Source organism: Girardinichthys multiradiatus, chromosome 22 (assembly GCF_021462225.1).
Source record: "Girardinichthys multiradiatus isolate DD_20200921_A chromosome 22, DD_fGirMul_XY1, whole genome shotgun sequence".
NCBI classification, from domain to species: Eukaryota; Metazoa; Chordata; class Actinopteri; order Cyprinodontiformes; family Goodeidae; genus Girardinichthys; species Girardinichthys multiradiatus.
The window spans coordinates 6,564,085-6,708,263 of record NC_061814.1 but is presented as its reverse complement, the minus strand read 5'-3'; the positions used below and the strand labels follow the sequence as shown (position 1 = coordinate 6,708,263).

General features: G+C 41.1%; 5 protein-coding genes across 8 annotated transcripts in view; 4 read left to right on the top strand and 1 right to left on the bottom strand.

The window, feature by feature from the left end:
- galm (galactose mutarotase) overlaps positions 1-11,778 on the top strand; it is a 19,323-nt gene extending 7,545 nt beyond the window's left edge. For both annotated transcript variants that reach the window (XM_047351005.1, XM_047351006.1), the window contains exons 3-9: positions 1,332-1,486; positions 7,664-7,777; positions 8,185-8,277; positions 9,690-9,771; positions 10,155-10,305; positions 10,406-10,580; positions 11,562-11,778. In XM_047351005.1, coding sequence (XP_047206961.1) covers positions 1,332-1,486; positions 7,664-7,777; positions 8,185-8,277; positions 9,690-9,771; positions 10,155-10,305; positions 10,406-10,580; positions 11,562-11,639 — 848 coding nt within the window. In that variant the 3' untranslated portion in view covers positions 11,640-11,778. The remainder of the gene's footprint in view (positions 1-1,331; positions 1,487-7,663; positions 7,778-8,184; positions 8,278-9,689; positions 9,772-10,154; positions 10,306-10,405; positions 10,581-11,561) is intronic.
- Positions 11,779-39,271: 27,493 nt separating this feature from the next.
- Positions 39,272-89,043, top strand: LOC124858738 (heterogeneous nuclear ribonucleoprotein L-like). The gene is made up of 14 exons (XM_047350928.1): positions 39,272-39,888; positions 47,336-47,454; positions 57,641-57,750; positions 58,657-58,784; positions 64,919-65,004; positions 65,453-65,549; positions 65,899-65,971; positions 67,906-67,977; positions 69,648-69,865; positions 71,788-71,909; positions 72,043-72,244; positions 73,119-73,176; positions 73,311-73,409; positions 84,393-89,043. The coding sequence occupies exons 1-14, from the start codon at positions 39,664-39,666 to the stop codon at positions 84,446-84,448; spliced, it is 1,665 nt and encodes a 554-aa protein (XP_047206884.1). The 5' UTR covers positions 39,272-39,663; the 3' UTR covers positions 84,449-89,043.
- Positions 89,044-92,492: 3,449 nt separating this feature from the next.
- Positions 92,493-101,552, top strand: cdk1 (cyclin-dependent kinase 1). Of its 2 annotated transcripts, none has more exons than XM_047350933.1 (8): positions 92,493-92,609; positions 93,010-93,052; positions 94,037-94,193; positions 95,456-95,579; positions 95,718-95,888; positions 95,965-96,128; positions 96,326-96,467; positions 101,296-101,552. In XM_047350933.1, the coding sequence occupies exons 2-8, from the start codon at positions 93,016-93,018 to the stop codon at positions 101,404-101,406; spliced, it is 906 nt and encodes a 301-aa protein (XP_047206889.1). In that variant the 5' UTR covers positions 92,493-92,609; positions 93,010-93,015; the 3' UTR covers positions 101,407-101,552. The 2 variants fall into 2 exon arrangements, with proteins under 2 accessions (XP_047206889.1, XP_047206888.1); XM_047350932.1 differs by lacking the exon at positions 92,493-92,609 and adding an exon at positions 92,645-92,663.
- Positions 101,553-103,637: 2,085 nt separating this feature from the next.
- Positions 103,638-121,065, bottom strand: ctu2 (cytosolic thiouridylase subunit 2 homolog (S. pombe)). The gene is made up of 16 exons (XM_047350929.1): positions 120,822-121,065; positions 119,425-119,499; positions 119,040-119,118; positions 117,492-117,551; positions 116,660-116,720; positions 116,449-116,558; positions 111,427-111,671; positions 111,164-111,299; positions 110,905-111,036; positions 110,668-110,759; positions 108,582-108,679; positions 107,690-107,773; positions 107,444-107,540; positions 105,038-105,104; positions 104,648-104,706; positions 103,638-103,817 (listed from the first exon to the last, which is right to left on the bottom strand). The coding sequence occupies exons 1-16, from the start codon at positions 120,875-120,877 to the stop codon at positions 103,757-103,759; spliced, it is 1,512 nt and encodes a 503-aa protein (XP_047206885.1). The 5' UTR covers positions 120,878-121,065; the 3' UTR covers positions 103,638-103,756.
- A 9,111-nt stretch (positions 121,066-130,176) lies between these two features.
- Positions 130,177-144,179, top strand: part of LOC124858742 (E3 ubiquitin-protein ligase RNF166) — a 17,643-nt gene continuing 3,640 nt past the window's right edge. The window contains exons 1-7 of one of the 2 annotated variants that reach the window (XM_047350935.1): positions 130,177-131,216; positions 138,462-138,618; positions 138,815-138,927; positions 139,056-139,170; positions 140,036-140,143; positions 142,553-142,666; positions 142,767-144,179. The exon at positions 142,767-144,179 is cut by the window's right edge and continues 3,640 nt beyond it. In XM_047350935.1, the coding sequence (XP_047206891.1) occupies positions 131,041-131,216; positions 138,462-138,618; positions 138,815-138,927; positions 139,056-139,170; positions 140,036-140,143; positions 142,553-142,618 (735 nt within the window). In that variant the 5' untranslated portion in view covers positions 130,177-131,040 and the 3' untranslated portion in view covers positions 142,619-142,666; positions 142,767-144,179. Of the gene's footprint in view, positions 131,217-138,461; positions 138,619-138,814; positions 138,928-139,055; positions 139,171-140,035; positions 140,144-142,552 lie in introns of both variants that reach the window. The other variant, XM_047350934.1, reaches the window with a different exon arrangement.

Below are 144,179 nucleotides of genomic sequence, written 5' to 3'. Positions count from 1 at the left end.
TGATACTCAGCTTTATTTATCCATAAATCCTGATGAGCCCAACCAGTTAGACTACAGTCATGTCTGGAAGACATAGAAACATGGATGACTAAATGTTCTGCTTCTAAATCTTTTAAGTTTTACTATCAGGATGTCCACAAAATGCAGTTAACGTCTAAACCTGATCCAAAATGCTGCAGCAAGAGTTCTGATGAAAATTAAAAAGAGAGATCATATTTCTCCTATTATAGCTTCCCTCCCTCTTAAATCCAGAATAGAATTTAAAATTCTCCTCCTCACATACAAAGCCCTTAATGATCTAGCTCCATCATACTGGTCCATATGTTAAATGGACTGAACTTATATAGCGCTTTTCCAGTCATACGGCACTGTAAAGCACTCAAAGCGCTTTACACTAGAGCCACGTTCACCCAATTGCACTCACTAACGCTCACACTTTCATACACCGATACGCAGATTGGTAGGCAACTTGAGGTTAAGTGCCTTGCCCAGGGGCACATCGACATATGGCAGGAGGAAGCTGGAATCGAACCCACAACCTTCTGATTGTGAGCCAAAGTCGCCTCACCAACAGAGCACTTCGTTCTCAGACTGCAGGTTTACTGGTGGTTCCTAGAGTCTCTAGAAGTAGAATGGGAGGCAGATCCTTTAGTTATCAGGCTCCTCTCCTGTGGAACCAGTTCCTGGTTTTCTCTCTTCCTAGAAGCTACACTTAGCCTGACTGTGTTTAGCTGTGTCACCTTCCTGGAGGGGAGCATCGGCGGAGCTGCTGCTGCCAACTACTTGATGCTCACCTTCTATAGATACACTTGCCCCTGTCTTTCAGTGTTTAACCCTATTTATCTCCTCAACATAGCTACTATGGCTGAGCTTTTATTGTAACTAACTGTATGTGCTCTCTTTCTTACTCTAGACTTGAAAACTGACTCAGTTTTTCTGCTCATGTTTTTCTCTACTAGATGAAGCCACTCAAGAATCTACCACTGCCTTTAATGTTTTGCTTTTTTTCTCATTTATAAGTACTCCTGGATCCAATGGATTTATCTGACTAGGAGCTTAGTAACTCTGTCGAGTTAAACATGGGACATTGTGTTTCTTTGTGCCTATTCGATATTCAGATATGCTCCTGTCCCCAACAACACTTCCTCCCAACCCTGAACAGAATAGTCAGCTGTGACTAATTCTGGATCCCATAAAATAAGTTCTGGTCCAAGTCCATTTTATTCACTTGGTGTGTCATTAGCAAGGATCGTGATGGGGAATCCATCCTAAAAGAGCAAATATATACTTTGCTTTGATGAATAATAATATTATCTGTTGTGTTGTGGCAGGTTATGTGTCAGATAAACGGTATCTGGGTGCCGTTGTGGGTCGCGTGGCAAACAGGGTTGCAAAAGGACGCTTTGTGGTAGAAGGAAAAGAGTACCAGCTAGATACCAACAATGGACCAAATGCACTGCATGGTGGCCTGCAGGGCTTCAATAAGGTAAGACAAAGGAAATATTTGTGTTTTATTAAATCTAAAAGTTTTTTGTGAGTACGTTGGTCATACCTGGACAGGAAACGTTAGCCCCTTTCGCAAAACACTTCCAAGCGCGATTAAGGCACCTTTCTGCCGTCTTCGTGTGTTTTGTGGTGAGGGGGATAGAGGTCAGCCCATTTCTGCTGCACTCCAGACTCACCAGGCGAAGTAGTTACGGGCCCGCATAAGCTGACTTGTATAGGTGAGAGTGATGTAGTGATGAGGTATGGTTAATGTGACCAGTCAGCAGCAGGATTTAAAAGAGGAAACAAGACTCAGAAATATTTTCTGATGGAAAGAGTAAGAAAGTGTGATAAATAATTTAAATGTAAAGCATCTGTTTGGCCAACAACAGCGTCGCTACACTGAGTTTGTCTACCAGTTTTGTTTTGAAAAGAACGGAATGGGGAAACTCCCGACTCGAATAAGACAGATAACAAGAAGGCTGAACAGAGTACAGCAACATTGCTTTGTTTTAGCATCAACCTTTAGAGCTTTTATAGGTCATGGAACAAGTTGGCATGCTTAGAAAATCTCAGAGGGAAGTTAAATACAGTTTAAAATGTGAGCTACTTAACTATTTTGTCTTTGTTTCAGAAAGTTAGTAACACCCTGTTAGACATCAGCTGCTTTTCACAACACATGGTGTGACGTCACCCTTGCTACTAAGATAAATAGTTAATAAGCGCTCAGAGCAGAAGGGTTAAAAATAAACATAATTGCCGTTCTTATTGTGATGAATCACACGGAGAGCCCAAATATTCAGCCACAACACAGGAACAAAAGATACAACAACAATATATTTTTGAAACCTTGTTAGACTGGAAACTCAGGTAGAGGTTTGTTCCTTGGAACTCTGTGGGATGAGAAAACAGGTTGGTGACTTGGTGACTGTGGTGGCTTGGAATTGCAGAATGTGCAAAATGTTGAGAGACGTCAGAGAAGGCGGAGCAGAGGGAGCACTGAGACTAGGCTTGGTCACGTGGGCCGTGACAGTGAGGTGGATGAATGCAACATGCTCGTACTCGTCGTCTTCCGCTTTATCCGGGACCGGGTCGCGGGGGCAGCAGACTCAGCAGAGACGCCCAGACGTCCCTCTCCCCAGACACCTCCTCCAGCTCCTCCGGGTGGAGCCCAAGGCGTTCCCAGGCCAGCCGAGAGACATAGTCCCTCCAGCGTGTCCTGGGTTGTCCCCTGGGCCTCCTCCCGGTGGGATGTGCCTGGAACACCTCCCGAGGAAGGCGTCCAGGAGGCATCCGGTATAGATGCCCGAGCCACCTCAACTGGCTCCTCTCGATGTGGAGGAGCAGCGGCTCTACTCCGAGCCCCTCCCGGATGGCCGAGCTCCGCACTCTAAGGGAGTGCCCGGCCACCCAACGGAGGAAGCTCATTTCAGCCGCTTGTATCCGGGATCTCGTTCTTTCGGTCATGACCCTACGTTGATGGCCATAGGTGAGGGTAGGAGCGTAGACCAACCGGTAAATTGAGAGCTTCGCTTTTCGGCTCAGCTCTCTCTTCACCACAACGGACCGGCACAGCGCCCCCATTACTGTGGCAGCCGCACCGATCCGTCTGTCGATCTCCCGCTCCATTCTTCCCTCACTCGTGAACAAGACCCCGAGATAGTTAAACGCCTCCACTTGAGGTAGGAACTCCCCTCCAACCTGAAGAGGATAAGCCACCCTTTTCCGGTCGAGAACCATGGCCTTGGACTTGGAGGAGCTGATCTTCATCCCAGCCGCTTCACACTTGGCTGCGAACCGCCCCAGTGCATGCTGTAGGTCTTGGCTAGAGGGGACCAGCAGGACCACGTCATCTGCAAAAAGAAGAGACGAAATCCTCTGGTCCCCAAACCAGACTCCCTCCGGCCCTTGGCCCTAGAAATCCTGTCCATAAAAGTTATGAACAGGACCGGTGACGAAGGGCAGCCCTGCCGGAGTCCAACATGCACCGGGAACAGGTCCGACTTAGTGCCGGCAATGCGAACCAAACTCCTGCTCCGCTTGTACAGAGACCGGATGGCCCCTAGTAAAGGGCCCCCAATTCCATACTCCTGGAGCACCCCCCACAAGGCATCACGAGGGACACAGACAAATGCTTTCTCCAGGTCCACAAAACACATGTGGACCGGTTGGGCAAACTCCCATGAACCCTCGAGTACCCTGTAGAGGGTATTGAGCTGGTCCAGTGTTCCACGGCCGGGACGAAAACCACACTGCTCCTCCTGAAGCCGGGGTTCGACTATCGGCCAGACTCTCCTCTCCAATACCCTGGTGTAGGCGTTACCAGGGAGGCTGAGGAGTGTGATCCCCCTGTAGTTGGAACACACCCTCCGGTCACCCTTCTTATGTAGGGGGACCACCACCCCAGTCTGCCAATCCAAAGGCACTGTCCCCGTCCGCCACGCAATGTTGAAGAGTCGTGTCAACCATGACATCCCCACAACATCCAAAGACTTGAGGTACTCAGGACGGATCTCATCCAACCCCGAAGCCCTGCCACCGCGGAGTTTTTTAACCACCTCGGTGACTTCAGCCCGGGTGATGAAAGAGTCCCACCCCGAGTCCCCAGCCTCTGTTTCCACCAGGGAATGCGTGATGGCAGGATTGAGGAGATCCTCGAAGTACTCCTTCCACCGCCCGATAATGTCCCCAGTCGAGGTCAGCAGCCTCCCACCCCCACTATAAACAGTGTTGGCGAAGCACTGCTTCCCCCTCCCGAGGCGCCGGACGGTTTGCCAGAATCGCTTCGGGGCCAACCGGTAGTCCTTTTCCATGGCCTCACCGAACTCCTCCCAGGTCCGAGTTTTTGCCGAGTTTTTGCCTCTGCCACCGCCCGGGCCGCGGCACGCTTGGCCCCATGGTACCCGTCAGCCGCCTCAGGAGTCCCACAAGCCAACCACACCCAATAGGACTCCTTCTTCAGCTTGACAGCTTTACTGCCGGTGTCCACCACCGGGTTCAGGGATTGCCGCAGCGACTGGCACCGCAGACCTTACGGCTGCAACTACGGGCAGCAGCATTGACAATAGATGCGGAGAACATTGTCCACTCGGACTCTATGTCTCCAACATCCCTCGGAATCTGGTCAGAGCTCTCCCAGAGGTGAGAGTTGAATACATCCCTGGCCAAGGAGTCCGCCAGATGTTCCCAGCAGACCCTCACTATGCGCTTGGGCCTGCCAAGTCTGTCCGGCTTTCTCCTCCCGCAATGGATCCAACTCACCACCAGGTGGTGATCAGTGGACAGCTCAGCCCCTCTCTTCACCCGAGTGTCCAAAACACGAGGCCGAAGGTCTGATGATACGACAACAAAGTCGATCATTGAACTCCTGCCTAGGTTGTCCTGGTGCCAAGTGCACTGATGGACACCCTCATGTTTGAACATGGTGTTCATTATGAATGCAACATGTGCTCCTCCTCAGTCTGTGAGACTTGATGCCGTTGACAGCACAGACAAAAACTTTCCACTCAGGTTTAATCCTCAATCCAAAAACAATGTCAGTAATCACACAGTGGACATTCCCAGAGAGGCAGATTAGGCAATACTCAGACAATGAGGATAGGTCTGAGGGCAGATGACAGGTGTGTCCGGGAGGTGATCAGGCAGGTGAACTTGATCTGAGAATTTACTGCAGAGGCAAGCATGGGAGGCATGATGATGATCCAAACACAAACAAACCATGGCTGGAGTGTGTGTCATGATGCTTACGTATTCTTATAATAACATTTTTAACTAGAGATTAGAACTGGCTAAAATTGGTATGGGCAGGTCAAATCTTTACAAAAATCGGAAATCGGTCAGAAAATTGTGATCGGTGCATCTGTGACATTTTCTCTCCCATTGACCAAAGTTATAACTAATGGCCTTTTTTCACTAACAACTTATCATATAATCACAGTTATTAGGAATATTTGTGGCCATGTTGTTACTGTTGACAAACAGCTGGTTTTTACAGCATTTCATACAAATCCAGCATCTGTGCCCTCAGGTGTATGACAGCAGCATAAAACCATAGAAAAAAAAATAAATAATACTACCAAAATGTTAGAATTTCATTTTAAGGAGGATGTGATGAAGATAGTGGAAATATGATCCAGGAAATATGAGGGCAACGACTGTGTTCACTGTCTGTCTTTATTAACTAGCTCTCCGCTCAGCTCAATACACACATGTAAGAAATCCCTCCCACAGCTGATATCACCAAGCTGCTGACCGCATCAGCCGTATTCTACAGATAGTTATATACTTATTAAAACAACCAAATTGCTTAACCTTTTACCCAGGTATTACTAAGTTCAATAGATGATTTTACTGTCTAATTAACATAGGCAATTTCTCTGATTGCCTAACTGTGTTATTATTTTATGAAGCAACACCATGTTGGACATTTGTTTTCTGATCCTGTCCTGGAAATCTGAAGGACTACAGGTCCTTCTCAAAATATTAGCATATTGTGATAAAGTTCATTATTTTCCATAATGTCATGATGAAAATTTAACATTCATATATTTTAGATTCATTGCACACTAACTGAAATATTTCAGGTCTTTTATTGTCTTAATACGGATGATTTTGGCATACAGCTCATGAAAACCCAAAATTCCTATCTCACAAAATTAGCATATTTCATCCGACCAATAAAAGAAAAGTGTTTTTAATACAAAAAACGTCAACCTTCAAATAATCATGTACAGTTATGCACTCAATACTTGGTCGGGAATCCTTTTGCAGAAATGACTGCTTCAATGCGGCGTGGCATGGAGGCAATCAGCCTGTGGCACTGCTGAGGTCTTATGGAGGCCCAGGATGCTTCGATAGCGGCCTTTAGCTCATCCAGAGTGTTGGGTCTTGAGTCTCTCAACGTTCTTTTCACAATATCCCACAGATTCTCTATGGGGTTCAGGTCAGGACAGTTGGCAGGCCAATTGAGCACAGTGATACCATGGTCAGTAAACCATTTACCAGTGGTTTTGGCACTGTGAGCAGGTGCCAGGTCGTGTTGAAAAATGAAATCTTCATCTCCATAAAGCTTTTCAGCAGATGGAAGCATGAAGTGCTCCAAAACCTCCTGATAGCTAGCTGCATTGACCCTGCCCTTGATAAAACGCAGTGGACCAACACCAGCAGCTGACACGGCACCCCAGACCATCACTGACTGTGGGTACTTGACACTGGACTTCTGGCATTTTGGCATTTCCTTCTCCCCAGTCTTCCTCCAGACTCTGGCACCTTGATTTCCAAATGACATGCAGAATTTGCTTTTATCCGAAAAAAGTACTTTGGACCACTGAGCAACAGTCCAGTGCTGCTTCTCTGTAGCCCAGGTCAGGCGCTTCTGCCGCTGTTTCTGGTTAAAAAATGGCTTGACCTGGGGAATGCGGCACCTGTAGCCCATTTCCTGCACACGCCTGTGCACGGTGGCTCTGGATGTTTTTACTCCAGACTCAGTCCACTGCTTCCGCAGGTCTCCCAAAGTCTGGAATCGGCCCTTCTCCACAATCTTCCTCAGGGTCCTGTCACCTCTTCTCGTTGTGCAGCGTTTTCTGCCACACATTTTTCTTCCCACAGACTTCCCACTGAGGTGCCTTGATACAGCACTCTGGGAACAGCCTATTCGTTCAGAAATTTCTTTCTGTGTCTTACCCTCTTGCTTGAGGGTGTCAATAGTGGCCTTCTGGACAGCAGTCAGGTCGGCAGTCTTACCCATGATTGGGATTTTGAGTGATGAACCAGGCTGGGAGTCTTAAAGGCCTCAGGAATCCTTTGCAGGTGTTTAGAGTTAACTCGTTGATTCAGATGATTAGGTTCATAGCTCGTTTAGAGACCCTTTTAATGATTTGCTAATTTTGTGAGATAGGAATTTTGGGTTTTCATGAGCTGTATGCCAAAATCATCCGTATTAAGACAATAAAAGACCTGAAATATTTCAGTTAGTGTGCAATGAATCTAAAATATATGAATGTTAAATTTTCATCATGACATTATGGAAAATAATGAACTTTATCACAATATGCTAATATTTTGAGAAGGACCTGTACATACGAGACATCTGTGCATCTTTGCCTGTTCTTTGAGGATGTTTGACCCGTCACCTGGAAGGCTTCTTCTGCTCAGTTCTTAGATGGGTGTTTCTGTCCAGGCAATCTGGCTTGCTACAGAGGTGGAAGGTGGCGTGATCCTCAGTCTTACGAGTCCAGACAGAGATCAGGGCTATCCTGGTGAGGTTCAGATCTCTGTCTCCTACACTCTACAGGTAAACATATCCATGTCTGAGTGTCAAAGCTATGTATCGTAACCTTTGCCTTGTTTCATTTCTGATTTATTTATTTTATAGGGACGCATGGAATAGATATATGAGATGAAAAACAGCTTTCCATTGTAAGGATTATAGAATTTGCATCAACAGTAATTTTAAAAGAGGAAGATTTTTTTTTGGAGAAAACCGAATTAAAAACAAATTAATTGCAGATTATTTTACAGAAAGCAGACAGGCTGAGATGGGACACGTCCCAGACTGAATAGCTGTTGAGTAATATGGATTGTTACCCATACTGAATTTTTAACACTCTCTTTTTCAAATGTTACTTTAAGGCTGCCGCAGTGTTTTACTTAGTTGATTTTGCATTTGACATGTCTGTAAGGTTTGTATTTTTTGGTCAGGGGGAAAAACTAACTGCTGACTACCGAGCCCGGTCCACCAAAACCACCCCCATCAACCTCACCAACCACTCCTACTTTAACTTAGCTGGGCAGGTAAGAGCTCATGATCTAGCACAATATACAGCTCCTTGCAAAGATATTGACATCCCTTGAACTTATCCACGTTGTATCACATTACAACCACAAACTTCTATGTATTTTATTGGGGTTTGAGGTGACTGACAAACACAAAGTTGAAGATAATTGTGAAGTTGAAAGAAAAGATAGCTTTGCACATCCAGAAACAAAGAATGTTTGCCCATTGCAGCGCATTCATATACATTGATCTAAACCATTGTAGGTCTGACTGTATGTTTAGGGTCTGCACATCAACTCTGACCAGCTCCCCCACTGCATGATGCTGCCACCTCCATGTTTTCAGGGTGATGTGCAGTGTTAGTTTCTGCCACGCATTTTGCTAAAAGACCAACAAATTGAATTAAGGTCTGAACAGTGCATCTTCATCCACGTGTTTGCTAAGTCCTCTGCATTGCTTGTTTCAAACTATAAATGCAACTTGTCTCCAGGGATAGAGTGTGTCTCGTGGTTGAGTCTGTGTCCTGGGGCTTGCCCAGGCCCAGCTTAAAAAAGCTACAGCAGGCCCCCTTCACATGGACCCATTACATGCAGGGAGGAACATCGTGGTGAATACCATGCTAGCTAGTGGCAGTGAGGAACATGTGCTCTTGGTCCCAGGCCACCTCAGGCCTGAGGTTGATGAGTGATTTTGCAATACTGTCCACTAAGTGGAGAAGGTGAACCAGAAATGTCTGGTTGAAGAACCTGCTCAGGAGATCTTTAACACACACCTATTGGAGAACCTCTCTCATGTTCCCATGAAGGTTGGAACATAGAATCTGAATAAGCTATATTTTAGACCTCCATTGCAGATGCACCTTCCAGGGACCCTGACCTGAAGGTCATTGGCACCCGTCATAGCGTGGCTGTTATACTGGTTGTTAAACAGTGGACCAGATCTTCACCCTTGTGAAATTGGTTGCCTGGTCCACATGTGTTTATGTGGATTTGAAACAGGTTGATGAGTCTCTCTGGGAATTTTGTGGGGGTGCTTTGGGATTTCTGGCTCATCTGGGAGGCATTTAAGGTATATCCAGTCCTTTTACAACCAAACAACTGCTGTGTCTTAATTCTCAACACAAAGTTGATGTTGTTGGAGACCTCTGGGGTTGCTCCTTATTGCTCATCCCGCTTGTGGTGTTCCAGGACTGGATCTCAAGATTTGGTCTTGTAAATGGAGGATCTCTGGTTTGGTCTTATCTGGATGAATGGATGGATGAAGGGACGGACTGACAGACAGACTGACTGACTTGCCGGCGGTTAGCCGGGTTGGGGTGACAGGTGCATTGTAAACAAACAAATACTATATGCTTCATATGTTGATAAATGGAACAATGACAAATCCTCTCTATATGTGTGTGTTTGTGTTTTTGCATGCTTGGATTAAGGGAGCAGCAGATATCTATGATCATGAAGTGTCCATCAATGCACAGTCTTACTTGCCTGTTGATGATACATCAATTCCTACAGGTGAGAGCCTTGTATCAGTCATTCCCCTGCTAGAATTAAAGACATGAGCCAGCAATGGTAGGAGACCTATGTCTAGGTGAGAGCCCAGGGATAGGTATTCAGACCTATGTGTATGACAGCAATATAACCACTTAGTTGAATTTCTTTTAACGTGGTCTCTTTAAAGGAGAAGAATCAAGGAAAGTTTGTAGCTGATCTGAGTTGTTTTATTTAATAAAACCCTTGCAGAGGTTCCTGGTTTCTGCCACCATCTGTTGTGAGGCTGATGGACAGACTAGAGACATTATCCAAGCTCAATAGAAGAGGGAGACTCTAAATAAAACATTTCTATGAACATTTCTGAAAAAATGGTTTGAGATCAGCAAGTTATCCGATCTGTTTAGGAGAGATCCGGGCTGTGGAGAACACACCTTTTGACCTCCGATCGCAGGTTCCTGTTAGTGCCCGGCTGAAGGAAGTTCCCGGCCTAGGCTTTGACCACAATTTCTGCTTGTGTTCCCCCAGAGATGACTGGAGAGAAAGACATGCTGCCAGGTTGTTTCAGATGGCATTTTAACACATCAAACACATGATAAGAAAATGTCAATGTCTCATTTAGTTAATTCTAGAAGGAAAACGTATTTCTTCATTTCAGAGTGTTTCACCCACCCAGTGGGCGTGTCCTGGAGGTGTCTACCAGCCAACCAGGTGTCCAGTTCTACACTTCCAATGTTCTGGATGGTTCTATCAGAGGAAAGGGTGGTATGATGTATGGGAAGCACAGCGCTTTTTGTTTGGAGACACAAAACTGGCCTGATGCTGTTAACCAGGTGTGTGGATGAAGAGAATCACTTACAATAATTGGGTTTAGAAAAATATATTAGAACTCTCATCGGTTACATAGTTAAAATGTCATTTCAATTTTAAATAGGATGTTATATGAGAATAAAGCTGTTAATAGCATACACATAACAGGAATTGTCAACAAATTCTCAAGTTTTACTGAAATAAAAAAAAATTATAAAAAGAAATAAAGCTGTTCAATATTTGAAGTGCATCCATAAAATATTCAGTGCTTCATGTTTCCAACATTTTATTATTTTAAATTAATTATTATTTTCCCCCGAACTCAACACAGAACACCACATAATGACAAAACCTGTTTTTGCAAATATATTACTAATCCCATGTACATAAGTACTAACAGTCTTTGCTCGATACCTTTGTCAGCAGTTACAGCCTCAGCTCTTCTTGAATATGATGCCACAAGCTTGGCCCATCTTTCTTTGGGCAGTTTGGCCCATTACTCTTTGCAGAATTTTCAAGCCCCATTGTGGGAAGCGTCGGTGTTCAGCCATTTTCAGGTCTCTTTAAAGACGTTCCATCAGATTCAGGCCTGGGCTCTGGCTGGGCTGCTCAGAGTTGTCCTGAAGCTACTCCTCTGATATCTTCACTGTATCCTTAGGGTCATTTTCCTGCTGAAAGATGAACCATCCAACCCAGTCTGAGTTTTGGGGCGTTCTGGAGCAGGTTTTAATCCAACACCCTCCACCTGTAGCAAAATCAGTCTCAGGTTTATGCTCCAGTTGGGCTTGGGTCTGAGATAATCTTTCATAAAGACGCTTTTCACTGAAGGTCAAATGAAAAGGTTTCACTCTGAGACGCAGAAGGTACCTTACTGGTCAGGAGGCGATACTTCAAACAAAAGTATCTGGAGGCAGGTTACTTTATGATAGTTGCAGATCCCAGGAAAAAATTAACCATAATTCTGCCCCTTTAACTCTGAGTAATGCGTGTTTGTGTGTGTTTAGGATTCCTTTCCTGACTGCCTTCTGCGTCCTGGCGAGGAATACCATCATGTCACTCACTTCACCTTCACCACAGTCTGACCGACAGCCATGATTCAAAGGGTGAACTGGAAGAGATATTTAGGTTAACATTTGGTTGATGACTACTGTTGATGTGAAGTTCTTCAGGATAAAATATAATAAAGTAATGGCTACATAGTTGGTCGTTACTCTTCACAAACTTTATAATGGTCTGTGTTATTTTCTGCCAGGAGCTGTTTTCCCCAGTGGAACAAAACAACCATCCAAATAGCTACTACTAAACTACTCAATAACCTCTCTAGTACACCCTAACTAATGTTTTTGCTTTCTGTTTGTTCCTATAAGCTGGAGAACAGAAGACTGGGATTCTTTCAGTGTTTTCTTAATCATTTAAACAACTTTGGTCTTTATATAAATAACTATAAACCACCAATCTTATCAAACAAATCAAATATATGATTTTTAATATATGAATGAATTTAATCCACATGGTTTACAGATACTTCTGATATGTTATTTACACACAAAATATTATGAAGAAAATAACTTATAGTAATAAAACAAGAAAGAACCACCTTGTTGCTTTCATTGGCTTTACGAGGGAAAGTTGCTGCCAGGCACTATCAAATACACTTGATTAACTGATTATTAATGTGAGCACCTCTATTAAGTTTTGGAAGTCTGCTGCTCTGGTGCATACAGGTACAGTATTACAGTACTAACACAATGCCAAGGTGGAAAGCAATCAGTAATGACCGTAGAGAAGTAACTTGCTGTTCCTCAAGTGGTAGTTTCCAAACTGCATGTGCATCTCAGTGAACTAGAATGTCATTGAAAGGTTATTTCAGTAATTAGAAGTAAAACATATAGATCATTACACACAGAGTGATATATTTCAGGCATTACATTCTATTATTTCTGATGATAATGGCCTAAACCAAATGAAAACCTAATGTTCAGTTTCTTAGAACGTTTTCTATCCACACCTTTTAAACATTCCCCAAACTCTTGAAAGGTCTTTTCTCTCAATCCTTTTAAGGGTGCAGTTATCCCTGTTTCTTTTGTGCCTTTGTCTATCACACCTTTTCCTTCCACTCACTTTTCCCCAAACATGCTTGGATACACTGTGTGAACAATCGGCTTCTTCAGTAATGACAATTTGTGGCCTACCATTTGTGTAGATGTCGTCAGTGACTGTCGGCTAGTCAGCTGTCATTTCAGCAGTCTTCTTACTGTGTAGGCCATAAATTACGAAGCTATTTTAAATATTCTCTTTTTTCTTTTCAAAAACTGAATTTTGGTCTTTTATAGAGCTGCACTTTATCGAAGAGTGATCAGAAAAAAAGCCATTACTAAGGGCTTGATCTTCAAAGGTTCCGAATAAGGAGCACTAAATTGCTTGTGCGAAACAAACAATTCTACGGGCAATAAGTGGGTGTCTGGTGGGTGATCTATAAAGATTGCGTGTGCAATGGATAATAGGTACAGAAGAGGTGCAGACTGCCCTATTTAAATGAAAATGTTGCTTGTGCTACTGGATGTACTCATGGAGAGTGTGGGAGACCAGAGCAGCTGTAAAAGAAAGATGAAGTTCGAAGCCATGGAGCCGGAGGTAATAATAATACCAATAATAAAAAGAAAAAATATTATAATACACTTTTTAAAAACATTTGAAAAGATGAAAATAATAAAAGCTAAAGTTAAAAGATTAAATATCAATTATAAAATGTAGAATAGATTACTTTAATAACACGCCCTCCAGCCCGTGAAAGCTGTTGGCTTTCATTCTGTGACAAGTACATTATTAGACTCGAAGGATATGACTTGCTTGACCCAATGCAAACCAAGATACATGGGTTGAACAATGAAACTGAAACACCTGGTTTTAGACCACAATAATTTATTAGTATGGTGTAGGGCCTCCTTTTGCGGCCAATGCAGCGTCAATTCGTCTTGGGAATGACATGTACAAGTCCTGCACAGTGGTCAGAGAGTGGCCAGGTCACTACGTGATACTGGTGGAGGAAAACGTTTCCTGACTCGCTCCTCCAAAACACCCCAAAGTGGCTCAATAATATTTAGATCTGGTGACTGTGCAGGCCATGGGAGATGTTCAACGTCACTTTCATGTTCATCAAACCAATCTTTCACCAGTCTTGCTGTGTGTATTGGTGCATTGTCATCCTGATACACGGCACCGCCTTCAGGATACAATGTTTGAACCATTGGATGCACATGGTCCTCAAGAATGGTTCGGTAGTCCTTGGCAGTGACGTGCCCATCTAGCACAAGTACTGGGCCAAGGGAATGCCATGATATGGCAGCCCAAACCATCACTCTGGGCATGCAACAGTCTGGGTGGTACGCTTCTTTGGGGCTTCTCCACACCATAACTCTCACAGATGTGGGGAAGTAAAGGTGGACTCATCAGAGAACAATATATGTTTCACATTGTCCACAGCCCAAGATTTGCGCTCCTTGCACCATTGAAACTGACGTTTGGCATTGGCATGAGTGACCAAAGGTTTGGTTATAGCAGCCCGGCCGTGTATATTGACCCTGTGGAGCTCCCGACGGACAGTTCTGGTGGAAACAGGAGAGTTGAGGTGCACATTTAATTCTGCCGTGATTTGGGCAGCCATGGTTTTATGTTTTTTGGATACAATCCACAGTTAATCCTGTTGGATGTGGTCCGTCCTTCTTGGTGGTATGCTGACATTACCCTGGATACCGTGGCTCTTGATACATCACAAAGACTTGTTGCCTTGGTCACAGATGCGCCAGCAAGACGTGCACCAACAATTTGTCCTCTTTTGAACTCTGGTATGTCACCCATAATGTTGTGTGCATTTCAATATTTTGAGCAAAACTGTGCTCTTACCCTGCTAATTGAACCTTCACACTCTGCTGTTACTGGTGCAATGTGCAATCAATGAAGACTGGCTACCAGGCTGGTCCAATTTAGCCATGAAACCTCCCACACTAAAATGACAGGTGTTTAAGTTTCATTATCCAACCCCTGTAGGTCTGTAATAATACGTTTATTTAGTTCAACATGAACGTGCTTCGTATGGAGCCTGTGAAGGGTCATTGAGGGAGATAAATAAAAATCTCTCTTGTGCACAAGATAGGAGTGCACACTTTCAGGAGTTCCCAGGACAGTTTTTTTTAAGCATATGTTTTGCATATTCATGAAGGCAAACACGCTAAAATGTTTGCGCCCGCTATTCCACTCATTTCACTCATGAAATTCGATGTACATCGGGCTTGTAGATCAGCTTTGCGCATGCAATCTAAATTACACATGTTTTTATACATGCAAACCTTTTGAAGGTCAGGCCCTTAGTGTTAAACATTAGAAGGCATGTTTTGAGATTGTCAAAAGGCATGTGAGCGACTTCCCAAATGTATGGAGGAAGATGCTCTGGTAAGATGAGACTAAAATTTAGCTTTTCTGTCTAGTGCAAACCCAACACATCCCATCACTCCAAGAACACCTTCCCCATAGTGAAACATGGTGGTGTCAGCATCCTGCTGCGGGAATGTTTTTCAGCATCAGGGACTGGGAAACTAGTCTGAGTTGATTGAAACATGTAGAGTGCTAAATACAGGGACATTCTTGAGCAAAACCTGTCAGTCTGCCTGTAGTTTGAGGCTGGAACGATGACTCGAAGCATACTGCTAAAGCAACACTCGAGTGGTTTAAGGGGAAACATTTAAATGAGCTGGAATGGACTAGTCAAAGTCCAGACCTCAATTCAATTGAGAATCTGTGGTTAGAATTGATGGTTGCTGTTCACAAGTGAAAACCATCCAACATGAAGGAGCTGGAACAGTTTAGCCCGTGGAATGGGCAAAAGTCCCAGTAGCAAGATGTGTAGCAAGATCTCATAAAGATCGCCACTTTTCCTCTGATAGAACAAGCAATGACAGCTGCAAGTCCAAAGCGACTTGCACCTGTAATTGTTGCAAAAGGTGGCTTCAACAATTCAGAATTGTAGACACGTTCTGTAAATGAAATGGTGCAAACTCTCAAACAATCCATTTTAATTTCAGGTTGTGAGGCAACAAAACATGAAAAATGCCAAGGGGGGTGAATACTTTTGCACCGTATGTGACAATTCAGTATGTATTTTCATGGTAGTGTAAATTCAGCTTGCACAAACTACATCCTGCTGTCATACCTCACCAAACAACCTGTTGGTGGAAATAATGCAAGGAGGAGACTGGAAAGAGTAGGCACAAAATGTTACTATTTTTAAAACCAACTTATATTTAGCAGTAACACAGTACAGCGACTTCTACTGTACAGAATTCACCTATTTGCAGTACGTTTTAATCTTCAGTATATAGCTTCAAGCTGTTCAATAAAAAATTAAACAGCAGATAGAAAATCCAGATTAAAGGAAGTTTATTGTCCGTTTATTGTTTCTTCACTTCCAGGCATTACAAATTACAGGTGTGATTACTTTCATTCTTATGTTTTTCTAAACAATGGAAATTTAATGTATTACACAAAAATCTTAGTGAATGACCAAAACATACCAGGACTGGAGATATGAACTAAGCTGCAGATAGAGACTAAAAATAAAGATAACATGAAATAAGTATTTTTATTAAAAACTGTTTTTACTGAACTGCCAGAGTCCTTAAAAATTTTTTCACTATTCTCCTCATGTGTATGTTGGACCTTGTCATGAAACAGGAACAAAAAGCTTTGACCACATGTAGTGGGAGGAAGTGGAACCGTCATGCTCACTTTCAGACGTGTTTTGATCAAGAAGATAAACTGTTGCACAGGCTTGGATGCTGCTACATGAATCTGGAACTGCAGGTTGCTAAACGTCCTTTTGCTCCTCTGATAAGAACAAAGCTAGTGTTCCAAACATTACATTGTGTAAAATACCTAAGCAAACATTATGTAAAGAGTCACATTCACTGTTTAGAACTAAACCATAGTTTGGGTGTTGGATGAGTCTTGTTGAATCTGAATATTTTCTAATTCTGTTGAATAACCAGCAGTTTGTTTTTACAGTACATGTGGACAGACCATTTCCAAGACTTAAACAGTCAGGTTTTGGATGTTATATGGCTGATAGATTTATTGCTGCCGTGTCATATGTTGAAAACAAGACCTTATTGTTGCCTGAGAAGATTAAAGAAAATATTGGATCGCTTTTAACAGTAAAAAGAACAAGTTTCTCATATTTACAGGACTTGGTTGTTGGTTAATTACTTATCATTATACCTTAACAAGTGACACTGTAACTGGTTTACAGGATTGTTTTTTCAGCATTGACAGCCAGTATAGGATCATGCCACAGGATCTCAAACAGATTTAAGTCTGGACTTTGACTGGGCCGATCCAAAACTTTCTTTTTTTAATCATTCAAAGGTGGACTTGTTGGTGTGCTCTGGATCATTGTCCTGCTGCATAACACAAGAGCACTTGATTTAAAGGTCACAAAGTGATGGTCAAACATTCCCTTTGAGGATTTTCTGCCACAAAGCAGAATTCATGGTTCCATCAACTACAGAACATCATCCAGGTCCTGAAGCAGCAAAGCAGCCCCCGACCGTCACACTACCTCCAACTTGTTTCAATGTATTTATGATGTCCTTCTTCTGAAATGCTGCATTAGTTTTGCACCATTTGTAATGAGAAGCACACCTTCCCAAAAGTTCCTATTTTGTCTCTTCAATCCACAGAATATTTTACCAGAAGTCTTGGGGATCATGAAAATGTTTTTTGGTAAATGTGAGACAGTTCTTTGTGTTCTTTTGGGTCAGCAGTGGTTCTGGCCTTGTAACTCTCCAATGGAGGATATTTTGTCCAGTCTGTCTTTCTTATTGCTAAATCACAAACTCTGACCTTAGCTGAGGCAGTGAGGCCTGCAGAGCTTTGATGCTGTTCTGGGTTCTTCTGTGACCTTCTGGATGAGTTGCTGAGCGACTAGACTAATTCAGTTTAGACCATCCACTCCTAGAAAGGTTACCTGCTATTCCATGTTTTCTCCTTTTGTGGATAATGGTTCTCAATGTAGTTTTTGGACATGGCGTATATCAGAGATATATCAAATTACAGTTTAAAATTAACAAATGAATCATTCTCATACATTTTGACATTTATTAATCTATTTTCAATCTGTGGTCAGTTGTTCTTCTTTCCTACTGAATGACCAATTATTCAGTCATTATACAGTTTAATCTATTTCTCAGCACTCATTCAACAACCAGGTAAAGTTAATCAAATCAAAGTAGAAATGTGTTAGCAGTCAAACTAGCTAATATATATTTACATGGATTTACTGATTAGAGATGCAGTGAGTAAACATTTTGAACATGTCAATGTTTTTTCAGTTCAAATATTTCTAATAACAAAATAGTTAATTGTTGGTCAGTAACAAAATGTGGCAACAAGTAATCCACAAAGAAATCAAAAGAAATTAGACCAAAAATGAAATCATGGACATCGCAACCACGGGGGGACACTTTTCCATGTGAGATGGTTGAACACCCTCAATTTTCCCGCAGAACTTCCAGTATGTTTCCTTCTCATTGTGTTCAGTGTATTTGCCCCCTCCCTTAGTTTCCTCTCCCCCTCTCTCTCCTGTTGAAACCTGACACCTGTTGTTGATTGGCTTGCCTGCCTTTAGTGCTGTCTGTCTTGTGCTTGTCTTATGTTCAGTTCGTGTTGAGGATACTCTGGTATGTATCGGCACAGAAGGCCCTTACTGCCATCATTTCGTTTCTCTAGATGTGCAAGAACATCAATATGTTCAGTCTATTGGTCATGTCAAGATAGACAACTTTTTCAAGAGAAATCCTGTAAGTGATTTACTGTTAAAAGCTGAAAGTGTATTTAAGTGAAAAAATAACACATATATATTTTTATTTAAATAAACTATTTGTGTAAACTGGGCCATAAGGTATTTAAATCATTCTTAGCACAATCTTTACCACTGCAACCTTCTGGTTTAGGATAGACAGTTGCAGGTGACATCAGTTTCAGACAGAGCACAGTCAGCAATTAAAAAGGTTTAAACTATACTAAAGCTTGCTACACCACTAAATGAAATTATAAGTAAAAAAAGAAACAGGGAATAAGTATTTTCCACAGGGTGAAAATATGTACAAATTCCAAGAAACCATCTTAAATCTGTCAGTATTTAGAAAAGATTCCTCTTTCTCTTAGTAAATTAATATCAGCTGGTTGATTAACTGATGGCCTTTAAAAGTGTTTCTCATTACCAAAGTTTTGCACTAGGTGGTACGATTGGTAAAAGGAAAGAGACCTTCAAAGAAATATCTCACTGTTACAAAACAATGGTTGCAGTTGTATTTCTAAACCTCTGAGTTTTTGCTGTTGCAGCCATACTCTGCAAGTGGAAAGAACATCATTTCACTATAAAACAGCCACAGCCAGGTGCCCCTTGTAAGACAGATGAGTCAAATGAATAATTAAGAGTCCAGGAGCCAAGGAGAACTCACAAAGAGCTTCAGAAAGACCTGGAAAGAGAAGCTGAAGTTTTTCTCATGAAAACGACAAGTAACAAACTCAACCTCAATGGCTTCTATACACACGCATTGCATAAGACTCTACTGCTGAAGAACAAGCTTGTTTAAATTTTGCTGCAGAAGATTTAGAGAAGCTAGTGAAATACTGGGAGAACATAGTTCAGTCAGATGAGGCCAAAGCTGAACTCTCTGGATTCATTAAACACACCATGTTTATAGATAGAAGGGTTCTGCACATCCAACCAAAAATACCAAACCAAACGTAAAGTTTGCAGGCGGGAACATCATGATTTTTGCTGTCTGTGGTATATTGTGGCCAAAGTGGCTGAAGAAGGGCAGCAGACTGATGTTCTCCAGTGTAGCAGGTGGTTTATTTACAAAAAGAACAACCAAAAATATGTACAAAAATGTCTTAAACTTGAAAGTGACAAAATAAACATAACTGTACTCAAACCAACCAAAATTAACGTCCTGTGCACACAGCTACACTGACCTGGTCCTCCCTCCTCAAAATCTTTCCTGATCTGCTTAAATACCTTCATGCCCTTTCAAACACAATTAACTCAAATGGAATCTTCCATCTTACAGGTATATTCCAACATGAGAAATCACTGAAGCTACTTCTATCTAGCGACAACCCTGTGTTTACGGTTTAACAATTATATCCTATCTCTAACACATCAAAACTAACAAACAAAACCCTAAAGTTAACTTAATACTTTGACAGTTTCTTCTCCCCTCTTCACCTGGTACCTCCTATGACATCACTTCCCTGAGACCTCCAAATACAGGAAGTTAGGCCGCACCTCCTCCTTTAGTTCCTTGAACACAGGTAAGTGGTAAAATCACTAGCCGGAACTAGGTAAATGGTGTTCATCCATTTTATCACACTGTCTTACAGTACATGGCTCTGGAACACTTCATACAACTGAATGGATGATGAATGAAAAAATGTGCCAGGACATCCTTGATAAGAATCTGAAAATGAAACCAGTGTGGATTTCCAAGCAAGACAACAGCCCCAAATAAACAACCAAGGAAACTCGTAATTGGGGTCAGTAGTTCGACAGGAAATTGAGGCGAAGAGAAGTCCGTGTTTTCTGTTCCCTCATTGTTGGGTCGTTTGTTTGTCCAGCATTGCTTTACTGTTAATCCTGCTTTCCTGTTACTCTTGGTTCCTGAGTTTTCCTTCGTGCCCAGTAAGTTTTATTCTGTTCATTAAAATGTATCCATCCTCAATGCGCTTGCCGATGACCTGCTGCCACTTTTGATTTTCGCCACCTCCAATCACAACAGTATGACTCGACCAACAGTCTGCAGGAGGAGAAGAGCTCATGTCCGCCTAAAGAGCAGAAGCAGCGATCTCCGTTATCGGGCTCAAGGCTGGCGATCCCTCCTCCAGGAACTGGTCCCCATCAACAACTCTTTTCCCCGCCTCAGAGCAAAGCGTCTTTCCAGCAGAGAGGATGCCAGGGTAACAGCGTGCCGTGCTAACAGCTTCTGATGCACTGCACTCCTTCCATGAGGGTCCACCAAGCCCTGCCCCTAAGCCCGCCTTACGTCGCCTGATGGCGCCGGAGCCAGCACCTCGGCAGAAGCTTTCTCTGCCTCCTTATGCCACTGTTTATGAGCTTCTCAGTGCTCCTGTGCCAGATGAGCTTCTCAGTGCTTATGCTCCAAATAAGCTTCTCAGTGCTCCAGCTCCAGATGAGTGCCTCTGTGTTCCTGTTTCTGCCAGTCCTTCCTGGGTCCAGTCCTGCATAGCTGTTGCTCAGGCTGCATATCATGCAGCTCAGCCAGCGTCACATCTCCAGAGCGCTGCAGCCCAGCCAGCGTCATGTCTCCAAGGCACTGCAGCCCAGCTAGCGTCACGTCTTCAGAGCGCTACAGCCCACCCAGCATCAAGTTTCCAGAGCGCTGCAGTCCAATCAGCATCTAGACTTCAGAGCATTGCAGCACAGCCCGTCTACCTCTTTAGCACACTGCAGACGCCGTTGCCAACTGGACACCTCAGCTCCTGCTTCCACTGAGTGTCAGCCGGATGCCTCAGCTCCTGCTTCCACCAAGGGTCAGCCGGACGCCTCAGCTCCTGCTTCCACTGAGGGTCAGCCGAATGCTTCAGCTTGTCCAGACCAGCCATTTGTCATTTCGTTCAAACCCTTTTTTTTCCTGCACCGCTTCTTGAGTTTCTCTGTCTTCTTCTCGGAGTTCGTCAGTGTTCCAGCCTCACCTGAGGGTCAGCTCAACACTTCAGCCTCTGCTTCCAATGAGGGTCATCTCGGCGCTTCAGTACCTGCTTCCACTGAGGATCATCTCGATGCTTCAGCTCCCACCGACCAGCCGCCATCATCACCATTGCAATCTTCATCCTTTTCTGACCAGCCGTCCATCACTTCTTCTCTCCTCATGTTCCGGAGTTCTATGAGGGGTTCGAGGACGAACTGCCTCCTGTTCCTGAGCGGTTTGAGGATGAACTGCCTCCTGTTCCTGAGGGGTTTGAGGATGAACCGTCTCCTGTTCCTGTGGGATTTAAGGATAAACCACATCCTGTTCCTGTGGTGTTCGAGGAGGAACTGCCTACGTCTACCTGGCCACAACAACAGCTCCACCGCAGATCATCGGAGCTCCCCTCCGTGGGTTTAAGTCTCCCAAGCTCCTCCGTGGGTTCAAGTCTCCATGTTCTACTTTCAACCACCCTCCAGACAGGGTTCCCCGAGGGTCCGCTATACTTTGCTAACCTCCTAGACTCCTTCTCAGTCGCTGCAGACCAGCTAGACTCCTCCTCAGTTGCCACACACCAGCCTCGAGGTTCTTGTCATTGCAACTGTTGCCGGCCGCCAAGGTCTCAACACCTCTGTCCTCTTGAACTCTGTGCCTATTTGAGATGTTTTCCCGGCCATCCGCCTTAACTCGTTACCTGCTCGGGACTTTGTTTTTTTGTTTTGGTTCTTGCTCTCCTTCTGAGGCCCCCTTCGCCTACCCTCTTCGTGTTGCTTTGTGTTTTGGTTCTTTACCCTGTATATCATCAGAATGTACTTGTGCATAGCATAAAATTAATACAATGACAAGAAATCAAACTAAATTGTATCCTTTTATACCGAAAAATACACAAAAAAAGAATAAAATAACATACAAAAGCAATGATGTAATTCTGTAACAGTAAAGTGGTATTGGTAAAATGTTAATGATAACAGCTATATAACAGGCCTTGAACCAGTTCCACAAATAAACCTTGTAGTCCTTTTGTTCTAAAGGGGGGGGGGGGGGGGGTTCATTACTACGCCCGGCTGTACACAGGAAATAAATAACACACAAAAGCACACTAAAGGAGGGGGGGCTAATATAACAGGGAAAATCAATCTCAATTAAAAATACAGACATTTCACACAACAATAGTTACAAATGTAACTTCTGGAATAGTTACGTTTGTATTATAACCGGTAGTAATATAACCGGCTGAATCAATCACAAATAAAAATACTGACGCTCCAAACAACAGTAATTACATACATAAACAATGGTAAAGCATTGTTGAAATAGCTGACATGTAATGTAAAGTTGCTGGAAATAAAATGTAACACTATAACTTACTCATGAACCGGGTCTCAAAGAAAAACTCCTCATCTTCATCCACTTGCAAATTTTTTTCCAAGGCTTCCAAAGTGCTCATTTAACTATTCTGCGCCATTTCAATGAAAAAAACTACAAAACAACAAGCAAGCTATGTGCGTAGTAGTGTGTAAACCGATCTGTGCGTAAAGCGAAAGTTACTACCACTTTTATAACCTTGGTTACGCACAGGAATTACATGACCAGAAAATGTCACACATAGACGTGCTGGACCTCCCCAAAAAGATGGGATTCTCTACTTTCCATTGGTACCAAACACGAGGGGGTGGGGAAAAAACATATATGTTTCCTGTAGCATTTTACATGTAGACTCAGATATGCCTGAAGGACCCCTAAGCATCATCTTGTGTGTTTAAATTGCTGTAAAACCAAAAGTATTTGTAAAAAAACAATTTAGAAAATTGCTTTGTAAACATTTAAGCCTCCTCTTGGGAGGAATTTAAAAAAAAAAAAACCTGGTGGTGTTTGTCCAACTTTGAGAGCCAGCGGAAAACGGGCAGGCCTCCTCTTAACCCACCGGTTTAACAGGTTAAACATTAATATCCACATTGAACAGTCACATCATTGCATTATTTGTATTGGTTCCCTTGTTCTTTTATTTGTATATAGTTAATTAGTCTTTTGAAATTGTTTTACCTGGAGCTGAATGGTTCCTGTGAATAAATTATTATTTTTTGGAGAGAAGTTGTTGTGACTTTATTCCATATGTGAGCAGAGTTTGACGTCGAAGAATGCCATGGCTTGAATCACTGTTTCAATCTATTGTTCTAATGCCACCACCATATTAGGTATTCGTAATCCCCGAACAATACTCGACCGACTAAATGGTTATTTAATTAAATTTTTATTTAATATAATACACTATCATTTAAGCAACCCAATTGCACAGGATTATTGGCATCCCTGGGCGAGCATTACTTTGACCAGCCTGCACTCTCCGTATATGAGAATAAAAAAACCACAACCACAACATCAGATGTCAGTTAATAACTCCAATAGTACCTCCTTGCTAGTGATCATTTACTCTGCTACATAGGCAGATATTCATGCTTTTACTCAATCTGGTTTCTTCTGTGTAAGCAATAGCTTGAGACTGGATTTAATTCTACCACTGTCATATTAAGCTGGTATTCTCAGGACAATACTTCACAGACCAAATGGTAATTTAATTAAATATTAAATAATTTAAGAATCCTAGATGCACCTCGTGTGAATTTGTTGTTACTAGCCCCATTAGAAATATTTAAACTGAGAAAAATGACAGTTCAATATTTTACTCTCTGTATTAGAAATTAACCAAACTAAGACAAATATAAGGACTAACAACAAACTACTTTTACTGATAGAGATGAACGGGTCTTAAATTTTAAGGGAATGTTCAGCAATCTTATGCGAAATTCCTCAAATATGAAAATGATCATTTAAACCATATTCAAAATTACAAGAATTAAAAACAGAATCATTTAGTGACAGCAAATCCATTTAAAAACATGACAATAAATTTAGATTTGGAACACAATTTATCTGTATTCACAAAGCATCACATCCAACGGTAACCCAATGCTACACTGGAGTCCCAAAGCCTTAAAAATGGCTTTGTAACTGTTGATAAATGTCAGTGACTTTGCTTTTTATGTGTTATTGAATTTGATAGGATCAGGGCATGATATGTTACTTTTAGATATCTTTGTACTACTTTTCTGTGGGATCTGTTTTTATTTTGCCACTTTTGATGTTCCATAAATGTTTTAGAATTTAGTTTAGATTGTCATAGTGTTTATTCATTTTCTATGTTTTGGTATTTCTGTTTCATTAACAAATTTCTATATACCTTGCAAACAGTTCTTTTCATTTAGTTCTCCCTGATCTTTGTAATTATTCTGTGCATATTCCTCCAAAATTTGCCTCAGCCTACAGTGTTTATAAATTACACCCCTAAGTACAACCAACGCTGTAGCTGGGTTGGATATACAGTGGGGAGAACAAGTATTTGATACACTGCTGATTTTGCAGGTTTTCCCACCTCCAAAGCAAGTAGAAGTCTTTAATTTTTATCATAGGTACTCTTCAACTGTGAGTAGCAGAATCTAAAACACAAATCCAGAAAATCACATTGTGTGATTTTTAAGTAATTAATTTGTATTTTATTGCATGACATAAATATTAGATCACCTACCAACCGGTAAGAATTCCAACTCTCACAAGCTTGTTAGTTCTTCTTTAAGAAGCCCTCCTGTTCTCCACTCATATGAGGAAATGGAAGAAATTCAAGATGATGGTTAGTCTCCCATGGTCTGGGGCTCCATGCAAGATCTCACCTCTTGGGGCATCAATGATCATGCGGAAGGTGAGGGATCAGCCCAGAAGTACACAGCATGACCTAGTCAATGATATGAAGAGAGCTGGGACCACAGTCTCAAAGAAGACCATTAGTAACACACTATGCCCCCATGAATTAAAGTCCTGCAGCGGACGCAAGACCCCCCTGCTCAAGCCAGCACATGTCCAGGTCGGTCTGAAGTTTGCCATTGACCATCTGGATGATCCAGAGGAGGAATAGGAGAAGGTCGTGGTCTGATGAGACATAAATAAGAGATTTTTGTTCTAAACTCCACTTGCTGTTATGATTTGGAGTTGTTTGGTTTTTGGTTTCTGGTTTTTTCTTATGTTTTTCACAGTTACGGTTTTGACTGGTTCTTTTGTTATTATTCTTCTTAGATTTTGAATCATGCTTCTGTTATTTTCCTGGTCATGCTTTAGTTTTGTCGTCTTGTTCATGTTTTGTCAAGTTTGGTTTTGTTTGTATATTGGTCTCTGTTTTTGCCGCAACCACGTTTTGTTCTGTCTGTCAATTAAGTTTATTCGGTTCACCTGTCCAAGTTAATCTGTCTCCTTGCTCCACCTGGTTTTCACTCCATATACAGGTCCTTCTCAAAAAATTAGCATATTGTGATAAAGTTCATTATTTTCCATAATGTCATTATGAAAATTTAACATTCATATATTTTAGATTCATTGCACACTAACTGAAATATGTCGGGTCTTTTATTGTCTTAATACGGATGATTTGGACATACAGCTCATGAAAACCCAAAATTCCTATCTCACAAAATTAGCATATTTCTTCCAACCAATAAAAGAAAAGTGTTTTTAATACAAAAAACGTCAACCTTCAAATAATCATGTACAGTTATGCACTCAATACTTGGTCGGGAATCCTTTTGCAGAAATGACTGCTTCAATGCGGCGTGGCATGGAGGCAATCAGCCTGTGGCACTGCTGAGGTCTTATGGAGGCCCAGGATGCTTCGATAGCGGCCTTTAGCTCATCCAGAGTGTTGGGTCTTGAGTCTCTCAACGTTCTCTTCACAATATCCCACAGATTCTCTATGGGGTTCAGGTCAGGAGAGTTGGCAGGCCAATTGAGCACAGTGATACCATGGTCAGTAAACCATTTACCAGTGGTTTTGGCACTGTGAGCAGGTGCCAGGTCGTGCTGAAAAATGAAATCTTCATCTCCATAAAGCTTTTCAGCAGATGGAAGCATGAAGTGCTCCAAAATCTCCTGATAGCTAGCTGCATTGACCCTGCCCTTGATAAAACACAGTGGACCAACACCAGCAGCTGACACAGCACCCCAGACCATCACTGACTGTGGGTACTTGACACTGGACATCTAGCATTTTGGCATTTCCTTCTCCCCAGTCTTCCTCCAGACTCTGGCACCTTGATTTCCGAATGACATGCAGAATTTGCTTTCATCCGAAAAAAGTACTTTGGACCACTGAGCAACAGTCCAGTGCTGCTTCTCTGTAGCCCAGGTCAGGCGCTTCTGCCGCTGTTTCTGGTTCAAAAGTGGCTTGACCTGGGGAATGCGGCACCTGTAGCCCATTTCCTGCACACGCCTGTGCACGGAGGCTCTGGATGTTTCTACACCAGACTCAGTCCACTGCTTCCGCAGGTCCCCCAAGGTCTGGAATCGGCCCTTCTCCACAATCTTCCTCAGGGTCCGGTCACCTCTTCTCGTTGTGCAGCGTTTTCTGCCACACTTTTTCCTTCCCACAGACTTCCCACTGAGGTGCCTTGATACAGCACTCTGGGAACAGCCTATTTGTTCAGAAATTTCTTTCTGTGTCTTACCCTCTTGCTTGAGGGTGTCAATAGTGGCCTTCTGGACAGCAGTCGGGTCGGCAGTCTTACCCATGATTGGGGTTTTGAGTGATGAACCAGGCTGGGAGTTTTAAAGGCCTCAGGAATCTTTTGCAGGTGTTTAGAGTTAACTCGTTGATTCAGATGATTAGGTTCATAGCTCGTTTAGAGACCCTTTTAATGATATGCTAATTTTGTGAGATAGGAATTTTGGGTTTTCATGAGCTGTACGCCAAAATCATCCGTATTAAGACAATAAAAGACCTAAAATATTTCAGTTAGTGTGCAATGAATCTAAAATATATGAATGTTAAATTTTCATCATGACATTATGGAAAATAATGAACTTTATCACAATATACTAATTTTTTGAGAAGGACCTGTATACACTCCTGTTCAGTTGTTCATCGCGGAAACATTTCTCATGTCTTTCTCTCATTCTCATGTCTTGTTTTCATTCTCATGTCTTGTTCTCATGCTCATGTCTAGTTTTCATGCTCAAGTCTTGTTTTTTGATCATGCCATGCCTGTCTAGCCTGCCCGTTTGTTTTGTTCCTGCCTCCTGTAGTGAGTGAGTTTTTTTTTGTTATTAAATCTTTTGCACTTATCGTCATGCATTCTGCATTCTGGGGTCCTATATCTCGCAAACCGTAACACTTGCTGTGTTTGAAGGAAGAAGAAGGATGAGTACAACCCCAAGAACACCATCCCTACCGTGAAGCAGGTGGAAACATCATTCTTTGGGGATGCTTTTCTGCAAAGGAGACAGGACAACTGCACCGTATTGAGGGCAGGATGGATGGGGCCATGTATCGGGAGATCTTAGCCAACAACCTCCTTCCCTCAGTAAGGGCATTGAAGATGGGTCGTGGCTGGTTCTTCCAGCATGACAACGACTTGAAGCACACCGCCAGGGCAACTAAGGAGTGGGTCCATAAGAAGCATCTCAAGGTCCTGGAGTGGCCTAGCCAGTCTCTAGACCTGAACCCAATCGAAAATCTTTGGAGGGAGCTGAAGGTCCGTATGGCCCAGCGACAGCCCCAAAACCTGAAGGATCTGGAGAAGGTCTTTATAAAGGAGTCCAAAATCCCTGCTGCAGTTTGTCCAAACCTCATCGTGAACTACAGGAAACGTCTGATATCTGTAATTACAAACAAAGTATTTTGTACCAAATATTAGGTTTTGTTTTTCTGATGTATCAAATACTTATTCATTCATTCATCTTCTACGCCGCTTATTACATAGTGGGTCACAGGGGAGCTGGTGCCTATCTCCAGCACGGAGCGAGAGGCAGGGTACACCCTGGACAGGTCCCTAATCCATCGCAGTCAATTATTTATGTGATGACAAAAAATGCTAATTAATTACTTAAAAATCACACAATGTGATTTTCTGGTTTTTGTTTTAGATTGCGTCTCTCACAGTTGAAGAGTACCTATGATGAAATCAAAAGACTTCTACATGCTTTGCAAGTTGTAAAACCTGCAAAATCAGCAGTCTATCAAATACTTGTTCTCACCACTGTATGTCCCACTCAGCTACAGCGTTTTTCTGTTGATTGTACTCAGGGGTCTAATTTATAAACACTTGGATCCTCCTCACCTGCTGCCTCAAGAGGACCTGAGGATATGGAGACAACATATTACCCCATTGTGCTTTTCTCTTTGATTTACACATTTAATACAAATTAAACAGTGCTTTACCTGGCTTGTCTGTGGTCTCGGCCAAAGCGGTGTCTCTCTCTTTCTCTGACACAGTGCCACACAAGCTTATCTCTTCTAGTATGGAGGCCATCATTTTCTCAAAAGGTGTCAGTTTGGGTTCAACCTTATCCCCACCTGTGGCTGACATGCTCTGGCGGTGGCTTGCCAGTCGCTTTTTCGCACCGCTTTCAAATCTGACCACTTCTTCACCTCTGCCATGGTCCTCTCTGTCCCACTTAATTAATTAACAATGGTAATGTGTTGCCACTTACATCGCTTTCTTTTATTTGTCACGCCACTACTGTGGCTACCAAACATAGTATTTTTCCACTCTCCACCTCACTCACCAACACTTCAAATTCTGCTTTGGTAAAATTGCGTTTCTTTGCTCTTTTGTCCGTGGTTGCCATTGTTAACCATGAAATAACATTGATCAGCTGGCTCATTTAAATACACATTGACATTCATGAGGTTATTTGTATTAACCATTTATGACTGAATGTAGGTGTGTAGAGGGTAGAACATGAGGTAGAACCTTGTATGCACACGTTGAGGTGCAGCTGTGATTTATAAAGGGGAAATGGCTTGCTGGTGTGCGTGCGCATGTTTTTATAAGTCTGGATTTTTTTGCCACACTTTTAGTATAGATCCTATGCAGTTTGTACATGCGACAGTGCCTACGCACAAAAAGCCTTCAAAACAATGTTTCACACACAACTCAAAAATCAAAATGAACGTGGCGGTAAATTGTGCGTAAATCCACTCAAACATTTAACCTGCTGTGAAAATGTGCGGTAGCCAAGAAGAAGATTTCAATAAGCAACAACAAACTGTAAAGGCCTAAAACTCCTCTAAATACACTGAAATATGACTATTCAATTTATTTACCTCAAGGAGCATCAAACTCAATGGTTTTTTAAATGAGTCTGAACTTATATGGCATAAACCCGAGCAATAAAACTAAATCACATTTAGCCTCATACAATAACGTAACACGCATCAAAAAATTATGACCTCAATCGGATGTAAACTGTAAAACCTCTTGTGTTTTAGTCACGTGTAGATGTAAATGCTCATCAATCTGTGCCCTGAGGAGCATGAAATGCATGTGAATCATCAAAGGGCACGTTTATTCTCACTGAAAAAGAAAATAGTGTTGGATCAGCAGAATAATTCCTAACAAGTCAGGTTTGATGATTCGTAAGGTGGACAAGCTGGAGACAATAACACATGTTCATAAATAGCTGCGTAAAGTTGCACGTAATTGTGGAATATGGCAGCTTTGGCACAGAGGTTTCCCTGTGGCTCTCATTAGCAGCGAGGAGCTGAGTTCTGAATGTAATCAGAGCTATGGATTGCACCCATACTGCTATCAGGGCACCATCTGTAAGTGAATAGGAATTTATGAATAGAAAGCATTCCATTCAATAAATATGTCTTCATTGTCTGGACCTTGTGCTGACATATGGCATTGAGTGTAAATAAATATTTCCTCATAACCCTGTCTTGTCTGACCATTTTTTTAATAACCTTTGAGTTTAATTTAACCGAGTACTCCACACCTGAAAGAAATTTTCATTATAGTAGATTATTATCAGACAATGCTGTAACAACCTTTAAACAATCTGTTCCACTTTTAATTTCTTCATTATCACAGAAAAACACAATGGAGGGCATTAAGTTTGCTTGTTCCCCTTCACAAATTGATTCTCTTGTTCATACGCACGTGGACAAAATTGTTGGTACCCCTCGGTTAATGAAAGAAAAACCCACAATGGTCAAATAAATAACTTGAATCTGTCAAAGGTAATAATGAATAAAAATTCTATCAAAATTAACAAATGAAAGTCAGACATTGCTGTTGTGTTCTGCTGTTTGCCAACTTCCCTGGACGTGGCAGCGGGAGGAAAATTGATGAAGAAACAAAGAGACGGATAATACGAATGTTAACAAAAGAGCCCAGAAATTTTTTTAAAGAGATTAACAGTGAACTTCAAGCTCAAGGAACATCAGTGTCAGATCGCACCATCCGACGTTGTTTGAGGCAAAGTGGACTTAATGGGAGACGACCAAGGAGAACACCATTGTTGAAAACAAATAATAAAAAAGCCAGACTGGAATTTGCCAAACTACATGTTGACAAGCCACAAAGCTTCTGGGAGAATGTCCTATGGACAGATGAGACAAAAGTTGAACTTTTTGGCAAGGCACATCAGCTCTATGTTCGCAGATGGAAAGATTAAGCATATGAAGAAAAGAACACTGTCCCTACTGTGAAACATGGAGGAGGTTCTGTTATGTTCTGGGGCTGCTTTGCTGAATCTGGCTCAGGGTGTCTTGAATCTGTGCAGGGTATAATGAATTCTCAAGACTATCAAGGGATTCTAGAGAGAAATGTGCTGCCCAGTGTCAGAAAGCAGGTCATGGGTCATGGGTCTTGCAACAGGATGACCCAAAACACACAGCTAAAAACACCCAAAAATGGCTAAGAGGAAAACATTAGACTATTCTGAAGTGGCCTTCTATGAGCCCTGACCTAAATCCTATTGAGCATCTTTGGAAGGAGCTGAAACATGCTGTCTGGAAATTACACCCTTCAAACCTGACACAACTGGAGCAGTTTGCTCATGAGGAGTGGGCCAAAATACCTGCTCAGAGGTGCAGAAGTCTCATTGACAGTTATTGGAATCGTTTGACTGCAGTGATTGCCTCAAAAGGTTGTCCAACAAAATATTAAGTTAAGGGTACCATCATATCAAGTTATTTCTGTGACCATTGTGGGTTTTTCTTTCATTAACCGAGGGGTACCAACAATTTTGTCCATGTGTGTAGTGTTACTTCTTCATTGCGTGGTGCATTAGAGGATGTAGCCCCTTGAAAAAGAAGGTAATTATTTATAGGAGGCTGGCTCCCTGGTTTAATTCAGAGCTGCGTACTTTAAAGCACAGTGTTAGAAAATTGGAGAGAAAATGGCACTCTACACACCTAGAGGATTCCTACTTAATCTGGAAAAATAGCCTACTGTATAAAAAGACACTTCGCCAAGCTAGAACAGCTTATTTCTCATCATTAAAGAAGAGAACAAGAATAATATTAGGTTTCTCTTTAGTACAGTTGCTAAACTTACACAGTGTCATAGTTCTGTTGAGCCATCCATTCCCTTAGCTCTCAGCAGTCATGACTTTATGGGAGTCTTCTTAAATAAAATTGATGCAATTAAAAACAAAATTATTGGCATACTCCTGAAGATGATTTCTTCATCCTCAGCAAGCAAGACAACATTGGAAGTAACTGTAGTACCTGATCTGTGTTTGGACTCTTTTGGTCCTGTGGAGCTTCCTGAGTTATCAGAAATATTAGCTTCATCTAAACCTTCAACTTGTATGTTAGACCCAATCCCAACCAAATTATTTAAGAGTCCAGGGTTAATTGTGGAGTACCACAGGGTTCAGTACTTGGGCCAATTCTCTTCACAATAATAAAGTAGAAAACCTTGGTGTTATTTTTGACCAGGACATGTGTTGGAAACATTTAAAATACTTAATAGGGTCTGAATTGCTATGCTCAAGTTATGTTTAATAATGTGTGAAATAAAATGTATTGTGTAACTTAGTGGCCTGCCTAACCGGCCTCTGTGTGTGTTTGACTTAGATATAATTTGCCCGGCAACAGTGAAGATATGGGAACATACAGTTCAACTGACATCTGATAAAGTGTATGTTTTTTCTTTGCCTGTACACGCCTTGCTTTTGAATAAAGACTGCTGAAGCTGGGGAGGAGATCAGAAGCGTTCGTGGTGAGCAGCAACGGGGCTGCAGCGTTTCTCCCTGGCTGGCCAGGCAAACTTAACTGCGCAGTCTTCGTGTTTTCTTTTATTATTTAGATTTACTAAATAATAAAAGTAAAAATAATGTGAGATAGGAATTTTGGGTTTTCATGAGCTGTATGCCAAAATCATCCGTATTAAGACAATAAAAGACCTGAAATATTTCAGTTAGTGTGCAATGAATCTAAAATATGTGAATGTTAAATTTTCATCATGACATTATGGAAAATAATTAACTTTATCACAATATGCTAATATTTTGAGAAGGACCTGTATAGCAGGACTTAGCTTTACCAAAACAAACGAGCACGCAGGAGTTCTAGGTAACAAACTCCAACACATGTCATTTAAATCCCATATTAAACAGGTTTCTAGGGTTTCCTTCTTTCATCTCCGGAACATTGCCAAAATTAGAAATATCCTGTCCAGGATTGACGCTGAAAAACTAGTCCATGCATTTGTTACTTCAAGGCTGGACTATTGTTATTCGTTACTATCAGGATGTCCACAAAATGCAGTTAAAAGCCTTCAGCTGATTCAAAATGCTGCAGCAAGAGTTCTGATGAAAATTAAAAAGAGAGATCATATTTCCCCTACTTTAGCTTCCCTTTATTGGGTCCCTGTTAAATCCAGAATAGAATTTAAAATTCTCCTCCTCACATATAAAGCCCTTAATGATCTAGCTCCATCATACATCAGAGATCTGATTGGTCCATATGTTCCTAACAGAGCACTTCGTTCTCAGACTGCAGGTTTATTGGTGGTTCCTAGAGTCTCTAGAAGTAGAATGGGAGGCAGATCCTTTAGTTATCAAGCTCCTCTCCTGTGGAGCCAGCTCTCAGTTTTAGTCCGTGAGGCAGACACTCTGTCTACTTTTAAGGCTAGGCTTAAAACTTTCCTTTTTGATAAAGCTTATAGTTAGAGTGGCTTAGGTTATCCTGAACTATCTTCCTTATTTCTTACCTCCATCTTCTTCCCTCCCTATTGGATGGAGTAAGTGGGAGTCAGGTTTAGCCTAAACCGGCTCAGTTATGGTTGAGGTGCAAACACACCCTCCATTTCTGCTACCTGTATGACCCCTTCTCTTTTCCAATGGTTATGGTCAATCTGACAGAGAGAGGTATCCCAATCCTTGTGGTTTTTAGTATAACAATTACCATCAGTGGGCTCTAGATGGACAAACTGTCTACTTTTAAGGCTAGGCTTAAAACCTTCCTCTTTGATAAAGCTTATAGTTAGAGTGGCTTAGGTTATCCTGAGCTATCTCTGTAGTTATGCTGCTATAGGCTTAGGCTGCTGGAGGACATAATGACCACTTTCATTCTCTCTGCTACATTCTTATACTACTCTCCATACTACTCTCTTTGCATTATTTTCTGTTATTTCAGCTTTTAACTTTATGTTCTCTCTCTTTTCTCTTCCTAGAAGCTACACCGGCGTGCTGGCCTCCCAAACTTATGATCCTTTTCTGCTTTTAAAATATTTATCATTATGCTAATTACAATAGTTGTGTGTTGGCAAGAAACCTCCAGCAGGCTCCGTGTGCAGGGGTTCACTTCTTGTTATTTGTTATTTTATGTGACGTCTTGAATGGTTTTAAAGATTTAAAGTACTTCACATAGTGTGTGTGTGTGGTGGTGGTCTTTCTAAGACATATATGAGGCACATTCATGTAATTAAAATGATCAGCATTAAGCTATAATTATGCTTAATGCAGGAGCTAGACAGCGTGTTTGGATTAGATGCAGACATTGTAGAACTAAACAAGTTTGAGCTGGCAATCATTATTTTTTCTCAGGTTTGATTCACTGATGTCATTCAAGTAGTTCTTTGCTGTAATTCAGTACAAATATCGCTCAGGTATGTAGACACTCTGTGACTACCACAGCACTGTTGCCATTGTTATTTGGACATGTGGTGAGTGCCTTCTGGGTATATATACTAATTTTCATATGTATTTAGGGGTGGGCACCAGGTGGTCTAGGTTTATACTTGACGAATTGAACAAGACACAAGGGTGCCCCCATCTCCCTAGTCATGTACCTACAAATCTTTGTAACTTGGTGCAGACTGCGCGAAGTTGGAGGTGCAAACATTTCACGCACAAATAAATCCCTTCTTAATGATTAGAAGAAAGAAAGTAACAGAAAAGAAAAACAACAAACAAAAAAGGTAAGAGAAGCAAATGTGAGTTACAGTGTTAGATTGTATGCATTAACTGTGTAGAAAGGTTTTCATAGATTTTTTATTGTTAAGTGTCCGAAATAGTATCGAGGTACAGTTTTAGACCCTTTGCAAAGATGCAAAGAAGTGGGATCTCTGAAGGAAAGGTGTGTGGCGAGATGTCTACGTATGGTTGCTGACATCTGAATTTGTTTGTGCCCGGCTAGTTTCAGGAATTCTCCCTTCCGCAAACTTTTAGAATGAAAGCTGCACACTCTTTTGTACATGATGCCACTGATCACCTCCCCAGCAGTTATAAGCTGATTATTTCCTTCATTCACCCTCAGATCCTTCTGTCAGCAGCTACAGGTCCTTCTCAAAATATAAGCATATTGCAATACAGTTAATTATTTTCCATAATGTGATGATGAAAATTTAACATTCATATATTTTAGATTCATTGCACACTAACTGAAATATTTCAGGTCTTTTATTGTCTTAATACGGATGATTTTGGCATACAGCTCATGAAAACCCAAAATTCCTATCTCACAAAATTAGCATATCATTAAACGGGTCTCTAAACGAGCTATGAACCTAATCATCTGAATCAACGAGTTAACTCTAAACACCTGCAAAAGATTCCTGAGGCCTTTAAAACTCCCAGCCTGGTTCATCACTCAAAACCCCAATCATGGGTAAGACTGCCGACCTGACTGCTGTCCAGAAGGCCACTATTGACACCCTCAAGCAAGAGGGTTAGACACAGAAATAAATTTCTGAACGAATAGGCTGTTCCCAGAGTGCTGTATCAAGGCACCTCAGTGGGAAGCCTGTGGGAAGGAAAAAGTGTGTCAGAAAACGCTGCACAACGAGAAGAGGTGACCGGACCCTGAGGAAGATTGTGGAGAAGGGCCGATTCCAGACCTTGTGGGACCTGCGGAAGCAGTGGACTGAGTCTAGAGTAGAAACATCCAGAGCCACCGTGCACAGACGTGTGCAGGAAATGGGCTACCAGAAACAGAAACAGCGGCAGAAGCACCTGACCTGGGCTACAGAGAAGCAGCACTGGACTGTTGCTCAGTGGTCCAAAGTACTTTTTTCAGATGAAAGCAAATTCTGCATGTCATTCGGAAATCAAGGTGCCAGAGTCTGGAAGAAGACTAGGGAGAAGGAAATGCCAAAATGCCAGAAGTCCAGTGTCAAGTACCCACAGTCAGTGATGGTCTGGGGTGCCGTGTCAGCTGCTGGTGTTGGTACACTGTGTTTTATCAAGGGCAGGGTCAATGCAGCTAGCTATCAGGAGATTTTGGAGCACTTCATGCTTCCATCTGCTGAAAAGCTTTATGGAGATGAAAATTTCATTTTTCAGCACGACCAGACACCTGCTCACAGTGCCAAAACCACTGGTAAATGGTTTACTGACCATGGTATCACTATGCTCAATTGGCCCGCCAACTCTCCTGACCTGAACCCCATAGAGAATCTGTGGGATATTGTGAAGAGAAAGTTGAGAGACTCAAGACCCAACACTCTGGATGAGCTAAAGGCCGCTATCGAAGCATCCTGGGCCTCCATAAGACCTTAGCAGTGCCACAGGCTGATTGCCTCCTTGCCACGCCGCATTGAAGCAGTCATTTCTGCAAAAGGATTCCCGACCAAGTATTGAGTGCATAACTGTACATGATTATTTGAAGGTTGACGTTTTTTGTATTAAAAACACTTTTCTTTTATTGGTCGGATGAAATATGCTAATTTTGTGAGATAGGAATTTTGGGTTTTCATGAGCTGTATGCCACAATCATCCATATTAAGACAATAAAAGACCTGAAATATTTCAGTTAGTGTGCAATGAATCTAAAATATATGAATGTTAAATTTTCATCATGACATTATGGAAAATAATGAACTTCATCACAATATGATAATATTTTGAGAAGGACCTGTATGCATGTTTGCCTGTCTATAAGCCTTAATACTACTCATCCATTCCAGCAACAGTGTTGGGCAGGCTGTAAAAGCAGAAATAGAGCAGCCAAGGATTGTTAACTAAAATGATCCCTTGAATCCTGTTGTAAGACCATGTTAGACTTACTAGGTGAATGGAGAAGCTGGGATATGACTTGTTCCTCTGAGTGAAAAGGATTTTCCCCATTGAAATACATTTTCTCTGAATGGGATGCACAGACATGAAACACTTACTGAAAAGAATAGGACTCTGTTCTCATTCTGAATCCCTCTGGTGATTCCATAACCTACTTCTCATACTTGATCATTAACATGTTTTTCAGGCCACTAGTGAAGCAAGAACTGATTTTTATTATTGGGGCTGTATACAAAGTGATCAACAATAAACAACAAATAGTAAACAATTTAAATTATTATCCTTTTTTGTAAATAAGACACACACACATGCTTACAATCAACAGCTCTGGTAATAAATAATAATTCTAATAATTCTAATAACAACAGAATGTGAAGTATGACCTGTTCAGAAGGGTTGCCAGGAGAGAGCATCATTCCTCTAAAAAGAAAATAGCAGCACAACTCCAGCTTGTCTGTCCATCCTGTACCAAATCTTCTAATCCAGAAACAGGTGGAAATCATCTAAACAGTATAACTCTGGGGTTTACAGAAGACCACACAAACTGGCAACTTTATCACACTTCCTGTTGATCTTTAAAATGCTTATGTGCAATGCTTACTTCCTGTCCTTGTGTTTCCCAACAGCTTTGAGTTACTTGATTGCTTCACATTGAGTTTACCCTCACTGTATATTTTCATACTTCCTTTGTCTAACTTGATAGATAGCAGAATGTCAAATCTGCAAATCACAGCTTGGCTTTCAGCTAATAAAGAATATGTGAAAGGTTTTGTCTTATGTTTGTGGTCATAGGCTGAAGAGGTTACCTATAAGCAGCCCCATTTTCAGTGTTTCAGTGAAGCACAGGAGCAGCAGGCCAGAGAGGCACAGGGGTAGACTGAGGGCACGGAATCAGAAGTGCTGTGTATGTATAACTGCTTAAATAAAGCTATATAAAGTTACATTTACAGGTACACCGTAAACAATTAGAATATCGTGAAAAAGTAAAACGTAAGTAAAATGTTTTAGTCAAACATTTCAGAAAGAAAAACTACTATGTTATATAGATTCATAATACATAAAGAGAAATATTTCAAGCCCATAGTTTTGTAATTTTGATTCAGATAATAAAAACACTAAATCCAGCCTCTTAGAAAATCAGAATATTACATAAGATCAATAAAAAAGGATATTTTAAACAGAAATGTTGGCTTCTAAAAAGTATGTTCATTTCAATTCACTTAATACTTGGTTGGGGCTCCCTTTGCATGAATTACTGTGTCAGTGCAGCATGGCAAGGAGGTGATCAGCCTGTGGATCTGCTGAGGTGTAATTGAAGGCCTGATTGCTTTGATAACAGCCTTCAGTTCATCTGCATTGCTGGGTCTCTCATCTTCCTCTTGACAATCCTCTATAGATTCTCTATAGGGTTCAGGTCAGGTCAGTTTGCTGATCAATCAAACACAGTAATTCCATGGTCGTGGACCCAGCTTTTGGTATCTTGGGCAGTGTGGGTCAGTACCAAGTCCTGCTGGAAAATGAAATCAGCATCTCCATACAGTTTGTCAGAAGAAGGAAGCATGAAGTGCTCTAAAATGTTCTGGTAGATGGCTGTGTTCACTGTGGACCTCAGAAAATACAGTGGACCAACACCAGCAGATGACATGGCTCCCCAAACCATTACTGACTGTGGAAACTTCATGCTAGATTCTGCAACGTGGATTCTGTGCCTCTCAGCTCTTCCTCCAGACTCTGAGTCCTTGATTTCCAAATGAAATGCAAGCTTTACTTTCACCTGAAAACAGGATTTTGGACCACTGAGTAAAAGTCCAGTTATTTTTCTCCTTAGCCCAGGTAAGATGCTTCTGACGTTGTATCTGGTTCAGAAGTATCTTGACACGAGTAATGTGGCATTTGTAGCTGATGTATAGGAGTCATGTGCAGAGGCTCTTGAAGTGTTGACTCTAGCCTCAGTCCACTCCTTGTGAAGTTCCCCCCAAATTTTTGAATGGATTTTACTTCACAGTCCTCTCAAGGCTAACGTAATTCCTCTTGCTGGTGCACCTTTTCCTACAACACGTTTTCCTTCCACTCAGCTTTCTATGAATATGCTTGGATACAGCGCTCTGTGAATTACAAGCTTTTTTTGTAGCAATTGTCTTTTGTATTTTACCCTCTTTGTGGAGGATGTCAGTGACTGTTATGTGGACATCTGTCAAGACAGCAGTCTTCCCTAGGATTGTAGGCCATAATGTAGTCATTGGATAATGTTTATAAACTTTTAAAATATCTATCTATCTATCTATCTATCTATCTATCTATCTATCTATCTATCTATCTATCTATCTATCTATCTATCTATCTATCTATCTATCTATCTATCTATCTATCTATCTATCTATCTATCTATCTATCTATCTATCTATCTATCTATCTATCTATCTATCTATCTATCTATCTATCTATCTATCTATCTATCAATCTATCTATCTATCTACGCATGTAGATATACACAAACATTTCTTTACAGAAGCCCATTGACTTTAAAGAAATGTAGTTAAATGGATGACAACGACTTCCTTTTAACGATGCAGATAATTATGTATTACACTAACACCAACCTCCAGCCTTTATTTTCTTCCTCCCTGTACATCATTCCTCTTTTGGACTCCACTGCAGGGGCTGCTGACGCCTTGTCGTCGACCAATGACATGCTGTGTTTCCAGTGCGCTGGAAAGACCATCCAATAATAAGAGGCTCGCGGGGCGGGATATTCCAGAGCTATCACACCTCCACACACAGAAATCTGTGGCGTCGCAGAGCCTCATTGAAACGGACAGGAGCCTGGACTAGTGACGCAACACGGGACAGGTACACTGAGATCCAGAGGCTGGGAGGCTGTTTTCTGTGGAGACAGGGACACAGCACGATAACTACTGGAATGGACGTATAGGAGTGACGGACAGCAGAGCCTCTCCTTCCGCTACCTGACAGCTCTACCGCAGCCGCGAACATGTCGACGGTAGAACCAGGCGGTCAGTGCGAAGAAGGGGGGTACGGAAGGGCTGCCAAGCGGCCAAAAATGGAGGAGTCGATACTGGAGGAAAAGGAAGACAGAGCGGAGGATGAACTGGAGGAGGGGGAGGACTCGGACAGCGGCTCGCTGCCTGGTAACGGGGAGGTGGAGACGGACAGTCGGGCCCGGTGGAGTGGGAGGCAGTTCGGATCAGGACGAAAGGTAAGAAGAGCAGGGATGTTATAACCTAACGGTACCAAACAGCACCGCATAAGGTGGCGTGTGCGCGCGCGCGCGCTCCATGGTTTGCTGCTGTTGTCGCTCAGAGAGCTCCGCAGCATCTCCAAGCTGGCACACACTGGCTCCTCCATGGAGGCACACTGCATCATCCAACAGGCTGACGGAGTCGACATCCAGGATCCAGAAAGCGCATACCATTTTAGAAGCCAGCTGGGAAGGTCCTGGTAGTCAGGCCTGCATTGTAAGGAAAAAAACTGTAGTGACAACTTGTTTAACGAAGCACCGAATCCGTTTTTGGCTGTAAAGTAGGCAAAGCTGTACAGGTGAAGATGGTGTAAAGTTACTCTGAACTCACCAAAACCGCACGGAGTTATAGGTAAATATCACATTTTGATAATTAAACACTCATAAGTGCTCTGTTGGTATACTATACACACTGGTAGTTACCAGAATAAGAAGAGGAGCTGTGGTCAGTGTTGGTGAGATCCAATCATGAGATTTTCACATGCTGTAAAGACAAGATAACTGAAGCAAACCTAGAGCAGAGCAGTTCTGTATATGTCACAAAACCACAGCATAGTTTCCAAATTGTGTCAAATTAGGTTCCTCTTAGGCTGTGGACTTTGTTCTCATGCAGATCAGCTGTGTCTGAAATAAAGGTAAATATATATCCTCACAGTAAAGACATTTAAGAGTCAAAAAGCTGACACATAAATAGAAATCTTGATTATATTGGAGATTATTGCTCATAAACATTATATCACCTTCACTTAAATATGAAATAACATTTTAATTCAAGAAGTAAAATAAATGCTTTAGTAAAGAAATAAAAACCTCCTTTATTAACTAGTTTTCAATTCAAACATATCTATCAGATAAATCAAACACAGGCAGTTTTTAAAAAGGTTTGAAAATCTTCAGTGTGGGTTTGTTCTTGTGCAATAAAATCATTTATATCAGGTGGCTTTTTAGGTACATATACCAGAGGTACTAGAGGTACTAAAAACTGTTCAGGACAACACATAGCTGTAGACCTGTGTTTTTTATAGTAGGATTAGGTTGAGGTTTTATTTAATTCACATTTATTCCAGTATATTTACCTATGGTTACTGCAGACTGCCACTGCTTTCCATATAGTATGAGTTGACTTCTGAAGGCCTGTTGTAATCAGTGATACATGGTGAAGAGTGCAGCCAAATGACTAAATACCAGTGGTTCAGTTTATAGTGGAAGAACAGATAGAAGGTAAAACATTCTTTGTTTGAGATGGCAGAAGTCAGGAGGGGCCCCGGCCTCCACTCGTCACCACTGACTCCTACATCATGTTCTTTACAAAACAAGGATATTTCTAGGTTTTTTAAAATAGTGCAAAAGCTTTCTTTCTGTCTTATAATAACCGTATTTTGTTATTCGGAAACATCAGCATATGGCCTGTTGTTGGTGGCTAAATATAACAAACTGAAGAAAAATAACCCCTGTAAAAAACATTGTGGTGCAACATATGGAGCTTTGTTGTAACATGGGAAGTTAGTGAAGGGTAAACCTTTCAGATTATTCAGTTATTTTGGTGTTTCACCCACAGTGCTTTGCAAAACAGGGTAAACAACCATGCACACCTACACACTCAGTCCTAAGGGGAATCTAAAGAGATCAATGTACCTAAGATTCATATTTTTGGACTGTGAGGGCAAGCATGAGGACATGGAGAGAACATACTCGATGCTGAAATGCTCCAGGTTGGGATTTGAACCCAGGAACTTGGTGTTCAACGCTTTTTACAATTAATCTCCATGTCTTGGTAGGTCTGCAGTTGGTCCATCCTCTCTCCATGTTCAGATGATGGATTGATCAGAGCTCTGTGACATGTTCAAAGCTTGGGATATTGTTGTAGAACCTAACCCTGCTTTAAACGTCTCCACAACGTTCTCCCTGACCCTGCTGTGTTCCTTGGTCTCCATGATGCTGGTTGTTCTCTAATGTTCTCTAAAGAACCTGAGGACAGAAACAGAACCGCTGCAGTTAGACTCTGATTCAGCTTGACTCTGTTTACTGATTAGGTGACTTTTGAACTCAATTAGTTGCCCAGAATTGTATCTAGGTGTATTAGAGTAAAGGGAGGGGAATACCAATGCATGCCTGACTTTTCAGATTATTATTTCTTAGATATTTCGAAACAACGTTGTCTTTCCTTCCATTTCACAATATTCACTGTGTTGTGTTGGTTTTTGAAGCTTGAGGAGTACTGTGACAAAATGTGAAATTATTCATGGGGTGTGAATTCATTTGCGAGGCATTGATTCTAAAGCCAGATAACTGATTGTAAAGAATAGTTGGTGGTTTTGTATGAATCATGCTGCTACTATGCAGAGACACAGAAACAATGCAGACCTCTGATTGGTCAGAGATACTGGTTTAAAGACATTTCAAAGCCCTGCAACCAGTTTAGCACATGCATCTTTATTAGTGTCTTTCTCTCATTCAAGAGTGGATTAACATTAAACAAGTAATGCTTCAACAAGCAGGATCAACTCGTTGTTGTGTCATCATGTTATATTGAAGGGTTTTTAGGAAACTGTGGTGCTAGAGATGTTTCATAAGATTAACTTAGCTCTGATGTTCAAAGGAAATGTATGTTCAAAACAAACACTGGCTTCTGCTTAAATATATAATCCATAAACATAACACAACATTCACATTTATATCCACTTTTTCTGACTGAATATTACACATTGTCCCAGTACTACAATTATAAGATCAGATTAAAACAAATGAAGACAATAAAAACTTTGGAAGTGCAGTTAAAAATTCTGGTGACCATTATTGGTACATTCTGCAATCACAGTTTAGTGTTTTTGTTGCTATTTAAGGCTTTGATAGAAAGGGGAACAAATAAGGTCTTGTAGCGGTCCAAGCTGCATGCAGGAACTCCGGGGCACCAACCTGAGGGCAGAAGCTGATACTTTAGTGTGGTCTGAGATCATTTTCTGGGCCTGCCTGGTTAATGGTTTCCTTAAATATGGTCTGAAGAGAGGGATGCTGCTTGACTCCCATCAACTACATCGCTCTTTGTGTGAGCCAGATGAGTTGGGCCTTCATTTGGACAGTAAAAGAGCAGCATCGCCTTCTGTCCGACACAGCAGGCCCTCTGGCTGTGGAGGAAGTGCAGTCGCTGCTGGACCCTGGTGCAGACAAACCTAACCTGGACAGTATTACCAGGTATTTGTATGCATCCACTTGGGAAATACTGTGATTATGGATGAAGACTGGTAAATGGTCTCCAACTGGCTTCGGTGTAAAGTTCCTTTCCTGTGTTTTTTGGACATTAAGAATCAGGAAATGTTTGTCACACCACTGGACAAAACTTTGGGTCTGCTATCTGTTGGTCATTGAATCTGATGGATCTGTGTTGAGGCAGAGAATGGCTGAATCAGAGAATTGAAACATTTAGTTGTTGGGTGTGTTACAGATGCAGTCATTGGTACATAGGGTGAACTGACACACCTCTGGGATGCACCAGAGCTAATGGTGAGAGGAGTTTTCCACTGAGATGGTACTATGTGGGTGTCCAAAGACTTCTAGAAATCTGTCCTCCAAGCAGGTGTTAATTCACCCGCAAAGGTTCTTAATAGAAAAGCAGAGATACCATGTGGACCTTTGGCCTTATTGGTGTTAACCTGCTTGAACACATTTTTTACAGATAAACTCAATCATGCGTCATTCCTTCACAAACACATCACCAAGTACTGAGTCACGTTCAGCAGAGAAACCATGATGATTAAACTGTCCATAAAAAGCATTCGGTTCATTTCCTTTGGCCAGTTCATCCACAGCATAGATATAAATTTGTGGGAAAGTTTCATGTTTGCAGCTATTTCCATACCATGCCATAGTCCTTTTGAGTTCATAGATAACAGATTTTCCTAAATGGCCTTCTCATGTTTTTAGCTTCTGATTCATCTTCTATTGAAAGATTTTTGATTCTAGGTAAACCTTATTCTTGATAACTTGGTTTTTTTCTGGTTAATGCAGTCTTTTACCTCCCTTGTGATGTAAGGCCTGATGTCGGGGTAGATCTGTGGCAATGTCCCGATTTCGCTCCACAGAGAAAGTGTCCCAGTCTGTGGAAAGAAAACAGCATCTCCATGCTGCCAGCAGACCAGATGTGAAGTGGTTTAATTTGGCATTTGCTTCTTTTCAGAGCTGTTTTGTATGTGGGGATGAGATGGATGATGTTATGATTGGAGTTGGACAAACGTGGTTTGGCTATGGCTCTGTAAGCGTGTTTCATTTTGCCCTAGCACTTATCTAGTGTGTGACTTTGCGTGGTGGCACAATAAACATACTATTCAAAGCCAGGTAGTGCACTATTTAAGTTGCAGTGATTGAAGTCTCCCATTATGAAGACTGGAGTAATAGGAGTGTGCTGGAGTTGCTATTGGACACAGTCTGCTGCTAGTGCTGCAGCCCTAGAGGGACTGGCTCCAGGAGGAACATAGGTGGAGCAATGAATAATGTTGCTGAACTCATGGGGAAGATAGAAAGGCTTGAGAGTCACACACAGCAGATCAAGATCATTTTATAATGGAGACAAATAAACAAACAACTTGATGAGGTAATGCATACTGGAAGGGCCTCCTCAGTTAAGTGTCAAACTCCTGGAGTCATTTGGATTTAGATGTTATCAGCCTAGCCTAATGTCTGCAAGCCTCATGCACACAGCCAGCCTGCCTAATCAACCTGAAGCTAATGAGGCTTTGCCGACGTCGCCGTACAGCCCCCTGTTTGGAAATGTAATAAAGAATGAATGTGCAGCAGGTTTCATAGGTAAGGGTCTAAGGATAATTTGGTTTGGTTGCATGGAATCCCACAGTTCTCCTGGTATGTCTTTATAACATTACGGTCAAGATGCCTCACTGTCTTACTGGGGAAGATGTTCTCCACACAGAAGTGTATGTAGCCTGTCAAGCAATCAGTCATGGCATAAATATTGTTACCATCCACTTCAGGCTTTAATTCCAGCTTTTTCTGACCACCTTCTCACTGCTCCTCTGCTCACAGGTTCCTTGTGAACAGTGGGTGTGTGGGTGGAGGTGAGAAGTGCCATACCATGGTCTGCTTTTCCTTTTCAAGGACGAGTTGTATTCATCTCTAATAACTGCACAGAGGAAATTCAGTGTTGTATGTTCAGTTGGAGAACGGTTGACAAACTGTTGGCAGGGTAGCCGAGAGAGATTAGGTCCATGGATCATTATCAGAATCAGAATCAGCTTTATTGCCAAGTTCGTACATACAAACAAGGAATTTGACTCCGGTACACTTTGCTCTTTTGTTTTGTTTTTGCATTACAGAATATACATATTTACAATGTACAATATACACATATATAAATTAAAAGGTGCATTTGCAACATCTGTATGCTGTTGTTTTGTACTCTATTGAATGTTCAACAGAGAAACAGCCTGGGGGAAGAAACTGTCTCTGTGGCGTCTGATTTTAGTGAACAGTGCTCTGTAGCGGCGGCCTGAAGATAAAGCTCTGAGCAGTTTATGTGCAGGGTGTGTGGGGTCTGCAGAGATTTTAGCAGCTCTTTTCCTGACCCTAGACCTGTATAAGTCCTGGATGGAGGGAAGGTCAGCCCTGATTATTCTCTCTGCATTGCTGATTATTCGTTGCAGTCTGGACCTGTCCTGTTTGGTGGATGATCCAAACCACACTGAGATGGATGAAGGCAGGACAGACTGAATGATGGCAGAGTAGAAGATGACCAGCAGCTCCTGTGGAAGGATGAACTTCTTGAGTTGCCTCAGGAAGTACAGTCTCTGCTGGGCCTTCTTTCAAACAGTGTCTATGTATGAAGACCATCTCAGGTCCTCAGAGATGGTGGTTCCTAAGAACCTGAAGTGGTCCACGGCCGATACAATGTTGTTGAGGATGGTGAGGGGGGTGTATGGGGGTGGTGTTCTCCGAAAGTCCACCACCATTTCCACAGTCTTGAGTGGGTTGAGTTCAAGGTAGTTCTGACCGCACCAGTGTACCAGCCGATCCACCTGCTGTCTGTATGCAGACTCATCACCGTCCTGGATCAGTCCAATGACAGTGGTGTCGTCTGCAAACTTCAGTAGTTTCACGGACGAGTCTGATGAGGTGCAGTCATTTGTGTCATTATGTAACTGAATCTGTTTCTGGCCTCAGAGGTTCTCTGGAGAACATCAGAGAACATCCAGCATCATGAAGACCAAGGAACACAGCAGACAGGTCAGGGAGAAAGTTGTGGAGAGTTTAAAGTGGGATTAGCTTCTACAGCAATATCCAAGCTTTGAACATCTCCCAGAGCTCGGTTCAATCCAACATCTGAGCATGGAGAGAGGATGGACCAACTGCAGACCTACAAAGACATGGACGTCCACCTAAACTGAAAGGCTGGGCAAGAAGAGCATTAATCAGAGAAGCAGCCAACAGGCACTTGGTTACTCTGGATGAGGTGTCCCCCACTCAGTAGGAAGAATCTGTTGAAAGGAAAACCCCTGGTCATGCACTGCACAATCTGTGGTTAAAAGAAGGTCACACTAAGCCTCATTTTTAGTTTGCCACGTAGGACTTGTGACAAACACCAGACTAAAAAAATGTGAAATATATGGCAGAAAATAAACATAATCCAGAACTTAAATCATCATGGTGGCAGCATGATGCTGTGGGGGTACATTTTTTTTTATCAGGGACAGGAAGCTGGTCAGAGATAATGGGACGACAGTGAAGCGAAATTCAGGACATTCCTGGATGGAAATCTATTAGAGGCTGCAGAAGACATGAGGCTGGGGTGAAGGTTCACCTTCCAGCAGGACAACCACCCTGAACTTACAGCCACAACTACAATGAGATGGTCTAGATCTAGGCATATTTATTTGTTAAAATGGCCCGGTCAAAGTCCAGAACAAATTAAATTGAGAATTTGTGGAAAGACTTGAGGGTGGTTTATAGACACTCCATCCAGTCTGACTGAGCTTCAGCTGTTTTGTATAGAAGACTTCTGCAGATGTTTAAAACTGGTAGAGACACACCCCAAAACACCAGCAGCTTGAACTATTGACTCAGGGGGCCTGAATATAGTCCAGTCACAGCACACTTTTCAGAGTTTAACTGATAAAAAATACATTAGAAAACCATGTTTATTTACCCTCCGCTTCACAATTATGCACTATCCTGTGTTGTCTGTCACATACTAGAAAATCCCAATAAAACACATTGTTTGTGGTTTGTAATGTGACAAAAAGAAGTTCACGAGGTGTGAATACTTTTACAAGGTGCTTTATTTGTCATTATTTCGTGGCAGTAAAAGTAAGAAATGGACACCGAGTATGTCAACCTGAAGTACAACATGGTATGAAAATAGCTGTAGTGTTTGTGGTGATTGTGTTTAACTGTGTTGCAGGATAATGGCGAGGACTCCCATCTCATATCTCCTAGTCCGGTGGTCCATGTCCGGGGTCTGTGTGAGGCTGTGGTGGAAGCAGACCTCATTGACGCCCTGAAGAAATTTGGACCAATATGGTAAGACAGAACCCATTGTGTGTGTGTGTGCGCGCGTGTGTGTGTGTGTGTGTGTGTGTGTGTGTGTGTGTGTGTGTGTGTGTAGCAGCGAAATAAAGAGAGATAGAGATCATTAATTATCAGCCAAATGTACTGACAGGTCCAGAAATTTATTTATTCAGATATTTATTTTCAACATATTTTTCATAAATATGATAAAACAATGTTTTTAGCAGTTATCTTGACATTTGAAGGTTGTCTAAATGAATAAACAAATCCATTTTTGATATATAACCATGGCAACCTCAGCTGGGCAGCTGCTCAGGAGCATCTCAGTGTAGGCTTTGTAACCGGAGATACGTGAAAGCACTGGCCTGTTGGTTCTTAAAGGAAATGAGAAAGCAAACCACAGACCACTGCAGTCAGATTAACGTCGATGCTAAAATCATGGATTCATTTAAAAGCTCAGTTCTGTTCCAGCCGGGCATCTTCTCCAGTTGTTAGGTAATGTCTCACAGACGGACTCAGCTGCTCCCCGACTTTCAGCTGAACACACAAACACTGACCGTCACTTCCATCTAACGAATGGAAAACTTAGAGAGGCACCGATCCCAGTTTTGTGGCTGATTCCTGGTCTCGATTTTTTCAATCTTGAAGCCACTGGTTTTATTTCAGCTGGTGCCGTTTTGATTATATATCATTATATATGAATATAACAGCTTTTAAGATATGTTGTTTCTGCTCTGTAATGGTATGATTATATAACACGAAACAAATCAATGAATTGAAAACCAGGTGTTATATGGACATAATAGAATTTTGTGTGGCTTTTCTCTAATTCACACATGATCAAACTACACACAGCTGCAGATCCAGGTTTTCTTTAGGATCTTAGTCATAAAAAAGTCCTGAATTTGCTCAATGTTTTGGCTTTAGAAATTCCTAAATGCCCCCAGATTTTCAATGCTAGGTCTTGGAAGGATATTTGGGTAAGTCTTACACTTGTAAGTCTATTCATTATTTGCTTACCATTAATTGGTAACATAGTTGCAAAGGCACTCAAGTCCTTATGTTGAAAAACTCAAATTTTGTCATTATGTTCGAAATAGCTCGGACCCACATACAGCAAACACTCAAGAGGAGGAAGTAAAACAAAGATTGTTTATTGAAGATATAGTCAAGAACGGTACAGACGAAATATCTCACTATAAGGAGAGAAGTGAAGAGAATTTATGAGTACGGGTAACGGAGGGAAAAACGAAACTAAGAGCAAATAGTTATCTTGATACTGAGATCGGCTTATCGAGTTATGATGGTCAGGTCACCAGGTGGAATGAGATTCAGGATCCAGGTCTTAAGCAGGTATATCCGTAGAGAGTTCACTTGGTGCTGTTCTGTGGAACTCAGGTTGCAGTAAACAAGTTTGAGGTGCTGTGGCTTACGTTGGAGGGTGGACAGGGTACGCTTGTAGCTTCGCTCAGGAGACAAAAGAGACAAACACAAACCCAGATCCTGAGAAATTTAAGTTGATAAAGTTGAATTGATCTTGCTTAACTTATGAAGTAAAGGAAACATGTTAAGTATTTAAGTTACTTTTCAGGTCGCTCCAAAATGTTAATCCTAGTGGTCTTCATAAGGTCTTAAATATCTTGGTCTTACTGAAACTTGCAGAAACTATGAATCATATACATACACCCAGTAATATTTAGATACATCTCATTTAGCACGTAGCAGAGAAGCCACAAGCCTCGGGTTTAATTCTGGCTAGAAATGTCATCACTGTTCTTATCAGAAATGCTAGAGCTCAATTCCTACCGCAAATATTTAAGGTAAATAAGATGTTTATAGATATAGATACAGAGATGTGAAAACTATTCTACCGCTTACAGATTTATGTTGTTTGACTCACTTAAATGTTCCCGATGATCCAGCAAATGTTATCAAATAAACATAATCTGAGGTGATACAATAGAGCAGGTTTTTAAGTGATGGTATCGCCCGACTTATTTCTTTGGTTCACTAGCTACACCCAGGCCTGAATACTGTCTGGCCAGTAGAATAAAGAAACCTCTTTAATAGAGCCTGTCTGACAGCATGAAGTAGGCTAATATATGTCGCAACGCAGCATATCATGGCGTCATCTAAAGAAATTCAAAACCAAAATCAATAAGAGTTACAAAGGATGGATTATAAAGCCATTTCTAAGGCTTTGGGACTCCAAACCACAGTTACAACCATCCACAAATGGAGAAAACATGGGAGAGTGGGGAACCGTCCCAGGAGTTGATGGCACACCAGAATTACTCCACCATCTCACCAACAACTCATCCAGGAGATCAAATAAGAACTGTGTAAAAATGGCCTCCATGGGAGGGTTCCAAGACCAGAACCACTGTTGACCAAAAGAACACAAAGGGCCGTCTCACATTTACAGAGAACATTTTGATGATGTCCAGGACTTCTGGAAAAATGTTTGGTAGACTGATGATACAAAAGTGGACCTTTTTGAAAGGTGTGTGTTCCATTATATAACATTATTTCAGAAACAATGATCCCAAAGACACCAAGTCCACCTCTGCAGGGCTAAAACAACAGAAAAACAAAATGAAAGATTTGATTTGGACTTACAGTTAAGCCCAAAATATTCATACCTCTACATTTTTTTTACTCAATCAAGAAGTTTGTTTCTAAATGGAAATAAGGAAGGTTAACTGTCAAACGATAATAAAACCATGTAAAAGGAGTCTCAATTAATAAGAAAATTATTTATTTATTTTTATTGACATTTTATTAAAAAGCAGCATGTTGAAATGTATCTGTACTTTTCTCGGTTATTGCTATCAACCTCTTCCTCTAATTGTTGACCATCTTTTTAATCAGATTCAAGTCGTTACTCTGGCTGGGCTGCTCCAGAACATTAATATTACTTCAAGGCACATGACATTTATTGGTCACATTAAAAGATCACTTTAAGCCTAAAGGTGCCAGGTGCATGATTAAAGGCTTAAATGTAAATCTGATTGAGATGCTAAACTGGGCATTCATGCTTGAAAAATCTACAATGTTTTTGTATTAAAATAATCCTGCAAAGCAGAGTGGGTCAAAATTCCTCCACAGTGATGTTAAAGACTCATTACCAGCTTTCACACTTGAAGGCACCTGTTGCTGCCAAGGGAGGAACAACCTGTTAATAGGTTTAGTGCATGGTTACTTTTTCACATAGAGCCAGGTTGGTTTGGATTTTGGGAGAGGAGAGGAGAGGAGAAAACCCATAATCTTGTGATCATTTCACAGCGTTTGCACCGTGAAAGTGTAATCCTGATTACCAAAGGAACCTCTTCTTCTTAAAAAGATCTGCTAATGAACTACAGGATTTGTGGTTGTTTATATATATAGCTTTCCATCCAAATGTGCCTGCTAAATGAAAGGGTACTAACTCCTTACCAGGACCTTTTTTATGCTGTAAATCCCAACCCTGTTCAAATGTTTTTGCCCTGGTAAATGCAGGGCAGTAAGGATGGCCCCAGAAAACTACCCTGGTTCCTGGAGAAGGAAGCTGTAGTGGAAACGTGCCAACAAGGTGGCCTTGAGCCTTAGTGGTTCATGAGTTGCTCCTAAAAATCCTAACCAATCTCCTTTCATCAAAGGTGTCAGTTTGGGCCAGATGGTCAAAACTTGGGCACAGCCGTGTGTTCTAACAGGACAGTAATCCTACAGACGTATCTCAACTGGCTTTGGAATAGATAATGCAGGATAAGACCCCGAGTGACCCAGTTGTGTCGGGACAGAGCTGAATACAGGCGGCTTGGGACAGTTTGACAGTCTGAACGTGGTCCATCGTGGGACACATTGAAGGACCATCTACTAAAATAATGTGACCCTCCTCAAGCAGCACAGTTACCTGGAAGACTGTCGGTTAAAAACCCCCAAACAAAAACATAGCGCTATGATGAGTGCTGCTGTCAACTAGCATACAACCATTATACAGCTATGTGGAGTGCTGTAAAGACAGGACTTCAGTTCAGATACAAGTTTTACTAACAGGAAATGTCCTCAGCAAAAACCAGTGTTCCCTCTCACTTCATTAATCAGCTGATATCAGAGAACTCTATTGGTCAGTAAGTGTCTCTCTGATGTGAATTTATTTTTTTATGTTTTCTGTACTGCTGAACTCAATGTGGTCACCATTTTATACGATTACTCCTGCAAAGAGCAAAATATGTATTTGTGGATTTTTTTGGTTAAAATTACACATAGCAATCTGCCTAAACTAAACATTTAAATCAGATGTTAATTAACCTATTTCTTTTTCATTCCAAACCTGGACAAAATACTGAATGTCAGGGCTCCCTGACAGTCTTTTAGCCATAATGTCTGGTTTGAAGTTTGCTGTGGACTCAAATGCAGACAGGAGAGAGGCCAGTGCATGGTGGAGTGATGGTTTATTGATGAAGATTCAGGATCAAACAAACTTGAGAAATAAGGAACAATACAACAAGGAAACTAGGACTAGAAACCATGATGGAAACTGGGAGATTAAAATATTTGGGAGGTTGATTGCTAGCATGATTAGGAAAATGAATGCCAGCTGTGTGGAAACTTGCAGAGGAAAACTGAGGGAAAATAACTAGAATAAACAGAGTTCAAGGAGTCCATTATGTTCAAAATTGCCTTGTCTTTTGTTAAATTATTTTAACTTCCTTTATTTTCAGGGGGAAGTGTGGTTCCATAAACCAATTGTTAACAGGTTGCCTGTTAAAATGCATTAAATGTATATTCAGAGGTTCCATTGTGTGTTGGAAGGCCAGATCTGTGCCAAGAAAACAACTAATTTAAATGAACTCTGCTATTTCTATCGTGTTAAAAGTATGTTGATAAATATAAAATGTGTCCTGCAACTTGCAAAGTGACATTTATCCAGATATTATTGGGGGTGTATTCATATATTTGAGCCTTTATAAATAATTCTGAATCTGTTTGGATCAGAGAAAATTCAAACTGCTTCCTAAAAATCTTTGTAAAATGTTTTTTGTGATGAACGATTGAACTGCACTGGTAAAAACCCAACGTAAATATGAGTGTATGTAAACAGTTGAGATTTTGATATAAAATTAGCAAGTGATCTTGCTTTTAAAGTGGCAGAGATCAATTCATCCACAGGTTTAGAAACAGCACAACTTCCAGACAAGACATTACCCCAGCTCTGTAACCTTCACAACATTAACTTATTTATCTACACTGTGGTTTGAGATTTATGTTAAAAACTAGTTCACATAGCCAAGTGCCTTGAGACTGGTGAATCGGCCTTATGAAGAACAGTTTTACAGAAGGCATTTTCACACATGAACACCAAAGTTGTTGTGGACAGTACTCAGAAAGTGTGGTCAATGTGCCTTAACTCACCTACTGCTGTGTGCCCTTGTGACATTGTTATCAGCCCCATATTGACCAAATGATAGATTAGGTTGAAATGAGTTGGGAAATACAAAAACACATGCAATACGTAGCATATGGTCTTAGTCAACAGTTTGAAAAGAGAGAAGCACCTTTATGTTTCAGTTACACAAAACATACATTTGGTATCAACAGCTCAGGGATAACGGCTTTCATTAGATCATAACATATACTGTATACAGTATGCAGTAGAGAAATAAAACGTGTGCACACACTGTTAAAATAGGACGTTTTTGTGATATAAACATATGAGGTTATGAAAAATCATTTCCAAACTCATTACAGGTAACAAATATAAAAACCTGGTTGCATACAGTTGAACTAGTATGTTGTTGCAGCACCTTTTAATTTATTTTTAGCATTCAGTCTTGTTTAGTTCACGTCTACCAACAGTTATATGGTATTTATACTGTACATTTCACCTGATAAACAAACATATATGTTTGAGGAAAAATTTATTTATAAAAACTGCAATAACCTGGTTGCAGAATGCACACACCTTTTAACTGAACTGTTGTTAAAGCACCTTTTGATTCAATTTCAGCATTCAGTCTTTTTTGGTAGAAGCCTGCCAGCACCCTACACGTTGACTTGCCCATTCTGCCTTACAAAAGTTCTCCAAACCTCTTAGACAGCCTTCTGAGTTGCAGCCGCTCTCTTAGTATAGACATACACTACCGGTTAAAAGTTTTAGATTCACTTTCTAATTTAATGGGTTTGTGGTTTCATGACTATTTACATTGTAGACTCTCACCAAAGGCAAGAAACCTATAAATGAACACACATGTACACATGCAGTAAACAAAAAGTGTGAAATAGATCTAAATATTTTTATATTTTAGATTCTTCAAAATAACCAACCTTTGATGACTGCTTTGCTCTCTTGGCGTTCTCTCCTTGAGCTTCATGAGGTGGTCACCTGAAATGGTTTTCCAAAGAGTTTTGAAAGAACTTCTTAGAGTTTCACTAAGAGACGGCCACAGGTTAATATTTTAGTCATCACAGCAAAGACCGGCTACTTTAAGGATTCTAAAATATATTTAAAGTTCTTTTACAATTTTTTGTTTGCTACATAATTCTATATGTGTTCATTCACTGTTTTGATGCCTTCAGTGAAAATCTACATATAATGGAAATAGTCAAACATTAAGAAAACCAGTAAATGAGAAAGTGCGTCTAAAACTTTTGACCGGTAGTGTATGACGAATACTATAGTACTAACCATTCTTCAGTTTCTGTCTATTGGTAGCCTTCCTGTGCAGTTTCTCTAATATGTCCTACATTTTAATCAAGGTACCAATGAGTGTCTACATTGCGCTATTTAGGATTGTCCAAATTATTTTAGCATAATTGATACTAAAAAAAATACATTTTTAAAAAACACTGATTTGTATCAAAACCAACAGAAACTGATCCATTTCCATGCCCTTAAGCAGCCACAGAGCTTCACACAGCAGCGCTGCAGACACCCAGACACTTAACCCGGTCCCTCCATGAAGAGGGACAGCTGAACAGTCTTACCTAAGCTGTAAAGCATGATAGCTTTTGTGACCCTCTCTAGCTGACAAGATATGCAAAAGTGTTGTTTGGAGGTATTTTGCCTATAAGACATAAACAGGAAAAGCCAAAGGATAGGGTCCTCATGCTAGAAATTTATAAATGTCAGTGAATCTCTAGTACGTGCAACAATGAAACAGTAAACATACTGGATGCCAACCCTATCTGTTTAATCTATAATATTAGTTACGGATAGCTCCATTACAATATTATGTTTGTCTAAGTTTCTGCAGTGAGTCTTTTCAGATTGCGTAGTAGGTTTCCAAATTGCTTGCTTCTACTGCAGGTACGAAGGAACACATAAAACATGCATCAGCAGATAGCTCTGTTGACTACATACTTTGCTACTAAATAGTGAAGCGTTGAAATTATCAGCATACCATCACTTCTCTGCTCAGTGGTAGAAGTACTAGCTGCTTTTGTGTTTAATAATTAAATAAGTTAAAATCAACAAATGGTGGACCAGTCTGAAGCTGGCAATTACTATAGTTAAGATAGGATCTTCAAAGAAAATTGACCAGAAACACAAACTGAACAGGGCTTCTACTAAATTTATTTGCATGGATCAAATCCTTGTCTACATTGTAAAAAATATTTTGTATTCATCCCTGAGAAAATCTATTTTGAATCGAATAATACTTTCTGTTGCTCCATGGGAACATTTATTTTTCTAAGTTAGTGCTGAATTGCCACCTACTTTTCTGGGTTTGCCCTAATTAAGAGAAAATGCCACACCCTAACTTGTAATGTTTTCTGCTCATTATGAGAAAGAACTGTATGCTTTCAAAATGTTTGGCTGTAATATTGAAAATGGTACTGAGTGTTTTTCTTAGTATGGCAGAGACGGAGTTCGAGACATCAACTCGAGTCGCACTTAAAGCGGAACAACCTGATGTAAAAGTATAACCTCGCCCCAAGACAAAGTTTGAAAATGCCACCAATGTGGGTGGTGCCAAGAGACACTGAGGGGCATGGCCAAGTGTGGGGATAAGCAGAGAAGGTTGAACAGGGGTGTGGTCAGGAGGACAAGGGAAAGTGGCAGCTAGCTTAATTTGACATATTGAAACATGGAGATTGAGCAGAGCGACGCTGGTAGATTTTTCACTCCCCTCGTCACTAGAGGTTGACAGAGGCTTAATGAAGCCCAGCGGGCCTGAGCCTTACCAGTTCCAGCTGCTGGCTCAAGGCGCTAACTCAGTGATGCCCAAAGCCGGCGTGACTGAGGTAGTGAAGGACAGAATGAGTCCAGCTTCTGAGTGGTAAAATGATGTTAGCAGCATCATTGCTAGCATGGGCTAACATTCAAAGCAGTAAAAAACATTAAGAGAGTTTATATTTACATTCAGATTTATATTACCTCAAATAAAACATATAATTGAAGATATAAAGAATAAAATGTTATGATCATGCCTGCAATTCTAACTCCTGACTCGCTACGGTGCATGAGTCTGAGTGAGATGGTTTTAATACCGAAACACGAGGCTGTGTTCCAAGCTGTACCGTTTGAACCAAAAGGAAAAATTGTTTTAATATGAAAATTCAACTGCAGTAGCCACCGTTCATCCCCAATAGGGAAGCACTAAGACTTAAGCAAGTTTACATGGAAATGTCAAAAATTCCACAGAAACATAAAGATACACCTTAAGGCCCAATTTATACAGTTTATCTGCAAAAAAAGTTGATTTGGGGTTGAGTTCCACTTTAGGTTGCAAATATAGAAGACTTGAGACTCGACTTAGACTTGTGCCATAAAGGGTTGAGACTTGACTTGGACTCGTAGTTTACAAATTGAGGCTCATTAACAGCTTTTACCTCGTATAATGAAGAGTGAAACGAAGTCAATATGTGAGCCACAGACTGGAGCTGCTGGGCAGGTTTTACTTCAGCCAGTAACTTGGTGGATTGACTGGTGGATTATTATGGGATGTTAATGACGTTACCTGTAACTTCTCAATAATGACTACTCTCTCCAACTGAATGCTGTGTTAAATGACTTTGGATGCTTTCAGAACAAAATAAACTTAACTCTGACATTGTCTGGCTGTTATACTGTCATTACAAGAACACCTCCATCTGAAAATATCTAAATAAAAGCACTTCCTGTTCCATTATTTGAGAAATTTATCACTCTTTATAGGTAAATGTAAACATCTTTATTATTTCAAAAGGACAGAGGCTTTAAATATGTAATTAGAAAATGGTTTCCCAATGTTACAAAGAAATCTTTAGCTCATAGCCAGGAGAAGAAAACCCTCTAAAACAAATTTAGTGCAACATATAATGAAGAGGTGGACAATAAGGGGTAAATATTACATTTGGTGACTTTTCAAAATAACTAATAAATAAATCAGCTTTTAGCAGATTTTTGGGTGGTTATTTAATGTTAAAATATTAAAAGATAACTTTCAATAAATATAAAAAGATTGAAATATAGTTATTAAATGTTCATGTAATAGTTTAGGCCTGAGGGACAGTACAGGTTCTACAGCAGTGCGGGGTTAGAGGTCACCTAGATGTTGGGGATCCATTCATTCATTCAACTTCTATACCACTCATTACATAGTGGGTCACAGGGGAGCTGGTGCCTATTTCCAGCAGTCTACAGGCGAGAAGCAGGGTACACCCTGGACAGGTCGCCAGTCCATTGCAAGGAAACACAGAGACATACAGGACAAACAACAACACACACACACTCATTCACATCTAAGGGCAATTTAGAGGGACCAATTAACCTAACAGTCATGTTTTTGCACTGTGGGAGGAAGCCGGAGTACCCGGTGAGAACCCACCCATGCACGGGGAGAACATGCAAACTCCACGCAGAAAGATCCCCAGTTGGGAGTCGACCTTCTTGCTGCAAGGCAACATTGCTACCACTTGTGCTAACATACCGCCACCGTGTTGCCCACATGTTTATTATTTATGAAAATGTTTATTTCAATCAAAGAGACTTGAGGCTTGACTTGTAAAAAAAACTGACTTGTGGACATCTCTGTATGGTTTTAGCTAAAGGTTGCTCTAAGAACAGCAGAAATCCAATGTTTTGATAATTAAAACAAATAAATTTGTTCTGAGATGTTTGCCAGAGATGCAGAAAGGCTGGCATCCAGTAAAAAGACAGGAAGTTAAAAAGATCTGAGAGTAAAGTCTACGTTTAGCATTTTATATCCAGATATTTCTGTCTCTTTCTTTTCAGCTATGTGATGATGATGCCCTTCAAGCGTCAGGCCTTGGTTGAGTTCTCTTCCGTGGAGAGTGCTGATCGCTGTGTGTCCTATGGAGCTAAGGAGGCAGTATACATTGCAGGTTTGGATCCCACTTTAATTCCTCTGGTGGGAGTTTTTGGGAGCTCAATCTTTTATGCAGCACACAGTTGATCTGAAATATTTTAGAATTCTTTATTTTTGTTTATTAATGGGACCAAAGAAAATCGGGAGTTTTAAGTGTAGACATGAGACCAATGCTAAACAGTTGACCTATTTGTTGAGAGAAATAGTGGAATCCAATTAGAAATCTGAATAATAATGTGCACATATGGTACTTGTCCAGGGCCACAAATTGGCTTTGGCCAGTTTTAGTCCATTTCTCCGCAAACTGGTTTCAATGGTATGTGGGAGCAATGTCACATCAAGTTTTCATTTTAGTTCTGTTTTCTCACTGATGTTGTGCTGATGCAGTTTTTGTCTGATGTGATTTGCGCTTACAATAGACTGTGGTGTTCTGGAAGATTTTATAAAATATTAATCATAATGTGAATTTTTCTCTTGCTAATGAGATCACGGGGATAAATGGTTATAGGTCCTATAATGAAGATTCCAGTTGCAAGCATTCAGCAAACGCTTTTGAGACTCTGTTAGTTATGGAGTAAAAATGTAGCAGAAAAGCAGCCTTCAGGTTGTATTTATTGGACCGCCTGCATTCATGGATTTGTTTGCAAGTTATTTTAAAGAGATATAAGCGTATTGTATCAGTGAATAAAGGGAATGGGATGGACAATCTTATTACTGTGATGGTGCAACACAAAAGTCAGCCTGCTGTTTGAGGCATGAAAGTATTAGAAGCTCAGATTGTTCTCAGTGCAGGGAGACTGTGAGCCACACACAACCTCAAAATGTAGCTGCCATGTCCACCACCTACACAATATAGAGAGCATTCACAGACTTGGGTCTAATTGTTCTGATGTGTTCATTTTTTGACTGATGTGTTAACCAGGGCAACAGGCTTACTTTAACTACTCCACGTCAAAGAGGATCACCAGACCAACAAATGCTGATAACCCAAACAGCGGCAACAAGGTCCTGCTGCTGTCCATCCAGAACCCCCTCTACCCCATAACTACGGTAAACACACTCATGATTATTTTAAAGTGATAGACCCATGTCTGACTGCTGATGGTACATAACTGAGAACCCTAAGCTATAGGCAACCATTTGCGTTTAACTCTTGGATGGTTTGTACAGCTTCCTAGTTTAAATCTCAGCCAATGTCTTTCTGTTCCTACAGTTTGCATTTTATCCGTGTGTCTCATAAATTTGCTGTCTGATCCAGCAAAAACATGCATGTTCTTACTTTGGACTGACCTTAGTTGTGGGTACATCTTAGATAGGAAATAAAGGTTCATTTTTGTGTTTTGCACCGTTTCTGGCAAAACTAGCCAACTTTGTTATTTAGTCTCCATAAAAAAGGCATTTTTGTTATATAAAACACATTTGTACTCTGGACACTTTTTCAAAGCTTACAGTTTACAGGTAGTGTGCCTTTAGTTGACAAAGTCACAGGAATGAATGTTCCAAAATAATAAAAAAGGGAACATCAACAGAGTTTGCTTCATTTTGCTTTCAGTCCTACAAGTTATGCGTTTCTTGCTCGCAACCGCATCTTCCCTTAGCCCACAGGTCTCCCTTGATTCCACGATACTTTAGTGGAGAGAGACTTGTGGTTGACCTGGTCCCTGCAGTTTGCTCCAGCTCCTGGAACAGCCAGACATGTCCAGATCATCAAGACGTTTTTCAGTTCCTATGAGGTGCTTGTGCACTGTATTTGGTTCTAACTAAACATGTTCGTGTGTTTAAGAGGCCCATTTGTCAAAAATACATTGACCACAAAGTCTTGTGGTTGATTAAAATGCAAGTGTGCATTTGAAGGTCTGGCTGCCTCTTTAAATAATGTAAAAGGTTCTTGATAGATTCAGTCCATGCACAACTCTGTGGTTTTCTTGTGGTACTGTTAGGATTTACTATCTAACATGTAAACCAAGGCCTGCACAGTCTGACATGGAGCCCTTTTTATTTAGTAATTTCTGATGTTTTTTACCTAAACATTGTGTTACCACATACCTGCCTGTTCCGTGTAACCAAAATGCTGCACCTGCTGCTTTTCTAGAGGCACTCACACTTGCTATTTAATGATCAGCAGCCCTTGGCTGCAACTTCCTCTTAAAACATATTAGAGATGTAAGGGTGTATTTTCTTTTCTCCAATGACTGTGTTAATTGTCATTAAAACATTCTTTTAACCATGACTAGGTCAGTATGGCAGTTTTTAAGCTTCTGAAAGATGTGTTTTCTAACACTGGAGATTCATTACACAATAGTCATAGTTTGATCGCTGTTGTAGCAAAGAACTAAACTATTGAACCACTCACCACGCTGCTACATTGACCAGGCACCTTATAGTTGTGTGACAAATCATTTGTAATTTTTCCAGTAAGATCCTTTAATGCCCCTTTAAGGACGGCTGCTGCTGTATGATGAGAGGTTGCGTTGCTAATGAATGCTTAGTGGCACATCGTTGTTGATGAGTTCATGACTGTTTGGCTTCATATTGGTTGAGACTAATTTAAAGAGGGTGTACATTAGTCAGAGTGGAAAGCACCCGCTCTAATAACATCAGGTAGATAGCTTCACCATCGCAGTCTTATAGCTTCTTCAGCACAGTTTATAATGCAAGTAACCTGTGTGTAAAAGTGGTTGTATTTAGGACTTCCTGGGGCTTGTACAGGAAGAGCCTCTTTACATGATTTTTAACAACTGCCAGAAGACCTACATCTCGCTATGTGGTGTGGGCAAACATAATGAATTAGGCTTTGCACTATTAGGTCAGTTAGACATACGATCAGCTTATTCTCTACCATCTGCATGCTGGGAGATCACATGCCCTTTATAATATGATCATATTCAATTCAATTCAGTTTATTTAGTTAGCGCCAATTCACAACACATGTTGTCTCAAGGCACTTCACAACAGTCAGGTACATACATTCCAATTAATCCTAAACATTGAACAGTGCAGTCAGATTAATTTATTTATTCAAATTGGATAAAACGTTTTTCTGTCTAAGGAAACCCAGCAGATTGCATCCAGTCAGTGACTTGCAGCAGTCCCTCCTCCTGGATGAGCATGTAGAGACAGTGGACAGTCACTGGCGTTGACTTTGCAGCAATCCCTCATACTGAGCATGCATGTAGCGACAGTGGAGAGGAAAAACTCCCTTTTAACAGGAAGAAACCTAGAGCAGAACCAGGCTCAGTGTGAGCGGCCATCTGCCACGACCGACTGGGGGTTTGAGAGAACAGAGCAGAGACACAAAGAGAACAAAGAAGCACTAATCCAGGAGTCCTTTCTATGGGAAGGAAAAGTAAATGTTAATGGATGTAGCTCCTTTAGTCGTTTCACCTAGAAAGAAAGAACAGATAAACTCTGAGCCAGTTTTCAAGGTTAGAGTCTGAAAGAGAGCACATAGAGTTAGTCACAGTAAAAGCTCAGTCAATCGCCATGTCTAGGAGAGAGAAAGGGTTAAACACTAAAAGACAGGGCCAGTAGGTCATTGGTAGAGGGTGAGCATTAAGTTGTTGCCAGCAGAAGCTTGGACGATGCCCCTCTCCAGAAAGGTGTCATAGGTAGACACAGAGTCAGGCCAGGTGTAGCTTCTAGGAAGAGAAAAGAGAGAGAACATAAAGTTAAAAGCTGAAATAACAGCAAATTATGCAAAATTGGAGAGTAGTGTGAGAATGTAGCGAAGAGGTGAAAGTGGTCATTATGTCCTCCAGCAGCCTAAGCCTATAGCAGCATAACTACACAGATAGTTTCAGTTCAGATTATTTAGTTAAACGGCACTTATTTTCAACAATGTTGTCTCAAGGAACCCCACAAAGGGTCCCACTGATGGTCATTGTTATACTAAAAACCACAAGGATTGGGATACCTCTCTCTGTCAGACTGATTATAACCATTGGAAAAGAGAGGGGGTCATACAAGTAGCAGAAATGGAGGGTGTGTTTGCACCTCAACCTGAGCCGGTTTAGGCTAAACCTGACTCCCCCTTACTCCCACCAACAGGGTGGGAGGAAGGCTCCCTCCCTGATAACCTAAGCCACTCTAACTATAAGCTTTATCAAAAAGGAAAGTTTTAAGCATAGCATTAAAAGTAGACAGGGTGTTTGCCTCAAACAGGGAGCTGGTTCCACAGGAGAGGAGCCTGAGAACAAAAGGATCTGCCTCCCATTCTACTTCTAGAGACTCTAGGAATCACCAGTAAACGAAGTGCTCTGTTAGGAATGTATGGAACAATCAGATCTCTGATGTATAATGGAGCTAGATCATTAAGGGCTTTATATGTGAGGAGGAGAATTTTAAATTCTATTCTGGATTTAACAGGGAGCCAATGAAGGGAAGCTAAAGTAGGAGAAATATGATCTCTCTTTTTAACTTTCATCAGAACTCTTGCTGCAGCATTTTGAATCAGCTGAAGGCTTTTAACTGCATTTTGTGGACATCCTGATAGTAAAGAATTACAATAGTCCAGCCTTGAAGTAACAAATGCATGGACTAGTTTTTCAGCGTCACTCCTGGATAGGATATTTCTAATTTTGGCAATGTTCCGGAGATGAAAGAAGGAAATCCTAGAAACCTGTTTAATATGGGATTTAAATGACATGTCCTGGTCAAAAATAACACCAAGGTTTTTTACTTTATTACCGGAGATCAATTTAATGCCATTCAGGTTAAGTGATTGACTAAGCAGTTTCTTTTTTAAAGACTCCGGTCCAAAGACGACAACTTCTGTCTTGTCTGAATTTAGAAGCAGAAAATTTAAAGTCATCCAAGTTTTTATATCTTCAAGACATGCTTGTAGTCTATCTAACTGGTTGGGTTCATCAGGATGTATGGATAAGTGAAGCTGAGTATCATCAATGTAACAGTGAAGATTTATCCTATGTTGCCTAATAATTTGACCTATTAGAAGCATATATATATCATAAAGAGAATTGGCCCAAGTACTGAACCCTGTGGTACTCCACAATTAACCCTGGAGTTTAAAGATGATTTATCATTTACATGAACAAACTGGAATCTGTCAGACAAATAAGATTTAAACCAGCCTAGCGCTGTTCCCCCTGATCCCTACAGCATATTCCAGCCTTTCTAAGAGAATATTGTGATCGACTGTATCAAATGCAGCACTGAGATCTAAGAGGAACGTACAGACACAAGTCCATTATCTGAGGCCATAAGAATATCATTAGTGACTTTCACCAGAGCTGTTTCAGTGCTATGATGAGCTCTGAAGTCTGACTGAAACTCTTCAAACAGGTCATTGCTGTGTAAATGCTCACACATTTGATTAGCAACTATTTTCTCAAGAATGTTTGACAAGAATGTAAGATTGGATATAGGTCTGTAATTTTTCAAGTCATCTCAATCAAGCGAAGGTTTCTTGAGTAAATGTTTAATTACAGCTACCTTAAAAGCCTGTGGTACATATCCATTTACTAAAGATAGATTAATCATATCTAAAATGGGGCTGGTAATCAGAGGGCACACTTCCTTAAATAATTTGGTTTGAAGGTTTAGATGAAGCTAATATTTCTGATAACTCAGGAAGCTCCACAGGACCAAAACAGTCCAAACACAAAAGGGTAAAGAAACATTAAAGAAAGGAAAGCCTTCTGATTAGAGAAAGGGTGGTGATTGTCATCACACCCAGGTTTCCTGCAGTCTTGGGTGGGGAGAGAGCTGACAACAGCTTGTATTTAGGGTGGCTCCTCAATAGGCTGATCAGAGGGGAGGAACCATAGTTCAGTCTGAGAGGTTTAATAGACGGTGCAGCTCCTACATGTAATGAGTCAGAGGGACGAGCCCAGACCTGACTCAAGTTCATATTTAACAATGCAGGCACACACACACACACACACACACACAAAGAGTGTGTACCAGCTTAAGGAGTTGTAGATGTATATTTGCGGATACAGTCGCAGGTGTTTTCTCCTCTTGAGATGCAGCTATTTCTGCCTGGGGAATCTTCAGTTGGGCTGAAGTTGGGCTATTTCTAATCCTGCTTGGACTTCCTCTAAATGTACTGCGATACACAATATTACCATCTATGTAGATGATGTGATGGTTACCAGTCCATCCCAGAGCAAACAAACTAAAGCACCTATACAGCCTCACCTTCAGGACAGTTTAGTACACTTTAACCTATTTCTGGGCTGTGGGAGGAAACCAGGATACCCAGAGAAATCCTCACCTACAAACTCCACACAGTAGACCCCAGTCATGGATCAGTTTACTTCCCTGAACATCTACAATGCTGTGAAGAAAGTATTTGACCCCTTACAGATTGCTTCAGATTTAGCTTTTTCATCATGCTTTTGAAATTATGTTTTGATGTTGTTGTTCTTGATTTTCTGATAATATCACCCAGAGACAACCTTAGTAAATGCAAAACACTGTTTTTCAAATGATGATTTTATTTATTAAGGGATAAAAGCTATACAAATTATGTGGAAAATAATCATTCCCATCATTAAATTATCAATCAACTCTGATCACACATTTATTGGAAGGCTGAGTGAACTTTCCCTAGACGCACATAGGCATGATTACTGCCAGACCTGTGGAATCAAGATATCCCTTAAGTAGAACCTGTCTTACAACGCGAAGTAAGCCAAAAGATTTTAAAAAGCAATAAATGATGCCTCGATTTAATTCAAGAACAAAGTCATTGACATCCTTTGGTCGGGAAGGGTTACAAAGTCATTTCTACACCAGCATATCCACCTCCGAGGAGCTCAAAAAACTAAATAAAGGATTTGTAGTGGCCTAGTCAAAGTTCAGACTTAAATCTGATACAGATTCTGTTGTGTGACCTTCAACAAGGCCATTGATGCTGAAAATACCCTCCAGTGTGTCTGAATTAAAGCAATTATGTAAAGCAGGATGGGCTGATTATCAGAATTATCAGTAACGGTTGCTGCCCAGGCTGGAATAACCAGTTATTGAGTTTGGGAGGTAATTGCTTTTTCAAATAGAGCCAGTTTGGTTTGGTTAGATTTTTGCCCTTAATAAATAAAACCTGCATTACACCTTCATTTGTTAATATTATTTTTCACTCTTAAAACCACAGTAAACCATGGCTATTGAATAAATCCATGTGAAAGGAGCTGAAAGAGGAATTGCTTTGTGTTTTTGCCCAGGATGTCCTGTACACGGTTTGTAACCCCATTGGCAGTGTGCTGAGGATCGTCATCTTTAAGCGAAATGGAATCCAGGCAATGGTTGAGTATCCTTTTCCTCAGTGGTTACTGTGTGTACAAGCTGCTCCTCCATATGACTGAGAACACATCCCTGGGTAATTTAAGAGGGCGGTGCCATATGTCTTCTGCTCTTCTAGAAATATGGCGTGATTGTCTAATTGCAACCACACCCGTCTGAGTCACAGCTCTTGTACTTATGGTCTTATTGAGGTTTCAAACCCACACTTTTAGAAACTGTACTGACCTGTACCTGTTCTTATAAGTAATCCATTTTAAAATAAGCCAGGATTTGCTAGCTGTTGTACTGTTGCACAGATCATGCTTGGAGGCAAGACACTGCTGGAGATTTCTAGTCTCCAGTTTGGTGTGTGTACATGTTTTGAATCTACTAGCTACATTTAAACATGATGATCTGCAATGTGTATACTCTGGATTGTGCAGTGTCGTTTGTGTTCCTTAATGTGACTCTTCTAGGTTTGAGTCAGTTCAGTGTGCCCAGAAGGCCAAAGCAGCACTAAATGGAGCTGACATTTATGCTGGCTGCTGTACACTCAAGATTGAATATGCAAGGGTAAGAAACAGAAAACACATCAGCACTTAAAGCCTAGTTTTAACACTGATTGAAACAACGGCTGGTAGAGATGCACCCGTCAGGCTTTTCCTGGCTGTTTCCAGTTTGGTCTGACCTGCTCATCCCAATTGTGACCAATTCTGATTTTTTTCTTTTAGGATCTGAAAGAAAAAAATCACAATCGGTCACTTGCCACATTTTTATAGCCAAACATTTAGACAATGTAAGTGTGCTGCAGGTTCAAGTGAAAAGCAGGAAATCAGCTTCTCAATCAAATCAGGTTTGTTATAATTTAACTCCTGTGTAAATTGTACCTGGATCCTGAATATGTCACATTTTGTGTCAACAGCCAACCCGTCTTAATGTGATAAAGAATGATAATGAGAGCTGGGACTACACTAAACCATACTTGGTCAGACGAGGTAAGACAAGCTGTTTCTCTTTCATCTTCATTATATGGACAGTAAAGGATGCAGCTCTGAGTGACACTATAAACGTTTACTCCTGAGGTCCTGATGAGGGTGGTGAACGTATTTCTAACTTTAGTCAGAAACATTCTAGATGGAGAAGCAGCACACAGTTACTGTCTGACATGTTTATTCATAAGGTGAAGCACTTGGTAGCCCTGTTGCCTTGGAGCAAGAAGGACCAGGGTTAGAATCCCATCTTTAGCTCCTGGCAACCTGTCCAGGGTGTATCCCGCCTCCTAACCAATGACTGCTGAAGATAGTCACCAACAACCCTGCATGGTGATGGGATTAATGACAATTGATGGAAGGAGCAATGGCTTTCTCTTACTGAAGGCCATGGTACAGGACTCATATTCACCTCTCTTTGCAGGACTCTAGTCTACAGTTTTGGTCAGAAGTTTGCATAGACTCATCAGGGAATCATTTTAGTCAATTTATAGCTTTTATGGATTACAGAACATTCACAATAGGTTCAATGTTGTGCATCCAATTCTTGTTTAGAAGTTGTTTGCTGTGTGATTATTCTATCCAAGAAACAGAAAAGTTTAATTTAATCCTTAAAAGAACAAAATAATATGGCATTCGTGCCCACCATTAATATCTATAAATTTCTGACTGTATGCAATGCCAGAGAACTAGACCTGCATGGACCCGACCTTTGATTCTTATATTGCCTGTTTCTAACAAGTACTACCTCAGTAAACACTGCATTTTAAAACACCACCATACTGTCAAGAAATTGAAAAACAGCATTACAACAGTACTTGAAAGAACATAAAAAAACTTGTAAAGATTAGCACTGATTGGTTGATGGACATCCAAGATGGCCACCTTTAATCTAAAACGTAGTAATAGTCAGAGTAAAAAGCTGGTAATTTCCTCTGGAGACAAATTTTATCTGGTTAAATCTTTCATGCACACAGTGTTTAACCAGCCGCTTTAGTAAACACTGTTAATAGCTTGTAATGCTAACAGCGATTAGCCTGTTCACTGAGAACAAACATCGATGGGCAAATCTAACTGGTTTCAGACTTGGAACTGAGACCTACTGGGGATTGATGACATTACCAGATCCAAGTTCTTCAGAGATAAACAGAACAGAGCATGAGTTGAGACCAGCCATTTGTCCCTGCTTCACTCTCACCAACTACATATTTACCTAAAAAACATAAATGGTACCTAAATTTCTTCTGAGTGCCACTGAAGGTAGCCCAGGTACCACCAGTGGCACTGAGGCGTTCACAGCCTTTTTATTCCAGGTTTCCGTTTCTTTGGAATGGCTGTAGTGGATGTAACGCAGGCTGTGGATAGACATCAGGGTCACAGCAACTTGTAATGTTAGCAGAGACCCGGATTTAGGCCAAATATGGCAGATAGATCTCTGACTGTCTTTGGAAGCTCAGCCTTTATGATGGTGCTGGTACACTAGTAGAGGATTGTTCCAGTTTTGGATGGTGTGAAAAAAATTTAAACCTTGGTGGTGTGAAAAATTTGTTTTCTAGAAAATTCAACAAAATCACATTAGTTAGTTTGGAATCTGTATTCCTATAACATTGCGTCACTGTATTGTTTACATTGTTTTGTTGCTGTTTGGGCTGTTGGGTGGACTTACCCTCCTGCCTTGTGTTTCCTTAAGTAAGGACACAGGATACAATCATCAATACACTTTGTTCCTAGGAGGAACTTGAACAGCTCTCAACATACCTGTTACTTTTTACTTTTGGCTGTAAAATTTGAATTTACATTGAGAATTGCTCCATATTACAATCAGCCTTTAGCAAACAGTTTTTAATTGCTGACAGCAGCAGATCCATAGGTCTTAGATGGAGAAGTCAGGGCTGTGCCAGCTTTGTAATGATCTGTGTGTCTGTGTTTGTATGTTTCAGACCGTGGGAAGGGAAGACAAAAGCAGGCCATTTTAGGAGAACACCCATCGGCTTATGCTGACAATGGCTATGGTAAGATTTCCACACCTAATCTAGTCATCAATTTACTGTTTGACATATTTGTTTACATTAGTTTGTGGCCTAAAACAATTTCAGCAAAGACATTTTATTCAGTTGATTCAAATAAAATTCAGAGGTTTAACAGAGGTTTTTGTTCTAATAAAGCTAAGTTTGAAACCAGGACAAATATGTTATAAAAAAAGCATAAAAAGTGTCTCAGACGGATAGAAAACAAATATCTCCCCTTTTGAAGGATCAATCTGACATGGGTGTGGTGCTTGTGGTGTAGTGGTTTACGCGTGCAACTCATATACAAGAGGCTTTGATCCTTGATTTGGTGGTTCCGGGTTCGAGTCCTGGTGACGTTTACTGTGTGTCTTCCCCTCTTCCTCCGCCACTGTCAAAAAACTCTGGAAAAAAATAAAGGCTACTAGTGCTGCCAGGAAATAAAATATTAATCCGACTCAAAACATTTTTCTTTATATTGACTGGAACATATTTCCACTTTAGCATATTGTTTATCAGGTCATATGCAGACAATTTCTCTTCATCCTTCTGAACTGAGTCTATTGAAGAGATTTCTTTAACCTATAATTGTGTTGCAACTACTCAGGCATTGGTTCTTGCTATTAGACTATAGCTGAATAACCAGTTCAGTTGATTCAGACATTACGTATGTGTGCAACTAAGTAAAGACAGAAGTTGTCTGAAGCTAAAGGTGGCCCCCGCCCCCCCAGAGTTTGGGGATAAAGTTCAGTATTTTGGGTTCTTTGCACAAAAGTCAAAGGAGTTTTCCATTTTATACAAATAAAAATCTGGAAAGTGTGGCTTGTATTTGTTTTCAATTCACTGGGTCAAGTCTGCAGGTCTTTTTGGGTCTCTCTCTACAGATCATCTACAGACCAAAGTTTTTGACCATTCTTCTTTGCAAAACAGCTCACGTTCAGTCAGGTTAGATGGAGAGCATCTGTAAACATCAGTTTTCAAGTCCTCCCAGAGATTCTCAGTTGGATTTAGACCTGGACTTTGACTGGGCCATTCTAACACATCTAAACAACTCCATTGTTGCACTGGCTGTATGTTTAGGGTGGTTATCTGGCTGGAAGGTCAACCTCCTCCTTAGTCTCTAGTCTTCTGCAGCCTCCAACAGGTTTTCTTCCAGAATGGTCCTGGATTTAGCTCCATCAAGTCTGACCAGCTTCCCTGTCCCTGCTGAAGAAAAGTAGCCATCCCCCACAACTTCCTCCCTAACCTGTCGGCTGTGTTCCTTGGTCTTGATGATGGTAGTTGCTCTCTAATGTTCTCTAACAAACCTTTTAGGGCCTCACAGCACAGCTGCATTTAGACTAATTCAGTTCCACACAACTGGACTCTGATTACCAGTTAAGTGACTTCTGAAGTTAATTGGTTGCACTGGATTTTGTTTAGCGGTGCTCTTCCTGTCACAACCTTGTGTTGTTTGTCACAATAAAAAAGATTCTGAGACAGTTCAAGGGGTATGAATAATTTTGCAAGGGACTGTACGTAAGGAAAGATTTAAGGGAAGAAGATGACTGATTTTAGATGTTCTTACTAAAACAGTGCAGCTCTTTTAAACAGCAGAAACAAACAGTAATGTTTTAGTAAATCCCTGAATCCAGTTACCTTGCCTGACCCGTGGCTCCTGCTGTGTGTAACCTTAGGTCTGGCCTGCCCCCTGCTGCCTCTGACAAGCAACAGCAGGTACAAGCTCACCTCGGTGGACGTTCCAGACATGGTTTCCTACCCTCTGCCCCAGTCTTCCCCTTCATACTCTGGCCATGCTGCCAGCTCTGTAGCCATGGTGAGTGGTCTCCATCCATCCAAGATGAACTGTACCCGCATCTTCAACCTCTTCTGCCTCTACGGCAACATTGAGAAGGTAGGTCCACATGTGTTCTTACAATGCTTTTTGGAAGGTTTGTTTTGTTTCATGTTAGTTATGAAATTACTCTGATTCTTGCTTTGGGTTAAGAATTTATTTTATTCAAACAAAGAGAGGTTCCACGAATTGTCAAATTTATAGCAGCAGGTTCATAAAATACAAAACATTCATTCTAAGTATTTTTGTGAATAACAAAGACTGTGCCTCAGTAAAACTGGAAGCTTTGATTAGGATAATGTCTTTTTATCACTTCATAAAATATAAACATATTTTACTATACTATACTTGCTAAACACACAGAAGCACACTTGCTTCATGTAACTGGATCAACTTGATCATTTTCTTCTCAAAAAACACATTTTGTTACTTAATTACTAATGTTTCGCTTAAACATGGATAGAAAACAATTGTTTCTATCTCCGTCATGATCCATGGGTGTTTGTGTTTTCCTTTCTGCCTTCTGAACTTTCTGGGTTGTGTAGTATTGCTGTTAGGTCTTGCCATAATTTCATTCCTTTGTGTTGAGTCTCTTACTTATTCTTTCCTCTATGCATTTTGGTTTATTGTCTCATGTCAGTGTTAAAATTTCCCCCCTTCGATTTGTAGATCCTGTTTAGTTCAGTTCTGTCTGTGTTGATCAGTCTCCCTCCCTCAGTCTCTCTGCTCAGCACTCCCAGCTCTTCTGGTTCCATTGATTAAGACTAACCTGGTTTCCATGTTACTTTTCACTCCTGCTGGTTTATTCTGTTGTCGTCGTCTTCCTATTATCCAAGATTGAGTGGTGTGGAGCAACAGGTCCAGTAGGGAAACCCAGACAACCCCAGAAGCCCTATATTGTTCCTCCAGCGTAATCTGGGTCTTTTCTGGTGTCTCCTTCAAGTGGAGCATGACCAGAAAACTTCTAAAGGGAGGTGCTCAGGAAGCCTGCAGACCAGAAGCTGAACCACCTTAACTGGCTCCTTTCGATATGGAGGAGTGAGGCTCTTTCCAAGCTTTTCCCAGATGACTGAACTCCTCACCTTCTCAATAAGGCACTCTGGCCACCCTATGGAAGCTCATTTCTACCGCTTGCATCTGGGATCATATTCTTTTGGTCATGATCCATATCTGGTGATCATCAGAACATGGACGGACAGCTAAATACAAAGCTTCACTTTTTGGCTCCGCTCTTGGTTCAACACAACAGACCGGAGGAGCGCCTGCATTACTGCTGACCCAGCCCCAATCCATCTGCCCATCTCCTGCTCCATCCTACCATCACTCAGGTACAAGACACCAAGATACCTAAAGCTATGTGCTTAAGGCAGGCTCTGACCCCCATCCCAGACGTAGTCCTCCTTTTTTGGGTTTTCTGCACACACTGTCATTGTCAACTTCTTTGACCTGGTCACACTCCTGTTTTCACTCTACCTGCTCCTCTTTTCAGGTCTGCTGCTTTCAGTCCACAAGCTCCATACTTTGCTTTAGAAAACGTGCTCCTTCTTGTTCAGATGTTATTTGTCCTTCTGTACCCTAACAAGATCAGTGTGTTTAGTTCAAACTGGAGACACCTGCTCTTACCCCAGTTTACTATAAATAAATCTACTGTGTTTCAGTTATTAGCTGTTTTGCTATGTTTGTATGAGCTAATTTTATTGCAGACGTAGATTTTGTTGTATAGTATTTAGGTTTTGGAATATTGGGGTTGCCATTTCAATAGGCTGTTTGTGTAAACATTTTTAAATAGGTGTTACATGTTCCATATCATTGGGTCATTGATGCAACATTTGCTTGTGTGTGTTTTCCTGTAGTGTTGCATAGACATGATATATATTCAGAGTTGTGGTGTTCATGCCGAAACATTTTTAGAACGTGTTGCAGCTTTTTCACTTGTCTTGTGAGTTTGATAACACAAGAGATTTGTCTGTGTGTTGTTCTAGGTAAAGTTTATGAAGAGTGTTCCTGGTACAGCTCTGGTGGAGATGGGAGATGAGTATGCGGTGGACAGAGCCATCACACACCTCAACAGCATCAAGCTGTTTGGAAAAAGGCTCAATGTCTGGTGAGGGGAAGACTAATATATACATGTTCATTAGAATGCTACACCAGTCTGTTCTGCCTTTCATATGTTTGGGTATTGATATATTTGTACACATTAGATCAGACAGATAACCCTGGTCCTGTGTTGTGTACAGTGTCTCTAAGCAACATGCAGTGATTCCCAGTCAGGTGTTTGAGTTAGAGGATGGCAGCAGCAGCTATAAGGACTTCGCCATGACCAGGAATAACCGTTTTAGCAGCGCTGGACAAGCCTCCAAAAACATCATCCAGCCTCCATCTGCTGTGCTACACTACTACAACGTTCCTCCTTGTGTATCACAGGATCAGATGCTCAAGGTATGTGACTCCTGATTCAAAAATGTCGACTGTTTGCTGTAAGGGTTACTTTTAAAATAGAGGCTTTTCCATCTCAGATCATTGCTCAGCTTAAACAGAATATTGGTATTCACTTCACCATCCAGACAGCAGCATCTCTCCTCTCTGCTTCTTCTACCACCCCCCTCACATCAGAACCCCTGAGCCTTATTTAATAAGTTCTAGCTAGGCGGGGAGGCGGGGCTTCAGCCGCCATTTGGTTAGTGGAAAAACAACAAGTTACTTGCTAAGAAGAGATGTGCAGAGCTAGAACCACCAGTGGTGGTTTGTTTTTTTCATAAACACATCAAAGCCATTCAATTCAAATCATGATCATTAAAGCAATACTTTTCTAACTGAGAGTAAACCACCAGCCCCAGAACTCAGAACCTTGTGAGTGCTGCATGTATGAATCATAGAGATAGCTGCAGGAATCAGCTATTTATCTGCATTTCTGATGGTGTGTATCTTACTAAATGTGTCTCATATAGTGCTCTGCAACATTGTTATTGGCTTGTAATGCTAATAGTGTTTGACCATATGACTGCAGCATTTAGCAAATCTGGTTCTCTGACTTGAAACTGGAACATGTTTAGTGTGGTGAGACATTATTCCCTGATCCAGGTTCTAGCTTCTTGAATAAATGGAACGCACTGCAAGACCTTGGTTTTTCCTCTGGGTCTGGACCCTGGATTGTCATTGTTGGAGAGCAATAAAGCTGTTCATATTCCTAAAAATGTCTCAGCCCTCTTTCTGATCCTGATCAGGTTTGGTCTGTAGACCACATCCTTCAGCATGCAGATGGGGTTTCTGACTACATGTTTTTATTTATTTGGAACAATGTGTGTTTTGGCAGCTGTGTAGGGAGCACGATGTGCCTGGCTTCATCAAATTCAAGATGTTTGACGCCAAGCGTAAGTACATCATATTATTGGGTTCCACTTTTTCAACTTGTGCTGTTTTTGGATTTGATGATACATTTTGAACTTTCCTGTGTGAAGTGATGTATTTGATCATTTCCTGTCTTTGGATTTCATCTTTCCCTCAGCATCCTCTAAGACCATCTCTGGGTTGTTGGAGTTTGACAGTAAGACGGAGGCTGTGGAGGCTCTTACTGTTCTCAATCACTATCAGATTAGGATACCAAGTAAGTCTTTCGTTGGTTGTTTGGGATCTTAAAAACGAGGGCTGACTCCTGTCTTTTATGAACATGTGTGCCAGTTAAATGTTTTTATCCAGATAGTTTATTAGGTACACCTGTCCAACTGCTCGTTTATTAAAATTTCTAATCAGCCAATCACATGGCAGCTACTCAATGCATTTAGGCATGTAGACATGGTCAAGACGATCTGCTGCAAGTTCAAACGGAGCATCAGAATGGGGAAGAAAGGTGATTAAAGTGACTTTGAACGTGGCATGGTTGTTAGTGCCAGACGGGCTGGTCTGAGCATTTCAGAAACTGCTGATCTACTGGGATTTTCACGCACTACCATCTCTAGGGTTTACAGAGAATGGTCCGAAAAAGAGAAAATATCCAGTGAGCAGCAGTTCTGTGGGCGCAAATGTCTTGTTGATGCCAGAGGTCAGAGGAGAATGGCCAGACTGGTTTGAGCTGATAGAAAGGCAACAGTAACTCAAATAACCACTCATTACAACCAAGGCATGCAAAAGAGCATCTCTGAACACACAACACGTCAAACCTTGAGACGGATGGGCTACAGCAGCAGAAGACCACACCGGGTACCACTCCTGTCAGCTAAGAACAGGAAACTGAGGCTACAATTCACACAGGCTCATCAAAATTGGACAATAGAAGATTGGAAAATCGTTGCCTGGTCTGACGAGTCTCGATTTCTGCTGCGATTACTAAAATGTGTTTAAGGGCTCAATGGCAGATAAATGAGAGACAGATTGTTTTAGAGAATTTTTGAACTTCCTTCAAATTCTGTTTTCCTTTTGCCTTTTCAACTGTATGAGAAAGCCATGGTGATGATGTCATGGCTTTGTAAGTTTCTGACAGAGATAAACGGAGGAACACCTGTGGATGTACAGTATGTTAAGGCAAAACATAAAACACACTGCTTCCTTGTGTGACATCACAATAAAAATCAAAGGAATTCAGAAGGAGAGCAGTTGGCCTCAACAAGTCTGGTTTATTTGTGAGTCCTATTTACAGATGCCTGAAGGCCAGATTAATCAGCAAATGCACTTCATTTTTAGAGACATGTCCTGGCCTGATTAAACTAAAATTATAATTCTGGCCACAAAGACTTGGAGGAAAAGTGGTAAGCTTGCAAGAAAATTATCCCTACTGTGAAGTTCAGGAGTTACAGCATCATCGTGTGGGACGAGCCGCCTACAAACCTCATCCTTAGTTAAAACCAGTCAGGAGAAATGGAATAATGTTCCAGCGAACTATTGTGAGAGCTTTTTGGAAGGATATTGAAAATATTTGACCTAAATCATAAACACAAGGCTATCAAATATTAGGGAAATGTATGTAAACTTCTGTATTTGAAGTAAATAAAATATCTGAAAGTTTCCTTTTTTCATTTTCTGATAGAAAGCAATTAGAACTAAGCTCTAAAGCCTAACATTTTTGATTTGCACTTCAAATACTGTTGTGCTTTTTCCTCCTCATCACTAAGTATGCCTCTCTGTCACAGCGTGATAAATATATTTTCCATTTAAATCGCAACACAAACTTATAACTTCTGTTCGGTAGCTAGCTGCCCCCCTATTTCCCAGGAAGCGCAGCACAGGATGGCTGTACATGATGTGGCCCCAAGCATCAGCCAGGACCCAGAAAAAACCCCACATGTTTTTTTGTATACTCGAAATCAGGGAATTTTCACAATCTCTCATCCTTGTGAATAACATTCTTAATGCACCCCAGAAGACCTCTTCATGTTGTTGTAATTATGAATATATTCTTTAATATTAATACTTTTTTTATTAATATTTTGGTCTGTTAAGGGTTGTCCTGTGAATACCAGCCCAGTAAGGCGATGGTATTAGGACAAAATAGAAAGGTGTGAGACGAGCTCTGACATTTTTGAACAGCAAAACTCTGTACACACATGGAATGAATTCAGACATTTTCTTAAAATACAAGAATTTATTAACAAAAATAAGTCAACTCCAAGTCAAATATATTTCAATCAACAAACTCTTTACTATGCTAAAACTATCCAACTAACTACCAAGCCAAATTAAGGAATAAGGAAGACTAATGGGCTATGTACAATATAAACAAGTTGATTAAAGATGATTGAAAACCATGACCAAAAAGAGTGATGCAACATTACCATACAATGTTTATGTTTGAGAACCAAGGATTATCTTGAAGAATCTGGAAGTGAAGTTAAGTTAGTCTTGGAACCAACTTAGGCAATAATCAACAAACGTTTAGACAACCATTCACAGTACAAGATCAGATAAAATATTATTTTAATAAAATAATGTTTTAAATAATGATCTGCCGAATAAAACCAACCTTCTGGATGACTAATTCTCAACAGTGTCTCCTTAGCTGCCTTTGTTTATTGAAATATTTAAAGAAACATCATTAAGGAAATAGTAAAATATCTAAGGAAATATTATTTTGAAAAAGAACCAAATCTTTCTGGAGAAATGGGCTTATTGGTGTTTACTTAGTTTTCAAGTTTGGTAAAATAATATTTAGGGAAATATTTTACTGGATTGAAAACTAACAACCTTTCTGGGTAAATGATGTTAGCAGGCAAGAACATGTTCTTAGCTGTAAGCGGTTAAAGCTAACAAAAGAAGCTTATAGCTTATCATCAGAATCACACATGTACCTTTAAAATACCGTTAATAAAAGGGTTAAAATGCATAAACGTGGACGGCGCGTTATGATCAATCTTCCGTTTAAAATCACCCTTTAAATAAAGTTCTTAAATTTGAAAGCAAACAGAACATTGGTCTGGGCAGTACCGGCGCTGCCTGCCTGCCTCTGCCCCAGGAGGGAAGGGGACCACCTCCTGGGTCCGAGGGCTGGTTGCCCCGGGGGGTACCGGCGCCTGGACCTGGGAGTATAGAGTATGCATGGGGAGTGTGAGTGAGTGTATGACTTCCATTGTTGTTTATCTTTACGTTGGGTGTGAGTGATTTTATGTGTATGCATGAGGGTGGGAGTGGGTGATTGTGACTGTGTGTGCCTGTTTTTTTTTTTTTTGCAACAGGTTGGGTCTTGAACTGCTCCCTCTCCTGGATCAGCTTCCTCCCCGCCACACCGCCTGCCGGTGGTTGGAGTCTCTGCCCGCTGGTGTACTTGTGGTTCTCGGTGTCCGCGGCCGGGTGCTTTGGTGTGTGCTGGCTCACTCCTGGTGGCTGCTTGCCGGGGCCTGGCCCTCTGGGCTCTGTCGGGCCTCTGCTTGGGGGGTGGTGTGTCCCGGGGTCTTGGGCCTCTGGGTCCATGGCTGGATCTGCTCAGGTGTGGACGGCTGCCGGCGGGGCCTGTGGACTCGTAGCTGCGGTTCCCTGGGGCTTCTGCACTGTCGCTGCTGGGTGGTTCCCCTGGGACTCTCTACTGCTCTTCTCTGGGGGGGTTGCGGTAGTCCCAGCGGTGGTTCTCCTGGGGTTCCTGTGCTTTGGGGGGGCCTTTCGATGTCTGTGACTCAGATCTCCTCAGTGTATGTCCAGGGACCATGGGGCAGGCCTGTGGGTCCTCACACTCGCTATTGCATATTTTTGTGGAGAAACCTTGTATACAAAAGCGTGTGTTGACAGATACACAGATCTTCTATATTGGGCTGCACTTCTCACTAAGTACATTTGACATTCAGAATTACTGTGTACTATTTTGTTATAATAAAAAAAAACAGCTGCAGGTGTATAAGCAAGCAGGGTGTAATCTTGTATTCTCTTTATCCTTCTTTCTCTCCTCCACTCTTTCCTCTTTTTCTCCCCTTTTTCCCCATCTCTCTTTTTTGAGCTTCTTTTTTCCTTTTCATTTCAGTCTCCGTGTAACAATTGAAATATTCCCAAAGAAGTTTCTAATAAAATTTCTTTTATAAATATTAAGCAGAGCATTAAAGCATTAGCTGTGATGCTCTGCTTGTGAAAGTAAATCTGTTGGGCAATTTCTTGGCACTCAGACAACAATTCTGAGCGATACTCTGCCGGACAGGACACGGTAAAAAAAAAAAAAAGCAAACAGAACACAACCTGAACACGTGTGCTGAGCAGATAATCTGCTAGCCCTGAGATAGCTGAGTTTCACACAAACAAAACCAGATAAACGAAAAAAAATGTTTAGATTATTTCATTCCAAATTACTTCTCTCTCTCTGCCCAAACCTTACCTCTCAGGTGAACCGTGCTGAGGAAAAGCTGTTCAGGGCGACAAAGTTTGAAGAAAACTTCCACAGTGAACAAAGGGTTAACTGCAACTAACCTCTATAGCTGTGAGGTGGGGCGACTTGTTCTGTCGGCGGCCAAACTGCATGTTACTGCTGTAACTACGGTGATGCGGTCCCGTTGTCCTTCCTTCAGACCGGGAAAACTGCTCCACTCAGCGTTGTAGAGACAGGGTCTCTGCTGGGAACTCTCTATAACACAGTTTGCTTCTGTAGACCTCAGAGAGAAAGTCAAGCCACGCTTGTACCTTAATTACTGTTCATGAATGAATACCGGATACACAAACAGCAATTCGTTTGTACTTAACTTAGTGCATATGATCGATGATCATTTGACACTCTTGGATCCAGTTTGAAGAGTTATGTCTGTTTGCCTGCAAAGAGACATTAGCGCGCTGTGTCTCTCTGTCCAGATCCCTTGGGGAACCCGCGTAGAAGAGACAGGATGTGGCAAGAGCGGTGCTTTTATTTGGACAGTGACGTCACGGAAAGTCCGCTGTTACCCCTTTTTCCTGGCTGTAGGTTAATGTGATTTATTTAGAAAGTTCCAGAAAAGTTCGTACCGGACTTTCATGTTGTAACCATGGCTGGGTCCCAACAATGTACCTGTAGAGACCATCCATGTTTTGGCTTATTTTCAGTTCAGTCTTTTTCAATGTGAAGGGGTCAAAGACAACATAGTTACTAGAAGGCAAACTCTATTCAACTAAATGTTAAGAGAGAAGTGGGGATGGCTAGGCATACACTGTTTGCACACTTATTAGGTAGGTTTTGTTCATTGATTCATTTTATTATTGAACAACCCCAGAGTTCTTATTCAATCCCAATTGTTAAAGCAACTAAGAAGCAACCCATGGTGAAGAAGATGTGAGGTTGTTGCTTTCTGAGGAGAATATCTGTGGAGACTTATTAAGCAACTAAATAAAAACTGAACATCTCACTTGTTTGTCTTCATCTGTTTAAAGACAGTATATTAATCAGAATCAGCTTTATTGCCAAGTTCGTACATACAAACAAGGAATTTGACTCTGGTACACTTTGCTCTTTTGTTTTGTTTTTGCATTACAGAATATACATATTTACAATGTACAATATATTCATATATAAATAAAAAGGTGCATTTGCCACATCTGTATGCTGTTGTTTTGTACTCTATTGAATGTTCAACAGAGAAACAGCCTGGGGGAAGAAACTGTCTCTGTGGCGGCTAGTTTTAGTGAACAGTGCTCTGTAGCGGCGGCCTGAAGGTAAAGCTCTGAACAGTTTATGTGCAGGGTGTGTGGGGTCTGCAGAGATTTTAGCAGCTCTTTTCCTGACCCTAGACCTGTATAAATCCTGGATGGAGGGAAGGTCAGCCCTGATTATTCTCTCTGCAGACCTGATTGTTCGTTGCAGTCTGGACCTGTCCTGTTTTGTGGATGAGCCAAACCACACTGAGATGGATGAAGACAGGACAGACTGAATGATGGCAGTGTAGAAGATGACCAGCAGCTCCTGTGGAAGGTTGAACTTCTTGAGTTGCCTCAGGAAGTACAGTCTCTGCTGGACCTTCTTTCGAACAGTGTCTATGTGTGAAGACCATCTCAGGTCCTCAGAGATGGTGGTTCCTAAGAACCTGAAGTGGTCCACGGCTGATACAATGTTGTTGAGAATGGTGAGGGGGGTGTATGGGGTGGTGTTCTCCGGAAGTGCACCACCATTTCCACAGTCTTGAGTGGGTTGAGTTCAAGGTAGTTCTGACCGCACCAGTGTACCAGCCGATCCACCTGCTGTCTGTTTGCAGACTCATCACCATCCTGGATCAGACCAATGACAGTGGTGTCGTCTGCAAACTAAAGGAGTTTCACAGACGAGTCCGATGAGGTGCAGTCATTTGTGTACAGAGAGAAGAGGAGTGGGGATAGAACACAATCCTGGGGGGCACCAGTACTTATTGATCTGGATCGGGAGAAGATGCTCCCCAGTCTCAGCTGCTGCTGTCGGTCCGTCAGGAAGCTGTTGATCCACTGACAGGTGGAGGATGGGACGTGGAGCTGGGTGAGCTTCTGGTGGAGGATGTCTGGTATGATGGTGTTAAAGGCCAAGCTGAAGTCTACAAACAGGATCCTGGCGTACGTCCCTGGACGGTTGAGATGTTGCAGGATGAAGTGTAGACCTAAGTTAACAGCATCATCTGCTGACCTGTTTGCTTGGTAAGCAAATTGCAGGGGGTCCAGCAGGGGGCCTGTGATGTCTTTCAGGTGCTTCAACACCAGCCGCTCAAAGGATTTCATGACCACAGACGTCAGGGCTACAGGCCTGTAGTCATTTAATCCTACGATGGTGGGTTTCTTAGGAACCGGGATGATGGTGGATCGTTTGAGGCAGGAGGGGACCTCACATTTCTCCAGTGATTTGTTGAAGATCCTTGTGAAGATCGGAGCGAGTTGATTTGCACAGGCTTTCAGGCATGATGGGGAGACGTTATCAGGTCCTCCAGCTTTCTTTGTTTTCATGCGCTGAAAGAGCCTGTTTACATCTTCCTCGGAGATCTTTAGTGCAGGCAGAGGATCTGAAGGCAGGGGGTTGGTAGCTTTATGGGAGGAATTTGTTCCTGAATGGGATGTGGAGGAGATGATTTGAGGTGTGAATGGCTTCTTGTCATGTCTGCAGTAGAAGCCATTCAGACGGTTGGCCAGGAGACGACTCTGTTCAGGATGGGTGGGGGGGCTCCTATAGGCAGTCAGGTTTCTCAGAGCGCTCCATACAGCCGAGGTATCACCAGTAGAAAGGCTGTTCTTAAGCTTCTCACTGTAGCTTCTCTTGGCTGCTTTGATCTCCTTTGTTAGTCTGTTCCTGGCCTGTCTGTACCGCGCCCAATCTCCACTGCTGTGAGCTTCTTCCTTTTCCCTGCGCAGGTTCCTGAGGTGTAAAGTAAACCATGGCTTGTTATTCCCAAAGGTGCAGAAGATCTTGGTCTGCACACACATGTCCTCACAGAAACTGATGTATGATGTCACCACATCAGTTAGTTGGTTTAGGTCAGTGGCTGAAGTTTCAAAAACAGTCCAGTCTGTGCATTCAAAGCAGGCCTGTAGCATCTGCTTTGATTCCTCAGTCCACTTCTTAACAGTGTGAACCTTGGGTTTGGAAGCTCTTAGTTTCTGTCTGTAGGTTGGGATGAGATGGATAAGACAATGATCTGAAAAACCCAGAGCAGCCCTGTTAAACAAACAACTCAACATTTACAAATGAACATTTCTGGCATTTCAACAAAAATCAATAACCAGGGGCTTCATGTACCAAAGAGTGTGCAGCTTTCATACTAAATGTTTGTGGTAGGAAGAAATTCTGAAACTTGCGGCCCACAAAAAAATTCAGATCTACAAAACCATGTGCAGACATGTCACCGCACACATAGCTTTCATACGTCCCAATTTGCGGAGAATTTGACGTAGCTGAAAGGAACCGGTTCCTTTTGGTGGAAAACGCTTAGAGAGACTGTGTCTGCACATAATGAGGGATGTTTGTCGTGAATTACAGGAAACCAACAATTTCTTGACAGACATCAGTGACTCAAACCTGGCTGGAAATAAAACGTTTGTCAGGCTCTTAACTTGTTTTGTTCTACAAAATGTGTATCTAAACCAAACCGCTCTGTCTAGCTGCTGGACTGAGCTCAGTCGTAGCTCAATGCTGATCATCATAATGACGTGAATAAGCCTCCCATTATATTTCTATTAGGAAGACTGTCACCACGCACACTATGTGAAGTATTTTAAATCTTTACAACCATTTAGGACGCCGCATAAAAAAATAGAAAATTACCTAGAAGCCGCTATCGGGCACGAAGGTTAGTTCCCAGCACAACTATTATTAGATTCATTATAATATTTTGATAGTATAAAGGTATCGTGAGTTGAGGAGGCCATCGTACCATTGCATTTGCGCATCACAAACAGGTTGCACATATAATGAATACAATTTATTTTCATAAATTCATATTCACTTACAGATGGGACCCTTATAGCAGTATGAATCCAGTCTGTAGCTCTGACTACATTCAGAAATCAGCTCCTCACTGCAAGTAAGAGCCACAGTTTAGGGGAACTTTCTAAATCTGAGCAACATATGGATGAGGCCGTCCCATATGGCATGGCCCGGCTCAGGGATGACTGTTAAATACCCGACCTGTCAGTCAGCTCCATCAGAAAAGCTCCGGATAAAAGGACCGCAGCATAAGGAGAACTGGAACTGGCACCAGTGACCCACGGTTCTTCCTGGTTTCCCTCTGTAACACTGAGGCCATCTCCATGCAGAGCTCCAAAATAATTGCTCTGGGCAATTTGAACCGGCTGATAAGCCATGCATCATCATGTACCAGCAGGTCAGTAGGATCTCTGAAAAAAAAGCTCCCTCTCACTTCTTCCATTGATGGTGTTCTCCAGCTGAGCCAAAGCTGCTATGGTTCCATACTTATGCACAACTTTACGCAGCTATTTATGGACATGTGTGATTGTCTCCATCTTGTCCACCTTAGGAATCATCAAACTTGACTTCTTAGGAGTTAATCTGCTGATCCAATACACTTTTCTTTTTCATTGAAAATGAAAGTGACCCTTAGATGATTCACATACATTTTATGCTTCTTGGCGCACAGACCGATGAACATTTCCATCAACAGGTAACAAAAACAGAAGAAGTTTCACAGTTTACATCCGACCGAGGTTGTTTCCATCCTTTTCTGAGGTGTGTTACGTTAATGAGGCTAAATGTGATTCAGTTTCATCGCTCTGGTTTAAACCATAAAAGCTCAAACTCATGAAAAAACATCAAGTTTGATGCTCCAGGAATTAAATAAAACTGAATGAAATCATATTTCAGTTCATTCATGTGAGTTTTAGTTCTCTGTAGTTCATTATTGTCAATTAAAAAGGTTTGTCTGGCTTCCGCACATTTTCACGGCAGTTCGAAAATTTGCGTGGATTTACCCACACTTTCACACAACGTTCATTTTTGTACACGCCGAATTGTGCGTAAAACATTGAGCCACAAGGTTTTTGTGCGTAAGTTCGCTTCATACATGAGGCCCCAGTACAGCCCTCCCTCTCAATCCTCCCTTCATGGAGTCTTGTCAGGTTCTTGATCTGTTTATGATCCGCTGTTTGTGTAGCAGGAACCACAGTCTCCTATAGTCTGCTCAGAGAGGTGGACTGGTTTCCTTTACCATACATCTCTTGCTTAGGAAGGTCCAACAAGTTCTCAGCAGGGTTTAGATCAGGTAAGAAAGAGGGCTACTCCATTATTATTTCATGTTTAAGGTCTTTGCTGGCTCATCACACAGCGAAGTAAGGGAACAATGTCCTCTAGAACAGTCCTGGTCTTCCTGAAAGATGTAGACTTTTTCCTGCTCCTCTCTTGGAAGTTAGAGTATGACAGCACTAGAGCAGAACGACTTCCTGGTTGCTTCATGCTTGATTCTTCTTGGGTTTTTTTTTTTGGCTGGTAATTTCTCTTTCTTTCTCATCATGTTTTTGCAACCCTGTTGACTAAATGGGACAAAATGTTTGATGGTTCTGTGATCCATCCAAATTCAGTGTCTCAGAAAATTAGAATATCACATTAGACCAATTAAAAAAGGTTATTTTAAGCACAAATGTTGGCTTCTGGAAAGTATGTCCATTTCTTTGCCCTCAATACTTGGTTGGGATTCATCTTGCATGAATTACTGCATCAGTTTGCTGGCCAGTCAAGAACAGAAACATCATGGTCAATGAACCAGCTTTTGGTACCTTTGGCAGTGTGGGCCAGTACTAAGTCCTGCTGGAAAATAAAATCAGCATCTCCATACAACTTGTCAACGAAAGGAAGCATGAAGTGCTCTAAAATGTCCTTGTAGATGGCTGTGTTGACTGTAGACTTCAGAAAACCCAGTGGACCAACACCAGCAGATGCCATGGCACCCCAAATCATCACTGACTGTGGAAACTTCGCACTGGACTTCAAGCAACGTGGATTCTGTGTCTCTCCACTCTTCCTCCAGAATCAGGGACATTGATTTCCAAATTAAATCCAGAAATTATTTTCATCTAAAAACAGAACCACTGGGGAACAGTCCAGTTCTGATGTTATCTCTGGCTCAGAAGTGGCTTGACACGAGGAATGCGACATTTGTTGCCCATGTCTAGTATTCGTCTGTGTGTGGTCGCTTGTGATGCACCGACTCCAGCCTCAGTCCACTACTTGTGAATAGATTTTGATTGACAATCATCTCAAGACAGGGGTTTCTCTGTTACTGGTGCTCCTTTTCCTACCACACTTCTTCCTTCCACTCAATTTTCTGTTAATATGGTTGGATACAGAACTCTGTGAACAACCAGCTTCTTCAGCAATGACCTTGTGTCGATGACTGTCTTCTGGACATCTCTTCAGTCAGCAGTTTTCCCCATGATTGTGTGACCTATGACCCAGAGTGAGAGACTGTTACACAGTATTCATAGTATTCTAATTTTCTGAGACATTGAATTTTGGGTTTTCTTTACCTTTAAGTCATAATCATCAAAATTACAAGAAACAAAGGCTTGGAATATTTCACTCTATGTTTAATGATTCTATAAAATATATGAGTTTCACTTTCTGAGATTACTGGCAAACAATATTGCACTTTTACGCAATATTAAATTTTTTTTAGATGTATCTGTATATAGAAGTGCGAGAGGAGAGTTTATAGTTCAGTCTGCAACTTACTGTCTGTGTTTGTTTAACTTGCAGATGGATCCAACCCATACACGCTCAAACTGTGTTTTTCCACCTCATCTCATTTATAAAAGCTGCTGAGCACAAATGGAGGCCGCTAATGACTGCTGATGTGTGGCCTCAGATTGACACAGGAGAACCACGGAGAGCCACACTGCAGGTTATCAAAGTGGATGATGGTGAGATGGTCTTTGAAGGAGATGGTGAAGATGAAGTGGGTGAAGAAGCAAACTGAAAATAAAATGCGCACCCACCTTCGGACCACCTAGACACAAATGAAAATAGTGACTGCCTGTAACGTCTCTGGGTGTCTCCAGAATGGGTTTATCCCACCATCTGTAATATGACAAGAAGTCTTTGACTTGGCCACAGATCAAGACCTGTTCTTGGTCATCCATCCTGGAGACTGGAATCTGCCTGAACGTGGGTCTGATATCTCTAATACTTATTCATGCACATGCTTAAAGAAAATTTACTGTTTAGATACCTGATAAAAAATACATTGTGCTTTTAATATCACTGTAAGAGTTTAAGTAAAAATCCTAACTGACTAACACAAGTTTAAGTTTGCATTCAGTGTTTAACGGTGCATGTTATGTGTTATTTTATTCTTGGTGGCAGCTGCTTCTGAGAACAAATGTTTGTTTCTCAGCTGTTTGTCCAGCATGAGATGCCTCCACTACTGTTCAGTTGCTAAATTTAGTTCACTGTTGGTACTTAGAGGCAAATGTTTAAATGTATCAAACTACAGTTTGTTGCCTTTTTCCAGAATCATGTGAGAATTTTAGCCATAACTATTTTACAAGTCCTCAGGTATTCATGTGCAGGACTTCTAATTTTTACAGTTATTCCTTTAAGCTCCAGCTTCAGGTGTGAGCTGTAGACTGGCTGTGTCATTTACACACTGTTTTATAATGGTAATTTTCTGAGGCCCATCTGAACACATCACCACACATATCTGAATGATCTACTGGGAAGGTACTGCTAGTCTGCATATGTAAGCCGTAGAAAGACAGGAATTTGAACTCCTCACTATCACAGCTCTGCACATCAGCAACATGTTTAAACTCAACAATACAAAGCTACACCCACTCTAGTGGGCACATCAGAAACAATTATCAAGTTTAAAGGTTTTGTTTCTTTTTTACATTTTATAAAGTCTCCCTTTAATATTTTAAATATACACTGACTGAAAAAGGTTCTGCACCCAGAGATGGTGTTGAAAATAAAAGGAAACTGCCTGTGTTGAACACCCCAGTGACTCTGACAGTATTGGTGCACTTATGGTCTCCTGGACAAAGGAATGTTTTGATGCTGAACACAGTCCGACATCTGTTGCATCCATTTCCTCTGTAAGTTGACCCAAAGCTGTTATTCTGTTTTGCCCTTAAGATCCAGCGAATTGGCACTGGCTCAGTCTTGGTGCTCTAGCAGCCGACTAAGGAACGGGGGAGAGAAAACAGAACAGGCAATCTTGCTGGCTACATGAAGTTCTCAAGAAGATGCAGTCATTCCATAGACACTTACAGTCTCTGTGCCACCAAGTACACAATTACTATCTGTACTGATCCAGAACACAGGGTCATTGCTAGTCATCCAAGTCTCCCAGTTGTAGGACAACTCTAAATGCAGCTGACTCTGGTTTGGTGGTGGTAGAAGCCTAAAGTATTGGATATGAACCAGTAGTCTGGCCAATGGAAATGAATAAAACAAGGTGCAGAATGACCCCAAATTATGCAAAGGGTCCACTGCTAACCCTTTCTGGATGTGATGAGGTTCCAAAATGCTTTGTGCACACACACTGGTTCCAACAGTGGACTCCTGTGACAGCTGGATGTCCCCCACACAAACCCACATTATTAATGTCTTATTAATGCACTACTACCCTTACCCCCTTCCCGTTTTCTTTTGTTTCTGCTTCTTTGTCTCACTTAAGTGTTTCAGTTGTTGTTTTAGTTCAGAAACAATGGAGGGTTTTCCAGCATGATCGGCCTGTTGAAGGTCATGCTAAATGATTGCAATCAGACTTACGTTAACCTTAATTTCCTTCAAGAATTCCAGGAGCCAGGAGCAGAATTCATGGTTCCATTAATTTCATCAAGTCATCCAGGTCCTAGAGCAGCCCTAGGAGACCAGTACCACCACCATGCTTGACTGTTAGATGTTGTTCTTCTGAAATGCTGTGTTAGTTTTACATCTTAGGTAGCACAACTTCCAAAAAGGTCCACTTTGTCTCATCAGTCCACAGAATGTTTTTCCAAACATTTGGGGGATGATCAAGATGTTTTTGGTAAAAACAGGCCTTTTTGTTGTATTGGGTCAGCTGTGGTTCTGGCCTTGGAACTCTCCCTTGGAAGCCATTTCTGCCCAGTGTCTCTTTCTTATTCTTGAATCATGACCTTTGACCCTAACCGAGGCAGTGACGCCCTCAGAGCTTTAGATGTTGTTCTAGTTTCTTCTGTGACCTCCTGGATGAGTTGTCTGCAACTTCTCCATTTGTGGATTATGGTCCTCACTGTGGTTCTCTGGAGACCCAAAGCCTTGGAAAAGGCTTAGTAATTCTATACAGACTAATAGATGTCAGTGACTGTTTCATAATGGGCTACTCTTTGAGATCTTTTAGCCTACTTCAAGTTGTCAGACGGGGACTCCACGTGTCTGACAGGAATCAGTCTTGGATGTGGCTTGTTAAATAGAACCTAGATTTACATACAAATGTGGTAAATCACAGATTTTTTCCTTGTAAAAAATGAAACCAGTTCACAACAGATATCACAATTCACTCCAATCATACAGACAGAATCCAAGTCAAGTACATACATTCCAATTGATCCTAGTTATCAAACAATGCATTCAACTTCAGTTTATTATTCAAATTGGTTAAACGGTTTTCTATCAAAGGGAACTCAGCAGATTGCATTAAGTCGCTGACTTGCAGCAATCCTTCTTACCGAGCATATATGTAGCAACAGCGGAAAGGAAAACTCCCCCTTCAACAGGAAGAAACCTCCAGCAAAACCAGAACCAGGCTCAGTGTGAGCAGGCATTTGCAGGGACCAACTGGGGGGTCGTTGGATGTGTTGAAAGAGATGGAAAACAGCATTTTGATTTTACTAAGGCTATCTTTCTCTGACAAATCCATTAGTGTGATTATCTGAAACATTTAAGTGAGACAAAAAAGCAAAATCAAGAAATTTCCAAGGCAGCAAATATTTTCTTCTCAGCACTTTAGATGTACCATTTTAATCATTTAGATGGTCACCCTTCATTTTTGTGTATCACATGATAAAAACACCTAAATTGGACACTGCTATTGGGTGCTTAACTCTTTTTGTCAGTGAGTGTGCATTAACTGTGAGGTGTTCACTTTCTCAGAATTAAATGTGTGGCAATAGATGTGGCCAGCAGGTGTGGCCAAGCATTTAGTATTGTGTATATATCTTTATAAGCTTATATAGACTATTTAAGGATATTTCTGAGCCAACCCCTATTTTATAGTTATTGCATAGTTATATATATGTTTTGTCTGAGTTTTTCCAATGGCTATAAGCATAATATCAAATAATATAGAAAACGTTTAACAGGACAATCCAAACATTCCCAAATTAGAAAGACCACTTCAACACACCGACACCACGCTGTCTAGCATAGTCCTTATAGAAATAACGAGCAAACATTTTGTTAAGAGAAACTGGAATGGATTGATTGAACTCTTTAATGGGGGCTCAGTCAGCTGTTTTCTCTCTGAATGTTACTTTCTCTGTTGGTGCTTTGCTTTACACAGTGGAATCTTTTTCCAGCACAGCTCATCCCTCATCATTCCTGTGTTGGATAATCTCAACGTGTTCCTCATCTTATCAGTGTTCACCGCTGCAAGGACTGCTGGTAGGTTGGTTTGACCGAAGGCTTCACTGGTTGGCTGGCCTTCATTAGGATATGAACATGACATTAGATTGTTTTGCAAAGATAGCATTGAGCTAACTGGTGTTGGGCAGTCTGAGCAGCCAGGACACAACTCTCCAGTTCAGCTTCCCAGTCAGCACCTGGAATCTGTCAGTTCCATCTTCATCAGTTCTCCAAACAAGAAAACAGAGATGCTGTTGGTGAGAGAAAAAGACGTGTTTACATGAAATGCAGATGTGAAAAAAGTTGGTAATACATGATGTCACATCATTTTATTTTGTCATATTAAGCAATACATTTCCTTCCCATGATTAATCAATTAACAAATCACTCAAATCAGTGAGATGTGTCATAAAAGCCCAGAATAGGTTCCTGGACATACTGTCCAGCCATTTGCCAAAGTTGGAATGGGTTTCAACATGAACTTCCTGCTAAACTGAGGAAGCAGTTGGATAAATGGCTTCCAGCCTGTCTGCTGCTTCAGGAATGAGGAGGATGTATACAAGCTGGGTGCTGCTGATCGGATGCATTGTTTAGCTGATCACCAGCAGACTGCAGTAGCTTCATTAAAGCTGAAGCTTTAGCTACTCTGGAGGTTTTCTTGATGTTGTGAAGAAGAGCAGGTCAACATTTCTTCACAGCCATGTTAGAGATGATTACTGAGGTCTGTTAGTGCTTAAGATGCTGTTTAACGTTTTCTCTATGTATTGTGTCGTGGGATGACTTTTACTGTGAAATGGCAATAAAGACGTTTTAAATTGAATATTCAATTAAAGATTATTTCTGTTTTGATTCAGCTTTTGGTAACTGAATAATAGGACAGTTATTAACAGTTATTTGTTTTTTTCTGGATATCAGAAAGACCAATTGGTTTTGGGTTATGTTCTGATTTGTAAAATTTCAGAATTTTAAGAGGGTGTACTTTCTTTTTTACAGGACTGTGTTTTACTTAGCTGAAAGTAAAACAAGCGTGGGCTGATGAAGACAGATCGATAGGCTGACTGTCAGCATGTCACTAAATCAGTTAATTGATAAGATCCCCTGGTGTCTCCTCAATGTTGGTCATGCCCCTGTTCAGACTGAATAATTTAGTACTAAGTTGTAAGGTAGCATACCACAGTTGCTTCTCATTTGTCCTTATTTTTAGCTCAAGTCTCCAAGATTCCAAATTTAAAGCTGTTTTTTTGCTGTAATACTCTAAGAATAAATAATGCAGACACACATCATTTAAAAGTTAGCTTATTGTTTGAATTAATCATGGTTCAAACTGTGCAATTAAACAGTAGGGTTATGGATAATTATACCAACATCAGGTTCATATCAGCAAAAGATTTTTTTTTCTATTTAATTGCTATGCGAGTACAATGTGACCTTTTGAACTATTCCATCTTCCTGTCAAACACTATTTCCATCATGGGAGAAGAGGTTGAGGTGATGGAGGAGTATAAATACAAATATAAAATAGCAAGATGCTGCATCTGATTGTATAGCAGCTTCACTTTCGTCACTCTGTCCCAGGGCAGCTGTGGCTACATTCTAGCTCACCACTGTCAGCATGTGAATGTATGTGTGAATGGGTGGATGTAGTGTAATGCGCTATGGGGTCTCTGGGGATTTGATAAAGCACTATACAAGTGCAAGCCATTTACCATTTTACAACAGCTCTTTGAAGAAACCTGTATAATATGAGCTATAACAACATTTAATTTTCTTTTGGGATGAAGTATTTTTGAACTGAACTGACTTAAAAACCCTCTACACGGATGGATGGATGGATGGATGGATGGATGGATGGATTTTGACAGTTTACATGACACAACCTTTTTATTACTGGTTATTTTTCTAACCAGGCATGATTTTCCAATGTTCCAAAGTATCAGAAGGAAGATAATTTGCTCCAGCCTTCTGCTGTCCATTCTTGTCATTCTTGTTGTTTCTGCATTGTTTCCGTTTGTCCTTGAACTGGTTTCTTTGGTGCCCTGCTTGTCACAAGGCCAGTCTATAAAAGTGTTCACCTCAGAGTGCATGCAGATTCACACACACCATGCTGCCAATGTTAAGGAAGCTCTGCAATGGTGGCTGTATGATTCTGTTGAACACTAAGGAGGAGCTGGTCCTAGTGCTGGCTGAGCGTCTGGGTGTCCTAAAGCCATTTTTATTTTAAATGAATTTCTCACCTTGAATTTCTTGATGATGTAGAAACCTGCTGGAATTTTGTCAGCAGTAGTTTCTCTTCATGTGAAGTGACCTCTAAATTTAAAGACACTGTAGAAAACAATATTTTAGATTATATAAGGATGCCACGGGATTGCCATGCAGCTTCTCAGTTTTATAAATTGTTAAATTACAGTTTACAGTGTTGACTCATCAAACATTAAACTTTTTTGGCAGAAAGATCTGAGAATAGAGAACACAAATGAAACATGGTGGCAAATATGTGAAGGAGGCCAGGAATAAATGTATAGAGTACAAGGTGTTGAATAGATACTATCATACTCCTACCAGATTGCACAGAATCAAACTAATGACAAACTGTTTGTGTTGGAAATGTAAAAAGAAGTGGGGACATATTTACTCTGTTTTTGGGAATGTTCTCTTGTTGCACCCCTTTGGACCAAAGTTCTGGAGGTTTTGAGCTACTGGTCTGGGTTAGAAGTCACTCAGACTCCAGAACTGAACTGTTTTACACCAGCCTCCATGCTGTCTGTTTTGTTTTTCAAAATGTTTTTTAAAATCAATAAAGGCTTTAATTACAAAAATGTATATGGGTATATGGTTGGATGGAAAACTTTACTGGAAAGTACATATTAAGAAAATATAGCTCAATTGTATAAAACGTTTTGTATGTTATGATGTTATGGTTGGGAGTGAGTGGGGAGCTGACAGGAAAGTATTGATGTCAATATACAAAAGGTTTAATATGGTCAGAATTTGATTATGGTGGAAAAACATTTAAAGCATCAGTTTTTTGACTCAACAAATCTGGATAGTATTCAGGATCAAGCATGGAGATTATGTTCAGGTTCCATAACAACAACTCCGACATCAGTATTACAAGTAGAAATGGGAGAAATGCCTCTTCAGCTGAGAAGATTACTAATACTTTCTACATGCTAGTTTTATTTAAAGGGTCATAATGAAGATGATCCAGGTCAAGAGATTTTAAAACCGTGCTAGCGAAGGGAAAAAAATAAATCCAATTCGTTTGGCTGGAGAGTAAATAAGATTATAAAGGATTTTAAATGATCTCAAACATCAGCCAAACAGTTGTGATCACCAACTCATCCATCTATGTTATCTGTTAGTGATACTGATGTTACTCTGGTGGATAAACAGAAAAACGAAGAGAACATTTCAGATCCATGACATAAAATAAATACTAAGGGTATGTTCAAGTTCACTCAGATGCAGTTTTAAACCAGGTAAAAAAGTTAGTGATGGAGTCTCAGTACACACAGGAGAGGTGTTGAGAGCTGTTTTAACTTTGGAATGCATTTAAGAAATCCATCCATTGAGAAGTTTAGTTTGTTCTGATTCTAGTTCATCATTATTGCCACTAAACACAATCATTGAGACAGCAGACATTTTTATTAGAAATTCAACAATTAATGAACAGAATACAAGCAATGACTAAGAGTAACTTTTATATGGATACAGCTGCATGTAGGAATAGAAGGAATTGGGAAATATGCAACACAAGATTCAAACACAGTCAAACTGACATAAAGGTGCCATTCAGTAAAGCAGAAATGAAATCAGTAATTACACAAAAGGTCAAAAGAAGATGACAGAAACTGCTGGAAGACGAAAAAACTGGCAGGCGACTTTATAACATTCAAAGAAAAGTTGGCATAATGTGGAAAACATGAAGAAATAAAACAACAGATTACCCTTTGGTCATATCACACATCATTTAAATTGGGGAAACTTGCTACAGGGAAATGTGATGTTTCTTTTCAAGAAGAGACAGTTGAACATGATTAATTGTTTTGGTTTTTTTATATATATAAAATCTGGTTTATAAATACATGTAGCAATTTAGTTTCTCGTTCCACGCTCCTTTCCAGTTGGTGGCGGTACTGCAACAAAACGTTGCTTGCCGTTAAACAAGAAGAAGAAGAACCCTGTTACGTCGGCGCGTTGTCTCCCGCTCAACCGGCAGGTATGTGTCCCACTCTCTGATTGGTAGTTTTGAAATGTGTCGCGTGAGCTCATTGGTGTGTTTTGAACTGCCGCTGTGTTTAAAAAAAGTTTGTCAGCGTTCTAGTGGCGAACGAGCGAGAGTCGGTTAATGAAGAGATACCTGCGCAACAAACGACACAGAATTAGGTATTTATTTTGTCACATTTGCGAATGAATGAGTTCGTTATTGGTCAGATCGAGGTTAGATATGGACTGTTATTACTAGTATAAAAGTCCGAGAACTGTTTTTATAGCTGTGTATATATATGTATATATATATATATATATATCTTTGCTCGTTAGGGTTTAGCATTGGGTAAGCTAACTGTAGTTAAGTGGGTGAAAAATGTCTTCATGGTTGGAGAACAAGTTCTTATCCTGTCAACGTTGTTATCAAGGGTGGTGTCCGGGTTAATGTTCCGTCAAGTATATTTAACTTAGAAACTTCATAGCTGAACACTTTGACGATGGGGCCATACATTCGTTGATTTAGATATCTAAGCTAATGAAATTATTTAAATGACACAACGTTTTCCCTTTCTTTCAGGCAGTGATGGAAGATTATGTGAAAATAGAGAAGATTGGAGAAGGTTTGTTCTAAGGTTTCATTTTTCTAAAATCTCAAAGCCTGTATTTTTATGTCAGAGTTGAACTGCTGTCCTCTAAAACCACCATCACTCTGTTGTCAGTCAGTCAGTCTGACTGTAAGAACAACATTAGATTCAAGGTCCTGTCTCCTATCAAAAACCTATCATACAGTCAGAAGCTGCATGGCTTACAGACAGGAGGTCCTACTACCTCATCACGATGTTATCAGAAGTCGGTTATTTTATTTACTACTATGAAATTGTCTTTCCTTTGCCATCAGCAGTTCTATCACAATCATTAATCATTTACCTAATCACATGTACCTCATACTGTCTGGATATTTGACGATCATGCTTGCTTCAGTAGGAAAACAGCAAGTTGCAACTGACAGCAAGGATCTTTCTGTATTGTTTCCCACCATTTGATCCATCTGTCTGTGTTTATGTGCTTCTGTGGATTACTTCTGGTTCCACCTTTTCTTGGGACCTAAACTGGTCCTCACATACAGACACTGTTCAGAAGAAGGCCTGCAGAGATTGTACTTCCTACGGCAACTCAAGAAGGACAACCTTCCACGGAAGCTGCTGGTCATCTTATACACTGCTATTATTGAGTCTGTCCTGTGTTCATCCATCACAGTGTGGTTTAGACTTGTACAGGGTAGGGTCAGGAAAAGGGCAGCTACATTCTCTGCTAAGACACATATGTAATTAAAATGTTTATGATCATTGTTTTTTTTTATATATATATAGTAATCTTAACACCCTAAGGTTTATGTGAATAATAACTCATCCTTTCTGCACAGGAACAGTTTTGCCTGGTGAAAAAAGAGCCTCCAACTATTTATGTTGCTCTGTATGCCTCACATTGGAGTGTAAACTGCCAGGAAATGATTTGTTTTTATGGATACTCTGCAGAATATAAATCGTGACTGATCAGATTTGGTGCTTCTGTGTGATTGTTTGCTTTTCAACTTGTTTTTCCAGGTACCTATGGGGTGGTGTATAAGGGCAGACACAAGGCCACAGGGCAGGTCGTGGCTATGAAGAAAATCCGTTTGGAGAGTGAGGAGGAGGGGGTTCCCAGCACCGCTGTCAGAGAGGTGTCTCTGCTTCAGGAGCTGAAACATCCCAACGTTGTACGGTATGCTGCCTTTGGGTGGAGGAGAATGTGACAGTTGGGGAATGTCTCCAAATTGTGTTGACTCAAAGGGTTGGATTAGTGGGGCCAATAAAACAGTTCCACTGTTTTATCAAGGAATAGAAATTGATAACAACAATGGTACAGGTAGGTTTTAAAAGTCAATTAGAATGATGATATAGTGTATGTGACCTATTGGGAGATATGTGGGGTCACCCATGAGAAGAAGAGATCACAACCAGTAGTGTGAACTTGATTTACAATATTTTATGTTTGTACTGGTTCGTAGCCACGACAGAGTGGGCAGTGGGTTGAGCCCCAAGCAGGTCTACTGATGCTTCTGTAACAACAGATACATTCAGTCACTTGGATGAATTATGGAGATGCCAAGGCAGCCAAGATTCATCACTCAAATATTTGTGGAGTAACAAAGTTGGCTACAAATTCCTCATACGCTTAATTAAGCTGCTTAACAGATTCAATATCAGCGAAGGGAGAATAAGTAATGTGAGTCTAACAAGCTAAGTATCAGCAGACAGATTTTAACCTATAATATCTAGGGGGGTGCAATCTTCATTTTTAAAGTATTTTTTCAGAAAGCTGTTTCGTAGTTTTTTACCTGTAAATTAGCTGACAGCAGCACTATTTACAGAGGGTTTAACCTACAGTCATCTAGGTAACTGCTGCCTGAGTGGAGTCATGCCATGGAGTCAGCGCGGGATCCTTCAATGTGTCGATTTAGTTAATTCATTGCATTTGCGATAATTTCGTGATTTGATAAAATAAATTTTCCTAACCCAATGGCTGCTGATTGACTGACCATGTGATCTGGTGACATGATGTGCGAATGAGCCAAGCATGGAGGGGGAGAAGTCAACCCTACGCTTTAACCTGTTGCACAATGGCCTCATGCTCAACAGAAGCTGACACAGCTGAGGTTTGGTACCAAAGAGGGGTCGCAAGTCAGTTGTGTGAAGTTATTTTGGCTATAAAAAAAGACGATGCTGCGTCACTAGTTTATTTTGTGTTCACTGAGAGCTTGATGGTTAGAGCAGATATTTGTTCTCCTTACTTTTCCTGCACTTTAGTATGTGTGATGTTACTGACTGGGCATCAGTAAGCTTTATTTTTTTATGACTGTTTTATAGATTTATTTATAGACTATCTACGTGCAGACATGTGAGCAAATAGGATTTCTAAGACAATGTTTCAGATTACACAAACACAGGTTAAACTTCGTGTGTGTTTGTGTGTGTTCGTACCAGACTCTTGGATGTCCTGATGCAGGAGTCTCGTCTCTACCTCATCTTTGAGTTCCTTTCCATGGACCTCAAGAAGTACCTAGACTCTATCCCCTCTGGCCAGTACATGGACCCTATGCTCGTCAAGGTACCTTTATCTGTAATCTCTGACGAGCTGATTTTGCAGTTTGTTGTTAGTGAAATGTGAACATGATGTGCCATCTTGCTTTGTCTCCTTAAAGTTTTCTCTTCGTGGTCGTTTTCATCTCCTTTCTGAATTTACCAGAGCTACCTTTACCAGATTTTGGAGGGAATCTACTTCTGTCACTGTCGGCGGGTCCTCCACCGGGATCTGAAACCTCAGAACCTCCTGATAGATAATAAGGGAGTGATCAAGCTGGCAGATTTTGGCTTGGCTCGGGCCTTCGGCGTTCCCGTCAGGGTATACACCCACGAGGTGAGAAATGTCAAGCAAACTGCACTAACTCGGCATTCTCAGAGCTTTGCTTTGATCGTTAATTATGTCCTCTCAGGTTGTGACCCTTTGGTATCGGGCTCCTGAAGTCCTGCTGGGTTCCCCCAGATATTCCACCCCTGTGGATGTTTGGAGCACCGGAACCATCTTTGCTGAGCTCGCTACCAAAAAGCCGCTATTCCATGGAGACTCCGAAATAGACCAGCTCTTCAGGATTTTCAGGTGGTTATTCAACAAGAAAACTTGAAAAATAGATGGATATGACTGTGGGCTAGTTGTTAAATAAAATCTGACCTTGCAGGCCAAATAACATGGTAACACTCAGCTGGTGGAAAACAGAAGTTATAGAGCAAGATTAATTAATGCCAACAAGTGATATTATTAATAAAAATCAATTACTAACTAAAATTCCTTTACAGAACTCTGGGCACTCCAAACAATGATGTGTGGCCTGATGTGGAAAACCTGCCTGACTATAAAAGCACTTTTCCTAAATGGAAGTCTGGCAACTTGTCATCAATGGTGAAAAACCTGGATAACAATGGTCTGGACCTGTTGGCGGTAAGGACAATGGCTGCTTCTAACTCAGCCCTAGAAAAGCTCCAACGTTTTGGGGTAAAATTGAGAGCGTGACCAATAATTGCAATACCTTTTTAATGTGGCACATATCCTGTACAATTGAAGCTAATCCGTTGATGGAAAAACAAAAGAGTAGCTGTAGTTAGAGGCATTCAATATCGACAAAATGTAAATTTGCCATTTTCCTGATAGCTGAAGATTTCCATCAGTGATTGGCTTTATTTATTAAATGTGAGGTCTTTTGTTGCCCAATTCAACTTAATTCAGTTTTGAGTTCAAAGTGTTGATTCACAACATGCTGATTCAATGATTCACAACAAATCTCATCTCAGGGCACTTTACACAAAAATCCCGTTTATTCACAGAAATATGAAGTTCTTTCAGTCCAGTCATAGATCCTAGTTATTAATGCAGTTTCTTATTCACCACAACACATTGGTTTATTTATCTGAATTTCTGTTGTCATTATGAACACTAATTACTTAGCAATGGCACCCCTAACCCCCAATGAAGTCTGTGTCACAAACAAGCCAGCACCCTCCAGCAAGTGTGTTAGCAAAATGAGGCCAAGATTTTCAGTGTTTTAAAAACTAAAATTCTGTTGAAACTGATGAAAAGTTGTGGACCCAAAACTGACAAAATTGATTCATTTCCAAAGGGGTTCTGAAAGTTGGCTTAAGTGTTCAATATTTGATCTTTGCTAAATATTCTGCCTGAATGTTTTGGTGATTAACTTGTAACATGTGTTTTATACATCCCAAAGGTCAGTTTTGTTACTGTAGATACATTTTTACCGTTTAAAAACATGTTTTGAATCAAAGACATTCCGATTAGTAAACATTATGGTTAAATTGGAAAGAAATGTCCAATTTTATTATGGAAACTGGACCTTGCTTGGGCTAATCAATTATGTGGTTGATTAGATGGGGCTGGTTTCATCCTCCTTAATGAAGCCAAACCCTGACTGCTCACCAAAAACGTTGTAAGAAGCTCAGGATGACTAGAAAGCTCTTTTCTTTTTTTTTGGACAACTTAGCAGCTGCTTTACTCCCACTGACTGAAAAGCATCCCACCTCAACCTCAAAGCTGTGCGTTCCAACGTCTATCACTGACCCCATTCTTACTTAGACCAAAAAACTGCATCATACACACAAATGCGGAGTCACGCATGCATGTACCAATATGTGCATTGTCCATGCGTGTGCATATACATCTGCGAAAACCAAAGTTAATGATTCATTTCTTTCTTGGTAGGAAATCCTTTTTTCTTCAAAAACTGACACCTTGATCTTGCATACAGACCACATATTTCAGGATCGAGTAGTTTAGAAACTTGCTGTTATGACAACAAGCTGAACTTTTTTTCTCCCTGAATCAGCTGGAAAATTTAGGTTGTTTTTGTTTTCAGTACCGCGCTTAGTTTCAGAAGCAGACTCCATGAAATGAGACCTTATTTCCTCCCAAATCATGTAACAAACCTTTGCTGAAAACACACCCATGACATGTTCATTTCTTTTTACTCAAGTTTTTTCACCATGTTTGACTCTTTGGCATTAAAGCCCAGGCCCAAACTAAAACGTTCAGTTTCAGCATTCGGTCTTCTTTGTTTGGAGTCTGTCAGAATCTCTTATCTTGACTTTGTAGTGTGTGTGTGTTTCTACAGGTCCTTCTCAAAATATTAGCATATTGTGATAAAGTTAATTATTTTCCATATTGTCATGAAAATTTAACATTCATATATTTTAGATTCATTGCACACTAACTGAAATATTTCAGGTCTTTTATTGTCTTAATACAAATGATTGTGGCATACAGCTCATGAAAACCCAAAATTCCTATCTCACAAAATTAGCATATTTCAGCCGACCAATAAAAGAAAAGTGTTTTTAATACAAAAAACGTCAACCTTCAAATAATCATGTACAGTTATGCACTCAATACTTGGTCGGGAATCCTTTTGCAGAAATGACTGCTTCAATGCGGCGTGGCATGGAGGCAATCAGCTTGTGGCACTGCTGAGGTCTTATGGAGGCCCAGGATGCTTCGATAGCGGCCTTTAGCTCATCCAGAGTGTTGGGTCTTGAGTCTCTCAACGTTCTCTTCACAATATCCCACAGATTCTCTATGGGGTTCAGGTCAGGGGAGTTGGCAGGCCAATTGAGCACAGTGATACCATGGTCAGTAAACCATTTACCAGTGGTTTTGGCACTATGAGCAGGTGCCAGGTCGTGCTGAAAAATTAAATCTTCATCTCCATAAAGCTTTTCAGCAGATGGAAGCATGAAGTGCTCCAAAATCTCCTGATAGCTAGCTGCATTGACCCTGCCCTTAATAAAACACAGTGGACCAACACCAGCAGCTGACACGGCACCCCAGACCATCACTGACTGTGGGTACTTGACACTGGACTTCTGGCATTTTGGCATTTCCTTCTCCCCAGTCTTCCTCCAGACTCTGGCACCTTGATTTCTGAATGACATGCAGAATTTGCTTTCATCCGAAAAACGTACTTTGGACCACTGAGCAACAGTCCAGTGCTGCTTCTCTGTAGCCCAGGTCTGGGGAATGCGGCACCTGTAGCCCATTTCCTGCACACACCTGTGCACGGTGGCTCTGGATGTTTCTACTCCAGACTCAGTCCACTCCTTCCGCAGGTCCCCCAAGGTCTGGAATCAGCCCTTCTCCACAATCTTCCTCAGGGTCCGGTCACCTCTTCTCGTTGTGCAGCGTTTTCTGCCACACTTTTTCCTTCCCACAGACTTCCCACTGAGGTGCCTTGATACAGCACTCTGGGAAGAGCCTATTCGTACAGAAATTTCTTTCTGTGTCTTACCCTCTTGCTTGAGGGTGTCAATAGTGGCCTTCTGGACATTATATATATATATATATATATATATATATAAACCTCACAGAGAGAGCCCAGATGTCAGTCAAAGGGCTAATAAAAAATGAGCGTATCGGCCTAAATTTCAGTGTAGCGCTGTATGCGCTGGTGAGAACCCTGCAGTGCAGAGAGGATAAAACGGGAGTAATACGATCTCTCTCCGAGTAGCACCAACTAAGAGCGCAATAAGGTCGATTTTACCTCGATTTCCTAACTTCAAGGTACAATTACGGTAATGCAGTTGATGTCTGGTAGTAATCCAGCACATCAACTTGAGTATCATCTGCATAACAATGAAAAGTAATCGTATGTTTTCTGAAAATGGAGCAAAGGGGCAGGAGATGCAGGGAAAATAGCAGAGGCCCAAGAATTGAGCCCTGCAGAACACCACACAGCAGTGGAACAAGAGGATCTGCAGTCCTTTAGTCCAGCACAAAAGGTTCTCTTGGCCAGATATGATCCTGGATGCCTACACAATGCTCCAAGCAGGTTATCAGAATGTTATGATCCACTGTGTTGAAGGCAGCTGTTAAGTCTGGGAGAACTAGCATAGCATGGTTCCCAGAATCTGTAGCTAGGATGTCAATAAGAGCATTAAGGAAGGCAGATTCTGTCTATGAAGACTTCAAGCACCTCTTTTCCCTTCAGAAATGTTTTGAATTGGTTATAAACAATTTTCTCAAATCTTTAGAGAAAAAGGAAAACTTTGAAATAGTCCTAAAGTTTGATATAAAAGTGGTATCAAGGCTATATCAGTGGCTCCACTGTTGCCTGTTTAACATTTTAGAAACCACACTTCTGACCAGACTGCTGCAGCCAGAACAGAAATAACTTTTTAAACAATCAAGGTGGACGAACATCAGCAGGGAAACCTGAGGGCTTCAGATGATCAACAACCCCATAAAGAAAAGACAGTCACAGGCTCAAACTGGTAGAAATCAGCAGAACAAGGGACAGAGACTAATGGGTCAAAAGCAGGGGGTGATGTGAGTCCTGGCATTATTCACCTTTTCAACAAAGGTCAATTAGTTTTTCTTTCAGGCCAAATGTAGGAGGTGAATGAGGTGAGACAACCTCTTTAGGTGGAGAAGCAGCTGGAATCCTTGGTTGTATAATCTCTGTTTTTGAAGGATCTGTTTACTGCAGCCTTTTGTTTAAAGAATGTCCAGGGTCCACATTTATGAAACATTGTGTGGGATCTATATTAAAAGTCGGCATACAGCAAAGAAAATCCAAACATATATAACCATGTGTGCACACAAACAACTTCCCCTTTATAAATCAGATGCACCTCAGTGATTGCGTACAGGCTCTGCCCTCCCGCGCCCACGTTTAACCATAACTGGTCAATGCAAAGCACCTCATCAATGTTGTATTTAAATGAGTCAGCTGATCAACGTTGGTTCATGGTTACCAAGGGCAACCACAGAGAAAAGCAATGCCAGACCCATGGATAATTTTACAGAATGTTGTTCCTAAAAGTGTCTTCAGGCAGAGGTAATTAATTATCGATTATGTTAACACATACCTGTTGGTTAATTCCTGCTGGTTGCCAGGAACCCCAAAGCACCTGTAATTGAACACGGATGGATTCCTGAAAATGCATTCCCTCCAAATTCTCCCATCTGCAAGGACTTCCAGCAGCGCTAATGCATCCATCGTGCATTATTACTCACAAGTGTCACCATGACATTTAAATGTTTACAGCAGCCAGTTTCAGCCCCCATTTTGTGCACGCTTCACATTTATAAATAAGACCCCGGGTCATTGCTAGAGCTCCTCGGTTATGAGTTAACAGAAATAATGTGGTTAACATGTGCACTCATTGAAATGTTTATTTACACCTTTCTTGTGATATTAAGTTTTGTTTAACATGTTACCAGTAAACCTAATGTTGCTCTCATGTGTGTTTCTCTGCCCTTACAGAAAATGTTGACCTACAATCCTCCAAAGAGGGTCTCGGCACGCGAAGCCATGACCCATCCTTACTTTGATGACCTGGACAAATCCACCCTGCCAGCAGCGAACAACATCTAGAGCAAATATGGACCACCCATAGAAACACGTTAACACCCTCTGTGAACTATTAACCTGTAAATACTTGTATGTTTGTGTTGGATTTATTGCAAACCTAATGTTTCAACTATCTTTTCAATAAAAATGCACCTTGTGTGATTCTCAAATGTTTTTGTCTCAGAACTGAAAATGTTCCTTTTTAAAAACAAAACCTGATGCCAACAAAGCGGCTACAAAGAAAATGGTTCTGGGGCAAATAAACACCCCTGGGAATGAGGGGGAAATGCGTGGATGCTTTTGCTTCTTTTAGGTTGTATTATTTGAATATATTTTCATCAAAATACAGAAATCGGCAGCTGATCCAAAATGCTGCCGTGTTGGAAAATTAAATGATCATATTTCTATTTTTATGTCCCTTGTTGAATCCAGAATAGAATAAAAAACGTATTCTTGCAGTTAAGCCCAAGTTTAATAATGCCCCAGGCCTAAATAAGATCCTGATTTCATCACAAAAGACGAATCAAAATACCAGATGAAACAAAAGCTGCTGAACATTAGAAGTAGGGAACCTCCTGATGGAATAAAAAGACTATCTTCTAGGTGTAAGTGTAATTGTGGGCTGAGCTGTAACTCCTTGTGATGAGGCATGCAACTTTGTCTCATGGTGCTTCTCTAACACTAGTTACCTCAAAGTAAAACCAACGCTGCATTGAACAAATTTTCTGTTCCTACTTTTGTTCTGTTGAACCCTGCAGGATCACAGCAGGTATAGAAATGGGTAAACATCATAGCTTTTAGCTCAATAAACAGAAATATGTTGGGAGCAAGGCATGTTCTTTCCAAAAACAACATGATGAAATTTGTTCTCATTTTGTAGAAAGGAACAAATATTAGGCTGTTTTTCTTTCCAAACTCAATTTCCTGTTAAAGGCAAACAAGCTTGAAGATTTAGTTTCCATGTGAGGCACTGAACTGATATTTGGTTGCATTTGATATCTGCATAGACTCAGCAGGTATTCTGGCCCAGGATGATTGGACTGCTGTCCATGGTTCTCCTTCAGAAAGAGCATGTTTGATACCACCTCACCAGTTCTCCACTGGATTAAAGTCCAGTAATAATAATCTTGTAACACCCGTTTTATGGGCAACGTGACCTCTTTAAGATTTTAGATGTATTCAGACTGATCCATGATCATTGCTATGAGATCAATAGGAACGGCACCACAGTTCTCAGGCATCAGTCTTCATCCTGAAATCGGGTCCATCCGATTCCTCAATGAACAACCTACTGACTCTTGGTTTTACTGTTACACCTGCTAGTGAATCATTTACTGAGTAGAATTATTTCTACCATAAACATTGATCTGGTAAATAATGTTGGACTGCTGTTATTGTGAACCAACTACATACCAGCTCTAAATGACAGGATTGTCTCACAGATACGAATAGAATGCAGTTTTGCATCACGTGGAACTAAATGTTCAACTAAGAACTTAAGCCAACACTATTTATAAAATAAGATTCTATTTATTAATTTATTGAAATCCAATATTAGCATATTAGAATCCAGCTGTACCCCAATACTTCGAATGGACTTGGATCGTACACTAAAATGGTTACTATGGTGAAAACTTGATCTGTTATTTTCTCTCCATTTCCACAAAGATGTATCATTTACCAGCATACATTTATTCTCCTTAAACTTTTCCACATCTTGTTACGTTACAAACACTAACATTAATGGATTTTATGTGACAGTCCAACACAAAGTAACGAATATTTGTGAAGTGAGAAAAAGTGCTAAATGGTCTTCAAATGTTTTAACAAATAGAAATCTTTAGCGATCCTTTCTCTAATTTCCCAAATCCAGGGTGAACAGAAGTCACCTTCATGTCATTTAATACCAGCATAAATGCAGCTGTTCTGTTTCTGGCCGCAGAAATTTGTTAGAAAACACAAATCTGGCCTCACTATTCTGAGATCATGTTTAGAAACCAAGAAACATGGTAGTGGCAGCATCATGCCTTGGGCGCACTCTTTTCCAGCAGGACAACGGAAACTGGTTGGTTGAAAATGGAAGGATCTAAACACAGGACACATAAACCCTGAGAAACAATATTAAAGTTTGTGGTTTGTAACAATGTGAAATGTAAAAATGTTTAAGCGGTGTAAATACTTTGCACTTCATCTTCATATAAAGTTACAGGAGTTAAGCTACTGTACAGTAGGAAACCAGCTTTTTCACAGAGGGCTAAATTCTGGGACAATATCTGCTTTATTGATAAAAAAAGAATTGAACAATTATGGTTACAAGAAGTTTCACCATGATATAAAAATAAATTAAACCGTGTTTGAGTTTGATCTTCTCCCTCTAATCGTTTTCATCCGCATCATCCAGCAGGAACTCACTGATCTGCTCTCTCATCGCAGACCTGCAGAACATCGAGGTGAGAGCAACTGTTAGAAGTTAGATTTAAAAAAAAGAACTCAAAAAATCTGGAAGCAAAAATAATGTGTGTGTGTGTGTGTTATGGGTTCAGTAAAACAATCTGTTGATTAAGAAGGTTCTGGATTGAAATGATCCAGAAGTAACGACAGCAGTCAGGATGAACGCTGAGAGGAGCTTCAATGCTTCCATCTATTAGTCATCAGAGAAAGAAAGCAGGACTGTGAAGTTGATCAGCTTTTCTTTTAAAACCATAATGAAGTCATACTGGATTACATGTTCTAACCTTACAGCCACGGTTTGTAAAATACAACACTGCAGCCAGGGTACTTCATGTAGTTTTTGTAGAATATTCTGAGAAAAGCTGTGGTTTAACTAGGGTAAACAGTTCGGTACATTTAATGAGCAGGTTGATCAGATGGATATTCATTCATTTGTTGAAAAGCACTCTATTAGCTCAAAAAGTTGACTTCATAACCCCACTCCCTGTACCAGTGCTCCAGATGAAACCAGGATCTAATCAGCAGATCAACTACCCGGTCCACATCATAAAATAATTCTGCTAATTCCTCCACAGTGATGCTAAAGGCCAGTTATCACAAACACCTGAAGGAACAGCCAGTTATTAGGTTTGGGGGGTAATTACTTTTCCACCTAGAACCAGGTTAGTTGGATAGATTGTTTTACTTTTCCCAGCACTGTATGTAGTGTGAATGTCTGCTGCAACAGTTTACCCAGATGAGACGGCATTAAATAAAGCAGTAATGTGATGGAGATCTTCTGGAGCAGATAAAACATGATCATTGTGTGTCTCACCAGGTTTGCCTTCTGTGAGCCTCTGACAGAACATAATGAGGGAGATGATGAACAGAAGACTGTGAGGAAAATAGAAAAAGGACATGTGTGAAAAACTCATCTATTTTCATGAAGTTCAAAAAAACATTATTTTAAGTCATTATGTAAATCTTGGCATTTAATGAAAACACTCCTTCCTATGCCAACATGGGAACCTGGACCAGGCCAGCACAGTTCTGGATCTTTAGTAAGTCTAGGAAAGAGTAAAATCCCAGTTTGCTCCACCAACTTGGAGACAGCAGAGAACGAAATCAGAATCCTTGCTAGAATTTTTTCTCTGCGGCTCCTGAACTTCATGCATGTCACAGAAACTGCTGTTACAGAACCCACAGTGACAGCGTTTCCACTCACCATGTCCCTGATGGTCCGCTGGCAGCTGTAACACAGCAGGCTCCTCAGCTCGGCCGCCTCAGGTTGCCTGGAAAACAAAGAGCCCACATGATGGCAGCAGCTTGTTCTGCTGTTTAAAGGTGTCCCATCATAAAGAGCCAAAAAACAGCTGGCTGTCAGCTACAGGAAACATCTGCCACAATAACCAGAAGGACAAAATGAACATGAATCCAAGTAGATCAGATGACCTCTGACCCTTCGTCTACCAGAGAGGACAACTTTAACCCTCGTCTTATGTCCTTTCATGTTCTGCTACTGGTGATATATAAGTAAATATAAGTTTAGAAGAAGCGAACTGACCTGGACCTGACCTACACAGGTAGGATCAAGGCTAAATGTAGGAGGTCGACGTTTCTTTATTGGAATGCTGTTAATCATAGAAGGTCAGAAGAACAGCTCCAAAACTGAAGGACTTTTTAATGGTTTTCCACATCAGCTCCACTCATCTCTCAGGACACCACTGACTGAAGAGTTCTTCAGAAAATTTTAATCATTTCTGATTTTATTTTTTTTATTTTTTTATTATTTTTATTTAATTCTACTTTGTTTTTTTACACTTGTAATCCTAGCACTTTAAGATAACTAAGCTGGTGCATTTTACATAAAATGTTATTACATAGACCTAACTTCATTTATACCAATCGTGACTGAGTTGAACTTACTGCTCAGACTAGTCTTCAGTAAATAGGACACTAATGGACTGAACTGGAAGTCCAGTTTTGTTCCCCTGACCATCCTCAGCATGCATGGAGCGGTTAGCAACAGTGGAGACTAAACATTCCTGTGAGCAGAGCCAGAATGAACTTTCTTTCCTGTCCTTCAAACCCCTTGACAGGCTGGGTGCCGGGAGGGCAGGACAGGACAGAGACTCAGAAAAACACAGAAATAGTGGGCCAGCAGCACCCAGTGGGCCAGCAGCACCCAGTGTCTTTCCTCCTGCCCCGGGGCCTCGTGTACAAAGCGTGAATACGCACAAAAACCTTGTGGCGCAAAGTTTTAAGCACAACTCAGCATGTACAAAAATAAACATTGAGTGAAAATGTGCGGAAGCCACGCAAACGTTTTTAATTGACAATAATGAACTACAGAGAACTAAAACTCACATGAATGAACTGAAATATGATTTCATTCAGTTTTATTTAATTCATGGAGCATCAAACTTGAGGTTTTTTATTGAGTTTGAGCTTTTATGGTTTAAACCAGAGCGATGAAACTGAATCACATTTAGCCTCATTAACGTAACAGTCAGTCAGTCATTTTCTACCGCTTATTCCATAGTGGGTCGCGGGGGAGCTGGTGCCTATCTCCAGCAGTCTATGGGCGGGATTTAGCCTCATTAACATAACACACCTCAGAAAAGGATGGAAACAATCTCGGTCGGATGTAAACTGTGAAACTTCTTCTGTTTTTACCTGTTGATGGAAATATTCATCGGTCTGTGCGCCAAGGAGCATAAAATGCATGTGAATCATCTAAGGGTCACTTTCATTTTCAATGAAAAAGAAATGTGTATTGGATCAGCAGATTAACTCCTAACAAGTCGGGTTTGATGATTCCTAAGGTGGACAAGCTGGAGACAATCACACATGTCCATAAATAGCTGCGTAAAGTTGTGCATAATTATGGAACCATAGCAGCTTTGGCTCAGCTGGAGAACACCATCAATGGAAGAAGTGAGAGGGAGCTTTTTGTTCAGAGATCCTACTGACCTGCTGGTACATGATGATGCATGGCTTATCAGCCGGTTCAAATTGCCCAGAGCAATTATTTTGGAGCTCTGCATGGAGATGGCCTCAGTGTTACAGAGGGAAACCAGGAAGAACCGTGGGTCACTGGTGCCAGTTCCAGTTCTCCCTACGCTGCGGTTCTTTTAACCGGAGCTTTTCTGATGGAGCTGACTGACAGGTCGGGTATTTAACAGTCATCCCTGAGACGGGCCATGCCAGCTATATGGGACGGCCTCATCCATATGTTGCTCAGATTTAGAAAGTTCCCCTAAACTGTGGCACTGACTTGCAGCGAGGAGCAGATTTCTGAATGTAGTCAGAGCTACAGACTGGACTCATACTGCTATAAGGGTCCCATCTGTTGTCATGGTTATTTGGACACGTGGTGGGTGCCTTCTGGTTATTTATAATACTTTGCATAAGTATTCAGGGGCGGGGACCGTGCGGTCCAAGCTATGCCAAATTCACCGCAAATTGGGATGTATGAAGGCAACATGTGCGGTGACATGTCTACGCACGCTTTCGTACATCTGAATTTTTTGTACACCACAATTTCCAGAATTTCTCCCTACCGCAAACGTTTAGTATGAAAGCTTTAGTACATGAGGCCCCTGGTTGTCAGCAATAAATCAGCCCTTACTTTGGAGAAGAATAGCAGCCAACAGCACCTTCTGGCCCCCCACAGGGTCCTTCAGAGGAGCAACACTGTCCAACAGCAGCAGTTGGTTCTGGTTTCACTGAAAAAAGGACACACATGCTACTAAAGTCAGAGGAACTGCCCCAACAAGACACACAAGAAATGACATCTGATCTCTGAGCAGTGAATGCATAAACTGGCTTTACACCGTTTTGTGTAACTTATGGTGATCCTGATAGAATACTGCACCTGAGTTTTGGCCTGAGGTATGAGGGACTTTACTCTGAGAGAGCTGCTCTGAAATCAGTGTGGCCTGGAGAGCTGAAGCCTCCTCTGAAAAACAGGAGAAAACAAAAACTTCATTCATCTGCTGCAGAAAGGAGGGAAAAATGATCACAGAAGAAGAAATAAGGGAGAAACCTTACAATGACCAATCATGTTAAAGCTGCTGTTTCCTTATCTTGATCCATATGTTACATGGGTCTAAATGGGAAAAATAAGCTGCGTGTTACATCAAGTCCCTGTCATGTCTAGTTTAGCCCATAATTATTATTATTATTATTATTATAAAGATAGTTTTATGTTCTGAGGGATGCCTGTTACATTTCCTGTCAGAAACAATGCAAATCAAGATGAGTTTTGAATAAAATAATAGATTTTTAATTGATTGATTACATTTGAAAAAAAAATTGGACTTTTGGAAAATCATTTATACTCTTCTCAATAAACAAAGGAAAAATCTTTACTTACAGCCACCATTCATATAGGAGGCTTAACTGGACACCATAGGACTGCAGACTGAACATTGTCTCTACATTGTGACACTAATGGAAGTGAGTTAAATATCAGCGGCAGCCTGTTGTAGCTGCACATCAAATGGCCTATGCTATAGCATGACATGGGTAGGAAGGTGATGTCTGGGTGTTTTTCATTAATGCTCTGCATGAAAGAACTGTATTCGTGTCATTTGCAGTTTTTCTGGAATATGTTATAAAATGCGTCTGTTTTAGGGTGTGATGTGGGGTTAAAGGAGTCACTTTTCAGAGAAATGTGTGTAACAGCTATTTACTGTAGAAACACCAGTTCCCACCATCCCAGCGGTCACTAAAACCCATGCTTCTCTCGGTTGGAACAGACTCACCTACAACTGTATCCAGGTTGCACATACACAGCAGACATCGGTCAGTGCCCTCAGCAGCAGAGGAGCTCCTGCAGGTGGTCTGTAGCTTCTCGCCGGTCCTGTATCAACACATACAGGATCAAGGTTATGGGAGTAGAAAATAGCTCCGACACCACAGTATAAGAACTTTCATTGGCCCACCGAATGTTGCTTAATTTGTCTTTAGATCAGCCAGTTTTCTGGGAAAACTAACCTCTCTAAAACATTCATATTCTTTCAACAAGGGGACATTTCAGCTGGGCAGGTTGTCATTTTTTGATCTTCTTCATACACCGTATTGCCAAAAGTCCTAGGTCACTCCTCCAAATCAGAGTAGTCATGCTGCGACTATTATTAGTGAAAGAACAGGTCGCTCTCAGGAGCTCAGTGAATTCCACCTTGGTACCATGATAGGATGCTACCTGTGGAGTGAGCAGCTACACCCAACCCTTACATCTCTTAGGGAATCGTCCAAGCTTCTGCTGGCAACAACTTAATGCTCACCTTCTACCGATGATCCACATAGCCCTGTCTTTCAGTATTTAACCCTTTCTCTCTCCTAGACATGGCGATTGACTGAGCTTAACTGTAACTAACTGTATGTGCTCTCTTTCAGACTCTAACCTTGAAAACTGGCTCAGAGTTTATCTGTTCTTTCTTTCTAGGTGAAACGACTAAAGGAGCCACATCCATTAACATTTACTTTTCCTTCCCATAGAAAGGACTCATGGATCAGTGCTTCTTTGTTCTCTTTGTGTCTCTGTTCTGTTCTCTCAAACCCCAAGTCGGTCGTGGCAGATGGCCGCTCACACTGAGCCTGGTTCTGCTGGAGGTTTCTTCCTGTTAAAAGGGAGTTTTTCCTCTCCACTGTCGCTACATGCATGCTCAGTATGAGGGATTGCTGCAAAGTCAACACCAGTGACTGTCCACTATCTCTACATGCTCATCCGGGGGGAGGGAATGCTGCAAGTCACTGACTGGATGCAATCTGCTGGGTTTCCTTAGACAAAAAAATATTCTATCCAATTTGAATAAATAGCTAACTCTGACTGCACTGTTCAATGGTTAGGACTAATTGGAATGTATGTACCTGACTGTTGTGAAGTGCCTTGAGACAACATGTGTTGTGAATTGGCCCTATATAAATAAACTGAATTGAATTACATCACCAAGTTCAATGCAAAGTAGTGGATGCAGTGGTGTAAAGTATGCAGTCACCGGACTCTAGAGCAGCAGAGATATGTTCTCTGTGTGCCACTACAATGGATGAGTCTGGGTTTGGCTAGAAGAACGGTACTGGCCTGATTACATTGTGTCAAGTGTAAAGTTTGGTGGAGGGAGGATTATGGTGTGGGGCTGTTTCCACAAGGTGGGCTCAGTCTGTTAGGGTCCAGTGAAAAGGAACTCGATGCTTCAGCAAACTTTGTGGCAACAGTTTGAAGATGATCCCTTCCTGTTGCAACATGAAGGAACACCTTTCGAATGAATTAGCCAAGCCATCTTGTCCTACGTCAGTGTCTGACCTCACAAACGCACTTCTGGAAGAATAATTCCCATAAAGGTCCTAAACTTTATGGAACGTTTTCCCAGAGGAGCTGAAGCCATTACAGCTGTGAAGGATGAACCAACATCACATAAAACCTTGTGGATTAACAATGGGATAAAATTCAAGTTCATGTGCTTACTTCCAGCAATTAGGTCCTCTACAATTACACTTTTCATCAAAGTACTCTGTTCTTCTGAACAATGCCTGGACCGACCCATTTCCTCAGAGAGAAATTCTCTCTGACCTCTCTGCCTGTTTCAAGACTGTTCACAGAATGAACCACCTCACTGATTTATCTACACACTGCCATCATGTTGAAGACACCCCTTTGAATCATTGATTCCATTAAACAGTATCAGCATGTCCTTACTGTCGGCTCTGCTGGGTTTACTCTCCTGTACCTGCTACCGAATGTTTTGCCATGAAGAAATAGTTTATGTCAAAAACAGTGACTGATCTGGTTAATGATGTTGGAGTTCTGGTACTTTATCTTATGAAGGATGCTGGTGGTTCCTGACTGACCGGTAGATTGTGCTCACAGTAGAAGGAAAGTCTGCCTGCAGTTTGGTGACAAAGCTCTCGGTCAGACGCTGGATGCTCGCCTTGTCAGGTGTCTGTGGGACGGATACAAACACACTGCTCAAGAAAACATGTCCGTTCCCACCAAACAGGAGAGATATACCAGACTTTTCCTTTTGTGAAAAAAAGCATGTCTGTTTAGGTTATGATGTAAGAAACGGTCATCAGCTGGATTCTCACCTTTGTGTCCAGGCTTGGGATGACAACAGATGGCACTTTGAACATATGATTGTAGTAAGCTATTTCTTTAGCTGAGTATTCCCTCATTGGCCTCACTGCTACTACATCACCATACCTGCAGTCGGAGAAGCCCTGGGAAACAAATAATATCAGATATTTTACACTTAATTTCCCTAGGATCTGCTCATGTCCTCTGACAGGAGATGCTAAGAACAGCTGGGCGTGCAGTCATCATATTTCCCTGCCCCAGTGTTCGCACCGTGTCCTGGGCCAACTGTGCTCCTCTGCCCAGTGTTATACTGGTGAGCAGTTTCACGGCGAGTCTCGTGCAGTTGTCTCCAAGCATGAGTTTACTGTAGCCTCTAGTCCGAGCAGTGTGCACCAGCAGATGCTGCCTTTGGAGAGAAAATTCACAGCCAGGTCAGCCTGGTTTGGGAAAAACAAACTGGAGTGCAAATGGGCATGAGTGATGCTTTAATAAATGGATGAGAGATAGCTACAGAGAAAGTAATGCAGTCAGACCTTAGGGTGTTTAAAAGGTCTTGTTTAGCCGTCAGTGTTTTAGCTGAGCCGATCAGCTGCTGCAGTAAGTGTGTCTGGGACTCCTGGATAGCAGGTAGTGACACACCCTCCTGCTCCTGAGCCATTACATCAGTCCTGCCGCTGCCACTCTGCAGGAAGAGATCCACAGCCGCTTTGTAGGCAGACCTGGGTTGGTCTAACGGTGATGAAGGAGCCACCACAACAGATCCAGGAAGGTCCAGAACCTAGAAGAAGGCAGGGAAACACCTTTAGAAACCTAAAATGTCATCATGATCTTTAAAGCAGCATTAACTTCTTATTTGTTCATAGCCATGATGCAAACATGTGGTCACTTTTTATAATACAAAAAGTATTCACACCCTTCACCTATTCCAGTTTATGTTAAAGCCACAAACATTAACAAATGTTCTGTTGCCGACCATCAAAAAGTACGGTGCATTACTGTGAAATGGAAGGCAGATGATACATGGTCTTTGGTTGAATGTTTCTCCCAACTTTGAACATCTACTGACTGACATTTTTGCTCATTATTCTTTATAAAGCAGCTCATGCTCAGTCAGATTAGATGGAGAACATCCATGAACATCAGTTTTAAAGTCTTGCTATAGATCATCAGGTGGATTTAGGTCTAGACTTTGACTAGGCCATTCTAACACTGAATATGCTTTGTTCTAAACAATCCCATTGTGTCTCTGGCTGTCTGTTTGGAATGGTTGTCCAGCTGGAAGACGAATCTCCTTCTCAGCTTCAAGTCTTCTGCAGCCTTCAACAGGTTTTCTTCCAGGGTTGTCCTGCTGGTACCTTCAGCCATCTTCTCATCCACTCTGAACAGCTTCTCTGTCCATGCGAAAAAAGTCTTCCCACTGCATGATCCTGCCACCACCAGGTGAATCCATGTGCATTATGTGCCCAGGATTGGGCAGTTACTTCTCTGCCACATACAATGCACAGAGCACCTTAGTCCTCATGTTTGCTGTGTCTCCTGCACAGCTTTCTACAAACTGAAAACAGGACATCTAATGGCTTTCTTTCAACATTGGCTTCTCTTGTCACTCTTCTATAAAGACCGGGACCCGTATTCACCAAGAATCCTAAGACTAAAAGTAGATCCTAGTGACGTCATTCTAAGAAGAATTGTAGAATTTCTCGAATTCTACAATTTTTCTAAGTATTTTCCCTCGGTAAGATAAAAGTTATTCACGAAGCATGCTAGACCTTAAGAGATCTCTAACGTGAGGAAATGTTTAGTGTAGCGAGGAGAACTTTTAGTGAGCCTAAGAGCGTCTTAAGCCAAGAAGATGGTGGAAAGACCGCGAGAAAGGAGAGATATTCTCTGAACAATGAATAACAGCAAATTAATAAATGGGGATCCACCCCCTTAGTAGTCGAGTAAATGAGAACATAAACTTCTATAACAATCATACATTTATTATATGGAGAAAAGATTAACTTTATCATCTCTTTAGGGGGAAATTAAATAGTTTCAGCAGCAGGACAAAATAAAGGTGAACCTCTAGTGAGGTAATATCATCTGTTCTCTAGTGTGCTGCCATCTCATCTCTAGCTTCTGAATGCAGCAGGTAGAAACTACTCCTGGATGACTGCTCCTATGTTTTTTTGTATGTCTGCTCTATCTTCTTTAAGCCCTAGTCGGTTGTGGCAGAAGCTCACTTACACTGAGGCTGGTTCTGCTGGAGATTTCTTCCTGTTAAAGGAAGAAACCTTCACTGTCACCGCATGCTTGTTCAGGAGGAGGGATTGCTTCAAAGTCTGTCACTTGATGCAATCGGCTGGATTTCCTTGGATAGAAAACCGATGAATGTTTTCTAACAAGGATTGAACTGAATACACTACTCACAAAAAGTTTGGGATATTTGACTTTCAGGTTAAATCATATCATGAAAGTATGGCTTACGTTGAAGCATGCAATGGTGATATCCTGGTGTCAAACAATTCAATGAAACAAAAGCTAACAACAGTGGTGGGTATACCACAACAAACAATCTCAAAGTCTCAATAACATGTCATGTGACCTTCAGCATCAATTACAGCTTGACAACAACTTCTCATGGTGTTCACAAGTCCATTTATTGTCTGCTGAAACATGGCATCCCACTGTTCATTGGAGGTCTCCAGCAGTCATTCCCTAATGATGCGACCTCAGGGAGCTGGAGCATTGTTGTCCATGAAGATAGAATTAGATCTGTGTTGTTCATGCAGGGCCACAATGACTGGATTAATGATGTAATTCAGGTAGTATGGGCTTGTAGCTGTACCATTCACAAAGTGTAGAGCAGTTCTGTATTGACTAGACACACCTGTCCACACTGTACCACCACCACCAAAGGCTGGTCTGGTGACAACAGTAACTGATGCATACAGGTCCTTCTCAAAATATTAGCATATTGTGATGAAGTTCATTATTTTCCATAATGTCATGATGAAAATTTAACATTCATACATATTAGATTCTTTGCACAGTAACTGAAATATTTCAGGTCTTTTATTGTCTTAATATGGATGATTTTGGCATACAGCTCATGAAAACCCAAAATTCCTATCTCACAAAATTAGCATATCATTAAAAGGGTCTCTAAACGAGTTATGAACCTAATCATCTGAATCAACGAGTTAACTCTAAACACCTGCAAATGATTCCTGAGGCCTTTAAAACACCCAGCCTGGTTCATCATTCAAAACCCCAATCATGGGTAAGACTGCCGACCTGACTGCTGTCCAGAAGGCCACTATTGACATCCTCAAGCAAGAGGGTAAGACACAGAAAGAAATTTCTGAACGAATAGGTTGTTCCCAGAGTGCTGTATCAAGGCACCTCAGTGGGAAGTCTGTGTGAAGGAAAGGGTGTGGCAGAAAACGCTGCACAACGAGAAGAGGTGACTGGACCCTGAGGAAGATTGTGGAGAAGGGCCGATTCCAGACCTTGGGGGACCTGCGGAAGCAGTGGACTGAGTCTGGAGTAGAAACATCCAGAGCCACCGTGCACAGGCGTGTGCAGAAAATGGGCTACAGGTGCCGCATTCCCCAGGTCAAGCCATTTTTGAACCAGAAACAGCGGCAGAAGCGCCTGACCTGGGCTACAGAGAAGCAGCACTGGACTGTTGCTCAGTGGTCCAAAGTACTTTTTTCGGATGAAAGCAAATTCTGCATGTCATTCGGAAATCAAGGTGCCAGAGTCTGGAGGAAGACTGGGGAGAAGGAAATGCCAAAATGCCAGAAGTCCAGTGTCAAGTACCCACAGTCAGTGATGGTCTGGGGTGCCGTGTCAGCTGCTGGTGTTGGTCCACTGTGTTTTATCAAGGGCAGGGTCAATGCAGCTAGCTATCAGGAGATTTTGGAGCACTTCATGCTTCCATCTGCTGAAAAGCTTTATGAAGATGAAGATTTCATTTTTCAGCACGACCTGGCACCTGCTCACAGTGCCAAAACCACTGGTAAATGGTTTACTGACCATGGTATCACTGTGCTCAATTGGCCTGCCAACTCTCCTGACCTGAACCCCATAGAGAATCTGTGGGATATTGTGAAGAGAACGTTGAGAGACTCAAGACCCAACACTCTGGATGAGCTAAAGGCCGCTATCAAAGCATCCTGCGCCTCCATAAGACCTCAGCAGTGCCACAGGCTGATTGCCTCCATGCCACGCTGCATTGAAGCAGTCATTTCTGCAAAAGGATTCCCGGCCAAGTATTGAGTGCATAACTGTACATGATTATTTGAAGGTTGACGTTTTTTGTATTAAAAACACTTTTCTTTCATTGGTCAGATGAAATATGCTAATTTTGTGAGATAGGAATTTTGGGTTTTCGTGAGCTGTATGCCAAAATCATCCGTATTAAGACAATAAAAGACCTGAAATATTTCAGTTAGTGTGCAATGAATCTAAAATATATGAATGTTAAATTTTCATCATGACATTATGGAAAATAATTAACTTTATCACAATATGCTAATATTTTGAGAAGGACCTGTAGTGCTCTCCTTGACATCTCCAACATAATTTCTGCTAAACGTGAATCGACCTTCAGAGAAAGGCACTGAGGCCCACTGGTCCTTCATCCAGCGTAAACACTCCCTGGCCTGCCTGGTGGTGTGTTCAGGTACCCTTACAGGTCATCTAGCACGCAGACCACCCTGATGTGAACGGTTTCTAATGATCTGATGTGACACTTAGGTGCCTCTCACCCCCATTAAATGTGCCAGGAGATGAGTGGCATTCATCATCTGGTTCTGCAGAGTTCTGTTCACAATGAAGCGGTCATCAGTGGGATGTGGCCAAAGGACGTCCACTTCTAAGCCTTTTCGTGACTTCCTGACACTCTGTGATGTTCTAAGCTCAGTGGCCACCTCCATCTGAGAACTTCCTGCTTGGAGCCTCCAATGACGAGCTACTACTGATCAATTATTAGTTGTCGTCTTAAAATGTGAACAGCCTGATGAGGAGGACTGATTGAAAGCCAATTCTGACTGAAGCAGGAGGTTTGTTGGTCGATTCATGGATTAAACACCTGTTGTGAATCTTGCCATTAAGCTCCTTGTTAGAGAACAGCAAGATGTGCAAAAAGTACTGGAACCTTGAGCAGTTTGACAAGAGCATTTAAACGATTAGAGAAGGTCACATTAGGTTCACCAGTAAAGGTTATAGTGCATTTTAGGTTCATCCTGGAATGTCAGTAGAAAGCTGATTATCAATAACTTTTTATGAGTAGTGTAGTAGAGGTCTGTATAGAAACTGAATCTGTCTGTAGTGTAAAGTACCTTCAAAAGACTTCTGTTGTGAATTGGTGCTATAAAAATAAACTGGAGTATACTGTGTTACTTCATTGATCTGTCACATCAAATCCCAATAACAAACATTGAGGTTTGTGGTCATACGTTTAAGAACCTTTTGCAAAGCACTGGAACTGTGAAAGCAGGCCAGTATTGATATGAAGAGAGACCCAGTGTGGTGGGTCAGCAGCCTGTCCCTGCATTCATACTGACCTGCTCCAGTGGTAGAATGTAGAAGGGAAAACCAGTTGATCTGAACATTTCACAAAGCTCAGATGTTGTTTTCAGTTTCATCTCTTTAGACTGGCCATGAGCGCCACCCTCTGGAAACATAGACACACAGTCTATAGAAGATGTATTCAACAGAATTCCTTCAGACTGATGGAAAATAACTGGACTGATTGAAATGAGTGATTTAATTTACCATCGATGTAAACAATCCCAGGTGAGAACCGCAGCTTTTTATGAGCATTCTGACTCACACCCTGACAGGAGGGAGAAACAAGAATGACTGTAAAACAAGGTTTAACAGCATGTAGATGGTAGTTAAAGATGATCTAGAGAATATTTGGATGTCCTACAGCAGGGGTGCCTGGGTCCAGTCCTCCAGAGCTACTGTCCTCCAGCTAAATGCATCCCTTCTCCAACACACCTGAATCCAATATCCAGATTCCCTCATCAGCCTTCAGTCATCCAGCTCTGCAGAGGTCTGGTAATGAGCCACTCCTTTAATTCAAGTGTGTTTGGCAAAGGATGCATTTAGCTGGAGGACAGTAGCTCTGGACCGGCTGACCTCCAGCCCGGCTGACCTCCAGGGCTAACAATCCACCACATTGTTTGATAACTAGGATAAATTTGGAATCAGTGAGATTGACTTGGAATCTGTCTGTATGATTGGATTAGACTGCCTTAAGCCTTGTCCTATATAAATAAATTGTGTTTATGCATGAAGTCTTCTTTTTGTAAATGTCACATACAGAATTTTTACACTGGAACCAGTTTCTGGAAAATATTGTTTCGGTGCTGCTAAGACATTGGGTTCACGTCGATGTAAAGCTGAAATAATCCCAAAACACTAATCCAGTGATAGTCAGAGCCAAAACTGAAAAGACTTGCTTCTCATTAGAAGGGATAATTACAAAGATACTTCTACACTGACAGGACAATAAGAAGAGCAGCTGTACGCTTCAGTATGAGGAGTTTCACTCTGACCAACCCAGTTCTGCTTAGAGAAAGGCTTTAATCAAATGTTACACCTCTTGGACTTGACTGAGCATTGAGCAGGATGAAGGACCCCCAGACACAGCCAGCAGCACCTAGAGAGAGAAGAAAAAATTCAGTGTTACATCTTCCACACCATTCATTACACATCAGGTTTCTGGCAGAGTTTGGACCGACTCAGTTCCTTTGTTTGTAAGATCTGCTGGTAACTTTATCGCTGAGAGTTGAGATGTGAGAGAATGAGCTTTCAAATCACAATTCAGATTACTCCACAGTCAGCTGTTAGTCAGATTATAACAGTGGAGTGATTGGGAACAACAGCAACTGAGCCATGAGGTGGTAGGCCACCTAAAACCACAAGGAGGGGTCAGAGGATGCTGAGGAGAAAAGTGCAAAGAGGTAACAACCTTAGATTAGTTAAAGAACAGTGACAAAAGAGCTTCATGGAATGGGTCTCCATGGCTGAGCGACTGCATCCAAGCCTTACATCACCATCTGCATGGAGTCAGATGCAGTGGTGTAAACTGCCACTGAACTCTCGAGCAGTGGAGACATGTTCTCTGGAGTGAAAAATGACCTGTCTCTGTCCAGCAATCCAATGATAAGTCTGGGTTTGGCAGCTGTCAGGAGAACGGTACATCCCTTAATCCACTGTGTAAAGTTCGGTGGAGGGAGAATTATGGTCTGAGTTGGACTCAACCCTTTTAGGTCCAGTGAAAGGAGCTCAAGATATTTTAGAAAGTTTTATGCTCCCAGCATTGTGAATATAGTTTTATGATGAACAGTTTCTGTTCCAGTATGACTGAACACCAGTAAAAAAAGCAAGGTCTGTTAGGACATGTATGAGGGAGTTTAGTGTGAAGATCATAACCGGACCTCAACCTGTTAGAATACCTTTGGACTGTGACCCGGGACATCCAACATCAGTGTCTAACCTCACAGTTGCACTTCAGGAAGAATAAACACTCCTAAACCTTGAGGAAGGCCTTCCCAGAAGAGCTGAAGCTGTTATAGCTGTTACTTATGGGCTGAAACAGTTTGAAATTTTCAGGTTTTCATATTTTAGGTGCTATATATTCTCCTTCTATTGGGTTCCAGAGTACAGGAAACCACTGCCAGGAAAAGAAGCCTGAGGTAATAAATGAAGAATATTTTACCTATAGTCATATGTAATGATCCACCAATTATAAAACTGGACGTTTGGTACTACAATGCATGAACAACCAACATGCTGTTTGATGCATTTTGAGCTCAGTGATTATGGATCTATACTTTTATACATGAACTGGGAACTTCTTGTATATCTGTCATCACTTCATGGTCAATGCTGTTGAGTGTTAGTAGAATCTAAACTTTACACTAATCAGCTTGTAGGTGTTTTCTAGTCCTTAGAAAGAAAATCTGACTGCCAATCTGACCTCACAGAAATGAGGAATCTGTGTCAGCCAGTTAAAACTTTTGGCAGACGGCATTCCTGAATACTTTTTTTAAGGAAGCTTTTTGATTTGTTACAACAAGCAGAGTGTCTCCTACCCAGCATTAACAGGATGTAGATCAGGTTCATAAATATGTTATCTCCTCACCTTCTCTCCAGGGAAGATGACTCTGGTTTTCCCCAGCATGGCTCTAAACTTATGGATAAAGCTATCTCTGAAACAGCTCCTGAGAACGAAGCAGGATTAGAGCAAAGACAGAAAGCAGGACACTCTGCAACATAACACTTTTCGAAGCTTTGCGCCTTTTATGAGCAATGTCTTTCTCATATGATATTCTAATTATTATGACCAGGTACGGCAGAGTAAATACTTTACAATGATACATTACCTTCTATATATGAAATATAAGTGCCTGCCTAGTAACTTGAATGATGCCTTATATGGCTTGTTTTTACCGTGCTAGCTAACCTGGATGAGTGATAGTGCTGCATGCACAGTGATTCCTGATTAGCATCTGGCTGCTGTGTCCTACCTGCAATAAGCATCTCCTGCTCTGATGACCACAGCTGCCAGCTCCTCCTTGCATTTCGCACATTTTTTCGAAACACTAATAACATAGAGAAAAACAGTGTTTTGTTTAAAAAAAAAAAATTCTAATATTTTGGAAACCTACTAAGAGTGGAATACATGACAGAAAATAAAAGATCCTGCTATTTTTTTATTATCTGTATATTCACTTTTTAATTTCAATTGTTATAAATCCTGTTTATCCTGATGACTTTCCTATAAACTCTACCATCTCTCGAGTTTGTTAGCTTCTGTTTCACCGCCTGCTTTTTGAGGACTGACCACAGCTTCTTAGTGGGGATCCAAAGTTTCAATGTTTTGATCTTCATGCCACTTTAACAAAACTGTTGTGTTGTGACCCAAAAAGCCTGGTCGATGAAGGCCAATCTCTTGGATGAGAAGCAACCCAATACATGGATCATAAAAACATGCTTCACTGGTGACACGGTATGACCCATGTCAGCGTTATTCTTTCTCTGAACAAAGTAGCACCAGTCTTCTGCTGTACTTCCTGTAGATGTTCAGTCTATACTTGATCTTTTTCTAGCACTGCTTCTTGCCTCAGGGCTGTTCTCCAAAACAATCTGATCATTCGACTGATTTCAGCTGGACTGGTCTGGACAGCTTCTCCTGTGCTATACTGACCTGAAGTCAGCTGATTATTTTGTGACAGAAAAAAATACACAGCATTTAAGCTAGTAAAGATTTTTTGAAGTTAATCACTTTGCAAGATAATCTACAGTGTTGTGAAAAGGTATTTGCACCCTCACAGATTTCAAACAAACACATTTCTGTCAGACAAAGACAACCCGAGTAAATATAAACGGTATATCTTTTATTGAGGGGAAAAAAGGACTTGTAGAAATCTAATCCACCCCCAAACGTTTTCAACAATGGCTCAGGTTGGTTTGGATAACTTAACTGCTTTTTGTATTTACTTAGATTATTTTTGCGTGAAATGAACATTTGTTTGACGTATTTAAATATTTCAAACAAATGAACATTTGTTTGAAATATTTAAATACGTCAAAAAATCAAAACAAGAAAAAAAAAAATCTGTAAAGGGGTAAACAGTTTTTTCCAGCCCTGTAACAACAATGTGGGCTGTCACCACAACAATCTGTAAACACGTTCGTGTCACTGCCAGAACCTTCCGCCAACACTGTCGGTCCTTATTTTATATGGTTGCAGTTCCGTTCCCTACATTAGTTCCCACCTGTTAGAGGTTACATTAACAAAAACATTCTACATATTTATTCATTTAATAAGGTTTTGCTGCATCATTAAATACCAGCATAAACACTCGTGTATTCTCATCGTGGAACTGTGTTATCCCAGCGCGTGGACGTTTGGACCTCTTACCCAGGTGCGTCCACGCGCTCCAGCTGCTCGTGATACTCTTCTTCCACCTGACACATCAGCGTGACGTGACTGCAGCACAGCTGGACGTATTTACAGCTCAGGAGATAAGCCGTGAATCCAGGTTCTCTCCAGCGACCCGAGCAGATGGTCCTGTTCTAGATGGTAGCTTTACAAACCAACGCAACTCGTCTTCTTCTTCGGTTTATTGGCGGTTGGCAATCAGCTTTTGGTGTGCCTTACCGCCACCCTCTGAATTAGAGCGTGAACCAGAATGGACGCATCATATTCGACCACAGAGTTCTGATTTTATGAGGAACCCGCCCTAATTAAAATATGTTCACAAATTAAATAAAGTAATTAAATTAAATCAACATTACAAAACTTACATAGAAGAATATGTCTTTCTCTGTGATCTATTATACAATCTAAGGTTCATGTTCGACTGTTTGTTGTGATCGACCACATAGTCATGTAGGGTGCTTTCCTATTCTGCTCAGACAACTATTCAGGCCTGCATGGATAAATCCATACAGGCTTGACATAATATCATCATTGATGTTTCCATTATTTTACTCACTGTTTTTTAACACAGTTAAAGTATCTCCCTTTCTGCTCTGTCGGCTGTGTGACAATAGGTGGATCAACAAAGGAGAAATGAAAGACTTGAAAAAATGAGATTCTATTCTACATGCACTTGCTGTTAATAAATAACCGCGAGTTTTCTGTCATGTCTTTCCTAAAATGATTTAAATCAGTGTGATGTATGTTATTCCTCTTTTTATAGTGTGTCAGTAACATTTTCACTTTAATACTTTGTCATTGCAGTGTGATGTTTTGAGCCAAATAAAACAACTTATAAAAGCATGTGCTGCAAAATTAGTAAACTTTACCAACAACTTTAACATTTGCCGGGAAAGTGGGCATTTTTTTCTAGGCTGATGTCTGTGTTTCATGATTCCTTAAAATATAAACAGGTGTTTTTATGCAGATTTTACCTTTTTGAATATCTGGCTGTCCAGGTAGAGGGCCCTGCTCGAAATATGGTTATGAACATTTACAGGCCTATGAAACCCAAAACACACTTTTACAATGATTTCAATGACCTTCTATCTGTGATATGTGTTGACTACGACTGTTTATTCATTGTGGGAGATTTCAACATCCATGTTGACAACCCCCAAGACAGAGAGGCAAAGTAATTAGTTAAACATTTTGGTTTGACTCAACATTAAACAGCCAACACACACAAAATTAGCCAAAGAGACATAAAAAGAAAATGCTTTATTAAGGACAGTGCAACTAAAACCTTTAACTAAGTTACTCTTCCACTTTCACTTTGTCCTCTAACTCAGTAAATAACCTGGTAGATAACTTCCATACTAAAATTTCAGACCTCATTGATTCCATTGCCCCTAATTAAGGTGAAGATTATCTCGGGTAAGAAGAAATCTCCGTGGAGAAATGCTCCACCGGTAAGAAATGACAAAAGGACGTGTGTTTATGGTAAATTGGGGATAAATATAAAATTTATATGATTTTTTTTTTTGTTTCTTTTTTGAAGAATAACCAAATTAAGACTAAGAATGGGGATGTAATGTTGTTAATTTTGTTAACATGAAAGTAGAAGCGATAAGAGTATTTACTAGTGGTTATGGAAAAATGCTCCATTGAAGTTATAGATCTGAGAAGGTTATAATGCAGTAGGTTAATCTGGAAGGGTCAGAATAAAAGCTCACATGTTGTATGGAAAATATTACACAGTAAGGTGGATTATTATTTGTAAAAAAAGTAAAGGCAACTGAAGTTTAAAAGAAGAAGAATGGTTCCCCATAGTAGCGTGGACCTATTCCAAATTGCGGCTGGAAGTACCTTAGGGTTTGGGGTGGCTTTATGTTTTTTATTTTGGCAAAGTGGTACGTATATATTTCTTTTCACATTACTTAAGAATCCTATTGATATTTTTGAATAATTGTAAATAAATGTGACGAAAGTCTTATTTAATTGTGTTTCTTGGAACTGTACAGGGCTTCGTAAAACAAGTTATGAGCAGAATTAAACAATTATAAGCCAAAATTGTATTTCTGTAGGAGACGCATATGCTGGTTCATGAAACAATTAAAGTAAAGTGTAGATGGCCAGGTCAGATTCTATCATCTCCCTACTCTTCTAATTCTAGGGTGGTCATGATAATGATACATAAATCTATTCCCTTTCGAATTGAAAAAAAATGATAAATGACCCAAATGGTAGATTTTTCATTGTACAAGGAAACATTCATTCCACTCGTCTTAATCTAATTACAGTATATGGACCAAATGACAATGCTGACTTCTATAATGATTTGTTTTTTAAAATTTTAAATATGCAAGGAAAATATATATTGTGGGGGATTTCAATTATGTCTTGGAACCTACTAAAGATAAATCAACAGGCATAGACAATACTCATGAAAAGACTAGAATAGTGATAAATCAATTTATAAAATAATTAAATTTAGTAGACATATGGAGGACTCGGTATTCAGCCAAACATCAATACTCATGTTGGTCGGGCACTCACAGAGGATACTCCAGAATTTATAATTTTTTTGGTTTCAACAGAATTGGTCCATCATATTAAAAATAGTCAATATCATAGCATAGTTATTTCAGACCATGCAGCTGTTTCTATAACATTAACAGAACCAAAATTACAAAAAAATTACAATAAATGGAAATTTCAAATAAAATGGATGCAAGACAAAAAAAATTTTAGAATTCTTTGGTGAACAAATTAATGATTATTTCCAGATTAATACATATGAAACAACAGCAGTAATATAATGGGAAGCCTTTAAGCCATTTATAAAAGGGCAAATTATTAGTTACACAAGTAGGAAAACTAAAGAAAGGCATGAGATGACAAAACATCTTGAAGAAATAATACAGGCACTAGAGAGCAGTGTGCAAGGAGGTCAAAATACAACTGAAATATTGAAAGAACTACTACTACTTAGAACTCTTTATAATGAAATGACAACTGAAAAGGCTGCTGCTAACTTACAAAGGTTAAAACAACAATATTAGACTCCTTGCATGGCATATAAAACAACAGGAATCTGAAAGGTCTATCACAAAATTAGAGACATCAAAGGGGAATACTACAGTAGATAAACAGAGATAAAGGCTGTATTTAAACAATTCTTTCAAAAACTGTATAGTACGGAATATAATGGCCTACCTAACCTACAATCAAAATTCCTTGATAAAATAAAATTTCCACAAATTTCAAAGAATGTTAGCGATAGTTTGGATATGCAAATTAATATTACGAAAATCTTGGAAGTTATAAACTCCTTAAAAGCAGGTAAATCGGCAGGACCGGATGGTCTCCCTTTTGACATACACTAACCGGGCACTTTATTAGGTATACCTTGCTAGTACCGGGTTGGACCCCCTTTTGCCTTCAGAACTGCCTTAATCATTGGTGGCAAAGATTCAAAAAGGTACTGGAAACATTCCTCAGAGAGTTTGGTCCATATTGACATGATAGCATCACACAGATGCTGCAGATTTGTCGGCTGCACATCCATGATGCGAATCTCCCTTTCCACCACATCCCAAAGCTGCTCTATTGGATTGAGATCTGGTGACTGTGGAGGCCATTTGAGTCCAGTGAACTCATTGTCATGTTCAAGAAACCAGTCTGAGATGATTGGTGCTTTATGACATGGTGTGTTGTCTTGCTGGAAGTAACCATCAGAAGATGGGTACTTTGTGGTCATAAAGGGATGAACATGGTCAGCAACAATACTCGGGTAGGCTGTGGCGTTGACACGATGCTCAATTGGTACTAAGGGGCCCAAAGTGTGCTCAGAAAATATCCCCCACACCATTACACCACCACCACCACCAGCCTGAACCGTTGATACAAGGCAGGATGGATCCATGTTTTCATGTTGTTGATGCCAAATTCTGACCCTACCATCCGAATGTCGCAGCAGAAATCGAGACTCTTCCTGTTCTAAGCTGACAGTAGTGGCACCTGGTGTGGTCTTCTGCTGCTGTAGCCCATCCGCCTCAAGGTTCAACGTGTTGTACGTTCAGAGATGCTCTTCTGCAGGCTTTGGTTGTAACGAGTGGTTATTTGAGTTACTGTTGTCTTCCTATCAGTTCGAACCAGTCTGACCATTCTCCTCTGACCTCTGGCATCAACAAGGCATTTGCACCCACAGAACTGCTGTTCACTGGATAATTTCTCTTTTTTGGACCATTCTCTGTAAACCCTAGTGATGGTAGTGCGTGAAAATCCCAGTAGATCAGCAGTTTCTGAAATACTCAGACCAGCCCATCTAGCACCAACAACCATGGCATGTTCAAAGTCACTTAAATCACCTTTCTTCCCCATTCTGATGATCAGTTTGAACTGCAGCAGATCGTCTTGACCATGTCTACATGCCTAAATATATTGAGTTGCTGCCATGTGATTGGCTGATTAGAAATTTTAATTAACGAGCAGTTGGACAGGTGTACCTAATAAAGTGGCCGGTGAGTGTATATAAATATTTAAATAATAAATTGGTGAGGCCTATGTAGGATATGTATATTGAATGTTTCAATAATGGTAAGCTCAATGAGAGAGTCTTTGATTATTCTATTACTTAAACCCGGCAAAACAAATACAAAATGTGAAAATCTGTGACCAATAAGCTTAATAAACACAGACACTAAAATTATGAGTAAAATGTTGCCAGAAAAATTAGAAAAGGTGCTACCAGATATTATAGAGGACGATCAAAATGGATTTATAAAAGGCAGACAGGGATTTCACAATGTAATAAGAGTTCTCAATATCCTATATAATCAAAAAGATGAGGAAGATGTGGGCATTCTTGCACTTAACGTGGAAAAGGCGTTTGATCCAATAGAATGGCCGTATCTTTTAGAAGTATGTAGTAGATTTGGATTTGGCGAGGCCTTCTTGCTTTGGATTAAACTATTACATTCTAATCCCATAGCAGAGGTTGTGAATAATGAAACCATTTCTGAACCCTTCAAAATTAGGAGAGGATGTCCCCAAGGCTCACCGTTGTTGCCACTTTTATTCATTTTAGCAACAGAACCACTGGCAATTGTAATAAGATCAAGTACTTCAATACAAGGAATTAAAACTGGTAGTAAAGAACATAGAATAGCTTTATTCGCTGATGATGTTATCCTTTTTCTTAAACAATTAAATACCTCCTTGCCAGCTCTCTTAGATTTAATAAAGCAATTCAGCCATCTTTCTGGTTATAAAGTAAACACTATGAAATCATCACTCATACTACTTATGGCTGAGGACAATCAAAGTATAAGACAAAGTTTAAAAACTTTTAAAATTACTTCAAGAATTATTTTTTAAGGTATCAAAATAGTACCCCAACTAGAAAATGTTGTATTAACAAACTATGAGACATTAGTAGAAGCAACCTCAAAAGAATTGGAACGATTGTCATCTCTCCCAATTTCACTTATTGGAGGAATAAATATTATAAACATTCCTTTGGTAGGAATGTTTATTAAAATGTCAAACACAATTAGAAGATTTATTTGGAACAAAAAGCAACCTAGCATTCGCTTATCTTATTATACTTACCTTTTGATACTGGGGGTTTGAAATGTCCTAACCTTTATTGGTACTACTTAGCAACACAACTGAGGACAATAATTTTTTCATCCAAAAACATTCCATCTTGGATAGATACTGAATCAAGCTCAACTAAGTTACCACTAAACCTGTACAGGTCCTTCTCAAAATATTAGCATATTGTGATAGTTAATTATTTTCCATAATGTCATGATGAAAATGTAACATTAATATATTTTAGATTCATTACACACTAACAGGTCTTTTATTGTCTTAATACGGATGATTTTGGCATACAACTCATGAAAACCCAAAATTCCTATCTCACAAAATTAGCATATCATTAAAAGGGTCTCTAAATGAGCTATGAACCTAATCATCTGAATCAACGAGTTAACTCTAAACACCTGCAAAAGATTCCTGAGGCCTTTAAAACTCCCAGCCTGGTTCATCATTCAAAACCCCAATCATGGGTAAGACTGCCGACCTGACTGCTGTCCAGAAGGCCACTATTGACACCCTCAAGCAAGAGGGTAAAACACAGAAAGAAATTTCTGAACAAATAGGCTGTTCCCAGAGTGCTGTATCAAGGCACCTCAGTGGGAAGTCTGTGGGAAGGAAAACGTGTGGCAGAAAACGCTGCACAATTAGAAGAGGTGACCGGACCCTGAGGAAGATTGTGGAGAAGGGCCGATTCCAGACCTTGGGGGACCTGCGGAAGCAGTGGACTGAGTCTGGTGTAGAAACATCCAGAGCCACTGTGCACAGGCGAGTGCAGGAAATGGGCTACAGGTGCTGCATTCCCCAGGTCAAGCCACTTTTGAACCAGAAACAGCGGCAGAAGCGCCTGACCTGGGCTACAGAGAAGCAGCACTGGACTGTTGCTCAGTGGTCCAAAGTACTTTTTTCGGATGAAAGCAAATTCTGCATGTCATTCGGAAATCAAGGTGCCAGAGTCTGGAGGAAGACTGGGGAGAAGGAAATGCCAAAATGCCAGAAGTCCAGTGTCAAGTACCCACAGTCAGTGATGGTCTGGGGTGCCGTGTCAGCTGCTGGTGTTGGTCCACTGTGTTTTATCAAGGGCAGGGTCAATGCAGCTAGCTATCAGGAGATTTTGGAGCACTTCATGCTTCCATCTGCTGAAAAGCTTTATGGAGATGAAGATTTAATTTTTCAGCACGACCTGGCACCTGCTCACAGTGCCAAAACCACTGGTAAATGGTTTACTGACCATGGTATCACTGTGCTCAATTGGCCAGCCAACTCTCCTGACCTGAACCCCATAGAGAATCTGTGGGATATTGTGAAGAGAATGTTGAGAGACTCAAGACCCAACACTCTGGATGAGCTAAAGGCCGCTATTGAAGCATCCTGCGCCTCCATAAGACCTCAGCAGTGCCACAGGCTGATTGCCTCCATGCCACGCCGCATTGAAGCAGTCATTTCTGCAAAAGGATTCCCGACCAAGTATTGAGTGCATAACTGTACATGATTATTTGAAGGTTGACGTTTTTTGTATTAAAAACACTTTTCTTTTATTGGTCGGATGAAATATGCTAATTTTGTGAGATAGGAATTTTGGGTTTTCATGAGCTGTATGCCAAAATCATCCGTATTAAGACAATAAAAGACCTGAAATATTTCAGTTAGTGTGCAATGAATCTAAAATATATGAATGTTAAATTTTCATCATGACATTATGGAAAATAATGAACTTTATCACAATATGCTAATATTTTGAGAAGGACCTGTATATGTATTCTGCCAATTCAAAAAAAACACAATATGAGAAAACTAATCCTATTGTTCGAAATATGACAGATTTGGTTTGAGGTAAAAAAGTGGATGAATATAAATGATAATATTTCTCAGTTTCACCCTGTTTGGGGAAGTACTTCATTTAAACCAGGAAAGATGGATGCAGGATTCCAGATCTGCGCAATAAATGGTATTTGTAAAATAGGCGATCTTTTCCATGAGGAGAAAATGATGTCTTTTTAAGAAATTGTTTCGGAATTTGATATACCAAGAAAACACTTTTTCAAATTTTTACAAATAAGAAAATTAATTTTATCACAAAATCAATCTGTCCAACTGCCACCTCTCACATCTTTAGAGGAACTGGTGACAAATAATTGCTTTAAAAGAGACTTAATTTCGAAATTTCTAGAAGTGGCTCCTATCTGGCTCTTCCGAAACATCAGTGTCTAAACTTGAGTTATGGAAAGTGGAGCTGAATATATATATTTCAGGAGAAGAGTGGGAAATCTGGTGGTATGTCTTAAAGCGCAAACAAAATCACTAAATACTAGCATAAAACTAGTTCAATACAATTGGTTATTGCAAACATAAGTCACTTTGATTAGGTTGAATAAATATAATAATAAAATACCTGATACATGCTTCAAATGAAGTGTTGCTAGAGAACAGTTTTTCCACTGTGTTTGGGAATGTGATATAATTAAAAATTTCTGGAAGAGAGTAATGAATAAAATCAAAATGATTCTGTCTATAAACAGGCCCATTGATGCAATTATAATATTATTACACTTGTACCCTAAAAATTTTCAGGTGAGATCTCATCAAATTAAGTTTATAGATTTTACAGTGCTGCAGGACAAAAGGTTGATAGCTTGTAACTGGAAAAGATTTGAACACCCCACAATCAGTGCTTGGATTACTGTAATGGCACAATGTATGGCGATGGAGAGAATAACTCATTATAATATTATCTTATAAATGAAATGGATGTCTATGAAGAAATATGGAAAGGCTTTGATATAGAGCACTTAGTAATGCAATCGTAGATCTAACTATAAGAAAAATGTGTTCAAATAAAATATTTGTATATATGTATGTAATACAAGGTACCTTTAGGTATAAGCAATTTCTGATCAGATTTATTTCTTCTTTTTTGTCTATTTTTAAATTTTTATTAAATTGTTTTTATGTGTTTACTTTTTTGCCAAACAAGATGTTATGTTGGGATGGGAAGGGTGAAAATTCAAACCATTATTAATTGTAAATCTGTTTAATGTTTTCTTTCTCTTTAGTGTAATAAACTAATAAAGATATTGCTAAAAAAAAAGTATAATTTCCATTGACCAAATTAGCCAAAGAGACATAAAAAGAAAATGCAACCAAAACCTTTAACTAAGTTACTCTTCCACTTTCACTTTGTCCTCTAACCCAGTAAATAAACTGTTTGAAAACTTCCATTCTAAAATTTCAGACAACAATGATTCCATTGCTCCCATTAAGGTGAAGGTTGTGTTCAGGTTGATGTGCAGTTAGTTTCTGCAGTGTTCACAAGAAGGCCAAAAACATAAGTTTCTGTCTAATCTGAACAGGGCACCTTTATTCACGTTTGCTGTGTATGCTTCGTGGCTTCTGGTAAACTTTAAATGGGACTTCTCATGGCTTTCTTTAAACAATTGTAAAGTGCCTGATTAGTAGTTGTGCTTTTTACTGTTTCTCCGACTTGAGCTGTGGACCACAACAGCTCATCCAGAGTTACCATGGTCCTCCTGGTTGCTTTTCTGATCAATGCTCTCCTTTCTCGTCCTGTCAGTTTAGGTGGACGTCCATGTCTTGGTAGGTCTGCAGTTGGTCCATCCTCTCTCTGTGTTCAGATGATGGATCGAACAGAGCTCTGGGAGATGTTCAAAGCTTGGCATATTGTTTTGGAACCTAACCCTGCTTTAAACTTCTCCACAACTTTCTCTCTGTCTTGTCTGATGTGTTCCTTGAGCTTCATGATGCTGGTTGTTCTCCAATGTTCTCTAACCTCAGAGGCCAGAAACAGAACAGCTGCAGGTAGACTCTGATTACATTACACACTGGTTTCCTGATTAGATGACTTGAGAAGTTGCACTGGATTTTATTTAGGGGTATCAGAGTAAAGGATCACGAATGCATATGCACACTACAATCTTCAGATATGAGTTTGTAAACAAATCTACAAAATAATGTATGTTTGTCCAGCTTGTCAGTTATGCACTGACTGATCTATCACATGATATCCCAATAAAATCTCTTATGTGGCTCTAGCGACCAATGACCACATGTGCCTGTGCGCTGCTCCTGCCTCTGTGATGTCTTGATGCTGATGGGCTTGCTCCGGTGTTTCTGCTGGGTAAAGTGCTCTGTGGGATTGCAGTTCCACAGATCCGCCACCAGCTGTCAGAAGGTGACCAGCGGGACTTCATCCTCCAGAAAGCTGAGCGCGCTGAAAGCTGTGGTGAAGCCTCGCGAGCATCCGCTTCTCTCGATCCATCAGCGCTGATCTCACAGCCATCGGGATGCAGCATTTCCTGTGATCCATTCGTTTATGTGTTGGGGGTTTTAATTGAGGTCAAGCATCGCAGTGTCGTGCTTTCAGTCGCCAACGAGCGCCGCTTCCAATGTTTACTTCTCTGGCATGTCTTCTCCAGCCAGGGGGAATTAAAGCTGGGCTACAGAGGAGACATTTGTCTCGTTCATTTTAAGAAAAAGCCGTAGCTGTGAGACATTTTTCCCATCTGCTGAACGTAATATGCTGTAGCTACATAGCAGTTTGACTGTTTCTCACGGGCAAGGCTTTTGTCGACAGCTGCGGCTCCTCTTCGGCTCCATGATGGCGATGTTTCGTAGCTTTGTGTCGGCGAGCACCCAGTTCCGTCAGCAGCAGTCCAACAGCGGCTCCGGCCCGCTGGCAGCCCCCCCTGAGGGCGTAGAGAGCCAGTTCTCCTGTCCCATCTGCTTAGAGGTTTACCACAAACCCGTCAGCATCGCCAGCTGCGGACACACGTAAAGTAGCCTGTTCTTATTTCACTGTGTGAGGCCAGATGTCGCTTTTCATGCGTGTTCGCGATGTTGTGAAACAAACACTTGATATGGCTTCAACAAGTACCAGATCAGGTTCTGATAGAACCGGGTCACTGGAAGAGAAACAGAGAGAAAATAAAACAGTCAGTTAGTTTTCCTTTGTAACACAAAAATAAAACACAGATGTGACTATTCTGGTTTGATAAAATAAAAAATGACCAGAAAACAACTTCTGCTGTCTTTAACCTGTTTACCTGGAAAACCACTAACAAATAAAACGTTAGAACCTCTGTTGGATCACCGCTCGTCATTTATAGCAGGTTCTTCTGCCACCACTTTAATAGACTGGCCTGTTATTGTGATTGTTGTTGATGGTAGTAATATCAGTAGAAATAGTATTGCTTCCTTCCCTTTCTTATTCCACAGCTAATTTTAACTGAGGATCATAGGGGGGTTTACTATTAATATTGTCAATGTGGAATTTTTAATTTAATTCAATGCAGTTTTTTTTATACAGCGCCATTTCACAACACATGTCATCTCAAGGCATTTTACAAAGGGTTCAGGATAGTTGTTGGGGAAGTTAGAATAAATACGCTTGTTTTTTCACCCACCTTTGAAACTGGCGTAATGCTTTAGTTAGCTTTAGTTTTACTCCACTTCATCTAATTGTTTCTACACATACTTATAATAACATAGACATATATTAATTTGACTGATATTGTTTTCCCTGCCTCTATTATTGCTGCTGTTTTTATTTTACCACCATTTTCCCTTTTTAATTAATTTGACCTAATTTCATGATTTGTTAGGGTTAATAATGTGGTTCCATTACTAGGATGTGTGTGTGTGTGTGTGTGTGTGTGTGTGTGTGTGTGTGTGTGTGTGTGTGTGTGTGTGAACTGCTTTATTTATATATGATGATTTAACTGTAGTTATACTTTGAATGTGACCTGTTGAATAATAACAGTTATCATGTTTGAAATGGTTCAGAATAATCAGTTTTATTAAGTGTATATGATTCTCGTACTCGTCGTCTTCCGCTTTATCCGGGACCGGGTCACGGGGGCAGCAGACTCAGCAGAGACGCCCAGACGTCCCTCTCCCCAGACACTTCCTCCAGCTCCTCTGGGGGGAGCCCAAGGCATTCCCAGGCCAGCCGAGAGACATAGTCCCTCCAATCCAACGTGTCCTGGGCCGTCCCCTGGGCCTCCTCCCAGTGGGACGTGCCTGGAACACCTCCGGTATAGATGCCTGAGCCACCTCAATTCAATTCAATTCAAAGATACTTTACTGATCCCCGAGGGGAAATTAGAATTTCAGTACAACCCATCCAAAGATACATCATGACACAAGACAGGGAGGGAGGGGGGGTCACCGAGGCTTTGCTGCCCACTCACAGGCGCTGCCCTTGCTAGATGAGAAAATAGGCCACATTAGGTAAGTAGAGGGGAAAAAAAATCATATTTCACACTTTATCCTTAGCAGGAAACAGTTTGAAATTGCAAAAAACCTCAGCACAAAGAAGCAACAAGTTTACAAAACATCATGCTGGAAACGGCGAAGGTGGTGTGAGGGGTGCATATGTTTATCTTGAGCATGTGTGTGTGTGTGTGTGTGTGTGTGCAAGTGAGTGTATGCAAGTAAGTCAATGAAGCACTGTCACAGAGGCCATTGTCCTTGATGGTACGTTGGAATGTTCATCAACCGGCCACAAAGTTCTGAGCAGGTCCACAGATGTCCTCAGGGAAGGGAGGGGGCAGAGGGAGCAGAGCGTCATGTTTACATAACTTCCAGGAGAAGTTGAAGATAGCCAGCGATCAAGGCCGTGCAGGGGAGCCAGATTCAGAAAAACAATAATTATTTGGGTTAGGCTGACTCTTAATTTTCTGTCAGCCTTGAGAGTCTCGCTGGTGCTTCTCACAGGCGAATCCAAACAGCCAAATTCCTGGTCTTTCTGCCAGATCCGAGCGAACAACTTTCTCCAAGATTTATCCCATTTCACCTCTGAGTCCAGGAACCGCAACCTGCCTGCAATCCTGTGTAAGGATCACATCCAGTCTGCGATTCAGCTCACGTAACATCTCAGTGTTGATTGCTCTGAAGATCCCATCACACATGTCAGGCAGCCTCACAATTGCCAGAACAGCTGCGGACATTCTCCGAATTTCTCGATATGCCAGGTAACCGCTGACTCCAAAAAGCAGAAATCCTGATATCAAACATCCAATTATATGCACATCTTCGACATCCTCAATTGACATTGTCGACAAACACACAATCCTCCACTTCTGCCAGGAGTCCATTGTGTATCCAGAGAAAAATGTCCCGTCCGGACAAGTTGGGCTCTCCTTCACCCTGTCTTCTTGTCGAGAAAATTTGATCAATTGCATTGAGAGACCAGCTGATCAAATCCATAACTCAGAATTTGGAAGATATGCAAAAAGAGGCTCCAAAATGAAGACAGGACACAGAGCTGAAGCAGGGCAGATATGGGAGGGGTGCAGGAGACCGAGAAAAAGCGTCCTCCTCCACCGAGAGCAGAAAGGAAAGACTGGCTCCTCTCGATGTGGAGGAGTAGCGGCTCTACTCCAAGCCCCTCCTAGATGGCCGAGCTCCTCACCCTATCTCTAAGGTAGTGCCCGGCAACCCTACGGAGGAAGCTAATTTCAGCCGCTTGTATCCGGGATCTCATTCTTTCGGTCATGACCCAAAGTTCATGGCCATAGATGAGGGTAGGAATCTAGATCGACCGGTAAATTGAGAGCTTCGCTTTTCAGCTCAGCTCTCTCTTCACCACAACGGACCGGCACAGTAACCCCATTACTGCGGCAGCCGCACCGATCCGTCTGTCAATCTCTGGCTCCATTCTTCCCTCTCTCGTGAACAAGACCCCGAGATACTTGAACTCCTCCACTTGAGGCAGGAACTCCCCTCCAACCTGAATACGGCAAGCCACCCTTTTCTGGTCGAGTACCATGGCCTAGGACTTGGAGGAGCTGATCTTCCTCCCAGCCACTTCACACTCAGCTGCAAACCGCCGCAGCGCATGCTGTAGGTCTTGGCTAGAGGGGCCAGCAGGACCACATCATCTGCAAAAAGAAGAGACAAAATCCCCTAGTTCCCAAACCAGACCCCCTCCGGCCCTTGGTTGTGCCTAGAAATCCTGTCCATAAAAGTTATGAACAGGACCGGTGACAAAGGGCAGCCCTGCCGGAGTCCAACATGCACCGGGAACAGGTCCGACTTAGTGCCGGCAATGTGGACGAAACTCCTGCTCCGCTTGTACAGAGACCGGATGGCCCCTAATAAAGGGCCCCCGATTCCATACTCCTGGAGCACCCCCCACAGGGCACCACAAGGGACACAGTCGAATGCTTTCTCCAGGTCCACAAAACACATATGGACCAGTTGGGCAAACTCCCATGAACCCTCGAGTACCCTGTAGAGGGTATAGAGCTGGTCCAGTGTTCCACGGCCAGGACGAAAACCACACTGCTCCTCCTGAAGCCGAGGTTCGACTATCGGCTGGACTCTCCTCTCCAATACCCTGGTGTAGGTCTTACCAGGGAGGCTGAGGAGTGTGATCCCCCTGTAGTTGGAACACACCCTCCGGTCACCCTTCTTATGAAGGGGGACAACCACCCCAGTCTGCCAGTCCAGAGGCACTGTCCCCGTCCGCCACGCAATGTTGAAGAGTCGTGTCAACCATGACAGCCCCATAACATCCAGAGACTTGAGGTACTCAGGGCGGATCTCATCCACCCCCGAAGCCCTGCCACCGCAGAGCTTTTTAACCACCTCTGTGACTTCAGCCTGGGTAATGAAAGAGTCCAGCCCCGAGTCCCCAGCCTCTGTTTCCACCACGGAATGCGTGATGGCAGGATTGAGGAGATCCTCGAAGTACTCCTTCCACCGCTCGATAATGTCCTCAGTCAAGGTCAGCAGCTCCCCACCCCCACTGTAAACAGTGTTGGCAAAGCACTGCTTCTCCCTCCTGAGGCGCCGGACGGTTTGCCAGAATCGCTTCAAGGCCAACCGGTAGTCCTTCTCCATGGCCTCACCGAAGTCCTCCCAGGCCCTAGTTTTTGCCTCTGCCACAGCCCGGGCCGCGCCATGCTTGGCCTCATGGTACCCGTCAGCCGCCTCAGGATTCCCACAAGCCAACCACAGCCAATAGGACTCCTTCTTCAGCTTAACAGCGTCCCTTACTGCCGGTGTCCACCACCGGGTTCGGGGATTGCCGCCACGACAGGCATCGCAAACCTTACAGCCGCAGCTACGGGCAGCAGCATCGACAATAGATGCGGAGAACATGGTCCACTGGGACTCTGTCTCCAACATCCATCAGAATCTGGTCAAAGCTCTCCCGGAGATGGGAGTTGAATACATCCCTGGCCAAGGGCTCCGCCAGATGTTCCCAGCAGACCCTCACTATGTGCTTGGGCCTGCCAAGTCTGTCCGGCTTTATCCTCCTCCAGCGGATCCAACTCACCACCAGGTGGTGATCAGTGGACAGCTCAGCCTCTCTCTTCACTTGAGTGTCCAAAACATGCGACCGAAGGTCTGATGATACAACAACAAAGTCGATCATCGACCTCCTGCCTATGATGTCCTGGTGCCAAGTGCACTGATGGACACCGTTATGTTTGAACATGGTGTTCATTATGGACAATCCGTGACTAGCACAGAAGTCCAATAACGAAACACCACTCTGATTCGAGTGGTGTATATATGATTCTTTTTTTATATAAAGGTTGCGTTGTTTATCACGACTGATTGGATGGATTTTGCCATAGCATTGTGACCCAATGTGACTTTGTACTCTTCTAGTAATAAAGTCACTGCACTAACAATAATGCCTTAACTAAAGGAGACAGAGCATTTTCTTTTGTGGCTCCAGCCCTCTGGAGCCACAAAAACTCTTTTTTAATATGCTTTTCTTTAATTTTATCTTGTGTATTTCTTTTGAATCACTTTGTGATTTTTATCATGAAAAGTGCTATGCAGAGTTTTACTAACCAATCTTGGCAGTTCAGTTTTAGTGGCTCTCATTTCTTTGAGAGTCAGACGGATGGGTGCTTCCTGTGTTGGACCTGCTGAAGCTGCTGCAGTGAACTGGGCCCAGAAAGGTTACAAAAACACACAATAAACCAAATCACCAAAGATAATGGCTCCTGCATTCATTTCAGCACAAATCTAGTTTATTATCTCCCCTGCAGGTTTTACTCTGATGTGTCTGTATTCTTCTTTATTTATTCCTCCAGCTACCTTAGAATAGCTCTGCTTTCATGATGATGAGATAAACTCCTTGATGAGACTGGTAAACCACAATCGTCTTTGTAGTTCCGGTTTTCCTCCATCTCGAATGGCTTCTGGTTGCTTGTTGGAAGAGAAGATGCTGTCAATTAAGTTTTTTTAAATATTTGTTCCACTGAGACATGAAGTAGTTTGCTTTTACACTGAGTTGTGCTGCAGAATGTAACTATGGTACAGTCCAGTTCTTTCTATGTACAAAGCTAACAACAGAGACCCAGCTGCCCCCGCCCCAACACACACACACACACACACTGCTGATGGGGATAAATTAAACTGAGGGATGCTTTCACAGGGAATGTGGCCATCTGTTCTAAGATCAATACATGGATGACAAGTGCTTTTTAAATAAAAAGGTTAATGTACCAGATGGGGACAAACCATCAGATTTTCTTTGTCTTAGAAGATGTTTCTGACTGCAACAGTTCTTTTTCCTCTTCTTTACAAGTTCTCTAAAAGTTCATGGTTCTGATTTGTAAAGGCAGAAATAAACCTGCATGAGTAATTATAAAACAAGTCAAACACTTAAACATGACTCGTAAGACGGTTAAATTCCAACTTTCACTAAATGTGCAAAACAACATGATAATGAAGATGCTTGGGTTTACTGGCTAATCGTTTTCTGGGGAGTTTGGACCCTCGAGGTACGGAAATGCTCGTGTTTTCTCTCACAACAACACTCTTTAGTGTGGACAGCATGACTGTGTCCAGGCTGAACTGTTTCACAACCTTTGGGCTGTTACAGACATGCAAGAAGCTGTTTTTAAAGGAAACACACTGAGACACTGTGGTTCATTCTCTCTCTGTCTCTGATAGCTTCAATTAAAATGAATAGATTTAAATAGAATTGAATGCAGGTATTGTGTGCTGTACAGTAGCTCTCTGTATTTAACTGTTGAACTGAAGTAGCCTGTTTGATAATGGGTGCAAGCCAAACAGATTGTCATCATTTAATTTTTTGCAATGAATACCTGGGTTGAGAGTAAAGTTTTAAGGCTTTATCACCCATTCCTGTTGGCAGGTAAAACATTTACAAAGCTGGAAATTGTCCACAAAGCTTTAAGACATCATTACAGCACAGCATTACTGAGAGTTAAACTGCAGAATTAACAGGAAAAAACTAAAAGGAAGTGTACATACAAAATCAGAATGTTGCACAAATTTGAGTTTAATGTTAGTCATAACATAGACAGCATTATGTTATTAGTTTTAGACAAAGATAGTATCAGTCAGTGCATTAAAGATAGAATTATTACCAAAAACACATACATAAAGTGAATCATTTTAAATGAAAATAACCTAAAAATCGTGATGTCTGAGATTTTTTGCAGATATTCTGCATGTCCAGTTTTGGCCAGAAAGGGGACCAGTAGAAGTATCTGACACCATAAAACAATGCTATTGCAATCAGATTGGTTCTGTTGCTCAATGTTGACAGGTTCAAGACTCTAGTCACTACCAAAGCCTTATCCTCCTAATATGTATTGTCTGAAAAATCTTTTTGTATCTTTTATAAAAAACAGTAAAATGTTTCAAATAACTGAACTGGTACTTAAAGGGATTTCAAATCTTGAAAATGATTAAATGTTTAGTATTTTTGAACAAGTCTGAGCAGATTAAAAAGAGTTCTGAAACATATTAATGTATCATTGGAGTTTTGGTGCCTGTAAGTCTTTACCACGTGGTCCAGAGAGCAGTACATTAGATGAGGACTTGCAGGACAGAGCTAGGTTTTGATGTAATGAAACAGGTGGCTTACAGTGGTTAACGTGGTGCTCAGATCCTGTAGATACTCAGAACCATAAAGGCCTGTTTCAGATCGAGGTGCAAGACCTTGTGGACACATTTCAGCAGAGAATCTCTGTCTTCTTGTCCGGTAAATGTTCTGATGTCTCTCGTCTGTGTTTTTAGGTTCTGTGGGGAATGTCTGCAGCCATGTCTTCAGGTGGCATCACCCCTCTGCCCTCTTTGTCGTGTGCCCTTTGACCCCAAAAAAGTGGAGCGCTCCTCCAGTGTGGAGAAACAGCTGGCTTCCTACAAAGCCCCCTGCAGGGGCTGCAGCAAAAAGGTCCCACATAATGATTCCATGTTAAAGATGTCATGCCACCCTGAACTGTTTGGTTATTGTTTGGTGCTTTTATCACTGTGCATCTCCCAGTGAATTACTGCCATTGTTCTGATAACGATCTTTTGTTTCTGATATGGGACCTGATCCCATTGTTTTAGTCAAATATAGGTAATAATAAAAATTGACTTGTTGACAGGTGTCTTTGGTAAAGATGAGGTCCCACATTTCCTCCTGTTCCAAAGTACAAGAGCAGATAGCCAACTGTCCCAAGTTTGTCCCTGTGGTCCCCACCTCCCAACCTATACCAAGGTACACACAGCAGATCCACCTGAAGCACCTCGATTTGAAACATGGACACTTGCATTTTTATTTAATGCTTCATAAAGCGTCTGTTCTTCAAAGAATGATTCGTCCATTTTCTGTTTTTTGACATGCAGCAATATTCCAAACCGATCAACATTTGTATGTCCATTCTGTGGGGCCAGAAACCTGGACCAGCAGGAACTGGTGAAGCACTGTATGGAAAACCACCGCAATGATCCTAATAAAGTGGTGAGGAGACGCCCTGGATTGAATTTCATTTCTGGTTTCAGGTTAGACACTGAATCAGATAAGAAGAACAGAGTTTCTTCTAATCTGTAAGGAATGACTCCAGCAGAGGTGTTTTTGCTACTGACAAGCTGACAAGCTGTAGTTTAGCTTTAAAGCTGCAGTTGGTAACTTTTGTAAAAAAGATTTTTTAAATATTTGTGAAAACTGTCACTATTTCCTGACACTAGAATATGAGACTGATGATTTGTGAAAAAAATTAAGCTCCTCTGCTTCCTTCCAGTGGTCCTACTGCCTTTGCAGAAATACACCGCTCCAGGTCAGAACCAACCAATCAGAGCCAGGAGGAATGTCTAAGCAGTGTTAATCACGCTCATGTATGCACTGCTCACACCACTTTCCCATACAGCTTGTACCGTGGTTCGAGCTCAAGAATGCCACTGTGCTTCAGCTGTGCTAATGATTTGAGGACCAAGTTTGTTGTCAAACTATGGGCAGACCACAGTTAATGTAATTGATGTGGGGGAAGGAGCTGTGGATGGAGGGCTGTAGCACAGCAGAGAGCAAGGGGGAGGGACCTGTAAGGCGTGCTTGTTCAAACCTTCAGGATAAGTACATGGTTTTCTCAGAACTCCCTACTGTAGCTTTAAAGTTTTAACACATGACTAATGCTGCTTTTTAGATCATTAGTATCTGAGTAACCACAACCCATTCAGGCTGGATGATTCTCTTTCTGCCCAGCTAGGCTGACCAGCAAGACATCATTAGTGGTTGTAGAACCTCAGTGAGACATTAAAGGCAGCTGTAAACTTTCTATGAGCTGTGACAGTAACCTGACTGGAGCTCATTCATGTTTTTGTTCCTGTAGGTGTGCCCGGTGTGTTCAGCCATGCCATGGGGAGACCCCACCTATAAGAGCTCCAACTTTCTGCAGCATCTTCTTCACAGACATAAGTTCTCATATGATACCTTTGTCGTAAGTCCGGCACCATTGTCTTCAGCGCCAACATCATAATTGTACTGAATGTAATGTTTTTTTTCTTTGGTTGCTGGTATGAAGTCAGGTGTGGTCCGTACAAAAGTCACATGGCAGACGGATTCTTTTCATACTCAAAAACAAGACAGAATGATCAGAGGTGCACAGGCATGACGAGGGTAAACTCATTATGCCATGATGCTCACAGTAGCAGCCAACATTTCTAAAAGGACATTTAGCTTTCGTGTCAGGGGAGGTTAAAAGCTTTTTACACAATTTCACAGTTTTCATGTTCATCTTTTTTAAAGTCATACTTATTCTATTTTTTTTCTCGAACAACAAAAAATGTCTTTCAATCTCTTCAGTCTTTTTTTCCTGCCCTTGTGGTGGTGCAGTACATTTAAAAGCAGATTTGGGTTAAATGTATAAAAAGTGAAACAAACATCAGCCTTTACAAAAAAAATCCCCACACTGGGACTTCTCCCTACAATAACATTAGCTGTTATTTGTTAACATCACAGGCTTTGCATAATCTAAGTTCATATATAGTTGAGATCATACATACGCTTATTAGGGGCATGACTGTCATAATGAATGTCCTGCTGGCAGAAACAGGGACTCAAGTTTCTGACTCAGACTCAAGTCATATTTAAGTCAAAAAAATTAAGACTTCAAACTCGACTCTTGCTCTAAAGACTTGTAAATTGGCTTTGACTTGTGTTCCGAGACTGTAGTCTTGTAAAGCAGTAGTTCTAAACCCTGGTCCTCAGGGCCCACTGTCCTGCATGTTGTAGGTTTTACCTTCCCTGCCGCTTTATACCTGATCTAAATTAATGGATGACTAACAGGCTTCTGCAGCCCTTGATGGCAACTGAGGAGGTCATGCAGTCACTGGGATCAGGCATGCTGGAGCAGAGACACATCTAAAACATGGTGGGCAGTGGGCCCATAGTTGAGAATCATGTTATAAACAATCTTTACCTGATGTAAACCAGGAGGGAAAGCAGCTGTTATCTACTGCCTGCAGTGCTAACAGCTGCTGCACAAATTTTGCTGTGCAAAGGTGTGCTTGATCATTAGCCAGGGATGTTTGGTGTTCTAACAATCTGATCCTGTCAGCTTTAGCTTCGTAATTATGACCCCACAGACGTCTCTCCAACTGAACGCTGCAGTAAATGACATACTTTGTTGTTTGGGTATTTTCAGACCAAAATAAAGTTAGTGAAACTAAATCCCAAATAAACATTTTTTGCAGATAAACTACATAAATTAGGCCTTAAAGGTGCTATCGTTGTGTTAGTGAGCTATTTTTACATTTTCATGTGTTGTTTAATTCGGCACTATTTGTCCTAAAACCGTCTTTGTGCTGCTCTCTTTGGGTTGAACAGTGGCTTCGGCAGTTAACTTTTCCTATTGGTCCAAATGGTACAGCTTGGTCTATGTCACAGAACCATCTCACTCAGACACGCCCCCGTAGCGAGTCAGGAGTTGGAATTGTGAGCATTGATCATAACCTTTTATGCTATACCTTCGATCATATGCTTTACTTGAGATAATATAAAGCTCTGCTCATTCTCCATGTTTCAAAATGTGAAACTAAGCCCCTCACACATGGCCACGCCCCTCAGCGTCTCTTGGCACCGCCTACTATAGTGGGATTTTAAAAAAATTGTCTGGGGGCGGAGTTATGCTTTTACATGGGATTTAGTTCCACTTTAACTTCTGACTTCTAATTCTGTTGCTTTTCAGCTAGCTGTGTCATTACAAATACACCTCCGGCCAACAATATCAAAAACAAAAGCACTTCCTTTTCTGTTCATTCAGAATTTCAGTTATTCTCTAATTACACAGCGTACACTGGATGGGTTCAGTTTTTAGACTCGATAGCAAAGGTTTTTAATATAGATTTAGAACATGCAGCATGTTGTGACAAAGTGGGCAGTCTGCACAGAGATATGATTACAAAGACAATGAATCCAACTTTCTTTAATTTATTCCCATATTTAACATTAACAACTTTTAATTTCTTTCCATTCTTTTTCTTTAAACATACATTTTACTTATTGGGTTAAATATAAAATAACAGCTTTATACATCTTGTATTAAATGTAAAAATTAAAATCTAGTTGTTTGTAGACTTTACAAGATAAATGATAAAAGTTAATGTGTTAAGCTAGGCCTAAGGACAAACAGTAGTGTAATTGACTGACTGCATTTGATGAGAAAATGTTTGTTTCATTTGTTAGAAGCTTGACTTGGACTTGGGATAAATAACTTGGGAACATGTCTGCCTAGCAGAGGGTTTCTTCTTCTTCTTCCAGGTTTTGACAGGAAATGTTTAATTTTGTCCTGCGTTCATGCAGAGAGAGATGCAGCTACTAGCTTTTGTATTTGTTTCCTTTGTGTCAGGATTACAGCATTGATGAAGAGGCAGCGCTTCAGGCAGCTCTGGCACTGTCACTGGCTGAAAACTGACAACAGTCACCACACTGTCCTCTTCACTCCTCTGCTGTTTTTCCACGGGTCAGAACGTTTCAATCATCACATGGACAATCCTGACCCGACTGTATCATAAAATTACAGCCAACTTTAAGTAATAACCTCACTTTTTTCTCATGTGTAGCAGCACACTTTGATTTATTCCAAAACAAAAGCAGTTTGTGGATGTGAAGGACAGGCCGACCTGCGCGTAAGGAGTGGATCCAGTTACTACACAAGGAGAACTCTGGCACCTTGACTTTGCAATTCCCTGTCTGCAATTTAGGAGCAGTTCATCAGTGCACAGCTTAAGATCCCATAAGGCTACCTCCCTGAAAAAGTCTCATCTCAAGTCATGACTGCGTGTAGTCACTGTGAGTAATCTGGCTGACGTTTCGGAGCTCAGGCCTCAGGTTCTGCTTCTGCACCCACCAAGTGGAACCTTTGTCTGCCGATCAGCAAGATCTAATTAGCATCGCCACAAATACATACATCTTCTAAGAGACTGCATTTCCAGGGCAGCAAACAGGGAGTTGATTCTTCAGAGCAGCACAGCCAGCCTGCAGTGGATTATGCACACAGAAAAACAGACTTTTTTTGTTTCTAAGAAGTGAAAAGCATTCAGTAGATGTACATTTGAACCACTCCACGTATGTTGCTGTCCATGACTTCTTTTTATGGTTATGGTCAATGATCAGTGAGCCCAGACCAACCCAGCAGCCCCAACCCCGCCAACAGAACCACACAGTTACCCTCCAGGTCTATCTTGAGTATCTTTGATTGAGAGGGTAAATTTCAGTAGAGCATGGTCAGTGAAGTAATCTGCATGTTTCTGTGTCCAGAAACAATGGTCCAGTTTAAAGTTAATCTGGGCCACATGCAGAGCAATGGAGGTTATGCAAGAGTTAAGCCCAACATTATTCACAACCCCTGACAGATTTAGGTTTAAAATTGTCTTTCAGTGTGATCATCGGGTTCCTTCTGACTAGAATATTAATGTGTTGGAGCAGCCCAGTCAGTCCCGACAATGTAAAAAAGAATACTCCTTTGTTTTATGATCTTTTGATGGATGTGTTTTTATTTCCTATCAGAAACAAACTTCTTGGTTGAATGGAAAGAATTTTTAATCTAAATCTGTCAGGTATGAATAATTTGGCATTAGGATAATTGATGTCATTAGATAGTTTCCTGATCACCTGCCAGTTATGGCTGGGGTAAAAAGAGCCAGTGGAAAAGGGTTAATAAAATACTGTGAAAAAGCGTTTGCCCCCTTACAAATTTCTTTTATTGTTGCTTTTTTGTCACACTTTAATGCTTTATATCATCAAACAAATGTTGATATTGAATTAAGATAACCCAAGTAAACACTAAAGAGCTATTTTCAAATGATAATTTTATTCATTAAGGGTAAAAATCTTTCCAAACCAACCTGGACCTTTGAAAAAGTAGTTGCCCCCGTAATGTACTAATAGTTGTGCCACCCTTAGCAGCGACACCTGACATCAAGAGTTCGTGTTAACTGGCCATGAGTCTTTAACATCAACACTGAGGAATACCC

Bases quoted from the DNA above. Each gene is read 5' to 3' on its own strand.
- cdk1 (XM_047350933.1), top strand. From the start codon at position 93,016: ATGGAAGATTATGTGAAAATAGAGAAGATTGGAGAAG. The intron at 93,053-94,036 runs GTTTGTTCTAAG...TTGTTTTTCCAG, and splicing joins AATAGAGAAGATTGGAGAAG to GTACCTATGGGGTGGTGTAT. The intron at 95,580-95,717 runs GTACCTTTATCT...TGAATTTACCAG, and splicing joins TGGACCCTATGCTCGTCAAG to AGCTACCTTTACCAGATTTT.
- ctu2 (XM_047350929.1), bottom strand. From the start codon at position 120,877: ATGTGTCAGGTGGAAGAAGAGTATCACGAGCAGCTGGAGCGCGTGGAC. The intron at 119,119-119,424 runs GTAGGACACAGC...CTTCGTTCTCAG, and splicing joins GCAGGAGATGCTTATTGCAG to GAGCTGTTTCAGAGATAGCT. The intron at 103,818-104,647 runs GTGAGACACACA...GATGTTCTGCAG, and splicing joins GCTCACAGAAGGCAAACCTG to GTCTGCGATGAGAGAGCAGA.
- LOC124858738 (XM_047350928.1), top strand. From the start codon at position 39,664: ATGTCGACGGTAGAACCAGGCGGTCAGTGCGAAGAAGGGGGGTACGGA. The intron at 39,889-47,335 runs GTAAGAAGAGCA...ACTGTGTTGCAG, and splicing joins AGTTCGGATCAGGACGAAAG to GATAATGGCGAGGACTCCCA. The intron at 72,245-73,118 runs GTATGTGACTCC...GTGTTTTGGCAG, and splicing joins CACAGGATCAGATGCTCAAG to CTGTGTAGGGAGCACGATGT.